The following is a 144,179-nucleotide window of genomic DNA, read 5'->3' as shown; positions in this document are numbered from 1 at the left end:
TGGTGGCCTGTGGGTCCTGTGGTGAAGCCTCCTGCCCACTAGCTGCAGCGGACGTGGAGGGCTGGTTAATGGACTGGCTAGTGGTAGGGGCCCGCTGGTGTGCTTTTGCCTCCCTCATGATGTTGGCCATGTCTGCCAGCACCCCTGCTATGGAGATGAGGGTGGTGTCAATGGCCTGCAAGTCCTCCCTGATCCCATGATACTGTTCCTCCTGCAGCCGCCTGTTCTCTTGCACGTTGTCAAGGATGTGGCCCATCGTGTCCTGGGAATGTTGAGGATCTCGGAGAGTGCCTCCTGGAGAGTTGGTTCCCTGGTCCTGTCCTCCCCATGGTGCACAGCAGTCCTCCCAGTGTCCCTTATGATCTGTGCCTCTGTCCTCTGAATGGTGAACCCACTGCCAAAGACTGCAGGTCCGTGATTGTCTTGGGTATGAAGTGTGGCCTGGGGTCTCTGTACAGTTGGGCACACTGCTGATTGACGTGTCCTGGGGACAGAGGTGTGGGTACGTTGGATGGGTGCTGTGGTGTTGGATACTGAAGGGGGAGGCTCTGTGGCAGACTGTGAATGGGCTTGGGTGACCGGCTGTCCAGTGGTTCCTGTTGGACTAGGTAGGTCGTCCAGATCCAAAAGTCCAGAGTTACTGTCATCACTGGGGACATCTTCTTTTTGGGGACTAGATAGCTGTATTACATCCTCTCCGCTGACATTGGCTGGGGTGCTTGTGGGGATGTAAGTGATGTATTATGCTTCATGTGTGTGACATATTGCACATCCCTGGCTTTCCCTCTATCGTTTGCATATGGTGATGTATTGTGGTATTGTTAGTTTCCTTATGCTGTGCATGCTTTTGTGATGGGTGTCCATGCAGGGCTGGGAGGGCTGTCCGTGCATTGGTATAGCATGCAGGGCTTGGCAGTGGGGTCAGTCATCTGCATTGGTGCTGTATGTGGGATGGAGTGGAGTGATGGGAGTGAGGGTGAGGGTGTGAGATGGCATGCAGGAATTGGAGGTGATAAGTGGTAATTGTTGACTTACCAGTATCCAGTCCTCCGGCTACTCCAGTGAGTCCCTCAGGATGCAGTATTCCTTAGACTTGCTTCTCCCATGCTGTGATCTGTGGGGGAGGAGGAGGAGGTCCACCGCCAGTACTCTCTATGGCGAGTTGGTGCCTTGCTGCTATGGAATGTACCTTCCCACTTAGGTCATTCCACCTTTTCCTGATGTCTTCCTTTGTTCTTGGGTGCTGTCCCACAGCGTTCAGCCTGTCCATGATTCTCTGCCATAGCTCCATCTTCCTTGCAATGGTTATCTGCTGTACCTGTGCTCCAAACAGCTGTGGTTCAGCCCTGACAATTCCCTCCACCATGACCCTTAACTCCTCATCAGTGAAACGTGGTTGCCTTTGTGGGGACATGGGTGTTGTGTGGTGTGTGTAGGTGAGAGTGTGTTGCGTAATGTGGTGGGGTGTGTGATGTGGGGTGCATGAGGGATGTATGGGTGTAAGTGGTGTGTTTATAGTTGTCACAGTGGTCTTGGTGTCAGTCTCGTGGCAATAATTTGTATTCGCAAAGGGTTGTGGGTAATGTGGGTGTGTGTTTTATAGTGGTCTGGGTGTGTGGGTGTGGTGTGTGTATGAGTGTCAGGTGTGTGTTTTTCATATTGGCCAATGTAGTGTTGTTTTGTATGTGGGTGTCCACTCTGAGCACGGCGCTGTGTACCGCCAATGGTTTACCGCCGTCAAATATCCGTTGTGGTGATTCGTGGATCATAATGTGATGGGCGTTGTTTTGTTGGCATAACAGTATGGGTGTTGGGACCACCACTTTTCCACTGACCTTTGGCTAGCGGATTTGTGTATGTGGCTGTATTCCCTCGGATTGCTGTGTGTGTGTCCAAATATGGAATACAGATATTCTCCACCGCGGCAGTATGTTGGTGGCCGGCACCGTGGCGATAAGCGGCATTTACCACCAATGTCATAATGAGGACCTTAGAGTGTTTAGAGTGTTTGGAGTGTTTATTGTACTGTGTCCTGTAGGTGTTGTTCTTATTTGTCTTTGAACTTGGCTTTTGTATTGTAAGTGTCCTTTATTAGTCATTGTATTGTGGGGTGTTTGTCTGTGGTAGCATAGTTGTTGGAGTAGATCTGCTAGTTGTGTTAGGTATTTTTTCTTTTTTTTTCTTTTGGGTGAACTGCATTTGCAGTATGTCTGGGAAAGGGAGGATGGAGGCGATGTCGGCAGATGAGATAGGGTGGTTCATCGGGCTTGCTCAGCACTACCTCCCTATGATGCTTCAACTGGGTGGTCTTGTTATTCTTGGCTACCCCTCAGAGGTGCTGCGGCCAAGGTGGGGTAAGGTGCTCCACCACCTTACACAGACCTTTGGCAGTGGAAGGAACAACCACCAACTCAAGCATCGCTGGGCAGATCTGATTTCAAGGGAGCAGGACCTGCTGGATCATCTAGGTATAGAGATTGGTGGAGCAGTTGGCAAGTCTGACATTTCCATACAAAGTCCTTACTTTTGCATGTGCATGACAGTTGCAGATACGGTTGAGTGCTGCATGTAATGCTTGTGGATCTGGACATGTCGTATGCTACCTGTATGAAGAGTACCAGTGCCACCTTAGACCTGCAAATCAGATATACAATAATGAAGCCGATGTTAGACAGATGTACCATTTTCCCTGCACAACCATTACAACATTTTGTGATGCATGCATAGGGCAACTCAGTAATGAGCAGCACCAAATGAGGCCTGCATCATGTATGGAAGGGGATCTCAAAACCTGTTTGGGTGGCAAATGTATAAGCCACTGAGTAAGATGAGAAATCCCTTATTTAAATTGTTCAGGCTCTCTGAATGGCTGTTGAGATCAGGTGTGATATGGGGGCATAACAATGTATGAGATGGGTCCCCAATGTACTCACCAGAAGTCGTGATGATCTGTTGCAATTCCTGCTGAGTGTATCATCTATCTACACATAAAAAGATGCAGTTGGACACCAGCTGCATTATGCTGTGCCTTAATTCTCATTAGATGCACACATGGCGGGGGTAACAGGTGCACTAAGAGCCACAGGACTGCATAGATGCAATTGGTGCTGCACCCCTGTTGTTCTACTGGCCCCTTTGTGTCATTGTCCAAGGCCATGTAAGGGAGCCTGACCATGCACTGGGCAAAGATCACTAGCACTTCCCTGTTCCAGTTCATTGTGTATCACAAACACCATATACTATGGGGGTCATGTTTTGACGGATTTCACCACCAACAGGCTGGCGGTGAAATCTAGGGGATTACGACCGCGGTGGGAGTGCCGTGGTCGCACCGCCGGGACCGGCGGCTTCCTGGCACTTTTGTCCCGGCGACAGTAATCCAATGACATGTATTAATGGTGCAGTGAGAAGCACCACAGGAGTGTCAGGGAAAGTGATGGTTTGTAGGTGTATGGGTCAATATTATCTGAGACTATGGGGGTCATTCTGACCCTGGCGGTCGGTGATAAAGCGGCGGCCAACCCGCCAACAGGCCGGCGGTCAAAAAAATGCAATTCTGACCCTGGCGGGAACCGCCAACACAGCCCGCCGCATTAACACTCCGACCGCCACGGCGGAACAAACAAACAGCGCGGCGGTCACCGCCAACAGCCAGGCGGCAGACAATGTACCGCCCACCCTATCACGACCCACCAATCCGCCACCTTTTCCGGGGCGGGAGCCCCGCCGATAAAAACACGGCGGAAACAGACATTTTCAATGGAAAACGCTCACCTCGAGACACTCCACGCGGAATCCGGACAGTATGGAACCCGAATTGAACATCATACCTGCTCTCGTCTACCTGCTCATCTACCACGAGTACGAACTCCGGCGCAGACGTCAACGGTGAGTACTGCACCTACGACACACGGGAGGGGGGAGGAAGAAAGGTTATGGGCATACACATATGCAACCCCCCCACCCCCCCAATATGTACACACCAATGCAGAGCAGGAAGTCACAGTGACACCACACAAAGCCCCTTTAAAAATACAATGACACAACCAAATTTGGAATACATTTTCATGTACAAAAAAAGCACCTGGAAATAATTGAGCAACCGTGAAAAATATTTACAAAAACCAAAAAGATATACACATCAGTGTATCACTGAAGTAACAAGTCCTGCACATCCTACGAATCTAACATGTCCGTGGGCCAAGGTTCTGCGAAACAAGGGCAAAGCCCACACACGAGACCTGAGTCCTTTGGAGAGAACACTGCAGGGGCATTCAATGTCAAAACTACAGGCACCTCAGGGGGAAGGGAAGGGGGGGCCACCACAGCCACATGAGTCCACGACGCCAGATCCACGAGGAGCCACCATGCCCACTGTACCATCCTGGGGAGTGCAAAGCCACAGTCTCTCAAGTCTCTACAGTGGGGGGATTGCCCACTGTGCCATCCTGGGGAGTGCAAAGCCACAGTCTCTCAAGTCTCTGCAGTGGGTGGGTTGCCCACTGGACCATCCTGGGGAGTGCAAAGCCACAGTCTCTCAATGTCTCTACAGTGGGTGGGTTGCCCACTGGACCATCCTGGGGAGTGCAAAGCCACAGTCTCTCAAGTCTCTACAGTGGGTGGATTGCCCACTGTGCCATCCTGGGGAGTGCAAAGCCACAGTCTCTCAGGTGGATTACAGAGTCCACTGGTCAAGGAGGAGGCATGGTGGGCACAGTGAACCATAAACAGTGCCTGAGACGGCGGGACCCAGCGCAGCGGTGCATGACATGGCGATGTCCAGCGGAGCGGTGCTTGACAGGAAGGGTCCAGCGGAGCGGTGCTTGACAGGAAGGGCCCAGCGGAGCGGTGCTTGACAGGAAGGGCCCAGCGGAGCGGTGCTTGACAGGAAGGGCCCAGCGGAGCGGTGCTTGAGACGGCGGGGCCCAGCGGAGCGGTGCTTGACAGGAAGGGCCCAGCGGAGCGGTGCTTGACAGGAAGGGCCCAGCGGAGCGGTGCTTGACAGGAAGGGCCCAGCGGAGCGGTGCTTGAGACGGCGGGGCCCAGCGGAGCGGTGCTTGACAGGAAGGGACCAGCGGAGCGGTGCTTGACAGGAAGGGCCCAGCAGAGCGGTGCTTGAGACGGCGGGGCCCAGCGGAGCGGTGCTTGACAGGAAGGGCCCTGCGGAGCGGTGCTTGACAGGAAGGGCCCAGCGGAGCGGTGCTTGACAGGAAGGGCCCAGCGGAGCGGTGCTTGAGACGGCGGGGCCCAGCGGAGCGGTGCTTGACAGGAAGGGCCCAGCGGAGCGGTGCTTGACAGGAAGGGCCCAGCGGAGCGGTGCTTGACAGGAAGGGCCCAGCGGAGCGGTGCTTGACAGGAAGGGCCCAGCGGAGCGGTGCTTGAGACGGCGGGGCCCAGCGGAGCGGTGCTTGAGACGGCGGGGCCCAGCGGAGCGGTGCTTGACAGGAAGGGCCCAGCGGAGCGGTGCTTGACAGGAAGGGCCCAGCGGAGCGGTGCTTGACAGGAAGGGCCCAGCGGAGCGGTGCTTGAGACGGCGGGGCCCTGTTCAGCGGTACCTGTCTTCACGGCGGGCCCTGTTCAACGGTGCTCTTCTGCACGGCGGGGCCCTGTTCAGCGGTACCTGTCTTCACGGCGGGGCCCTGTTCAGCGGTACCTGTCTTCACGGCGGGGCCCTGTTCAGCGGTGCTCTTCTGCACGGCGGGGCCCTGTTCAGCGGTGCTCTTCTGCACGGCGGGGCCCTGTTCAGCGGTACCTGTCTTCACGGCGGGGCCCTGTTCAACGGTACCTGTCTTCACGGCGGGGCCCTGTTCAGCGGTGCTCTTCTGCACGGCGGGCCCTGTTCAGCGGTGCTCTTCTGCACGGCGGGGCCCTGTTCAGCTGTACCTGTCTTCACGGCGGGGCCCTGTTCAGCGGTACCTGTCTTCACGGCGGGGCCCTGTTCAGCGGTACCTGTCTTCACGGCGGGGCCCTGTTCAGCGGTGCTCTTCTGCACGGCGGGGCCCTGTTCAGCGGTACCTGTCTTCACGGCGGGGCCCTGTTCAGCGGTGCTCTTGCAGTATGTCAAGGGAGTCATACCTGGCCTGGACACCCTGCTCAGTCGCCCTCCGACCGTGCTGTGTCAGGCCCCTTCGGGGAGTGAGTCCTGGGCCCTTTGGAGTCGTCCCTTGCAGCCGGGATGGGGCTTGTGGGGCCCTCCTGCTCCGCGCTCCTGGTGGTTGTCCTCTCCGCCCTGCTGTCCTTCCGCTCCTTAGATGGGGCTCTCGGGCCCTTGCCTCCCCTGGCTGCTGTGGCCGGTGAAGTGGCCGGAGTCACCTCCTTGGGGGCAGCCGTCTCTGTCCGCTCACGGCGGCCCTTCAATTTCCGGGTCCTCTTGCCTGGGGGGGGCTGGCTGTCCCCTTGCTGCTCACCGAAGTGTTACTGCCGCCAAAGGGTGGACTCCACATGCCATGCACCACTTGCACTGTAGTAGTTGGGCTGGTGGTGGCTGAGGTGCCCTTGGGACTTTTCCCAGTTGGAGGGGGTGGGTCGGGGGAGGGAAAGAGGTCAAAACTGGAGAGGTAATTTTCCTTGGGACCAAGGTAAGGGGTAGGAGTAGTGGTGAGAGAAGTGGAGGAAGAGGATGTGGTTGTATGAGAGCCAGGTGTGCTGTCCTTGGGTGCAGGTGACTGGGACGTAGGCTGTGGTGAGGTGGTTGGCTGTTGTTTGGGTGTCTGCCTGCGTTTATGTGTCTTGGAAGAGGGGGTGACAGACACAGTGGGAGAGGACACAGGGGACGTGTAAATGCCAGTGGGGGTAGTGACTGCAGGTGTGCGGACTGTAGTGGAGGGTTTGCTGGTGGTGGAAGAACTGGCTGATGTTGGGGTGCATGCAGGTGTGAGTGTAGACGTCACAGGGAGGGAGGAGGGAGATGAGGAGGACGGGGACACAGAGGTGGTAGTGACTGTTGATATGTCTGCATCTGTGTGTTGCTTGGGTGAATGCTTGTGTTTTCTGTGGTGCTTATGTTTGGATGAGCTGGCCTTGGGTGTTGAGGTGTGTGCAGGCTGGTCTGATGGTGTGGATGGGATAGGTTGAGGTACAGGAGACAGAGAGGGTGGAGGCAGATAGAAGAGGGAGACTGGAGACAGGGACAATGGCTGCCGTCAGTGCTGAGGCCAAAGCAGTGAACGCTCGTTGATGGGCAGCCTGACCCGAATGAATGCCCTCCAGGTAGGCATTGCTCCGATGCACCTCCCTTTCCACCCCCTGGATGGCATTCAGAAGGGTAGTCTGCCCAACAATGACCGTCCTCACCAGGTCAATGAGCTCCGCACTGAGGGCAGCAGGGGTAACAGAGGCAGGGGCTGAGGTGCCTGGGGCGAAGGAGACGCGCGCCTTCCTGGCCGAGCGGCCACGGAGCGAAGACTGAGGGGCTGCTGGGAGGGCGGTGCTGGTGCGCTGGGTGGCGGCTGTACCTGTTGTTGCGGGGGCCACAGATGGTGCCGCCCCCGCTAGGGAGCTCCCAAACGAGGACGTGTCCGTGTCGCTGGTGTCTCCACCGGCCCCCGTTGTGGTGCTCCCCTCGCCCTCCGGATCACTGGTGCCCTCGGTGTCTGTGTCAGTGCCCACCGGGGCCTGGTGACCTGCAGCTCCCTCCTGCTCCGACGCCAAATCTCCTCCGCCTGATGATGCTAAAACACAAGAAGACAAAGATTTAGGGTGGGGGGAGAAATTAAACAAAGTTGAGTGCATGCCTTAGCAATACCCTTTGCGGAGAGGACAGACACAGGTGCCTCGTGCACTAAGTCGCGAACTTGGGGTACACTACTCAGTACTTCTGACTAGGCAAACAGGTCTAGGGACAACACACGCGCACATGTGTGATGCTGGAGCATGGGTAGCTGCACTTGGCACCCTACAGAGGTGGGGGCCGGGGGCACAGGGCCATGCCTAAGGGAGCGGACTACACTACAGAGAGCGCCCGGGCCTAATGTCACCCACAGCCCTCCTCCCCCACCCAGATGCCTCCAATGCGCATACAGATAGGAGAATGTGCGGATACTCACCCCCTTGTGTCTGCTGTGCTGTCCTCAAGCGCCCATCCAAATTAGGGTAGGCCACCGCCAGGATCCGGGACATCAGGGGGGTCATGGTGCGACTGGCACCCCTCCTAGGTCGGGAGGCCATCCCCAGCAGTGTTTCTGCGGTCTTCCTCGTTCCGCGGCGGATGTCCTCCCACCTCTTGCGGCAGTGGGTGCCCCGTCTGTTGTGGACCCCCAAGTTCCGGACTTCCTCGGCGATGGCACGCCAAATATCGATTTTCTGGTGGGCGCTCACCTGTTTGACATGTACAGGGTGGGAAAGAGAAACCGTCACAGATCTGCATGTTTGGAGTACATGCCCCCCCCTCCCCAACCTTATCATGGTTCTCATTATCTCATCTGTCGTGCGTTGCACTCCCCATTCCCTCCACACCCCACCAACTTACATCCCCCCCCCCACACAGGCATAACCCATTCAATGTGCACTGAGTGTACTCACCTGTTGGTCTGGAGGACCGTAGAGTTGCGCATACTGGGGGAGGACCCCGTCCACGAGCTTCTCCAACTCTTCTGAACTGAAGGCGGGGGCCCTTTCACCAGTAGCAGCAGCCATTGTCACTTCCAGACCGAGTTCACAGCAGCACTTGCAGTATAGGTCCTCTCCTGTGGATGATCAGGTCTCGAATGATTGAGCAGATAGAAAATGGCGGTCACGCCCGCGGCGGTGCGTACCGCGGCGGTGCGTCCCGCGACCGCTGCCGCACATCGTCATTGGCTCCTGAAACCCATAGGCTTCAATGTTAACCAATGCGTCTTCGCACAGCGGTCTTCGACCGCCTTCCGCCACGGTGTGCCCCGCCAGCGCAGTGACCTCACATCCCATTGTCCCACTTCACAGGTCAGGCATCGGCCATTTCAAGTGCCCACATGGCTTAATTTCTAATGTGTCACACAGGCCTAGGCCTTGCAATGGCACACATACAAACATATCAAACCATACATTTACCTGTACTGTGCAAGCTGTGTTGTACGTACCTGTGAGTGGATTGACTCTGTACTCCATATTCTCCTTCCTAGGCACCGTCCGCTGGGACTAGCGATGAGAAGGAGGAATCCTCGCGTGTACCGGCCGCTGGTGGACCTGTCCACAATGGAAGAACGCAACATAATACTACGATACCGACTTGACCGAGCCTCCATCCATGAACTGTGTGCCCAGCTGGAGCCAGCCCTGATGTCCCCCATCCGCCAACCCACAGGAATTCCCCCTCTAGTGCAGGTTCTGTCTGTCCTCCATTTCTTTGCAACTGGCTCATTCCAGACAACAGTGGCCATGTCATCTGGGATGTCTCAGCCTATGTTTTTCAAGATCTTATCCAGAGTGTTGTCTGCCCTGATGAAACTCATGCGGAGCTACATCATTTTCCCAGAGGAGGGTGATTTGCCTACAGTGAAAGCTGATTTCTATGCCCTTGGACACATCCCCAACATCATTGGTGCAATTGATGGGACCCATGTGGCTTTAGTCCCCCCAAATGACGATGAACAGGTGTACAGGAACAGGAAGAATTACCATTCAATGAATATCCAGGTGGTCTGTTTGGCTGACCAGTACATCTCCCATGTAAATGCCAAGTTCCCAGGGTCAGTGCATGACGCGTATGTTATGCGAAATAGCAGCATTCCCTATGTGATGGAACAGCTACAGAGACAGCGTGTGTGGCTAATAGGTGACTCTGGTTACCCCAACCTGCCGTGGCTATTGACCCCAGTGAGGAATCCCAGGACCAGGGCAGAGGAACGGTACAATGAGGCCCATGGGCGTTCTGAGCGAACCTTTGGGCTCCTGAAGGCCAGGTTTAGGTGCCTGCATATGACAGGTGGATCCCTAATGTACTCACCAAAGAAGGTGTGCCATATCATCGTGGCGTGCTGTATGCTCCACAACCTGGCTTTGCGACGCCAGGTGCCTTTCCTGCAGGAGGATGGTCCAGATGGTGGTGTTGTAGAAGCTGTGGAGCCTGTGGAGAGTGAAGAGGAGGAAGACTCTGAGGACGACACAGACAATAGGGACAGAGTGATACAACAGTATTTCCAGTAACACACAGGTAAGAATCACCCACGCCATTTCACAATTGCTTATAGCCTCCTGCATCTGTACTTTCTGTAGTTCCCCACAGATGTTTTTCATTAATTTTTGCCTTTCCCTTCCCTTCTCAGTGCTGTCTGACTCAGTACCTGACTTCTGCTTGGTTCACCCATGAAATACAGCGTATTGACATTGGTATGTTGTCATGACTAATTGACAGAACAGAAATCGAACAGTAATATGTAATACATTTGTTAATAATACAGCATGACTCAAAACAGATTTGTGTGCAAAATGTGATTTATTTACAGTGCTAGATATCGGTACATGTGATTCTAAGGGTGATGGGTGGGGGTGGAGGAATATCCATGGCAGAGTCCAGTTCTCAGTCTCACAGGTGCATTGTCCTTTTGCCTGTGGAAGGATGGAGCATAGGCAGTTCATGGTTGGACAGGGTGGCAATGTGGGACAGTGGGAAGACTTGAGGGGGTATGTCCTGCTGGCGGGGGTCTTGACATCCTACTCTGTCTTTTTTTTTGGTCTCAGGCTCCTCTTACGGGGTGGTTGTTCTTCAGCAGGAGGTGGGGTTCTGGGGGGCTGTCGAGGTGTTGGGACCTCCTGTCCACTAGCGCCGGCGGAGGTGGTAGGCTGTTCCTGGTCCGGGCTAGTGACAGGGGCCCTGTTTGGTGCACCATGGTCCCGCAACGCGTCCTCTATCCTGTGGAGGGCCAGGACGATGGTCCCCATTGCGGTCCCGATGATTCTCAGCTCCTCCCTGAACCCCATGTAGCGTTCCTCCTGCTGTGCCTGGATCTCAGTGAACCTGGCCAGTACCGTCGCCATCGTTTCATGGGAGTGGTGGTATGCCCCCATGATGGTGGTGAGGGCCTCTTGGAGAGTGGGTTCCCTGGGCCTCTCCTCCCCCCCCTGTCGCACAGCAGCCCTCTGAGCTGCCCGGTTTCCCCCGGCCTCTGTCCCCTGGACGGTGTGCCCGCTACCACTGCCCCCAGGTCCCTGTTGTTGTTGGGGTGTTGGGTTAGCCTGGGTGCCCTGTAGTGGCAGACACACCGCTGATTGAGCTGTCCTAGAGACAGAGGCAAGGGCCCGCTGGGTGGGAGCTGTGCTGGTGTTGGCAGAGGGGGTCGGGTCTGGTGTGGCCTGTGGCTGCCTGAGGGGAACCGACTGCCCAGAGGTCCCCGATGGTCCGGGCTGGTCATCAGGTTCACTGTCGACAGAGCTGCTATCCTCAGTGTGGGCCTGTTCTGGTGGTGGGATGGACACTTCTGGACCCTCCTGGCTGGTGTGTTGTCGTTCGGGTCCTGCATGGGGTAAGAGAGTTTGGTTATTGTTTCTGTGTGTGCAATAGCGTGCGTGTTATGGGTGCCCTTGTCCCCCAGTGCAGGCATTCCCTTGAGGGAGGTGTTGTGAGGGTAGTTAGTGGGGGGTGGGGTTAGTGCAGTGGTCATGCTTAGGTGATGGGTGCCCATGATTTGTGTTGGCATGCAGGAGTTGGTGTTGGGATGGGTGGGTTGTGCTGGTGAGACATTGTCAGGGAGGATGTGTGCTGGGGGGTTGGGGGTGAGGGTGGGGGTGTGGGTTGGCATGCTGGTGGGGTGGGGGGGATATAGTAGTTGAGATTGGACTTACCAGAGTCCATTCCTCCGGCTACTCCTGCGAGGCCCTGAGGATGCAGGATGTTCAAGACGTCTTGCTCCCACGATGTGAATTCGGGAGGGGTGGGTGGGGGTCCGCCGCCAGTCTTCTGGACCGCGATGTTGTGCCTGGAGACCATCGATCGGACCTTCCCCCGTAGGTCGTTCCATCTTTTGCGTATGTCCTCCCTATTCCTGGGATGCTGTCCCACCGCGTTGACCCTGTCCACGATCCGCTGCCATAGCTCCGCCTTCCTAGCTATACTGGTGTGCTGCACCTGCGAGCCGAAGAGCTGGGGTTCCACTCTTAGGATTTCCTCCACCATGACCCGGAGTTCTTGGTCCGAAAAGCGTGGGTGCCTTTGGGGTGCCATGGGGTGGTGTGGGTGAGGTGTGGGGTGGTGTATGTGATGATGAGTATGTTGGTGAGTGGTGATTTGTGCTACTATGTGGTGTGTGTGATGGTGTAGTGTGCCTCAGTGTGTCTTGCTTTGGATTGTCTGCTGTGTCTCTCTCTCCTTCTCTCAGTAATTATGGTCGCAGGGGTTTGTGGGTGATGTGGGTGTGTGTTTTATAGTTGGTTGATTGTGTGGGAGTGGTGTGTGTATGTGTATCAGGTGTGTGTATTTCAAATTGTCCAATGTGGCTGTGTTTTGGTGCTGTGTGTGTATTCTGACCGCGGCGGTGTGTAGCGCCAATGGAATACCGCGTTTGAATGACCGCCGTGTGGATTCGTGGGTCGTAATGGCATGGGCGTATTTCTGTTGGCGTGACGGTGGAGGTTTGGTCATCTCCAGTTTCTCGCTGCCCGCTGATGTGGCGGGCTGCAGTGGAGGACGGAATTTTGGAGGTTTGGCCGTTGTGGGTCAGAATGACCGTGGCGGTTAACTGCGGCCGCGGCGGTGTTATGGCGGTCTTCTGACCGGCGGTAAGGGCCTTTTACCGCCGAGGTCAGAATGACCCCCTATGTGTGATTGACTGATCATAGATGTTTGTCAGTTGCTCTGCTCTACCACTAGGATGACTTGCTCACTCAGCCAAACAAGTTAACAGTATATAATGTCGTCCATTGACTGATATGTACAAATTACAGTAAGCAATGTTTTCCATCCATTTCTTGAAGGTGGACCTGCATCCTACACCGTCGGAGAGGTTGGGCAATTTGAAGACCCCGATGCATCCAGTAAGTGTTATCTTGTGCGTCATGGGTGCTAATTCAGGGTTTGGTGTGAGTCAGTCTAAAGTATGGAATGCTATGAAAGATGTTTTTGCCTGACAAATGATCTGATATCATTGGAGAATGGATTGTGACCTCGTGTATTTTGGAATGTTTTGCAAAGAGAACAGCTTGTATGTAGTTCAAGGGGCAACTTGTGCTGGCATGAAATTGTGTGAAATGGCCGGCCAGTTATTCATTGGTGTCTACCATGATAGGTCTCAGGGCAGCTGTTTGTCTACATAGCATGCCTTTTTACAACCACTTTGTCACAGTACCATTGTCAGCACAGAGTACCACACATAGCTTACACTTACTGACAAGATGGTACAGATGTGAGTTATATCTGCAGCAGTCTGTAGGGGGCTTATGTAGGAGACACATACACTACAGGTGTCTCAGTACCCTTCAGATATAATGAGTCTGTAGTACTGCAAGGAGCCAAATTGTGGTGTACAACACTCAGCAGGGTACACAATTAGTAGACAACTAACCTCCAGATGGTTGTGTGAAAAGTCTTTGATTCTTTCCACACCAGATCTCAAGCAGTTTTCACAACATGGTCCTGCCACCATGATATTTGTGAGTGATGTTGGTCGCATCACATATGCATATGATGTGAATTCTGTCTGCATGTTTAGGAAAGTCCTCCTTTTTGCCCTGGTCACCCCCAAACTTTTTGGACAGGTACTGGTGGTTGCTGACTCTTGGCTGTGCCCTAGGTACTGCTTACCAGTCCCAGGGCCAGTGTTCTGTGTAAAGTGAATATGCAAATTAGGCTAATTATAATTGTCAAAATCTACCTACCTATAAGTCCCTAGTATATGGTAGGGCATGTAAGTTTAGGGACCCCAGCATAGGTAGCGCCCCATAGGTGCACTGCTGAGGAGCCCAGTGTCATTTTAAAGGCATGCCTGCATTGCTGGCTGTTTTTAAATTTAAGTAACATGCAAATTCGACTTTGGAATTAAAAGTAGTTTCAAAGTCTTAAACTACCTTATTTTTACCTGTAGGCCACCCCTAAGGTGTGCCCTATGTTCCCCTAGGGCTGGTTGCCATGTAACTATATGCAAGGACCTTATGAAAAGTAGTTGTATAAGCCCTAGTGAGGTAAAACAGCCAAATTAGTTTTTCTCTCATTGTAGTGAATGGCCTTCATAGGCTAGAATGGGGAGACTTTATTTTAATTTTAAAAGTCTCCTTAAGTAACAGATACAACAAGTTTGGTATCAAAATAATTGTTATAATAAATCCCCCAACTTCCAGTTGTGGGATTTAATATAACTTGTTCAGGTAAGGAGTTTTAAACTTTACCTGAAAAGTTGACAGCTTCAGCCCTGCAGTGTTTTTGCTGCTTTGCTCTGATTAGCCAGCCTCTGGCAGCCTGGCCAGGCTGCGGGATGAGGCGTGAAGTGGCCAGGCTCAACACAAAGAGATGTGCCTGGGGGAGGAGATCTCCCCTCAGCAGATGGAGAAACAGGAAATGGGGAGGGATGCCAAACTGGTCTTCAAAGGCAGAGAAGGATATTTGGACCAACACAGCAACACCCTCATATCCTGCAAACCCAGGCAATTAGGTGCCCCCTTGATTAGATTAGGAGAGGGCAGGAGAGGGGTGTGTTTAGGAAATTTAGCCATACCAGTGGGTGGGCTCAGCCAGATGTAACCTCCAAAAATCGCTTTCAGCCATGATGGATTTTTGAGGAATGTTGTTCCCTGGGATTGATTTTTGCCACACTTCCCAGAAAGTGGTCATCACAGGGGGAAGGACCCTGCCCCTGATTAGAGAACCAGGACCCCCTTTCTTTTCATGCAGGAGCAAGGATAAAACTGGGAGACCTGCACCCACACCTCAGATCCCTATCAGATTCCAACACGGAAGAACTACAGAAGAAGAAGTACTGCTCTGCTGGACCCCAGACCTGCATCTGGACGCTGCACTCTGGAGGACTGCACCAGCTGCACACTTGAGCTTCACCACAAGAAGGACTTTGCCTGGCTTCAACTGGTTCAAGGAGGGACTCCCTGTTTGCTAAAGGTGAAAGCTTGCTGACCAGAGTCCCCGGCACCAACTCCGGAAGAAACCAACCAGCTGACCACTGCCCATTGGCCAAAAAGGAGTTTGTGCCAGGTGCATTCTGGAAGTTGTAGTCCACACCCTCAAGGAGCATTTCAGTATCCTTGGGGTGAACAATGGACCTCAAATGACCCTTAAAGGAACATCTGGAAGAAGATCCAGAAGTTTGCAGAAGTTTGGAGAACTTTTGCAAAAAAAGCTCCATAAAGGGACCGACCCGCCACGGCAACTCTAGCCGGCTTGCCTCAACCGTGACCCACCCAAAAAAGTGACTAAGTCCAAACGTAGGAAGTTGACCTGGACCTCCCAGGCACTGTATCCGAAGAGGGCTCGAAGGACGTCAGATCAAGATTCAGGTTTGCCCCAGTCGAAGGATTTTCACCCCGAAGGTAAAAATCTCCACCGAGGGCTCCCGCAACACATATCTGAGGAAGAGTTCCAGGAGGTCGGATTGGACTGGCGACTTGGTCCCGTTGAAGAAAATCTTCAGAAAAATGACTAAGTCCTCAGGTAAACTTTTGACCGAGGCCTCATGCGGGCTGTAGCCAAGCCAGGCTCCATCGGGGTCGGCCTTAAACTTTAACTTTGCACCATTTGAGGTGCGACCAGATGACCAGTTTGGCGCTTTTTGTTTCTATTCACTAGAAAGCATTAATTCTTTAAAAAAATCATATCTCCGGTTCCCCTTATCTGATTATATTCATATTGGTGTCATGTTAAAGCTCAAAATATGTCCTATTTTTATAAATTGATTTTAGATTTTTAAACTGTTTCCTGTGCTTTATTTAATTAATGTTTTGTGATATTTGAATGCTTTACACTTTGGCGGTCATTCTGACCGCGGCGGGCGGCGGTCGCCGCCCGCCATGCGGTTACCACCGAATGACCGCCCCGCGGTCAAAAGACGGCCGCGGTCATTCCAACTTTCCCGCTGGGCCGGCGGGCGACCGCCAAAAGGCCGCCCGCCAGCCCAGCGGGAAAGCCCCTGCAACGAGGAAGCCGGCTCCGAATGGAGCCGGCGGAGTTGCAGGGGTGCGACAGGTGCAGTGGCACCCGTCGCGATTTTCACTGTCTGCTAAGCAGACAGTGAAAATCTGTATGGGGCCCTGTGAGGGGGCCCCTGCACTGCCCATGCCAGTGGCATGGGCAGTGCAGGGGCCCCCAGGGGCCCCACGACACCCGTTCCCGCCATCCTGGTTCTGGCGGTGACAACCGCCAGAAACAGGCTGGCGGGAAGGGGGTCGGAATCCCCGTGGCGGTGCTGCAAGCAGCGCCGCCATGGCGGATTCCCTGGGCCAGGGGAAAACCGTCGGGAAACCGCCGGTTCCCCTTTTCTGACCGCGGCTTTACCGCCGCGATCAGAATAGCCCAGGAAGCACCGCCAGCCTGTTGGCGGTGCTTCCGCTGCCCTCCGCCATGGCGGTCATGGACCGCCAGGGTCGGAATGACCCCCTTTGTCTCTTAAGTTAAGCCTTTGTCTCTCTTTGCCAAGCTACCAAGGGTTGAGCTATGTTTAATTTACTGAGACCTAACTGACCCTAAGTGGAGGTTAGTGACCTATTGCTAAGTGTAGATACTTACCTGCCCTTACCAATAACCCATTTTCCAACAGCATGCCTGGTACACTGATGATGTCTGACATGCATGTGCAAATGATGTACAATGTTTCTGGATAGTGTTGCAGCAACCACTGCAGTGCCAAATTCACCATGGGCCTATAGGCCCCCATGCTGTGTGTACCGTTTAACACGTGTAGCACTACATAGCACACGTTAGGGGGCTTTAGCTCTGTAATGTGTTGACAACTTTGATGTGCAGCTCAGCCTCATCCCCAAACTTTCTTGGAAGATTACATCAGTTGTACATGTGGGTACATCATGGGCAATGGCGTGCCCCCTTGTAATGTATGCTCAGGCCAGGTCTTACAATGGGACACATTAATGTTGATTTACCAAACCTTAGAATAGCAGGTGGAAAGTTACCATACCTCCTATCATTTGGCCTTCACCTTACCTCCATGATGACTGGGCAAGCCATGATGTTTCACCAGGTGTGTCGAGGTGATGGATTACACGCACAGCCTCCCTAATGCACAGGGACACAGGAAATCCAGACTTGTTGGGGCACATAATCCTCACAAGTTATAAGACACAAATGTTGAGCATGGATAATTTTGTCCAATCACCTCTGGGCCCTGTTGTTTAAAAATAGACTTCCGTCATCCAATTGACATGTGCATGATACTGTTGATGGCTGGTAGGAAATGGTCATAGATGAGGAGTAAGTCATTGTTGAGGAATGTGTGTTGGACTGTATGTGTTATCTGCAGTTGCAGTGTACATTATAGCCTTCATTACGACCCTGGTGGTCGGTGATAAAGTGGTGGTAATACCGCCAACAGGCTGGCGGTAAGTACCGCCAAATTATGACCATGGTGCTGATCTCTCCTAAAGACAGCCAATATACAACACCGACCGCCTGGGTGGAAATAACAGTCACCACGGGGGTAGGCGCCTACAGCTAGGTGGAAGACAAAGTACCGCCTACCACATTATGCCATGCCAAACCGCCACCTTTTCCGGGGCGGTACTAACGCCATCAAAAGGTTGGCGGAAACAGAGCACAGAAGTGAAAGGGCTCACCATTGGAGACACAGAGAAGAACCACGCCTCCATGAAACCAAAACTGCAAGTCTTCCCGATGATATTCTACCTCATGCTCCACTACGAACACCAACGTTGGGGTAGATGACGACGGTGAGTACAGCCGCCTAGCACACAAGGGAGGGGGAGAGGAAAACGAGAGTGACACACACAAACATGCACAACACACACCCCATACACACAACCAGCTACAAAAGAAAAACAATTTATCCCCGTAAATTGGCTGAATAATGCAAGGACAACAGGGATTGACTAAAGCGAATGTAATCAGATCAACATCCAAAGTAATAATTCGATTTGGCAATGCAACAGATATGTACAACTGTACAAAAAAGGGACACTGCCCAGTCCTCATTTCACAGGTGCCACATGGCCACAGGGAAAAGTCCAAGGCCCCACTCGTTCCCTGCACCAATATGGAGAGAACACTGCAGGGGCATCAGCTGGCAAATAGGCAGGCACCTCAGGGGGAGGAGGGGTAGCACCTCAGCCGGATGCAGAAACAAGACCACTGGTTCTGGAGGGGGCAACATGCTCTATGATTGGTCCTGGGGAGTGCAAGGCCACAGTCTCTCAGGTGAGTGACTTGCCCACTGGTTCTGGAGGGGGCAACATGCCATGTGCTTGGTTCTGGGGAGTGCAAGGCCCAGTCTCTCAGGTGGGTGACTTGCCCTCTGGTTCTGGAGGGGGCAACATGCCCAGTGCTTAGTCCTAGGGATTGCAAGGCCACAGTCTCTCATGTGGGTGTCTTGCCCACTGGTTCTGGTGGGGGCAGGCAGCACAGCAGCCCATGGAGGCTGGATCATATGTCGTCCACCAGTGGTGACGGCTGCACTGTAGTGGTGGTAGTGGGAGGCTCCTGTTCAGCCCCTGCACCCTCCGATGGCTCCACTGTGGTGGTGGTGGTTGTGGGAGGCTCTTGCTCAGCCCCGCACCCTCTGATGGCTGCACTGTGGTGGTTGTAGAATGGCTCCTGCTCAGCCCCTGCAACCTCCGATGGCTACACTGTGGTGGTGGTAGTGGTTGTGGGAGGCTCCTGCTCAGCCCCTACACCCTCCGATGGCTGCACTGTGATTGTGGTTATGGGATGCTCATGCTCAGCCCCTGCACCCTCTGATGGCTTCACTGTGGTGGTGGTCGTGAGAGGCTCCTGCTCTGCCCCTGCACCCTCCGATGGCTGGGCTGTGGTGGTGGTGGTAGTGTAGTGGGAGGCTCTTGCTCAGCGCCTGCACTCACTGATGGCTGCACAACCACGGCTGGCGGTGGAGGCTCTGTGACAGCTGCAGGTGCAGGCTCCTTCCCCTTTCAGCTGGCTGGTGCAGGCTCCTTCCCCATTCAGTATTTGTGGCCTGGAATCCTTTCCAACATGAGTAGGTGCTGATGGAAATGGGCCCGTGGACTGTTTGGCTGAGGTGCTTGGCTGGGTTCTTGATACCATGGCCATACGTGCAGGACAGGGGGTAAGGAAGAAGTCAATGGTGGAAAGGAAAAGCTTTTTAGGGACATTGAGGTGGGAAGAGGGAGAAGAAATGGGAGTGGAGTATGAGGGAGTGGTTGTTGGAGGTGTTTGTCTGATGGACTTGGGTGCAGGAGCATGAGTTGTATGCTGTTGTGAGGTGGATGACTGTTGGGTGTCTGAGTGCTTGGGTTTGTGTACTGTAGGAGGGGGACATAAACGGTGGAAGACGACACAGTGGACATGTGCATGGATGTTGTGGAGGTGTCTGCCAGTGAGGTGTGTGTTCTGCTTGGTGTAGTGATGATGCAGGTAGATGATGATGTAGTGCATGCAGGTGTGAGTGTGGACGTGACTGGGTGGGAGGTGGAGGAGGATGGGGGACCGTGGAAATAGTTGATGCTGTTGTATCTGCAACTGGATGGTGTTTGTGTGAGTGCCTATGGGATGAAGTGTGGTGCTTGTGTTTGCCTGTGACACTCCTGGGTGTTGTCTTGTGTGCATGCTCGTCTGGCTGGTTGCTTGGGATGGGTTGGGGTAGAGGTGATTGGAACTAGGAAGTGGAAGTTGGAGGGGGGGACGGTTGAAACAGGGACAATGTCTGCCATCAGAGAGGAGGCCAGAGCCTGGATCGATCTCTGTCGGGCCACCAATCCACCGTGAATGCCCTCCAGGAATGCATTAGATAGTTGCATCTGGGCTGCCAACCTCTGGATGGCCTTCACAATGGTTGATTGCCCTACAGAGATGGATCTCAGGAGGTCAATAGACTCCTCACTCAGGGCAGCAGGGCTGACTGGGGCAGGGATTGAGGTTCCTGGGGCGAAGGAGATGCCCACTCTCCTGGGTGAGTGGTCATGGGTAACTCTCCAAGGGGCCTGCCTGGAGGGCGGTGCTGGTACGGAGGGCGGACGGCTGTACCTGTAGCTGGGGTGGTCACAGAGGTGTCCGCCACCACCAGGGAGCTCCCATCAGAAGAGGTATCTGAGTCTGTATTGTCCCCTCCAGTCTCTGCCTTGGTTATCCTCTCGCACTCCATCCCACTGGTACCCTCAGCGTCAGTGGACTCTGCCTCCTGGGACCTGTGGGATGCAGCTCCCTCCATCACTGGTGCCTCTGCTCCTCTGCCAGATGATGCTAATGCACATAAGGACAGGATGACAGATCAAGAAAGGGGGGTAGAGAGACAAAGGATATACTGGGTCAATGACTGCACCAACACCATTGTTGGTGTACACAGCACCCTCACACACAGGGTACAGGCCTACGCACTATGCATTGCACTGCCAATGATATTGCCAGCCACCAAGGCATGAGGAGGAGCACACACCACCAACTGCAGCACACCTGGGACCCATGCAGCCCTGACCAGTAGTAGATGCTAACAAGCTAGGTAGGCAGTATTCCCCTTCAGACCCTTAGTCACCAGAGGACCTACGCTGCTATGTCTGACCTGGCCTAGGGGCACCCACTGACACACAACCACCACCTGGGTACCATCCTACCATGCAGAACTTGTAATGATGGGCACTGTACTCACCCCCTTGTGGCTGCTGTGATGCCCTGAAGCGCCCATCCAGATCTGGATAGGCCACCGCCAGTATGCGGGCCATCAGGGGAGCCAGGGTTCGACGGGCACTCCTTCCTCATTGGGAGGCCATCCCAGCTGGGCCTCTGCGGTCTTCCATGCCCAGCTTCTCAGGTCCTCCCACTGTTTCCGACAGTAGGTGCTCCGCCTGCTATAGACCCCCAGGGTCCGCACCTCCTTGGCAATGGCACACCATCTACCATTCTTTTGATGGAGCCCTGACCTGCAGAGGCAATACAGACAGGAGAACACCATTAGACAAACAGTCCAGCCAGTAATACAAATGGACCACCATACCCGTTTCCAGCACTATTGGCACCCACATTGCCTAGCACTCAATGTTACCCAGCCAGGAGGACATCCCTCCCCCCTTACACGATGCCTTCACACATACCTCCATACATTCATGCCAGATGCATCGTGCCGACAGTGTACTCTCCTGTAGGACTGGAGACCCATACAGCAGTCCACACTGGGATAGGACCCCATCCACCAGTCTCTCCAACTCCTCTGAAGTGAAGGCTGGGGCCCTTTCCCTGGTCACACAGGCCATGGTAGGTTACAGACACAGGTCACAGCAGCACACGCAGTGTAGGTCCTCTCCTATGGAAGGCCAGGAAACAAGTGAGGAATCAGCTAGAAAATGGTGGTCACGTCCTCAGCGGTGCATACTGTCACCGCCGGCGCCGATCACCCTTGGCCATTGTACCCCATAGGGCACAATTTTAACCAATGATGAATTGCATTGTGGTTCCCGACCACATCTCGACACGGCGCACAACCTCAGCGGCATTACCTCACTTCCACCTGTCACTACACACAGGACAGGTTGATCCCATTTCAGGGGGGCCAGGCCTATGTAATAATGCTGCTTCACAGGAGAAATAGGCACTTACTGGACAAATCACACTGACCCAATACATGTTTACAGATTGCAGACTACTGTTGTGGCTCCTTGTTCAGTTTGTGACATCCTTCTCACTCTTTTGTCCCTTAGATTTCTACTGCTGCAGGTGAATAGGAGATGGAGACATACCCCGTGTACAGACCCCTGGTTGACTTGGCTACACTGGAGGACAGGCACATAATACTCACCTATAGACTGGACAGGGCCACAATCACAAAGCTGTGTGCCCAATTGGAGCCTGAACTGATATCTGCTGTCTGTCATCCCACTGCGATCCCCCCTCTTGTGCTAGTGCTATCAGTTCTCCATTTCCTGCCAACTGGTTATTTTCAAGTAACAGTGGACTTGGCAGCAGGAATGTCACAGCCAATGTTCTCAATAGTGCTGACAAGTGTGTTGTTTGCCCTGATAAAACACATGTGCAGCTACATTGCTTTCCCCCGGGTAGAGGATTTGGCCACTGTGAAGGCAGAGTTTTATGCAATGGGACATATCCCCAATATATTTGGGGCGATTGATGGGCCACTAGCAGCAGCGGAAGTGGAAGGCTGTTCAGATGACTGACTAGTGGCAGAGGCCCACTGGTGTGAGACTGCCTCCCTCATAATGTTTGCCATGTCTGCCAGCACCCCTGAAATAGAGATCAGGGTGTTGTTGATGGCCTGCAAATCCTCCCTGACCCCCTGGTACTGTCCCTCCTGCAGACGCCTGTTCTCCTGCACGTTGTCTAGGATCTGGCCCATCGTGTCCTGGGAATGTTGATAAGCTCCCAGGATCTCGGAGAGTGCCTCTTGGAGAGTCGGTTCTTTGGGCCTGTCCTCCCCCCTGGCACACAGCAGTCCTCCCAGTGTCCCTGTTGGCCTGTGCCTCTGTCCCCTGAACTGTGTGCCCACTGCCACTGACCCCAGGTCCCTGATTGTCGTAGGTGAAAGGTGTAGCCTGGGGTCCCTATACAGGTGGGCACACTGCTGATTGACGTATCCTGGGGATAGAGGTTTATGTATGCTGGGTGAGTGCTGTGGTGTTGGTTCCTGATGGGGGAGGCTCTGTAGTGATCTGTGACTGGGCTTAGGTAACCGGCTGTCCAGTGGTCCCTGATGGGCCAGGTAGATTGTCCAGATCCTGAAGTCCAGAGTTGCTGTCATCACTGTAGTCCTCTTCAGATAGGGGACTGGATAGTGCTGGCACCTCCTCTCTGATGACATTGGCTGGGGTACCTGTGAGGATGTAAATAATGTGTTATGGTTAATGTGTATGACATATTGTACATCCCTGGCTTCCCCTCTATGGTTGTTGTTGCCCTGCCAGCTTTTCCTTGTATATTTTGGTGTATGGTGGGATTGTTAGTTCTCTATGCTGTGCATGCTTTAGGAATGTGTGTCCCTGCAGGGCTGTGATGGGTGTCCATGCATTGGTATAGTATGCAGGGCTTGGCATTGGGATTAGTGAGATGTGATGGTGGGGTGTGTGGGATGTAGTGGAGTGATGGGAGTGACGATGAGGGTGCGGGTGTGTGATGGCATGCGGATATGGGGGTGACAATTGTTCAAAGTTGACTTATCAGAGCCCAGTCCTCCTCCGACTCCGGCCAGGCCATCAGGATGCAGTAATGCCAAGGCTTGCTCCTCCCATGCTCTGAGTTGTAAGGGAGGAGGTTGGGGTCCACCGCCAGTCCTCTGGGTAGCAAGCTGGTGTCTTGCTGCTATGGAACGTACCTTCCCCCGTAGGTCAATCCACCTCTTCCTGATGTCATCCCTTGTTCTTGGGTGCTGTCCCACGGCGTAGACCCTGTCCACGATTCTCCGCCATAGCTCCATCTTCCTGGCTATTGATATTTGCTGCACCTGTTCTCCAAATAGCTGTGGCTCTACTCTGACGATTTCCTCCACCATGACTCTAAACTCCTTTTCAGTGAAACGGGGGTGCCTTTGTGGTGCCATGGGTGTTATGTAATGTGTGTTGATGAGGGTGTGTTGGGTAATGTGTTGGGGTGTGTGGAGTAGGGGGCGTGAGGGATGTATTGGTGTATGTAGTTTTTGTCAGTAGTCTTAGTGACAGTCTGGTGGCAATGAATTATATTCAGAAAGGGCTGTTGGTACTGTGGGTGTGTGTTTTATAGTGGTGTGGGTGTGTGAGTGTTGTGTGTGTATGGGTGTCAGATGTGTGTTGAATTGTCCAATGTAGTGTAGTTTTGTCTGTGGTTGTCCATTGTGAGCGCGGCGGTATGTACCACCAATGGTTTACTGCCGTTGAATGTCCGCCATGATAATTTGTGGGTCATAATGTGGTGGGAGTTGTTCTGTTGGTGTAGTGGTGTGGGTTTTGATACCTCCAGTTTATCAATGACCTTTGGGCTGGCGGATTTGTGTCTGTGGGTGAATTCTGTCGGATTGGGGGGTGTGTGTGTGTGTGTGTGTGTGTGTCATAATATGGTGAACGGATATCCGCCGCTGTGGCGGTAAGTTGGTGGCCGTCAGCATGGTGGTAAGTGGGATTTACCAACAGGGTCATATTGAGGGCCTAAATATCTGTACAACCTCCACCCAAAGCTGATGTTTGATTCTCCTCATATTTCACCTGCCAACATGACAGAAGTACAAGAGCGAGCATTCCACAAGAGGGCCGAATGCTACTGCCAAATAATGGAGTTTGGAACCGAATACTCCCGAATGTCCAGGAGGTTTAGAAGAGAGAAAGCATCAGGGGAATGGCCTGAGTTTCACCATGGTGGAGCTCCACTGCAGTCACACAAGGACACTGGAGACAAGTCATCATGGGTGCAGGGAGCTACAGATCGACCAAGGCCCTCAATGGCAGCTGCACCAGTCACCACACAACCACCAGTCCAGCCACCTGCAGCAGTAGTCCCAAGTCAGTTTGAACAGGACATGAGAAGGGACATTGGGCAGATTTAGCCAAACTGAAAAAAATTGAGGCAGATGCAGCGGAGAACCAGAAGATGTTGCGATACGTCAAAAAGATTATAAAGAAAAGCAGGAAGTGAACATTTGGGTATAGTACAACCTCCCAGTTCCATCTCCTCCCTTTTACAATTTTGAATAGTTTTATGTAGGGTTTTAGATGTGTAGTCTTAGGTTAGTGGAGGGTAGGCATAGGTTAAGTTAAGTATAGTGGGTAGTGGGTTTTTCTACATTAATTTATTGTTGGGGTTGTTGGATGGAGGGTCATCTTGGGGTATTTGTGTATTAAATACATACATATATATGTATACATACATATATATATATATATATATATATATATATATATATATATATATATATATATATATATATATATATATAGCAAAAAGAAGGTTGTCCTCATGTGAAAGCGCACTCCCAAAAGGTTATATAAACGGGAAGAAAAAGCAAAGCCAGCAACCCACAGTGAATTTTTTAAGAAGTTTCATTATTCCAGGCCTTTATGTTGTAAAATCATCTCTGAACCTATGTAGGCGAACCCAAAGTAAAATTGGCAGATTTGCTGTGAATATCCCAACCTGATTGCTCACATGTGACAATCCATTTTAGTCACACAGACATGCTCCGATGTGCAGTGGTGCTTCTTTCCCGGCTGGACAGGCCGGTTAATTATGGCAAAAACAAAGTTGTCCTCATGTGCAAGCGCACTCCCAACAGTTTTTATAAACGGGAAGAAAAAGCAAAGCCAGCAACTCACAGTGAATTCTTTAAGCAGATTATTCCAGGCCTTTATGTTGTAAAATCATCTCTGAACCTATGTAGGCGAATCCAAAGTAAAATTGGCAGATTTGCTGTGAATATCCCAACCTGATTGCTTATATGTGACAATCCATTTTAGTCACACAGACCTGCTTCGATGTGCAGTGGTGCTGCTTTCCCGGCTGGACAGGCCGGTTAATTATAGCAAAAACAAAGTTGTCCTCATGTGAAAGCGCACTCCCAACAGGTTCTATAAACGGGTAGAAAAAGCAAAGCCAGCAACTCACAGTGACTTCTTTAAGCAGATTCATTATTCCAGGCCTTTATGTTGTAAAATCATCTCTGAACCTATGTAGGCAAATCCAAAGTAAAATTGTCAGATCTGCTGTGAATATCCCAACCTGATTGCTCATATGTGACAATCCATTTTAGTCACACAAACCTGCTTCGATGTGCAGTGGTGCTGTTTTCCCGGCTAGACAGGCCGGTTAATTATAGCAAAAACAAAGTTATCCCCATGTGAAAGCGCACTCCTAACAGGTTATATAAACAGGAAGAAAATGCAAAGCTGGCAGCTCACAGTGAATTCTTTAAGCAGTTTCATTATTCCAGGCCTTTATGTTGTAAAATCATCTCTGAACCTATGTAGGCGAATCCACAGAGTGTAGTGTTACATGTGGAAGATACGTAGGTTAGATAGGTTAGATAGGAGTAGTTGTAAATTAAGGATAGCTAGTAAAGGTTAGATTAGAATAGAGTAGGTTTTAGGTGTTCATTTGGTATTTGGTTTTAAAATAAATCCTGTTCATCTTAGCCTAATACGTTTTTTAATTTAATTGAGTGTCTGCGGCTTCTCATGAGTGCACTGGCCAAGTTGGGGGAATGGCCTACGGTATGATTACTGACTTGATTTCCCAGGTTCCTCATATGCATCCCCTATGACCAAGGAGTTATCAGAATGGCTGCTACATTCTATCTACTAGTGCATACTTTTGCCATCCAGTGTTCCAGCTATTCACAATGTGGATGTGTTATTTGTCTTTGACAGGTAAATATGGTACTTTACCAGTCATTGATGGGGTCCTGCAATTTCATTGTAGGGAAGTGTGGTACATCTGAAAACTGCCAAATTTGGAAATGTATCCTGTGACACTGACAGGTGGCCATCACTGATAAGGTTAGCTTTACCTGTTCCACACAAATAAGTTGTACTGGTACTCCTATCTGGGTAAATTACCATTGATTGGGTTCAGAGTTATAAAAGCTGTATGTCTACTTCAAAGGATATGGGTTCCAAATCATTTAGTACACACAGTAAGTTGGCAGTAGCTGACAACACCATCATTCAGCTTTCTCTTGTTCGGATCCTGGTGTGTGGCTTAGTGTCTGACAGTCATGCACTCATGTACTGATGTTGTGTACACATTGACATGGATTGACACATTGCTCTCTTTCAGCTGAGTAGATGGATCACAGTAAACATGGAAATTCTACAAGGTACAAAGTGCTTTATTTACAGGTGCTATTGTAATTGTGATTTCTACACAATTTCCATTTTACTGACCCCATGAGTGAACGATTGCGATATGTAGCACAATAGGAGTCCAGGGTTGTGGGACATGTCATGAGACATGGTTAGGAATAGTGTGCATTAGTGAGGCGTGCATAAAATTGCCAATTGGTATGGAAGAGACAATGACAGCACAAAACACACAATTCAACAGTGGTTAGGTGAAGAGGGCACATTTCATACTGTCACAACACTGGCATGATCTTAAGCCCAGAACTAAGGAGAAACTGTCCATGTGGCACAGACTGGTACTATTGGGTGATTTTCCTTGTGAATTGTATTCCTTCCACATCCTCTGATATGTGTGGTCCCTCCTGGGCCATGGCTGATGCTGTCGTAGAGGGTGCCACACACACTTCAGGGGATAGAGATGTGGGTCAAAGCTTCCGGCAGCTGCCATTTGTGGCAACACATAAGGCATCACTGCTGCATGGAGGAACTGCTGATTTTTCAAGACCGCAACAACATCACAGTGGTAGACAGCCATGTTTCCCCTGAGGGAGGCCACCTCCTACTGTATGGACTCCAGGGTATTCTGCATGCTGATGGCATTTTGGGAGGACATTTGTTGTAGCCTATGCTTCATGACAGCAGCTATGTCTGCCAGAGACTGCTGGAGTCCATGTAGTAAGAAGTGGGTGCCTCTGATGGCATTTGAGTTGTCCTTATTTGGACAGAGGCATGTCCGCACTCCCTCTAGGCTGCCTGCCGTGGTCTCCATCTTCACCCAAACCTGCTTTACCAGCACCCCCTGGACTCCTACCACTGTCCTATGAAAGCTGATCTCTGGGTCCTTGGAGTCTAGGGCTGTGTGAGTACTGTCTGGTGGCGTGTGTTGGTGGTTGGGTGGTTGATGTGGAGACCCTGCAACGCTGTGTGTCCTCCCTGTGACTGGAGGTGGTGTATGGAGTGATCCTAGGACATCCTGGATAGTCTGTTCATTGAGGGTTGGCAGCTGGTCATCCATCTCATCTGCAAAATCCAGGACAGGCAAGTTGGTAAGAGTTAAGACCTCATCCTCTGCAATGAGATAGTGTAAAATCAATATTGGATTCCATTGGCTGTTGACATGGGACATCATGTTTTTGTTACTGGAGACTCTGTGGCTTGTCACTGACCCAAGGTTGTGGTTGTACTTATGTGTAGCATTGTGCATCACACATGGGTCAAGCTCACTCGTAATGGAATATGATGGAGTGCAACGCTGCGCTAAGAATGATAGCACCCGCTGCGTAATTTCCACAATGCAGAGATGTGCCGTATTCATTTGCATATGGTGCACCCCTGTGTTGTCCCCTGCGCTGGCACTAAATAGAGCTGCTTAGCGCCAACGAAGGCATCCTTGCACCATCGTGCAGGGATGTCTGCTTTGATAGGTTTGATTGTCTATGTGTGGGCAAGTGTCCATTCCTGCTTATACACAATCACTCATGGTGCTTTAGCTCCACTGTGTGCACTACAGAATGTAGCACACATAGAAAAGAAAAGAACAAGGGGGAATAAATGTATACCTCCTCATTGCGCCTTGCCAACACCACCCCTGGGATGGCGTTAGATTTTTGTGCTGCCTCAGGTTTACTGATACTCTTTCTTAAATCTGAGGCAGAATCAAAATACAATTGGTGCTACTGATCTATGACTGGGGGTGAGTGTTTAAAAAGTTTCAACACTCCGTCCATCATTGTATTTTGTGATATTGCCTTGTGCACCCTAAGTGGCTGAGGTTTGCCCAAACATGGGTTCCTTGCTTGCTGCGCCACTGGATTCAAGCTAGCCTGGCTGATGAAGGGTGATACCCTGAAACCAGTCCCAGGATGCTTGAATCTTCCAGCCATCATTTTATTTTGTGATGTTGCCTTGTATGCCCACAGCAACACCCATTGCATGCCCCTTCCACACAAAGTGCTGGGTGTGAAGGAGCCGAATTTACAGGGTGGCATTAAGGCACACAAAATAGCCTACCACCACCTTGTAAATACCGCTCATGGCATTGCGCCACCGAAGCATCACATAAAGTCATGCTCCGTGGCGATTGGGGCTCATTAATATGCCCCTAGTTAACATGTATGTGCCCCAAATGCCACCTGAGTGTAACATTTGGTGAGGCTTAGATGGCACAATGCCCTGACCCTTATGTACTAGGTGGCATGAAGCCACTTTCTGTGCCTTGATGCCACCGTGTATATATAACCCCTTCACATGCAGCACTTTGCATGGAAGGTGTGTACAAATGGGTGTCGCAGTGGGCGTACCACTGCACCACCCATTGCATTTTGACACAGCCTCAGATTTTTGACTATTTGTATTCAGGACACTGGGCAAATATCTTACACCAGCCAAGGGGTGGGTTTAGCTTGGCAACATCTAGGGGTTATGCTTACATTTGTCTTGCATATCTTGCTTTTACTATGTGTGCTGCATTATGCAGCACAGAGAGTAAGAGTAAATCGCATTTTAGGGTTGTTGTTGTGCAGAGCGTTGTTCCTTTCTGCACATGAACACCTCACTGCAGCCATCCTTGCACTATGGTGCAAGGGTGGCTGTAGTGGCACACATCTGATTTCCACTTGCGCAGGGAGGTATACAGGGGTGTAATGTATTCTTATGTATATGGTGCATCCCTGCCTTTTTAAAATGATGGTGCTTGATGCTGCCCTATTTTGCACAGCAGCACGCACATTCATTTTCTATTTGATATAACCCTCTAACTTGTTAAATGGTAAGATTGAAGCCACTTGTTCAGCTGCACACATGATGTTCACATACATGCAAAATGTGTTGTATGCATTTTATTTTGTGGCCATTCCAATATGATGCATATGGTTGTGTGTGAGTTGTTGTGGGTTCAGCCTGTATGGGTTGTGTTCCACAGGTTGCAAGCCTTAGAGCAGATACTTCCTCATTTGGCATGGCTCTGGTCAGCTGCAAGATGTGTTGCAGTACACTGCAGCAGTTTAGATATGCAGTGATATGCTATATTTACCTGTAGACAGTAAAGCCCTGCAATTCCCCTGTGCCTACACAAATTAGTGCTCCCTGCACCAACACAGGCATTGTTACAGCATTATGACGGGTGGCTGTCTTGAAGGAATGATTTGTTCATGTGAAGGGAGGTGTCCCTTCCTGCACATGTACAAACTAGTTTTGCGGTGATGGTATTTAAATGTGGGCTGCAAGATGCAGCACACATGAGTAAAGGCAATGTGACATTGAGGAAGGGAAGCATTTTGACCAGAGACACCACCCTGACACCACCCTTGGGGAGGTATTGACTTCTGTCCTAGTCTCTGATGTGTACGTTGTGTTGGTACAGGAGTTTTGACTATATGCAATGGGTGTTGTAAGGGCAGAGCCACAGCCACACTATTTGCATGTGCCTACCAGGCAATGTGGTTACATGCTGGAGTTTAGGCACAGTGAGTGGCCTATTTTGACATAGTGTATATGTTGGTGTGCATAGCACAACCAAAGGGTCAGTACATGTGTGGCTTGTGTGAGGATGGTGCATCTTGATTCAGGGCCTATGTGTCCCTATGCAACCCTTTTGCATGCATTGAGTGTTTCCTATGTGCCTCCCCCTTCTGCCATTAGTGGAGTTCCTGACATCCCACCCTGCAACTTACCCTGTATTTGTGGTGGTTTCTAGTAGTCTGCGCTGTCGTGTCCTGCGATTCCAGTGACCAGCTCCTCCGGGATGACTGCTGCAACCATCTCCTCCAGCTCATCCAGGTCCTCCTGTGGTGCAGGACTTCCACTTCCAGTCTGAAGTGCTGCCTTACGGTTCCTGGCCAGTTTCTCCTTAGTCCTGCGCTTGCAATCATGCCAGTGCTTCTTGACCTCAGTGATAGTTGCCTTCACCTCAGCAACACTGTTGATTTTGTCCACTATTTGCTGCCATATTGCATCTCTCCTACCAACTTGCAATTTGGAGGTGTTGAATAGCTGGTGTTGGTGCTCCGTAACGTCTCTGACCAGGATGTCATGCTCCTCCACGCTAAAGCAACGCTTGCACTTTCTCTTCACCTGTGATTTTCCGGTACCCTCCTGGCTGGTACTTGGGTGTTTGGGGTCCCCCTGGGGTCCCTCCTGGCCTGATGATTCCACCTTTGCTTGCAATTGCACTTTTTCCTGCTTTTGCATTATATTTTGATGCTAATGCTGTGTAAATATGGCGCTAACCCTTTTGCGACATGTTTACGTACCGCAAAATGGTGTGACACCATTTTTGCAGCATTAACATATTTTTCCTTTCGGCATTGCGCAGCTGTTAGCACCTTTTTTTTGCTCTATCCATTCCTTAACGACATCCTGTGTCATTTCATGAATATAGCACAAGAATGCCATTAAGGAATGTCGCCAGCTCGCATAAATAGAAATGAGGCACAACTGCGCTATATAACTTACAAATACAAATACAAGTCTGTGGAGTTGGAGTCCACGGGGTCATTGAGATGAAAGTTGAGCTCACTTAGGAGTAAGAAGTCTTTGGTGTCCATGGTGGGAGGTGCAGTGAGGCTGGTGAGAAGTTTGCTGAAGTGGGTGCAATGTCCTGAGGGCTTGTAAGCAGGAGTGCCTTTGATAGTGTTTTTTCTGTCTGTCTGAAACTTAAAGTGCAAGGATTTCAGAAAAGTATCTTCTGGGTCAATGTAAGAGGTACACTTGATGGTGTTTCTGTGGATAATGGTGAGTCCTCCTCCTGGTTTATGAGATTAGTCCTGGTGCAGGATTTTGCATCCAGTAGTGATGGCTGCAGGGGTGTACAGCACTTCTGTGGGGCAGAGGCAAGTTTCTGACAGGAAGAGGAGGTCTGATATATTGGAGTCGATGAGGTCCCAAATCTCAATGGGTTGCTTTCAAAGTGTGTGTGTGTGTGGAGTAGCATGCATGTGAGTGAGTGTTGTTGTGTGGTGAGTGTTTGGTGTAGTGTGAGTGTGAGTCTGAAGTTCTGACTTGGTAAGGGGTGCAGTGTGTGTGTGTGGGGCCGTGTGTGTGGAGGCAAATGAAGTGGCAATGCAAACAGGTAAATGGGCCCACTGGGGACCGAGATGTGGCTCAGAAGCAGCATTTGTGGTGGCGTCTGGGGTTGAGCAGGTGGCGTTCATCTGTGGTGTAGTTGTGGGAGGCATTTGGATTAGGGATCCTTGTGCTGTGAGCAGTACAGTCATGGACAGGCACAGACAGGCATGCCATTCTGCATGGTGACAGCACACCTGCTCTCCAAGGCCCTCATTAACAAAGGCTGCTCAATGCCCTTTTAATTAAGGTTTTGGAGAATAGGAGGAGCGGTTATGGGGAGGGAAGCATATACTGACATTGGAGACCAAGATTAAAAATGGAGCATTAAGAGGAGCAAAAGATGCAAAAAGGGGCAGTTAAGAGGTGCGAAGGACGAAAAAAAGAGCAGTTAATAGAGACAGGGGGCAGATAGAACAGGCAGCACAAACAAGAAAGGGCAGCTACTGAGTACGAGGTTGATTGATGAGCTAACAAGAAAAAACAGCAGGAGACAGACACCAACTCAAGTCAGAAGGGCAAGACGAGTTAAGTGGTCGCACTTTAGTGGAATAGAGATGCCTGGGCATCTACTCTGTCGGTCTTTGCAACATTATCTATCTCTACAACCCTCTCTGTCTATCTGTCTTTACAACACTATCTTTGCAAGCCTCTGTATCCATCTGTCTTTGCAACACTATCTATCTTTGCAAGGTTCTGTATCAATTTGTAAGCAAGTTTTACAAAAATATTACAAAAAGCATTAGTAAAGACAAGAGGCTGGCCAAGGCCTGACGAATTGGAATTTTTAGGTCCGATTTTAGCCAGGACACTTTGCTTTCACTACTTTGATGGGTAAACATAGTTATTTATAGACGTTTTCAGCCAGGCTTCATCTATTAGTCTTTTGTTGTATCATTCACATTTGTCTTCTAGCCGCTGCAGCAAGCATCATAAGGCAGTGGGTTAGCACACTTAAGCTACTGGCTGATTTCACTTTCCTCTTGAGTATTAACGACTACTATGGTAATGTGTGTTTTTTCGATACCAAAATATGTTTTTGCCTTTAGACCATTTTTTTTCTTAGATTTATGATGGTAAAGATTTTAGCATAACAAGCACAGCCAAAGCCCAAAGGCTGGCAAACAACAGTAGACCTATGGTCTTTGTCAATGCTTGTTTTAAATTGCCATCTCTTCCTAAGCAATGCATATGGTAGTAACCATATCTCAAAACAAAGGGAAATCACAATCAGATTCATGTTGACATACTTCGCCTGTCTACTATTTAAGCAAATATTACTGAATTTTCTGGAACAAGTGTAAGTATTTGTACAACTTTCAACTCTGTCTCACGGATGAAATACTAGGTTGATCTGCTTAGATGTTGTTATGTGACCTTCAATTTATTCATATTCCCCATCAACAGGCATTTGCTGTGACCTGCTGAGCTATATGAAATTCTACACAGCTTTCAATTCTAGCTGGCTTATATCTAATGTACTTGCTGCCTGTGAGTTTTTGTGAACTGAGCTAAGAAAGATGAGTGAAGAAAACACAGGAAATTCTAAGGACCAGATTTACAAGGCCCTAGTGCTTCCTTGCGCCACACTAGCGTAATTCTTTTTCACGCTTATGTAGCTCAAGGAGGCAATTTTCACTGCGCCATATTTACAAAGTGGTACAACGCATGCATTGCACCACTTTGCGACCCCTACCACCACCTTATGACTGTGTCAGGCATAATGTATGCAAGGGGGGCGTTACAGCGTTAGGGGGCCCCTAAAAATAGCACTGCGTAATCTACAAGATTTCACGGTGCCATTTTTGGCATAATATTTAACATCTGCTCCATGCAGGCATTTAAGTGACATACCCATTGTAATCAATAGGCCTCTTTGCACTTTATTGCACTAGCATCAAAAAATGTTATGCTAGTGCAGCAAAGCACCACAATAGTGTAAAACACTTTTACGCTATTGGCCTAACATGCACTATTGTGCACGGTATTGTGAATATGGCAAAACCATGGTGTCGTTAGGAGGCGGTAGGGGCACACATGAAAAGTGGTACATTGTGATCGATGTGTCACTTTCTTGTAAATTTGGCCCCCATGGTGTAGTTAAAAATGCCACAGCAAATTAAAAGACATTATTAGCAGAACCTGACCGTTTCTGCGGATTCAATTTACATCAAGTGGAATTTTCTCAGCATCTGTTTATTCCATATCTGAAACCCAATGCTTCATTTGTATCCAGGTGAAAACACTGATAAGTGGTAGCATAGAGTTTTCACCAAAGCGCCTCTTTCTGACGCCAGAACACACCACTCATAGATGCCACGTCAACTCTTTCCCATATATGTAATGCAAACAGAGTAGCAGCGAATTAGGTCAACAGGAAATTATCAAGGGATAAAACAATTTTATGGAAGTGCCATGACACTACAGGAACAGTACACTACTATCTTGTGAAGTTTCAATAAAAAAGAAGAGCGGGTGATATTGTTTGAGATGTGGCAATAGAGAGAAATTGTCCTTTTTGGGTCCGAGCATATTACAAAAAAGCCTTCAAACAATCTAATTACAATTGTAGTCTTTAGTGTAGATGGGAGCAGAATAGTATTTCCAAGATGTGTATTATCCATAAAAAGTTGCGTTCTCAACATGTTACCACTGGCTTAGGTGGTGCCCTTGAGACAAAAAGACCATGGACCATGATTTACTAAAATGGCAGGTGTGGAGGAAGTGACTCAAACACTGTAGGAAAGTCCTCCTTTTTGCATTGGTCACGCCCACACTTTTTGGACAGGTACTGGTGGTTACTGACTCTTGGCTGTGCCCTGGGTACTGCTTACCAGTCCCAGGGCCAGTGCTCTGTGTAAAGTGGATATGCAAATTAGGCTAATTATAATTGACTAAATCAACCTACCTATAAGTCCCTAGTATATGGTAGGGCATGTAGGTTTAGGGAGGTGCCCAGTGTCATTTTAAAGACAGGCCTGCCTTGCTGGCTGCTTTTAAATTAAAGATATATGCAAATTCGACTTTGGAATTAAAAAGTAGTTCCAAAGTCTTAAACTACCTTATTTTTACATATAAGTCACCCCTAAGGTGTGCCCTATGTGCCCCTACGGCTCGGTGCCATGTAACTATAAGCAGGGACCTTATAAAATTAATTTTATAAGCCCTGGTGAGGTAAAAACAGCCACATTAGTTTTTCCCTCATTGTAGTGCATGGCCTTCGTAGGCTAGAATGGGGAGACTTTATTTTAATTTTAAAAGTCCCCTTAAGTGACAGATACCAAGAGTTTGGTATCAAATTAATTGTTATAATAAATCCCACAACTTCCAGTTGTGGGATTTAATAAAACTTGTTCAGGTAAAGAGTTTTAAACTTTACCTGAAAGGTTGTCAACTTCAGCCCTGCATTGATTTGCTGCTGTGTCCTGATTGGCCAGCCTCTGGCAGCTTGGCCAGGCTGCCTCGATGAAGTGTGAAGTGGCCTGGCTTCACACAAAGAGATGTGCCTGTGGGAGGGGAGCTCCCCTCAACAGATGGTGACGCAGGAACAGGGAGGGCTGCCAAACTGGTCTTCAAAGGCAGAGAAGGACATTTGGAGCAACCCAGCAACACCCCCACAACTGCTCCATCTTGGTTTAGCTCATCTTTTATACCTCTCCAAACATTAAATCCCCACCCTTCTGTCGATTTTAGGGCCAAATGTAGCAAACGTTTGCGAGTCGCAAATGGGTCGCAGTGCTATTTGCGGCCTCGCAAAATGTGAAATGGGATGTACAAATCCCATTTCGGAGTACCAAATAGTGATGCAACCCATTACCGACTTGCAAAAATTGCAACCTGATTTTGCAACTCGCAATAACGAAGTCGCAAATTGTGAGTCGCAAACTGTATGCAAAAGCCAGTAGCAAATTGTGACTAGTCGCTAAAAGCCCGTTTTGCATGCCCAGATTACCACTTATTGCGAACAGGTGGTAGCCAGAACCAAAATATAAAAGGAGACCCAGAAAGCATCTGGGTTACTCAAAATGGCTGCACTATACGCGATTGCATGGAGGAGGAGAGTTCAGGCTGCCCAGCAGAGGAGGAGGAGGCAACGACAGGAGAGGATATACCGAACCAGGTAGACACTATTCCAACAAACTGAGGACAAGATTTATGATAAATACAGACTGTGCAGCGATATTATCCTAGAGATATTTGAACTGCTGAAACCTCAGCTAGAACGCCTGACAATGCGCGGCTGCGCCATCCCCACACACGTGCAGGTGCTATGCTCACTGCACCTCTTAGCCTTGGGTAGCTATCAGGGGATGATTGCAGTGGCAGGTGGGGTATCCCAAAGTGACCTCTCAAGATTCTTCAGACATTTCCTAGATGCCCTACTCGCACACATGTCTAGATATATGTACCTATCCAGGAATGAGGCAGAAATTAACAGCACCAAGTTGGACTTCTACTGAAATGCCAACTTCCCCCATGTAATAGGGTGTGTGGACGGGACACATATACCAATTTGCCCACCTGCAAATCCGGAATATGTGTTCTGCAATAGGAAATGTACCCACTCACTAAACATCCAGGTGGTATGTGACACCCAAAATGTCATTACTGACATTGTGGCTAAATATCCAGGGAGTACACATGATGGATACATATTCAGGCACAGTGGGATACACCAACTCCTAGAATGTGGAGAGTTTGGAGAAGGATATTTATTAGGTCCTGGCGAATACACTCTGATGCCTTACATACATGTTACTGCGTAACCCTGTGATGCCCTGCTAAGTTTGCCTCATTTGTCAAACAAGTGACAGTGCATATGCCCTGAGACCATGGATACTCACCCCATACCTAACACCTGGCAATCAGAATGAGAGGCAATACAACATTGGACATCGGCCGGCCAGAGCTGTAATGGAGAGAACGTTCGGCTTGTTGAAGTCACGATTCAGATGCCTGCACAAAAGTGGAGGAGCACTTCAGTATGCCCCAGAAACAGCATGCAAGATCGTTGCCACTTGGGCCATCCTACACAACATTGCCACCAGACGTGGGCTATATCACACCCCTGACGACACAGATTCGGAGGATGAGGAGCAAGAGCTACCACATCGACAGCCTGGGGATGGAAGCATCGCAATGGAGGGCAGACAGAGACGGATCCACATTGCAACCCACTACTTTGGCAGGTATGTCGCAACCGTGACAGCACTCACTAATGTAAGACACACATTGCCCAGTTGTGTAGTTCAACAAATTAACCCTTTTATTTCAGGAATATAACGGGAAAACAATAGACAACTAAACTACATAATGAAAACCAAAAGGGTAGTCTGACACATTAAGTGCATGTGCCTCTGTCACACCACATATTAGTAGCTCACAGCCTCCTGCGACTGTGGCCACCATGGCTCACTCCAGGTTGGTCCCCTGATCCCTGGTGGGCACTGCTACTCCACAACACACGTGCATCAGTGACAGACACACTACTAACAGTGGAGATCTCCTCACTGTCCTGCGGGGTATCCCCAATGCCCCTTGCTGCCTGTCTGGTCTCCAGCAGGTCCACTGCATGGTTGATGTGGCCAAGTCCTCTAGCCACATCACCTGCAAAATGGCCTAGTTTGACTTGCAGACTGACTCTGCGCCTTGACAGGCAAGTTGTTGTGGTAGCCAGGTGCCCTATACACACACTTAGTCTGTCTAAATGAGCAGCAGTGTTGCGCTCCCAACGCCGTGCTTGCGCCCTGTCGGCCACCATTTCCCTGACCAAGTTGTCTATGGAGGTGGTCAGGTTAGCCATGTGAGTGTTCATTGTAGTGAACTGGTTGTCCACATTTGCAAACCCCTGAGTGAGTGTGTTCTGCCGTCTCGTAAGGATACGATTCATTAACCGCATATGTCTATTTTGCAGCCGGTGACTCTGCAGAAAGGATGCCTTCAGTCCCAACAATTGCTCATCGGTGGCATCCTCCCTACGTGCAGACTGCATTGGGCATTGTCGTCTAAGCACCGAGCCAGCTATCTCTGTGGTCGACTCTCCCTAGGCATTGGCCGCGGTGTCACATTGGCTGCCTCTAAACCCAAATCAGGATCATCCATGTCCTCTGGTGCTGATTGGATGGGCGGTGTTGTCCTGCACTTCCCTGCGGTGTCTGTGGCAGCCTCCTCTTGTGTGCCAGTGCCTTGTTCCTCTCCCTGCACAGTGGGCCTGTTGGTGGGTCCTTGTGGGAGACCTGTGGGACACAGAGGAAACACTGTCAGTGCCTCACATATGTTTGATGCCTCAGAATAAACATTTCTCTATATTTGGACTACTGTACTACATTGCCCATAATGCACTGTTCCATAGGTTGCAAAACTGGGAATGGAGCTAATCTGGAGGTGCATGCTTATGTGTACTGTGATTGTGTGCATGGTGCATAGGCTGGTTTAAATACGTTAATTTTGGTACTTACTTTTGGATGCTCCTGGTGCTGAACTGTCTAGGTCTTCGATGCCAAGTACTGCCTCTGGCTCCAGAGTGGTTTCCACCATGGTTTTGATGGCTGTAGGGGGTGGTACAGTAGATGGCCCTCCTCCAGTGACATGCATCTCCCTAATGACCTCCGCCACCCTTTCCTTGGTCCTGGAGAGAAGGTCCTCATCCAGTGTGCAGTGACTGACTCCGATGGCATTGATTTTGATGAGGATGTCCTGCCAGATTTTTTTCTTGTGGCTGTCAGGGACGCTCATTGCTGCCTTTCCAAATAACTCATCATGGTGCAGGCAGCACTCCTCTGAGAGCACCTCCAACTCCTTCTCTGAAAACTTTAGTTTTCTTTTTCTGCCAGCACTGGGTGTCTCCTTCTCCTGTGTAGCCATTGTTGCTGCAGCTCCTCTCACCTGGGTGTGACTCTGCAGTATGGGCTGGGTGGGCTCCTCCCTGTTCCATGGGGTTATTTCCTGGTTCTGATGTTATCACTCAGAACCAGGAAGTGGGTTTTTCAACAGTTTAATTTGCACCTGCGCTCAATTTGTGAGTCAGTCGCAATTTGCGACACCAGACCACACCCTTGTGCAATTTGTGACCTCGCAAATTGAGAGGTCGCAAATTGTGGTGCGACTCCGCACTGAATTGCTATTTGGTATATCGATTTTTCCTGGCATCTCGTTTTTTTAGTCGGAAATAGCCATTCGCATGGAGTCGCTATTTCTGACTCGCTATTTTTGGGGTTCCTACATATGGCCCTTATTTCTCTATCAACCCCATTTGCCAACTACCTCTATGTCACCTCTTTCTAGCACCCTCTACCTCTTTTTCTATACCTCAACTATTTTTCTCTTTCATATCTTAGTTCCTAATTCATCTCACGTCTTATACCTTAGCCTTCTATCGTTACCTATCTCTCTTTCTCCCTGTATTGGCTTCCCTTTGTAATAAGGGCCAGATTTATCATAGTGTTGTATTGCCCTTGCATCATGCAAGGTAACACAAAGTCAACGCAACACTAAATGCAGATTTATTAAGCAATGCAAGGCCACTTTGCATGGCCCTATGGTGCTTAGTAAATCTGGTACAGCGCAAGTGGCTGTCTTGTGTTATTATGCTACAGGGAGGTGTTCCATGGGAGCAGCATGTGCTTTCCTAAGCATCCGCCCATGGATTTTGGCGCATTCCCAGATTTACCATGAAAGATAGATGTGGAAATGCAGCAAAATGCTATGCCTTCTCAAAGGAGGTGTGACAAGGAGGAATATCTTTATTTAACCTCACTTATAACTCTTTCTGTGTAAGCTGGATCCTGCATGTTAGATCTGATAGCCTTGGGGTGAACTTCCCCCAACTTCTTGCCTGCCTCCCTCTATTTTTCAGATCTCATTTGTGCTGGTTTTAGGATTCTGTACACTTTTCCTCTGCTGGCCAGCCCTAAAGTGCTTATGTTCTCTCCCCTAAACATGGTAACATTAGCTCATACCCAATTGCCATATTTAATTTACCTATAAGTCCCTAGTAAAGTGCGCTAGATGGGCACAGGGCTTGTAACGTAAATGCTGCTAGTGGGAGTGGGGATGCAGCACTGATTGTGCCACTCACATTAATAGGCCCTTAGCCATTGCAAGGCATGTGTATGCAGTTTTACTGCTACATTGACTTGGCATTTAAACCTACTTGTCAAGCCTTTAGTTCCCCTTTTGTTATATATAAGTCAACCCTAAGGTAGGCCCTAGGTAAGCCATAAGGCAGGGTGCTATGTAGGTAAAAGGCAGGGCATGTACTTAAATGTTTTACGTGTCCTAGTAGTGAAAAGCTCTTAAAGTTGTTTTTCACTACGGTGAAGTCTGCTTGTCTCATAAGCCAGCACTGGAAATTCCCCTATATACTTTTGAGTGGTAAATTCTGATCTGAGTGGCGTAGACGTGTCATATTTGGTATGGTTGGAATGGAAGGAAGAAAACCTACGTACTGGTGAAGTTGGATTTCACATTACAATTTCAGAAATGCCACTTTTAAAAAGTAAGCATTTTCCTGCACTTTCTGCCATCTGTGCCTTACAGCTTGTCTCCAATTCAAGTCTGGTCTGTGCTGGTTGACAGCTACCCTTGTGCATTCCACCCAGACTGCCAAAAACACAGGATACTCAGCTTCATCTGCATACAGATTGATTTCCCTGGGCAGGAAGGGTGGAGGGGCTCTCACTTACACTTCGAAGGCCTGTGGTGTGCCCTCATACATAGGACTGATAACCCTTCATTGTGCTCCTGGCAGACAGGGCTGGTTGAAAGGGGAACTTGTGCACTTCAAAACCACTCTTTAAATTTCCCCAACTTCAAAGGCACTTTTGGGCATATATACAGGTTCTCTGACCCCACTTAATCAATCACGTCTGGATCTACAACTGGACTCTGTCAGAGGGACTGCTGCCCTGCTTGTTGCCCTGCTGCGTGCTGGCCCCTGACTCTGCTTTTCCCACAAATGCTCTCCAAGGGCTTGCATTGAGCTTGCCTCCTGTCCTAAAGTGTCAGGGCCCCAAGACTTCACCAAAAAGAAGAAAATCCCCATGAGTCGGAAAATTGACAACACCTGCAGAAATTGACACAGCGTCTGCCTTTGGCTGAAAAATCACTGCATTGCCTACCGGATCGACACATTGCCTGCACCTTCTCACCAGTGCATCAAAGATTTTCAACACATCATTCCTGGGTGTCACAATATCCCCACATCGCAGTGAGGAACCAAGGCTGCGTTCCTGGAAATGGTAGCATCACCTTGCAGCATGGAAAGAAACAACACATTATCTGTGCCGTGATGGAAAATCCGATGCAGCACCTTATTTTCCAATACATCTCCTTTTATGCAGCCCTCTTGCATCGTTATTTTTTACGCATCCCAAGTACTGTGTGTTACAATGATACAACCACTGATTCTTACAGATTGAGACTAATTTAAACCTTTAATAAGTAATATCTTGACTTGGGCATATTATTTTTGTCGTTTTAGTCTCATTTTTTCTGATAAATATTATCTATTTTTATAAACTGGTGTGGAGTTCGTTTTGTTGTGTTTTTACTGTGTTACTGTATGAGTCATTGCACAAATACTTCACACATTGCCTTCTACGTTAAGCCTGCCTGCTTTGTGCCAAGCAACCAGAGGGTGAGCACAGGATAATTGAGGTTATGTAGTGACTTACCTTAACTAGGATTGTGTTCCCTACTTGGCCAAGGGTGTATACCTCTGCCAACTAGAGACCCAATTTCTAATACTGCAGCACACACAGAGATGGGAAAAAGCATCTGGTATTGTTTTTGGACAGGAAGGTGTCCTTTCCTGCACAAAATAATCCTGCCTACAAGGCAAGCATCCATAGACCACCTCACAAGGGTGCCTGCATTGACACAAGGTGGCATATTGTGTGCCAGTGCAAGGAGAGGATAGGAATGTGTCATATGTTAAATATGGATCATTTCTGCTCTCTCCGTTTCACACAGGGCAGCGTTTTGTGAAAGTTTGACAGTCTTTTTATATAGCCAATCTTTTCCTGACTTTTCATTTTGGCCCTCATTACACCTCATCACTCTTTCTCTGCCCTGCATCATTCTAGCTTTCTCTTCTTCTCTTTGACTCACAGCTTTGTGTACCAAACCCCTTTCCTTCTCCCTACATTTTCTTCTCCACACCTCCAATTCACTCTACTTCACTCTAGAATCTTACCAATCTCATTACTTCTCTTTCTTCATCTACTCCTTCCTGTTTCTACCTTTCTAAGTCTTTCGTTCTGGCCATTTTCCTATCTCTTTACGTCATCTCTGTCCTTACCACCCTTATCCATGTACTTTTTCTTTGACACACTTTTGGTCTCTTTACACCTCCAACATTCGCCTGCCCACCACCACCTCTAATTTCTCTTACTCAGAAGAGCTGGCACTTACTGTCTAGCCAGAGAATCATATGCAGAGTAAGGGAAAACAAAGGCAAAGCAGGGGAATACAATAAAGAAGAAAATTATTGGATTGTACCTGAAAAAATTGTGAAAATCCTCAGAGCGGTGCTTGGGCAAAAAGGAAATGATTATTTGGTACCAGAAGGATATTTGACACGGGACGTGTGGTGAAATTCCAGATCTGAACGTTTAATACAGAATTCAATAATGATTGGTGTAATGAGGGCGTGAATTAATGGACAAAAAATTCAATTGATCTAAATGTGGGACCCAAAATGTATCTTGCCTGGGGCAACACACGTCATTAAGAGGGCACTGCTTCTGTCTGTTGGAACAATTCTTTATAATATCGGCGTTTGTAAACCTGAAAGGTTAAACACTGGTTCACACATGCCACCCAGCACCACTGGTGGAAAGGGGAGTCCATCTAGTCTCAGTAATTACACGGTCTCAATACGAAATGCTGGGAGACCAATGTCTAGACATAAGAATAAATATGACAATAAATACTTATGACTCTTGAGTCATTTAAATAGTGTTAAATCTTGAGTCCTAGAACTCTTATTACCGACACACTTCTCATGTTATTGGCTTCATTAGACCTTCGTTAGTGTGATGACAGGAACTTCAAGTAATGCAGCATTAATTATTACTCAGAGGATAGGCGTGGGACAAGGGGTCAACTCGCTGATTTAATTGGCTGCCAAAAGGAGCATGATTTATTGTGAGCTAAAGCTGACATTTGGGCAAAGTGTCATATGAGAGGCACCCCTGCTGCATTACGAAAATATAATTGGACACAGCATTATTTAGAGTTTTGAGGGCAGGATACTCAATCAAAACATGCAGGATATCCATCTGCTGTATTACAGGCGCCATGGGCAATAATACACTTGTCATAAAGCGAACAGGATAGCTGCCAGGTTTGTGATGGAGTATCACATCTGCCAAATTCTGATTAAGTCCTTAATAGGTGGGCAGTTTGTCAGATACAAAAAATGTGATGCTGGTCTATACTCAGCCCTCCCTGCCCTTTGATGAATGTGCTTAGTTGCATAACCTGCTGTTCTGAGAAAAACATCTTTCACAGCTACAGTTCAATATCAACAATCAATTAATAGTGTTTGCTGCAATTGTTCAACTTCTTATACTTAATATTTCTCATAACCCAACCAGATGGTACAGAATTACTCATTCCTCCATGGATTTCATTAGTTTTCTCCTTCTGCAAAATTAGTATTAGTCTCGCTCATCATAATATTAATAAAATCATCCCTCTAGGTAGAAAACTGTCAAGTGCACTTTAATCTGAATGCATAAACATGAGAAGTGTTTTTTTGCCGTCTTAAACTGAAGCTTAGCTAGGGACATATACCTGCCTTTCCATTAGCAGGTTTGTTGTAGAGGATGGCATTTAATTTCTTCTTTTGTTCTTGGAATCTATATATTTCTTTTTATTCTGTTCAATTTTGAGGCAACATTGTGTGTCATGTGTACACTATGGCCCAGTGTTACTAGCATTTATGCTTTGGCAAAGTTACCCAAAGTCACGCAGAGCGGCACACAGCAACATATTGGTATCAACTTTCCAGCACAAAAGGTATTTCGTGCGGGTAAAGTGCCCTTTTCACTAGCTTGCTTCAAGAGGGCATTACTGATGCATAACAATGCAAGTACCCAATTCTTTAGATAATGCTAAATCTACTAAAATAGCCAACCTGTGCTTTGGGTTAAAAAAGAATGCCTGCTTGAAGCAGGTGGTAAACAAGAAAGATCATTCGTGTACCCAAAAAGTCCAAGCATTTGCATGGGTGCTGAAATTCACTGCACACATCTAATGCGAGTGATGCTTCTATGTTTGTCTGCACAGAGGAAGAGTTTAAGTACAAATGCTTTATTAGGTCGCACACACTGACCTGTAGCAGCAGGCCAATTTTAGTAGATATAGCTCTGCACAATTTAAGTGAAAAATTAGTAAATCTGCCCAGATTTCTAAACCTGGTTTTATGTCAGGATATATAAAATCTCCCATCACATTCTGATCACTTGTTAGGTAAAAAGGTATAGGAGTAGTTTTCACTGATAAGCATTCTGAATTGCTACTCTTTTGTACGGGTGTACACATAGCAATCAAGAAGTTCAGTTCCACATAGCTTTAGAGTAAAAGCTAACACTGAGCCCCACCACAGTAGAGTCTAGCCTTGCACGGAGGATAATTGCTACCAACGATGCAACAGGTGCAGTGACTGTGACCCAGGGGCGAGAGACTAGGTCACCCCTGTCATGACCAACAAGGGCTAAGCAGAGGACTTTTGCTTGCTTGCGCCTTGACCATGCCCCCCGGCTATTCCATTGCTTGCATGATGCAGATGATTGGCAAATGCATTTCTCTGTGCCTTTCCTAGCTTCTCCATATAACAGACAACGTCCTACCAACATAGCCTCAAGGAAACCATTTCTCAATTAGACTGAATCACTTCAATGACAGCAAAGGAAAGAGATTCCTCTTTTGGCTTTGCAGCAAGGTTTTTAGCAGAGTAAAATGCAGTTACCACTCACCCCATTATCAGACTTACATTAACGCACTAATTTGATGAATACAAGAGGCATCTTAGTGATGTGAATGGGTTCTAGTCAATAGAGATTCTGGTAGATATACACACCATATCACACGCCAGAGAGCTTTAAACATGTTCTAAATATTGAAAACTAGAAAAGACATGATTTGGGGAAGGTTACTCAACCAGAGAACTTATTTAGATCTTCTCAGCATACATCTCAGTATAGATTATTTTCCAAATCAAATTGTCATGCTATTTAATTTCCCAGGCTTCTTAGCACAACTTGTTTTCACAGTTTTCTACACTCAAAATAGGCAAAATTGAAAGTTTAACAACGCTGCAGCTAAAATATGAGATTCTTTAACTGACTTTCCTTACAGTGGATCCCTTCCGAAGAGGTGTATGTAGCAGGTAAATAAGTGTGAACTGTCATACCTATGCAGCAACATGGCTCGGTGATACAGGTCAGGTGTCCACATGTGGTGTGGCCTTCCATTGCGAATTTCAAGATAGCCAGCTAAGCTTTTTGTCCTTCTGAAGTCAACTAGTTGACTGCTATTGTATTGGATTACAATAAGATCTGACATATACAGCAAATGAAAATGGAAAAAAAAAATATGGAGTAATGCACTAACTGTATGATTATTATTACTATTATTATTACTATTATTATTATCTGCTTCTCACTACGAGGTTTTTACTATATTACTTAAAATGTGTATTTTTATATATTAGAGCAAATGGGCTACATAATGTTTAGGACTTCAAGCGTGATGAAATACATTTTATACACTAGTTCTGGTTACTGTGCTTATATTTGTTTTTCCGATTGATCAATTGCTGATGAAGGTTGTATTTGTTGGTTTAAAACGATATTTGAACAACTAGATTGAAGATGGTGTTCACATTGTGAGGAAATGAAGTGTGCTTATCCCTTTCTTGATGTCAGATGTTGCTCATTTTGAGTTTTACTTCTATTTTTAATTTGTAGTAGTAATGTGTATGCACATGTTTAACAATTTTTAATATTAGCTCAGTCAACTTGTTTAAGGTTGAAATCCAGTTCAATACAAGTTTTTCAGGAAGTTATACGTAAGTAAAAGAAGACAAGTGAAATGCCCATATCAATTATAACGGCTCACCTCACATGTAACGGCTGTGGTGTAGATGGCAACGAGGTGGTAATGCCACTTTAGTATCAAGCAGGGATCTAAAAGTTTTTCTTTCTGCCAACCGCAATTGTGAGGCACCAGTAATTTCTGGTGTAGCTGTGAGCGAAAATTCCTATGGGCCTTAAGAAGCAAATGCTACTTTTATATCACCACAAATATTTTGACCGATCTGTGCAACATTCAAAATGAAGAAACAATTCGACTAAGCATCTGTCAAATGTTATGCCAATATGTCAAAGTTATTCGGTACCTAAAATTGTCTTTTCTTATTGACTATCAAATGTAACCATACACAAAGGCAAAATGCTGGAAACACCAGTGCAATCCTAGTATTCCTAAATGCAAAAATTTGCAGGGAAATTCAGGTACAAAAATGCATTTTTTTCTCCATAACAGACAAAGTGCAGATCCAAACATGCTAAACTGCTTAAGGGCAAATGCAATGTGCAAAGAACCATAAATCAAGCCTTCACAATTAGGCCTGGGAGGAAAAAGTCACTCCATTTGCGTGGTATGCGGAATTGGGGCACTCTGTGCTATATGGAGTAACACGGAGTTCCCTAAATTCCACCGTCCAGAACCTGGTGGATTTCTTTCCATTAGAGTGCTCAAGAAATGTTGTTTGCTTGCACTCCCAAGCACCGCAATACTCTCAGGCCACTTCTGGCTGCGACAGCAACATTATAGCACCGCCCACAAGCATGAGTGACCGCAGATGCACCTTTGTGTGGTGCATTGCATCAATCTGGTTGTGCCGGAATTTCTCAAAAAAGAATACATAGTCACCAGCATACTGATCACCTGCAGAGGAATCTGCACTAATTTCAGCCATTCTTTTAAAGCCCAGAAGCAGTTGAGGGTTATTCAGCGTGCTAATGTAGTACCAGTTAAAGCCCTCAACAAGGAAGTGCCAACACGTTGGAACTCAACCTATTACATGCAGGAATGTTTGTTTGAGCAGCAGAGAAAGATCAATAAGTAGGTGATTTAAAGAGGAGGGGATGCAATTGGGAAAAGTATGACCATGGATGCAGACAAATGGGGCCTAGTCAAATGCCTAACACAGATGGTACTCCCTTTTGAGGTTTTCACATGGGAAGTTAGCGTGGAGGACAGTATGATGGGCCAAGCTATCCCGTTGTTGCATCTGCTGCAGGACCAGTTAAAAATGTTGTCTGAAAGGTTCGCACTCACAGGTGTAAATGAAAACTCAGAAGCACATGCCTTGATTGAGAGCTTAATCCTTCACCTGGTTGCAAAATGACATCATGCTGTCCATAGAGTACAACTGTGCCACACTACTTGATCCATGGTACAATGAATTCTTGCCACTTTCATTCCTTTCTCTGGAGGGGATTTTTCAAAATACAAGAGCTGGATTGTTGAACAGCTGGAGACCTGGAAGAAGAATGACTGGAAATTAGAGTTTCACTCCGAAGTTCTTGGGTGATGCCTTCAACTTCCAGAGAGGGCAGTCTTGTCTCACAGCAGTTAACACCAGTGACAAGAACACCAGCTAGAACCACAACAACAGAAACAGAATAAATGCCCCAACCTCTGCATTGGTTGGGTTTCAAGGGATCTTAAGTCCAGTACGGAGTGGAAGGCAAAAGAGGTTGACTATTCAGAGGATGTTCCAGGAGTATCTGAATCACCCAAAAGAGGTCTATGTGTATCATAACCTATTGGTGTATTGGTATGGCAAGATCCACCAATAACCAGAGCTCAGCAGGCTAGCGATAAAGTATCTGACTTGTCATTGTATCCACTGTGTCTGCTGAGCATGTGTTCAGTGCGGCTAGCACAATTGTCACAGTGAGAAGGACCAGTCTCTCTCCTCAAAATGTAGAGAGATTGACCATTCTCAAAATGAATCAACATTTCATACCACATGATTATACTTTTCCTCAAACAGCACAGGAGGAGGTGGAGGATGATTGATCAGAATCAAGTGTGTTACCTGACCAACTTCTGGGTGAACCACCTGAGTTTGTGGACAAACTCAACTTCCCAGAATGAGTGTGTCACCATAGTACTTTTTAATTATTTATCATCAAACTTTCTTTGGCAAAAAAACAAATATAGCAAGTGGAACATCATGTTTGTAGCTGATTCATGCTGCCACACCATATTTAGTCACATGTATGGCCGGATTGGAGTTGGACCAGTATGAAGTGAAGAAGCCTCAACATTTCCTTCCAGACATTAGAGACAATGCCTGCCTCCCTCCCATGCCTTTCCCTTTTTTTTCATCACCTAGCAGGGCTGACCAAGAAGACCATCAATTTACAAGATTGCCAAACTTGCTTGCTTCAAAGGGGAGATACAATAGTGTACCTATCACCATGCTTAGATTTGAAAAGGTAACTATTGCACGAATGAGTCATGATATATTACTTGAGTGATTCTGAGTGATGATTGATAATTTATGTGGTGCAGAAAGTGAGGGAGGGTGTTGAACTAATTAGTACACTTGATTCTGATGATTTGCAATGTTTGGGGCCTGATGGGTGATCTTTTTTTCTATGGTAATTTGCTTTTTCAAACTAAGCTAAATTTTACTGCAGGGTCCACTGCTTTTTTCTGGTTTTTCAGAGACCAGACCAGTCACTTTAGTTAACAAACACGAATCTACACAACAAAAACACTCCAATTCTGTTTCTCTACTTATTCTTCAACAGCAGTGAACTACTAGTCAATCTTGCATGGGTCGGGACTGGGGCTTAGTTACTCAGTCAGGAGGAGGATGGGAGGACTCAGGATAGGACTACCTCAGTAGCCAGAAGAAAGAACGTGTTGACTTCAAAGGCAAACCATGATGATGATGACCCTGAGGTCTAGTACTCAGCTCTATCTACTGGTGAGAGGTGCATTGATTTGGGAAATGCTGTGAGTGTGTGTGCTGCACTACTGGCTCAAACATAAAACTCCTCTTATGTCCTTGCTCTGTCTCTGAGTCTTCTTGGTATACTCCTCATAAAGCTTAGCTTCCTTCTGCCCTTCTCTTTGACTCTACAATACAGATTTTGTTTTACATTCTGCAGGCCTTCTCCTTTCGGGCATGAATGTCAGACAAAAGCTCTACACTACATCTTACCTACTGGATCTGTTTAACCAGGCACCCAGGAGAGATGGGCATTCCAAAAAGAATGCAGATGAACTGCCCAATTTTCAATACAGTATAATATTTCCTTTAACAATCATAATTTAGAACTGTGTGGGTTCACTTCACTCCTCCATAATTAGCATTTTTCAAATCTAGATAACAGAACATTTAGAATTGTACTAACTTGGGTGTCTGGGGCCAAAGGACTGTAATTGAACTGTGTCATACTCTTCCTTCATTTCCTTTCAAAACAGATTGATAATGGTGTACTGTTCATCGCCCTGAAGAATATTGTTCTTATGTAGCGTTTGTCTTTGTCACACTTTTCCCCAAATCCCCTTTTCCATCCATTCATCAGAACCCTAACCCTCTTCCCCTGGACTATGTGATTTATTGAGGTATGACTTAATTTGACACCATAAATGAGTCACACACTTGGTGGGGTGGATGTGGTAAAAGTGACAACTGGAACTTTTATTACCTGAGCAATAGCCCACACCGGCCCCATTTACCCACCCGTGCATCATCGCCCACTTCTCTGGAATCGAGGATTTTTGAAGTTTAGTTTTAATTAAATAATAGCTCCTGATTGCTCAGAAGAAGTTACTATTGCTGGTGTTTGTTGTATCATGGTGGTAGTCTGGTCTCACTCTTTCTAAAGTTATGATAGTAATACTATGAACCACTAACTCTGTGTTTTCTTTCAATACAGTTGCCACTGATGCATAATCCTTTGACTAATCATATGGTTGGAGCTCATCCTTGTGGGAGTGGGACCTCACATGTGATTCCTTTCCTTCTCTGTTAGCACACAAACCTGTTACTACTACAATCACCATAAGATGGCACTTTTGAAGACCCTGCAGTAAGAAGACTGAGAAAAGTAGAAGCCCTCACTTCACCTATTCATGTAAGAGAACTATGGAGTTAAGTGAACTAGTTTAGATAGTAACAAACGTATACTAAAAATGTTGTGTTTATCTAGCTTGTTGTATTCAATATAAGCAATGTGAATCACCTTCTAGTGGTCAATATATTTACAGAGGGCAGTAGGACAACAGTACTACCTGGTATTCAAGTTTTAGGCAGATTTTAAAAAAGGGCTATGCTAAAAGAAAGCAGTGCAAACTAAGACACCAAAATAAAGATTTGAAGCATAAATTAAGTAAAATAAATGATTCCCCTTTTAGTAGTTAAAAGTTATAAAACCAACTCTTTCCAATCCAACAGGCTCTCTCCTCTCACCAAACAAATAATTCTGCCCACAACCAATGTCCTAAGAAAATGTGCCCAAACTAGTCCAAACCCCAGTCCCAACTCCCTTTCCACCCTCTTCACCCACACCAAATGTCCCACCTACCAAAACAAAAAAATAAAAAAGGACTTAAAGAGGGCATTCTCCATGTGGGTCTAGAGATCATCACATTTTTCCTCCATGTGACGTCCATGTGCACCAGTAGTTGCAGGATATGATGCTACAATATGCAGTCTGAGCGGGAGAGGGGCATCAGTGGTCTGGCATGGACAGGTGGCTGCCAGCTGGTGGTGGCGCTGATAATGTTGTTGCCACTGGGAGGCTGGAGGTGCTGGCAGTTGGCTGGAGGAACTGGGGCCTGCAGTCAAGGTAGCTGCCTTGTCCTCCTTCTACAGCAGAGCCGCCAGCAGCTGGTACTCCAACCTCTATGGCCCCAACCGGGCTTCTCTCTCCTGAAATGTAGGTTGTTCACTGGGAGTCGCTATATCAAGAAAAAACAAAAAAGGCAAATTGTAAATAGTGCTCTGTGCAAACATTATAGTGGCACAGGAGCAGGATATTGCTGGTCCCCTAGGGCCATTGGAATTTGGTGGGACTAACTACAAATTACTAGGCCATTTTTTTACCAACACATGTCTCACAGTAGTTGACAAATTTGAACAGGTTAATCTGCTATTGGAGGCATGAAACATATGAATCACGCACATGCTACAAATGGATTTTTCAATTTTTTTTTTAGGCTGGAACAGAACTTAGAAAAGAATAAAGGATTGAAGTACTAGGAGGTGACTGAGTAGCCACTGGGAGGGAAGGGAAACACACATTGTTGTCAGTTTGCTTTGCATTGAGAACTTTGTAAATGTTGCATTAATTGAAGCAGATGCATATTGCACAGACAAAACTATTGTACTGCTGAGTGGAACGTTGCTGCAGTTGGGTCATGGCATGGGTGACTAAATGCCATGGGCAGGGAGGTGATGAATGATGATGGGTGGAAGGATACATACCTGCGTTGCTTAACAAATACAATTTGTTCAGGTAGCAGACAGAAAATTAAAATACATCCCACTTTGAACCAAAGCATTGATACAAAGCAAGCAAAGTAGGTGAACACAGCCCTCTCCTGAAGAGCACCCTTATTTTGTCAGCTGAGCAATTATCCATTCATCCTTTCATTGATTTTTTCACCCTTTGATGCCTACCATTTAACCTTTACATTCTCTCATCCAGTATTTCACCATTCCAATCCATCCATCCATGCATCCACCTATCCACCCTTTCAACCATCCTTTCTCCCATTTGTCCATTTTCCCACATATCACTACCCATCCACAATACTTTAACCCTCCCAAGCAACCTTTTACCCATCCACCCAGACATCCTCCCACCCGTGTACCCTTTCATCCCTCCTTTCACCCACCCATGCATTTCCTATCACCCACCTATGCATCCTTTCACCCACTCATCCTTTCACCTATATAGCATTTCACCCATCCTTTCTTTAACCTTTGTTCTCTTTTCTATCAACCCATCATTTGTACCATTCATTATGAGCTTTATTCTGATGATATGAGGATGGAAGAGGCTATTAAGAGCTCAACGCATCTTGTAGCTGCTAAAGCTTGTCCTTGCAGTGAGTATACCAGTAATTGTCAATAAGCAAGCAATGTGACTTATCAATGCCCGTTCCTGTTGACGCTGGTTCTCCCCCTCCGCTGATGTGTCTGGTGTACTGATACTGCCCTGACCCCAGCACTTGTGGTCAGTATAACTGGAAAAAACATTACACATTTTAGATGCCAGATACTCCTCCCCTTGTTATTATTATTTTATAAGAACGAATGAATGAAAATACAACATCAATAGATCACCACAGTTTTATCTTCTTCTATCATCCACTTTAGGAATTTTGTTGGTTAACTTTGTTAGAAAAGCCAGGTAGTCAAGTCAAGCCAACTGCAAATGTTTCGTCATGACAGGGCAGAGCTAAGTCACCGAAGTGCAATGGAGGAGTGGAATAATTAGTCAATCAAGGACCTCTGGTAAAATATTGGTTGGCAAATTCAATGGGACCACCCTCATACTACTTTCTATCCATGCTGCACTGCTGGTATGGTATACTCATGTATAAATGAATAATAATACATACAACACAACATTGGTGGAGGTCCGCCATGACCACTCTCATGTTTACTATCTGAGCATGAGCAATAGAAAAAAAAAGCCTTCTCAACAAACATGTATGCAATTTTCATGGTAGAATACCTGTCCTAAAATCTGTTATCCTGGTCTTACAGTACCAGTCTACAAAGAATATAAGGGGAGAGGGAAAGCTCCCTCACAAAGCAGAAAAAAGCTACAGACTAGTACAGATAGGAGGAAATCAGCTATAGAATATGAAATATAGAATAATAAACTAGGATAATTCATGGATAACAATTTAACAAATCTTAGAGAGAACAAAGATGAATAGGAGAAAAAGAAGACAGGCACAGTAAAAAAAGGAAAAGTTAATGGGGTGTTGTAAAAGTTAGGTAAATAATAATTATACAACAGGAGGACTTACTGGGGCCACCATATCCACCAGCTGCCATACTGGTGGTGGCCCTGTGCTGACAGGTAAAGGCAGATGCAGTAACATTGTACTTTTCTAAATCATATCTCCCATAGTACTAACACCGAGATGATCCAGTCTTAATTTCCAAAAGCTAAGCCTTCTTCCAAATTTCCAAAACCTAAATTACGTTTGGAACTACAAATGCATTGCAATGAAAGATCTTTGCTTCTCAACACCCTTTGATGGGCCGACTCAGTCTTCCCATAGATGCATACTACACATCACAGGGAGATTGAGATTGAGACTGCACAAGCTACATACATAAAGTCACAGAGAACACTAACTCACTGATATTATAGGAGCGTCAAGCACCTTTGCCTTTATACGGAATTCCACAGACTCACATGGAGTTTTTCACTCGCTCCACAGAATTCTAGGTAGGAGAACTCCACAAGCTCCACCCAGGCCTACTCACAACCAACAATCCACCCATATCCATTACCTTTATCAAGATCATGTGATGCATCTCTTGACTTAAATAGTCACATGCCAAAAATGTACAGGTGTTGCTCATGTTGTTCAAATTAATGAAAAATATTATAAAAATAATATATGGACATAAAATATACAAATACACAAAGGCATCATATTCCAAATTAATGTAATGTGTGGGAAAGGTTTATTGGCCTCAGATAGCAAAATGCATATTATTTGCTAAAAAATCCCTAATCTAAAATGTATACTTACATATCTCAACTCAATTCTATTTCAATATATTAATAACTGTAGTAGTCTGAAAATGTCCCATAATTTAAAAATAAATGGACATAAACAGTATAAAATACAATCACATGGAATGAAGAACTAAACTGTTTGTTAATAGACATTTTCAGTCACTTTGGAATGCGAATCAAATTTAGGCCCTCATTATGACATTGGCAGTAAATCTGACTTACCGCCATGCTGGCTGCCGACAACATACCGCCATGCCGCGGATATCCGTTCACCATATTATGACACACACTCACCAATCCATCACTATTGAGCCACAGACACAATTCCATCACACCAAAGGTCAGTGATAAACTGGCGGTATCAAAACCCACATTGTTATGCCAACAGAACTACGCCCACAACATTATGACCCATGAATCACCACAGCGGACATTCAATGGCGGTAAACCATTGGCGGTACATACCGCTGCGCTTAAAATACACACTCACATACAAAACAACACCATATTGGACAATTCAAACTACACACACCTGACACCCATACACACACCACATCCACACACCCACACCACTATAAAACACACCCACAGAGCCCACAACCCTTTGCGACTACAAACCATTGCCACCAGAGAGAGACAGCAAGAGCACTCACACAACCAGAGCCACATACCACCATCACCTATACACCACCCATGCACCTTACATCACACATCCCAACACATCACCCTACACACCCTCACCCACACCACTCACATTACACCAATGGTACCACAAAGACACCCCATATTCTCTGAGGAGGATTTAAGGGTCATGGTGGAGGAAATCATTTGGGTAGAGCCACAGCTATTTGGATCACAGGTGCAGCAGATATACTTTGCTAGGAAGATGGAGCTATGGCGGAGAATCGTGGACAGGGTCAAAGCCGTGGGACAGCACCCCAGAACAAGGGATGATATCAGGAAGAGGTGGAATGACCAACGGTTACCCAGGCATAGTCCCACACTACCACAGAGCCTCCCCCTCAGGAAACACCACCACAGCACCCACCCAGCAGACCCATACCTCTGTCCCCAGGACGCGTCAATCAGCAGTGTGTCCACCACTACACGGACTCCAAGGCACACCACAAACCCAAGACAATCAGGGACCTGGGGTCAGTGGCAGTGGGCACACGGTTCAGGGGACAGAGGCACAGGACAACAGGGAAGCTGGGAGGACTGCTGTGCGCCAGGGGGAGGTCAGGCCCTGGAAAATGACTCTCCAGGAGGCACTCACCAAGATCCCGGGAGCATACCAACATTCCCAGGATACGCTGGGCCAGATCCTGGACAAGTTGCAGGAGAACATGTGGCTGCAGGAGGGACAGTACCAGGGGATCAGGGAGGACTTGATGTCCATTAACACCACCCTGGTCTCCATTGCACGGGTGCTTGCAGACATGGCCAACATTATGAGGGAGGTAGTCTCACACTAGGAGGCCTCTGCCACTAGCCAGACTACTGAACAGCCCTCCACCTCTGCTGCCGCTAGTGGACCGGAGGCCCAGCCACAGGACCAACAGGCCACCAACACTCCTCCCCCTGCAGAAGGACAAACAACCCGCAAACATTCGCTGCGATCCAGGCAGAAGCCAGAGACTATTGCCAAGACCCCGCCAGGAAATAAGACTCTCCTAATTGTCACCCTTGTGTCCCACTCTGTCACCCTGTCCACCTTGAAACTGCCATTGCTCCCCTTCGTATGCCCTCTGGAACAATGCACCTGTGCTACCAATAGACTGGACTCTACCCTGGACTTTCCTCCATCATCAACCCAGCCCATTGCACTTCCCACTTTTCTTCAGAGCACTGCAATAAACACACTTTGACAAAATACAAGTATGGAGTATGTCAAATGATTTAAGTATGTATTCGTTTAACAAGGTTTAAACATTACAGTTCAACTGTACAGTAATTTATACATAAGAAGGACCTGTAGTTGGCTGCAGTGAACACACCAGGAGCGATAGTGGGGCACCGACATCTGCAAAAAGAGTTGCCAAAGGGTAAAGTAAGTGGGCATAGAAGTGGGAATTCACTGCCTGCCAGTGACAATGTCAAACACAAAACTGCCAATGAAATGTGAAGTTACACTGTCTTACCTGTGTGTCATTGGAAGTACTGTCTAATCACTGCAGTTCTGTTGTCCTCATCCTCATTCTCTGCCTCCTCATCTCCACTGTCCACAGGGTCCACAGCTGCCAAACAGCCATCTCCCGCCTCCTCCTCCTGCAGAAAGGGCACATGGCATCTCAAGGCAAGGTTGTGCAACATGCAGCATGCCACGATTATTTGGCAGACCTTCCTGGGTGAGTAGCACAGGGATCCACCTATTGGATGGAGGCCCCGAAACCTGGGTTTCACGAGGCCGAAGGTACATTCTATTATCTGTCTTGTTCACCCATGTGCCTCATTGTAATGTTCCCCTCCCCTTGTCCTGGTATTCCTCACAGGTGTCAGTAGCCATGAGAAGTTGGGGTAACCAGAGTCACCTGCAAATATCGAGGGACAACTGTTAGCCACACACTATGCCATATGGCCCACACCATACCCATACACCAACATCCACTGGGTGGGAACCAGGGCTCACCTATTAGCCACACCCTGTGCCTCTGTAGTTGGGCCATCAAATTTGGGATGCTGCTATTCCGTAGGATAAAAGCATCATGCACCGAGCCTGGATACTTAGCATTGACATGGGAGATTCACTGGTCCACCAAACACACCATCTGCACATTCATCGAGTGAAAACTTTTTCAATTTCTGAAGACCTGTTCATTTTGCCGGGGGGGGAACAAATGCAATATGTGTTACATCAATCGCCCCAATTATGTTGGGGAAATGTCCCATTACATAGAAGTCAGCCTTCACTGTGGCCTAATCCTCCACTGGGGGGAAAACAATGTAGCTGCACATGTGTTGAATCAGAGCAGACAACACTCTGGTCAGCACTATTGAGAACATTGGCTGTGACATTCCTGCTGCCAAGCCCACTGTCACTTGGAAAGAACCAGCTGCCAAGAAATGGAGCACCGATAGCACTAGCACAAGTGGGGGATTCCAGTGGGGTGACAGATAGCAGATATCAGGTCAGGCTCCAGTTGGGCACACTGCTCCGTGATTGTGGCCCTGTAAAGTCTGTAGGTGAGAATAATGTGCCTGTCTTCCATTGTTGCCAAGTCTACCAGAGGTCTGTACATGGGGGGATGTCTCCATCTCCTATTCATCCACAGCGGTTGCAATCTATGGGACAAAAGAGTGAGGAGCTGGTCATAATCTGTACATTGTAGCCACTACAGTTCAATGCATGATGTGATAAATCAATGAATTAGTGGCATGTGTCTTGAATGTACAATTGTGATCTGTGAAGCAGTTTTGATTCATGGTCTATACACCCCCTGAAATGGTGTCCGTCTGTCCTATATGGATGGACAGGTGGAAGTGAGGTAATTCCGTTGACGTTGTGCACCGTTGCGGGAGGCGGTCGGGAACCGCTGTGCAACTCCTCATTGGTCATTATTGGGTCCTATGGGGTACAGTGGCCAATGGTGATGTACGCCGGCGGTGACGGTATGCACCACCTCGGATGTCACTGCCATTTTCTATCTGTTCACTCACTTGCTACCTGACCTTCAACAGGAGAGGACTTACACTGCATGTGCTGCTGTGACCTGTGTCTGGAACCTATCCATGGCCCGTGTGACTGGGGAAGGGCCCCTGCCTTCACCTCGGCGGAGTTGGAGAGACTAGTGGATGGGGTCCTACCCCAGTACGGACTACTGTATGGGCCTCCTGACCAACAGGTGAGTACACTGTGAACATGGAGCATAAATGCATGGAGTGGTGTGTGTGGAGGCCTCATGTGTGGGGGTTGGTGGATGGGCCCTGGGCAGAGTGGAGCATGTATGCTGGGCCATGTCTGTGCGTAAGGGGATGGGAAGGCTATGCTGGGCCATGAGTGTAACAGGCAGGATGGTATAATTAATGCGGTTCCCTGTGTATATTTCCTCTGCAGGTCATCACCCATCAAAAAAAGGGTATGTGGTGTGCCATCACCAAGGACGTGTGGACCCTGGGGATCTATGGCAGGCGGAGCACACACTGCTGCATAGGGTAGGAGGACCTGAGACGCTGGGGATGGAAGATGGCAGGGGCCCAGCTGGGGAATGGCCTCCCAACGAGGAAGTGGTGTCCGTTGAACCCTGACTCCCCTGATGGCCCGTATACTGATGATGGCCTATCCGGAGCTGGATGGGTGTTTGAGGGCATCACAGCAGCCACAAGGGGGTGAGTACAGTGCCCATCATTACCTACACCTGGGGTGGTATCCGGTTGGGGAATGTGTGCCTGTGGGTGCCCCTAGGCCAGGGCTGAGATTGCAGTGTAGGTCCCATGTTGGGCAGGGTTCTGATGTTATATTCCTCCACCCCAGCTAGTAGGCATCCAATACTGGTCAGGGGTGTGCTGGTCCCAGGTATGCTGCAGTGGGGGGTATGTGTCCCTCCCAATGCCCTGGTGACTAGCATTGCATAGTGTGTAGGGCTGTTCCCTGTGTGTGAGGGTGCTGTGTACGCCAATGGTGGTGTTAGTGCAGCCACTGACCAAGTGTATCCTTTGTCTCTTCCCCCCCATTTTGTTCTGTCATCCTGTCCTTATGTGCATTAGCATCATCTGGCAGAGGAGCAGAGGCACTGGCGATGGAGGGAGCTGCATCCCACAGGACCCAGGGGCAGAGTCCACCGACGCTGAGGGCACCAGTGGAACGGAGGGCGAGGGGAGCACCACAGCAGAGACTGGAGGGGACAGTTCAGACATGGAAACCTCCTTCGATATAAGCTCCCAGGTGGTGGCGGACACCTCTGTGACCACCCCAGCTACAGGTATAGCTGCCAAACCCGTACCAGCACCACCCTCCCAGCAGCCCTTCAGCGAGTTGCCTGTGTCTGCTCACCCAGGACGGTGGGCATCTCCTTCGTCCCAGGCTCCTCAGGCCCTGCCCCAGTTAGCCCTGCTGCCCTGAGTGAGGAGACTATGGACCTCTTTAGATCCATCTCTGTTGGGCAGTCAACCATTGTGAATGCCATCCAGGGGCTCACAGCTCAAAAGCAACAGTCCAATTCATTTCTGGAGGGCATTCACACTGGCTTGACGGGCCAACAGAGATCAATCCAGGCTCTGGTGTCCTCTCTGATAGCAGCCATTGTCCCTGTTCCCACCCTCCCCCCTTCGTCCCAAGCACACAGGCAGACGAGCATGCACACAAGACAACACACAAGGGTGCACAAGCAAGCACAGGCACCACACATCATCCCACAGGCACTCACACAAACACCATCCAGATGCAGACATACCAACATCCACTGCCTCCACTGTGGCCCCCCCTCCTCCCCGTCCTCCATCTCCCTCCCAGTTGTGTCAACACTCACACCTGCATGCACTACATACTCATCCAATACCTCCATCACGGCACACCTATCAGAACACACACCTCACTGGCAGGCACCACCCCAATAGCCATGCACAGATCCCCTGCATCCTCTCCCACTGTGTCTGTGCCCCCTCCTCCCAAAGTACACAAACGCAAGCCCTCAGACACCCAACAGCCATCCACCTCACAACAGCATCCAGCCCATGCCCCTGCACCCAAACACAGCAGACAAACATCTCCTACAACCACTCCCTCATTCCTCCACTCCCAGACCTTCTCCCTCTTCCCGCCCCAATGTCCCTAAGCAGCGTTTCCTCTCCACCATTGACCTTTTCCCTACCCCCCGCTCCTCCATCCTTCACGTCTGGCCAGGGTGTGTAAAACCCAGGCAAGCACCTCAGCCACCCAGTCCATGGGCCCTATGTGTCCCCAGTAACTTGTGGTGGGAAGGGATCCCAGGCACCAGGCAGCCACACGGAAAGAGTGCCCACCCCAAGTGCTGCCAGGAAGGTCAAGGTGCCACCCCCAGGTGCTACTGTGAAGGTAAAGGTGCCACCCCCAGCTGCTGCCAAGAGGAGAAAGGAGCCATCCCCAGCTGCCACCAAGAGGAGCAAGGAGCCATCACCAGCTGCTGCCAAGAGGAGCAAGGAGCCATCACCAGCTGTTGCCAGGAAGGGCAAGTCGCCTGCACCCGCAGGCAGAAAGGACAAGGGGCCTGGTGCTGGGGTTCAGTCGCAGCCCCCACCACCAACCATGGTGGTGCAGCCGTCCAAGGCTGCAGGGGATGGCCAGGAGCTTCCCCCCAAAACCACCAGCAGCACCACCACCAGCAGTGGGCAGCTGTCTGAGGCTGCAGGGGATGGGCAGGAGCTTTCCCCCACAACCACCACCAGCAGCAGCAGCTCCAGCATCACCACCAGCAGTGCGCAGCCATTCAAGGCTGCAGGGGATGGGCAGGAGTCTCCCCACCACCAGCGGCAACATCACCATAACCACCACTGAGCAGCCGTCACTGCCGGCGGACAGTGTGTAGTCCTACCTCCATGGGCTGTTGTGCGGGCTGCCCCTGCAAATCCTGTTGGATTCACACCCAGCTGAGAGACTGTGACCTTGCACTCCCCAACACCTGCATTACAGGGCACAATACCCCCTCCAAAACCAGTGGAGAAGCCATCCACTCACCCCATCCTCCCCAGGATGAAGATCACAGGGCACGATGTTCCCTCCAGAATCAGTGGAGAAGCCATCCACTCACCCCATCCTCCCCAGGATGAAGAGCACAGGGCATGTTGACCCCTCCAGATCCAGTGGGCAAGTCACCCAACAGAGAGACTGTGGCCTTGCAGTCCCCAGGAACAAGCACTAGGCATATTGCCCCCTCCAGAGCATGTGGGAAAGTCACCCACTCGAGAGACTGTGGCCTCCCCAGGACCAAGCACAAGGCATGTTGCCCCTACCAGAGCCAGTGGGCATGTCACCCACTTGAGAGACTGTGGCCTTGCACTCCCCAGGATAGCACACAGGGCATGTTGCCCCCTCCAGAGCCAGTAAGGTATTCATCCACTTGAGAGACTGTGGCCTTGCACACCCCATGACCAAGCACAGGGCATGTTGCCCCCTCCAGGACCAGTGGTGTTGTTCCATCTGCCGGCTGAGGGTGCCCCCCATTCCCCATCCCCCTGAGGTGCCTGCCTATTTTAAAACTGATGCCCTTGCAGTATTCTCTCTGTGTTGTTGCAGGAGTCAAGTGGGGTCTTGGACTTTGTGATGTGGCCCTGTGACCCACGAACATTGAGGACTGGGCAGTGTCCCTTGATTTGTAAATATGTGTATACTTTTAGATTGGATGCACGTATTACTAATTTATTTATCTTATTGCACTCACTTTTATCTATTCGTGTTGTCCTTGCATTTTTCCAGAAGGGTACAGGGTGTATATGTTTTATTACTGCATCTGCTTGTGTGTATGGTGAGTGTGTGGTATGTGTTATGCATGTGTGTGACACTCTTTTTTCCCTCCCCCCATTCCCTGTGTGCTAGGCAGCTGTACTCACTGTGGTCTTCTTCTCCATTGTTGGTGTTCGTGGTGGAGCAGGACGTAGAACAGAATTGGGAATATATGCAGTTTAGGCTCCATGGTGGTGAGGTTCTTCCCTGAGTCTCCACAGGTGAGTCATTTCCCTTCTGTGCAGTGTTTCCGCCAACGTTCTGATGTTGTTGGTACCACCCCGGAAAAGGTGGCGGTTTGCAGGGTCTGAATATGGTGGGCGGAACATTGACTTCCAACTGGCTGTAGGCAGCTACAGTGGTGGTGCCTGTTGTTTCCGCCCTGGCGGTCGGTGTGGCAAAGTGGCTGTCTGTCTGAGCTTTTTTCACCATGGTCATAATTTGGTGGTATTTACTGCCAGCCTGTTGGCGGTATTACCGCCACTTTATCACCGACCGCCAGGGTTCTAATGAGGGCCATAGAGTCTTCTTGATGACACCAGATTAATTCATCAGGGGAATAAATAAAATCAAAGAAAAACAATGTAAAGAATTTGGTAAACACATTTATAATAAACCCTCATCATCTAAGCATATATACATATATGGGCAATAAACAATTAAGAGAATGCAACAACAATCAGAATCATCTATATATAAAATCGCTCTTCATTATTCTTGTATGAAATAGCTTAACACTTCTTCCCCATTGAGTCCCATCGGTAGATAGCATATTCATAATGTTGTATTTTTAATGGGATGTTCCGCTCCTTGCAGCAAGCCCTACTTTGTTGTGTGGGTTGACGCCAATCCCTGCATGAGCAAAGACCAAAGCTTCTGCCCACTGGCTGAAGGGGGTTCGTAATCCCACACTTTAGCAGCTACTATCAAGCTACACAGCTCCGCTATATGGCAGAGTGGTCCTGTGCGGAGTGAGAGAAACACTGGCTCTTCATGGATCACGCTATCGTGGGCACGCATGCCGCTTTGGAGGATCCCTTTTCTGAGACAACCGCAGCATACCTGAGGCCTCTATTCATCCCCATTCATGAGACAGACGAAGGTATGGGACTCCGTGGCCATGTACAAGGGCTTTACGATGTTTCCTTGACACCCAAGAACAGAACGATATTTTGTGTGGATAGCTGAGTGGATTAGTAAAGCCAACCTCTACAAGCGCCTTAAAACAAATGAATGTTTGTAAAAGGGGGCTACGATAAGGGACACATTTGCCTGGTGGAAGTGAGTGAATCCGAGGAGGTGGTCATGGGATTGTGGGGGCAAAAAAGACTGTTGAACAGGGCACCACCACCAGCGCTAAAGCTGGCCCTTCTTCTAGTACTTCTTAAACATTGCACTTATCCTAAAACTCTGATTAGAATAGCTTGTCATATATTGAGTTTATCTATTCACAAAAATGTTTACCACATTTGACTTTCTGTTCATCACTTAGCAGTAATTCATATCTAGCAACTTGAATTGTTTTATTAGAGCACTTTGTTGATCAACTATTACAGTTGTAGTTAGAGCTGCCTTTGATTAAACATTAAACTGTATTTATTTATTTATTATACATGCTTCATGTTACACAATCCCCCAAGGGCTCTGGTACACAAGTAATTTGTATGCCAATGCACAACAAGGAAAACTGGCAGCTTCTAAGCAGTTCCAGGCAGCAGCAAGGGCAGGGTACGGTTCAAATGGCTGGTCCGCTCACAGGTGTGTGCAGCTTCAGTCTCTCACAAGTCGTGGAGTTGAGAATCAAGTTCAAAGGGCCAAGTGGACCTTTCACATGGGAAGCAATGGACAGCTGATTACAGGTCTTACCAACTACCAGGCAGTCCATTATTTGACCTGAAGTCAATGCAGACTGATGAACTATGACTATGGCATGCCTTCCTGAAGTGGGAAGTACACAGGAGCCAGAATGGGAGTCTGGCTGTGTGTAGATGAGGAATCTCATGGTACAGATAGTCCATTTACAGGGCCCCCTAGAGAAGGGTGGGGAGAGACTTAAAACATGGCCGGACTTATTACCTGGGATTGACTGCGCAGGGCATGTTTTGTGAGCAATGGTTGTCATACTAGGGGCACTCGTGCAATCCATTTTCAGTTTAGATGGACTTCTTGTCACACATGCTACTTGCAGAGATAGCTGATATCACACTTACTGCTGTCATGGGGTCTGGTCATACATTCCTGTGACCAATGCAATGGCACATCCACTGCCTCATGTATGAGACACATTTTTTCATTATGATTGATGGTGTCTTAGTTGTGTGTCATGTGCTGCAATGGACCAAGTTGGCAACATGGATGTGTCTCATAGCTGTGGTCCTCTTATATTGCCCTTCACATGTGAAATAGACAGGATATATGTCATTTATACTGTGTGTGATGTTGGCTGTACATTCATACCCATCAAATGTGAAGTTGCTTTTTCAGGACCCTAATCTGTATTTATGCAGTGCTCCATGAAGATAAACTCGGATTATGATTCCTAGGGATCATGTGATGCATAAAAAATTACCCAGAGCATGATTGCGTGATGAAGGTAGGTGTGTCATGACATATGATAACAAAGTGATGATGGTGACTATTGCTAGAAGAAGTTCTGTACGATGTGTTGTCTGCGACGCAATCCTGCAGCACTGTTTGGATTTTCCCCTCATTTTCACGGACAGCATCCTCCTCTTTCTCCTCTTCAGGCATTTGTGGGTCTGGTTCATAGAGGGAAATGTTCCTCCTTATACAAATGTTGTGCAGGATGGCACAGGTCAAAATGATCTTGCAGACCATTTCAGGTGATTAGAGGAGGCTGCCTCCAGTGATGTCGAAGCACCTGAATCTGGACTTCAGGATGCCAAAAGTCCTCTCAACTATGGTGCGTGTCCTACGATGTGCCTCATTATAGGCACGCTCTGCTGCTGTGCTTGGGTTTGCAAATGGAGTCAAGATCCATGGCTGGATCCCATAACCCTGATCAGCTGAAAGAGAAAATGAGGGTAAATATTTTGTTATTGGGTGCACCTTGACTATCACTTTGCATAGCAGTTGTTGTCTTGTGTCGTCTGTGACTCATCTGTGTTTGTGGCATTGTGCGGGATCCTAGGGTTCTAAGATGTTCTTTCTGCATTGGGTTGTTTAACTGTCAAAACTGGGGTTTGGCTGATTGACCTGATATCAGTGGTATATTTCTAGACTTGCAGTTCATTGTGTATCTCCCATACATTATGTCATGTGAAAAATGTGTCCATGTGCATTCACTGTAGGTTACATGATACTTCCACACACAAAATTGATTCCACTGTGGTGGTAACACAGTTGCACTATATGGGCTGAACATCCCATCCAATACGAAATAAGTAATTGCATGTGAAATTCAACAGTGATGTCCTATAATTTGTGTAGGTGACAGTGTACAACACATCTCCATAAGTTGGCAGCACTGTAGTTTTCACAATTGACATTGCACAATGATCCCATGTGTGACAAGTTCTATGCAAACCTATTTTTGTGCCCTCACCGAGTTGGCTTATGTACAAACATGTACCTACACTACTGAACCTGCTCCTGGTAAGCTGTCTAACTTGGTTGTGGGGGTGAAGGTTTTAGTGTGAGAAGGTCCATCTGCCTGTACATCAGTTATGTATATGTGTCATTGTCTCAATCCGAATGTGTAGCAGTGTGCACTTTGCATTTGTGTCACATCATTATGTGTTCATAGCACAGTCCACTTTGTTATTGCTAGCGGGAAATGTCACCCCAGGAGTGATGTGAAATGTTGGTACTTCCTCAATGATTCCATGTCACCTTCATTAGAGTCATCATCATCATGCTATGCGTCTCATGGTGTTTGACCCGCAGCAAAACACATAACGCACACCTTATCTATTGCTTGGAAGGTTGTGTGATTGAGTGTTATTGATGTGATATTGGAAGATTCATCTTCCAAGTTGTACTTGCAGTCAAGCCATGTCTTGTCACTGTGTGGTTTTAAATTGGTCCCTTGTGGCTCTGGAGTGGCATCTGTTGTTATTTGCATTTATCATTTGTCCATAGGTGTGTATCCCATTGGGTCAGGAAATCAAACATGACTAGTAGTGTTACAACTTCAGTGTCTTCCTGGCTATGTGTCAATGTAGTGGTGTATGTGTTGTGTGTCCTACAGGGTTGCTGTGCTGTGTGTATATTACTAGGTGTCTGTATTTACCAATAAGTAGGCCATTGCCATATCGTCCATCCTGGAAGTGTTGATTGATGGTGCTGTGGAGGAAGATGAATGAATCATGTACACTCCCAGGATACTTTGCCACGATGTTGGTGATCAATCCACGGTGATCCACAATGGCCTGCACATTGATGTAGTGTGTGTGCTTCCTGCTGTGGTATATATGCTCGGTTGCAGCAGGTGGCACAATCTGTACATGTGTGCAGTCAATGGCGCCAAGCACGTGCAGAAAGCCATTGATTTGATAGAAGCCCTGTGTGGTCTCCTGCTGCTTCTGCTGTGTGTTGGGGAAGCTGATGTGGCGGGTGTGAGGGAGATGATGGCATCCAGTACCATGGGAAGGAAGGCAGAAAATGAGGGCTGTGAAATCCCGGCAACCAGGGCACCAGTGGTTTGAAAAGAGCCACTTGCCAACATATGCAGGACAGCTAGCAGCTTGGTCTCTGGAAGAATGATGTGGGGTGTCTGCAAGCTGGGTGCCAGCTATGGCTCAATGTGGCGCAGCAGCTGCTGTATGGCTTGCCAGTTTAGTCTGTGCCTCTGGGTGATGTCATGTTCCCTGAGGCCCTGAAGGATTGTCTTGGTCCTGAATACTCTTTCCTGTCTTCGGCGTTGTCTTTGGGGTCCCTGTTGGTGTGGTGGAAGCTGCTGCTATTGCTCCTGTGCTCTGCTTCCTTATGCATGCTGGATAAATAGCACCTCCATGTCTTCCTTTTTGAGCTCTGATGTTGCTTCTGTGGGTTTTCCTTAAGTACTGGTGTGTTTGCCCCATTTTAACGCCTGCCCTGACCCAGGCATAAATTTTTGGTGCAAATCGGGATTTGCGTCATTTTCCGCCTCCGCCTCCCAGCCGTGCACCATTTTTGCGCAATTGGGTAAATATGGCACACGGGTGTTTAAGTCATTTTTTGGATGGGAACGCCTACCTTGCATCTCATTAACAAAGGCGGTTTCACGCATCCAGAAAATGACGCAAGCTGGGATATTTTGACGTTAGATGTGTCTAGCGTCAAAGTATAAATATGGTGTCAGCTTTGCGCCGAATTTGCGTAGAAAAAAATGACACAAATCCGGGGCAAACAGAGTATAAATATGCCCCATAGTTTATTGTCCTTTTCTTTGAAAGGTGTTGCAGCTGCCGCTACTAGCTGGGGTGACAGACAAAACTTCACTATTTACCTGGCTGTAGGGCAAATAGAGATTCTGCTCTGTTTGTCCGGCAGCTGTGCAGATAACATGAAAACTTTACTGTTTACCTGGTGTTAGAAATTGGGCTTCTGGATGGCAGTGGCATGCACTTTGTCCAAGCAGGAACCACAATCCTAGTCAGAATAAGTCGCAAACACACCCTCAATTAACCTGTGCTCACTCCCTCGTACTTTAGCACAGAGCAGTCAGGCTTAACATTAGAGGCAATGTGTAAAATATTTGTGCATCACTCAGGCTTAACTTTAGAATCAATGTGTAAAGTATTTGTGCAACACTTCAAACAGTAACACAGTGAAAACACCAGACAAAAGGAGAGCACACCTAGTTTGAAATATAAAACATAATTTAATTAACAAAACAAGACTAAAATAATAAAAATCCAATACGTAGAACCAGTGTTATGACATTTTAAAGAATACATTGAAATGTAGTGCCCAAAAGCAAAAACCAACAAACGGGGATAGCTGGTTGCTCTAGACCAGGTCAATTCTGAAAATTCAGGCTGACCGCAATGGACCGTGGGTTGGATACAGGGACCAACCTTGGCCTGCTGCAAAGAACCTTGTTTGCATCAACATCGAGGGAGATGCGAGGTGCAGGGGAGGTGATGTGTCTTTGTCAATCCTTAGTATGGAGGCAATGTGCCTGCTCTGAGCCACGCAAAGTCGCAGAGGCATAAAAAATTTAGACAATGCACCCCACCATCGGTGATGTGATGCATTTGATCCTTGTGGGAGCTGCAATGTGTCATGTCAATGAAGATGCTCCGGTTCAGAATGGTACAATGGTGTTGATTTGTAAGTTCCTGTTGGAGCAGCAGTTTATACCCACTTCTAAGGGCCCATGACAGGATTGGCACCACTTGGCAGGGCAAGAATCACAGATGACAGAGTTCAGGTGCTGTAGCAGGGGAGTTGAAAGTAATTTGCATCCCTGAGACTTCGGAAAACAGGAAACCAGTCAGCTGGCCCTTGGAGTCACTTTGGGTATTGGGTTCAAGTGATGTGGTCAAGTCCTTCTCACCAAAGCAAGAAGGGAAGCAGGCCAGCACAGCAAGAAAGCAGTTCTAACAGAACAGCTATCCAGCAGAGTAGCAGTTATTCAGCAGCACAGTAGTTACTTTTCCTGGCAGAGTGTCCACAGGTCCAGAAGTGTACTGGGTTGGTAGGGTCAAGAGTCCAATTCTTATGCCTAAGGGTGCCTTTGAAGAAGGGCTTTGAAGTGCACAGAGGTTCTCCCTTCCTGCCTTTGCTCCAGACTCAGTACAGGGGATTAAGCAGTACTTTGTGTGGGGGCAGGACACAGGCTATTCAAGTTTAAGTGTGAGGATGGTATCTAGCTCCTCCTTCCCAACTTGCCAAGGATAGCCCATCAGGATGTGGATGTCCCATCAATCACACCTGAGCTTCCTTTCTATGTGGATGTCTAGAGTGAATGCACAAAGGCCGGCTGTCACCTACCCCAGATGTATATTGGAGACAGACTGTAGTAACACAGGGTTCCGAACAGGAGATGCCAACTTTGTAAATGTGGCATTTTCAAAATTGTAATAATACATTCAACTTTTCCATTAAAGAGTATTTATCAGTACAATTCCATCTATGCCAAAGATGGCAGATCCATCCCTTCTCAATTAGGAATTACAGATTAAGAATTGTAAAAGGAATCACCAATATTATCCTATGAGAGGGGAAGGCATCACAGTGGTGAAAAACAAATTTGACCTGCCTTTTATTTACATAAAACCCTGCCCTTTGAGCTGCCCAGTCCCTACTGTAGAGGCGACTTATACGCAGTAAAACCGGATCTTAAGGCTTGGCAGGGGGTTTTAATTGCCAAGTCAACATGGAAGTGTATCACTACATTCAGGCTTCAATGGCAGGCCCGTGATATGTTTGAAAGTGCTATTTAATTAAGTGGGTGGCACAAGCAGTGCAGCAGGCCCACCAGTAGCATTTAATTTACAGGTCCTGGGCCTATGTAGGGCACTTTACTAGGGACTTGCACGTAAATTAAAGATGCCAATTAAGTATATATTAAGTATATATTAATCAAACCATCTGCATCCTGTTTCCCCGGCCGCAACTGTGCTCCTGAACAAAAGGCATGTCCATTCACCGCAGAGGCAGCACTCTCTGCTACGTCTCTGCAGCAATCCTGCTCCTTTTGTACACCTAGAAAGGATGCCAACACATAAGGGTGCTTGCAATTATGCTTTATTCCAACAAAATGTACTACTGGCTTTGATGCATTTTGGCGTCTCCACAGCTTTGCTCACAATACAGAGGTGCCATTTTCATTTCTTTATTTACATACACACATAATGGGTATAGAAAACAGACTATTACACCACGCTACAGTCGTATATTACCTTTAGCACATACAAACTTATTAAAAACAAGTTTAGCTAACTTAAAGGGCAATGCACATACAGTACTCATGCCAAATCTGCAAGTTTATATTTCGCTCTTTCATATACACGTGCCATATTCCTTGATTATTAAACATCGTTATGGCATTTCGTGTCATGCCATATTTTCCAGCAAACATGCGTTTTTACATTTCAAAATACCATATTTAATTTTACCAATTCATTCAAAGACATAAATTATTATAAAGTGCAACAGATATACATTACTAAGCTTAATCATACTTTTTAATCTCTTAATAATTAATAAAATGCTATGTGCATTACAGTATATTATCATCTTACCATCCTAATTTACTGATGGCACATGTTGATTGTATAGCTGTGATTGCCTTTATCCACAGAATGACAACTATGGTACTATACTCTTTTTATGATCCAGTTAGAGTGTCTCATATGTGCCATTACTTCCATCCCTGTGGGCTGACAATTTCGTTAAATCCTATTTATTCACACTGCGTAATATTAATATGTTGTTTCAGCTAAATCTGCTTTGTCTTCCTAACAAGAGACATCCATATTATTTCAGCTATAATTCACCTCTTTTGATCTTACTGGTTGGAACCAAGTTGTCTGTCTTTAACCACTTTATGCTTCACCTAAAGTGCTCCATTGCTTATAGATAACAGAAAAAGTACTTTAAAACCCAGCATTGAAAACATTGCTCCTTCTACAAACTGTTTGAAAGGGAATTATTGGACTGTTGACCGAACCTATGTCCTTTCTCATTCCTTTTCATAGGTGGGTGTGCAAATCCTCTTCTATATTCAGGCCTCTGGGGTTTTTTGTATTAAGTTCAATTATGTATTGAGATTACAGTTGTCCAAGCACTCTTTCGTTATCACCCCCTCTAATGTTCCTACCTACTGAGTCTACAACATAATATTTAATTCCTGCCACTTTTCCATCATAGTGCTCTTCAAAATGGAAGGCCACCGGGTAATATCTATCCTTAGTGTTAATAGCGCTAATGTGTTGTTAAAAAACATTGCCCCTGCTACAAACTGTTGAAAAGCAAACCATTGCACCGCTAAGTAGGCACCCGGACACCTAGCCTGGCACTTGCCTGTGGCTTTCGGTTCCTGCTTGTTCCAGACTGATTCCGAAAGACCACAGCTGCCTGATTTTTCCCGTCTGGGTTTTCCTGACCGGGTTTTCCGACTCACCGTTCTTCCCACCCACAGAAGCCCTGCTCACCCCAAGACCTATTTAATGCTGTTCATTCAAACAAAACTCAAGATAGAGAGAGAGGGGGGCCAGGAGCCGAAAAGTACCAGTTCCCTGGGTCCATACAATAAATAATAAAAAAATAAAGGATTACTGTTCTTAACAGAGAAGATCTATGAACTGAAGTTCTGTGATCATTTCTTTCAGCCATTAGTTCAACAGATACTATTGTTCCTGAAAGGCACCTGGGATGTCCTCAACTTGAGTGAGGAGACAAAACATCTACAACAGGTTGACCTCTAGTGACCTTGGATGTGGAGGCCCTGTATACCAACATCCCACAAGATGCTATCCTTAACACAATGGAATCGCAACTAAGGCAATTCTCTTGGACTTCAAATGCACCTGTTGACTTCATCATGGAGTGCACCAGTTTTGTTCTGAAAAATAACTATTTCCAATACAACCCACAGCTATCCCATCAGATTCAGGGTGCATCAATGGGCAGCACCTTCGCTCTGAGCCTGGCTGTCTCTACATGGCCCACTTTGAAGATCAATGTATTTTTACTGATTATAACCCCTACAAAGACAATATTATCTTGTGGCGGAGATACATTGATGACATCTTGGTGTTTTGGAAAAGGACGGATGGCACATGCCAGAAATTTAAAGAGTGGATCAATGCACAAAATCCTTATTTGAGGTTTACTCTATCATCCTCGAGCAGGGAGCTTTCCTTCCTGGACCTTCTGATTATGCTTAAGGATGGAGAGATCAGCACTAAGGCATATGGGTAGAAGACAGATTGCAGTAGCTTACTGTTATTTGAGAGCCATCATCCAGGGGCTTTGTGAGAGAAACTACTGTACAGCAAATTTCTCAGACTGAGAAGAAATTGCAGTTCCACCAATGATTATGACGGGCAAGCCAGAACATTGAGTCAGAACCTGACTGAGCGGAATTATCCAGTAGCTATTGTTAAAAGAGCTGAGAAAAGGGCACGTAACAACTACAGGGATGTCCCACTGGAAACAGTTGATAAACTAATCAGTGACATCACTGCCTGTGTAACTACATTTACGCCAATGTCCAATGAAATTAAATGCATTATCAATAAACATTGGAGAATCATAGATGCAGGCTCTTTGGCATTGCCACATACACGCTTTGCCTTCAGATGGACTAAAAATCTGAAAGACCTTTTAGTACATATTAGAACACATAATAGGCAGCCATCCCCACAAACAACACAGTGGGACCTTCCACCGATGATGGACATTACCCATGTGGTTTATGTGGAGTCTGCCACCCCACTCAACACTCTAAGGAGATTATGCTGAATTCCGGTTTTATCGGGAGACAAACAACACACACAAACAACAACACTAAAAACTGTGTTCATGTCATAACCTGCCACTGTGATCTTCACTATATATGGATGACTACAAGAATGGCAAAGATCAGGATGGTGGAACATCACAGTAATATCCACTGCAATATCTGCTGTGGACATGATACAACCAAAATGAGCAGACACTTCTCTAGTTGCAATCATTCACCTGATGACCCGAGATAGACAATTTTGGAAGCCAACCCACATTGCAACAGTGCTAACTTGTTTAGAAAAGAACAACAATGGATTTTCTATCTTGCCACGAATGTACGGGGCTTTAACGCCAATAAGCCATGGTGTGAAGTATGACCCACACACGTCTGGACAAATAGGGTGAAGTATGACCCACACACATATTCTACTTGAGGGTTGACCATATTCCTACATTATGATCTTACCTATTTAAAGATGGGCACCATTAAAAATATGAATGTTGTTTTTATCTTGGTCTACTAATAGGTATGCATCTTTCCTCCTTTTTAGTTGTTAATTGTGCATAGGTGAGATATTCAAAAATTCTGAAATGCACACAAATCGACATTTTGTTCATGGGTATTACATATCCCTATATTGCAAGTTCACCCACTCTAAGGTGGCTGCCATTGGAGCGATGAAAGTTTGGTTCCATCTCATTTTGTTAGAGGTGGGAACCCAGTTGAATTAATTGCACCTGGCAGCAGTTACCTGTTTAGACCGCTCTTTAGAAGCGGACCACCTCCCCTACTCTGTCTTTACAGGCGAGCAGAGAGCAGGGTAGGTCATCCGTTTGCAATGCTCCATGAACCTGTAAGTAAAACGTTCAATCTACAGATAGGCTGCACCCTTTCTTTACCTGATATTACAGGTTCAGTTCTTTACTTATTCAGCAATGAGCTGAACGCTACCCTCTGCCTACAACCTATGGGGCTCTGTGATGACTTTCTGCAGAGTAATAACCATTTTGCTCTGTCATACTTATGCACTGGGTGCGGGGCACTATCATAATGCATGTGATGAACTGTTGATGTCACTACTAGACTGTTGATATGCTAGTAGACAAGCTCAAACATTTTGTTGGTGGTGATGTTTAGTTATAGATGTTACTGTGGTACGCACAATCTACTTTTCAAATTGAGGGTACGACGGGCCCCTGATATGCTGTGTTAAAGTCAACAGCATGGTTGATCGACCAATATGTCAGATAAGCCAATATGCACCCTTGGCAATGTTTGTCCACTATTTGTATTGACATATGCGCTATTGTGGTATGCTTGATGAGTGTGCTCTTTACATAAGCCACAGACCTCCTGGGACACTACTCATTCAGAGACCCTAGACATTCCTGACTATAAATATTACTCCCATCTAGGAGTTACTAATGAGATATTGTTTCAGTACAATAATGGACAGCGTGTTAACATAAAGTGACATGTGCTCTGTGGATTATCTTGTAATCTTATTTCCTTTTTTCTTTCCTTTTTTTGTTCATCTCTTTCAGAATGGACATTTACACATGTATGAAATTTCTAAATAGTACTATCCAATTAGTTTATATTTTCTAAGACTGAACATTGATAGAGGTAATTTGTTAAACTTGTAGTGGTAATCATTAGCGTACCACCCCACTGACATTTGTAGTTCCGAATTAGGGAACTTTTATTCACTTGTGGTCCTGAAGAAGTGCTGTGGATCTGATTTTCCTGGACAGCCAGGCACAAAAGATGTCGGACTTTACTCACTTTTGACTTCTATAGCTATGTGGGTTCATTTCCTTCCCAAAGTAGCCCTCAATGCCTTTCTTTGGGTTTTTTTTTAATCCCACCAGGAGTACTGTGTAATAACTTGTTTGTAACCCCTAAACAGTTTTAGTTATTCACTTCTCCCTTCACTTAAATTTAGTTCAGCATATTTGACCTCATATTTTAGGACACCCTCACACCTAAACAATACAGTGTCTAATAAAAGGATGTCTGCTAAAGTGACCCTTTGTGGGGCCGTAGGACATTAGGACATTAAGGCACCGGTCCTCAGAGGAGCAGCCCGAGGATGAAGCATGCCATCCCTTTTCGGATGTGTGACGGCACCAAAAATTAAAGGAGCAATTCCCCTACTGTTTGACATGTGAATGTGTAGCCTTCTAGGATCTTCTCTGTGAGGCACAGTATACCTCTATTTAATGCAGGCCGCAGCACGACTATGCATAGCGGGCGCACTGCTGGCACTTCAAAGGTGCACCAAAAGCAAGCCCTTCAACACCTACCTGCGTCTGGAGGACCATGTCCTGCGTCATGACCCCTAGCCCTCCCTCCCCATGAAGATACATCATCGCCAAGCTCTAAATCCTCGACCCAGGATGCTGCAATAAAGACTGTCACAGTGCCGACCCATGCTCCACATTAAGACCTTTCATCTGCACCCACTTCCACTTCACCTGCCGCAGCACACACACCAGTCCACAGACCATTCCCACCCCAAACACACCACAGACACCACCTGAACAAAAACACCAACTCTCATTTCTCCTTCCCAACACACGCGCTCTATGTAATCATTCCATCAAATTATGGGACCTCATCACAATCCTTCCATCTAACTTTGTCTTCCTCACTAAAATTTGACTCAACTCCACATTTGCCCAAGACATTGCCAAAGTGATCCTCAACGGATATAAAATCATGCACCAGTACTGCACCAAGAAACCTGGAGGAAGAACAACCATAACTCACAAAGACACCATACTGCACACCACCACCACTGACAACACCACCACTCCCATGGAACATCTCAACTTAAAACTACTTATGGATGACAAAACAATCATTAGAGACACCCTTGCATACTGACCACCAGGGCTGTGCTCCTTCTTCTGCAGCACCATTGCAGACTTCATTGCCCCCCTATTAGACTCCAGGGACTACATCTTCCTGAGCGACCTAAATTTTGACATCGACAACACCAACGACAACAACATTGACACCTCCTTGCAGTATGAGCAGCCTCAGATTGACCCAGATAATCCATAACCATACACACACCACAGGACACATGCTGGACCCAATTTTCACCTCTAGCAACCATGTCAAATACAGCCATGTCACATAACTCACATGGACCTATCATTCCACTGTCCACTTCAGCACCTCCAGCCCCCGCAGCTCCACCCTCAAGATGACTAGCATAACCTAATGGAGGTAGAATAAAATCTCAGAGACCAACCGGGCGGACGTCCTCAATACCTCCAAGACCGCTACTGCCACCAACCTTGAACAGGGAGTGAAAAACTTAAATGTCTGGATCACCAATTGCACCAACAGCACTGTCCCTATCAAGAGCAACATCCAGAGAAAACCCTCGAAAAAGGTCAACTGGTACACCCAAAAACTCAGAACAGCAAAACGAGACTGCAAACAGCTGGAGAAGAGATGGCACTCCAGCAAGGATACCTCTGACAGAGCAGCCTTCAAGACCTCCCTCAACCTCTACTACCACCTGCTGAGGGCAACAAAGGAGACAGCCCTTGCTGCCCAATTGAAACCAGAGACAATAACACCAAGGAACCTTTCAACATTGTTAAGGAATTCTCCAATCCTGCTGCCTGGGAAAACAAAAGCACACACTCACAGGAGCTGTGTGACAATCTCAACCACTTCTTCCATGACAAGATTGCAACCATATACAGAAAATTTTAACTCCAACCCACACCTACAGACTTCCTCAACAGATACAACATCATAGTAACTGACACAAACCACACACTGACCACCTGGAACATCCTCTCCACCCAGGACATCACCTCCACCAGGAAATCCATCCACTCAGGTGCTCCCACAGACCCATGCGTGCCCACATCTTCAGCCTTGCAAGCCAAAGGATTGGCCAGGAACTCACCAACCTGCTCAACACCTCTATCACCACTACAACATTTCCCAATGCCTGGAAACACGCTGAAGTCAGACCACTACTCAAAAATTCCAGCAAACCCCAAAACTACCAGCCAATCTCCCTGCTTCCATTCCCAGCAAAGATCTTAAAAAAGATCATCAAAAAGCAACTCATGACATACTTGGAGCAGAACCAGCTACTCTACGCCTCCCAATCAAGCTTCCACAGCAATCACAGCACTGCAACTGCCTGATCACAGTCACTGATGACATTCAACCACTCCTTGACTGAGGAGAAACAGCAGCTTTGATCCTCCTTGACCTCTCTGCAGCCTCCAACACCGTATCCCACCATACGCTGATGTTAAGACTTCACCATATTGGCATCCAAGGGGATGCACTAAGATGGATCACCTCCTTCCTCACCAGACGAACCCAGAGGATCCACCTCACACTTTTCACCTCCAAACCCAGGGAGATTACTTTCAGTGCCCACAGGGCTCACTCCTCAGCCCTAAGCTCTTCAACTCATATATGACCCTGCTGGCCAACATTATCAGATCCCATGTTCCTAACATAATTTTGTACCCAGATGACACCCAACTCATCTTCTCACTCACCAATGACCCTTCCACCACCAGAAGCAACTTCCACAGATACATGACAAGCGTCATTGACAGGAAGAAGAACAACTGCCTGCGGTTGAACACAGACAAGACAGAAGTACTGATCTTTGGCAACAGCAGTAACACCTGGAATGACTACTAGTGGCCATCAGAACTAGGACCCACATCCACTCCCTCCGATCATGCCAGAAACCTCAGGATCATCATTGAGAACAAGCTCACCATGAAATCACAGATCAACGTTGTCTCTTCCGCCTGCTTCCTCACTTTGCTCATGCTACATAAGATCTTCAAGTATCTACCCCTACACACGAGACACACCATGACACAGGCCCTCATCACCTGCTGACTGGACTTTGACAATGCCCTCTATGTAGGAATCACCACACACCTCCTTCAGAGAATTCAAACCATACAGAATACTGCAGCTAGACTCATCCTTGGCCTTCCGCAAACAACCCACATCACACCCCACTTCACGCAACTGCAGTGGCTCACTGTACAGAAAAGATGCCAATTAAAGCTGATGGCCCATGCACACAAGGTCATAAACAACCAAGGACCAGCGTACATTAACCACACTTTGAACTTCCACCAACCATCAAGAAGACTGTGCTCTGCATCCCTTTCACTTGCTAATACTGCCCGCATCTGCCAAAGCAGAAATGAAGGATGCTCCTTTGATCACATCACAGCAAAAACCTGGAATAGCCTCCCCATGCATCTTCGGACCATCACCTAACTTCTGGAATGCTGAATGACACTCAAGGCCTGGCTATTCGAATAAGCCTCCAGGACCTGCAGGTGCCTGGATAGCCTATCGGGTGATTAACTGTGCTTTATAAATCCTGATTAATTGATTGATTTAATCTAATCTATGTCCTTGCTCACTCCTTTTCATAGGTGAGGATGCAATTCCTGTTCTGTATTCTGGCCCTGGGATGTTTTGTATTAAGTTCAATGATGTAGCGAGACTTCAGTTGTCTAACGTTCTTTCCCTGCCACCCCCGCTAATGCTCCTCAGTGCTGAGTCTACAATATAGTATACAAGTCCTGCCACCTTTCCATCATGGTGCTATTCAAAATGGAGGGCCACTGTCTAAGATCTATCCTTATAGTTAATAGCCCTAAGGTATTTTAAACTCCTTTTGTGTACGGGGACCATTGTGCTTCCGTCATACATCAATTTGCAGAGACACTGTATGATATAAATTGCAAATTCCATTTTACAAGTAAAAAGGCCTCTGAACTTTCTTTTTATTTTAAGAAATTGGGAGCTCAAACTCTTTTTGCATTCTTACCATGTTGCCAAGCCTTACACTTCCCAGATTTCCTTAAACATTTTATGTCTCCAATGTGTAACCTTCTGAAAGGCTTTTTACTAGTTCACCTGTCATTGTATTTGCTCTCCTGAAAGTCACACCCGATCTTCAAAGGGCTTCTTTTCCAATTACAGGATCATTCTTCATCAAATACCAATATTTTTACATAATTTTATGAATCACTTGTTTCTGTTTATTATATTTTGTAATCAGGTGGTACTGTTTCACATTTTAAAAATAAGTGGTTCTCCTGTTTTCTCCTTTGCTTTGAGCCTTTCCTCCTCTAGGCTTTGTGATGGATACCCTCTTTCACTAAATCTTTCATTGTTGTACCACTGACCTGCTGGAATAACAAAGCATCTTTTTGTCATTGTTTGTAACATATTAGTATGTCTCCATAGTCTCAGTGATCTAGTGCTCAAGAAATAGTCAATCATTCTCAACACATCTTTGTGAATGATACTTGTATACAGAGTTGCCCCGTCTATTGTTAACCACACATAAACATTTTCTGAAGGGATATCAAACATGTTTCCTAAGAATTTACCAGTATTTTCAAATGCATGGCCAATTGCTGAAATTATGGGGTGCCCCGGGGGATTGACTCTAACTTCATATTTGTTTGGGATCAATTAAAAGATTAGAGTTTGTTCATGTTCTGTATTTAAATACTGGTATTCATCATAACTTAACAACCCATGATCAAGCCATTCATTCAATTCACCATTGTACTGCTGATTGATATTCTTTAATACATGATTCATCACTCTCATGTAGCATGTTACATCATTAAATTGCTTGTATGCTTCAACTAGGTATTTCTCAATTGACCACAAAACTATATTTCCCCCTTTATCTGAGTTCCTTATCACACAGTCATTCTGGCCTAACAATTTCTTCATCAAATTCTTATATTCCTTCTGCTGGGTGCATTATGACATTGGCGATGTACTGACCGCAACTGTCAAAGTGTTGGTAATACCGCCAGCAGGCTGGCGGTAATTACAACTAAATTATGACCATGGAGGTGAGACCTCCCATAGACAGCCAAGATACCACACCAACCGCCAGGGTGTTGACACCACTGACCATGGTGGTAGCCACCTACAGCCAGACGGACGACAAGGTACCGCCTACAATATTATGACATAGAAAACCGCCAGGCTTTCCGGGGTGGTAGCAACGCCATCAAATGCCTGCCAGAAACACATCACAGAAAAGGAAAGAATCTCCTTCAGGGACACACAGAACTCCGTGGTCGCAATGGAACCAGAACACCAAGGCCTTCATTACAACCCTGGCGGTAAATCCCGCTTACCGCCATGCAGAAGACCACCAACATATGCTGCTGCAGCGGAATTCTGCTACAGGTATTACGACCCACAGTCCAGAATCCGCCACAATATAGACACCCACACAAGTCCGCCACACCAAAGGTCAGTGATAAACTGGCGATAGCAAAACCGACACCGCCACGCTAACAGGAATATGCCCACACTATCACGACCCACGAATCAAAGCAGCGGTCTTTCAACCACGATAATCCATTGGCGGTACACACCGCCATGCTCAAAATACACACATATATAAAACACAACCACATTGGGCAATTCGAAATACACACACCTGATACACATACAAACACCACACCCACACACCCAATCCAATATAAAACACCCACCCACATCACCCACAAACCCTTACTACCAGAATTTTGAAAGCACGCCAGAGAGAGACACTACCTAAAACAACACCAGCATCCACACACACACCCAACACCATCACTTACACAACATCCACGCACCTCAAACAACACACACTAAGACACCCCCTCGCACATCACAACAGACAGCACCTCATACATCACCCACACCACATCATGGCACCTCAACGACACCCCAGGTTTTCTGAGGAGGAGCTCAGGGTCATGGTGGAGTAAATCGTCTGGGTAGAGCCACAACTATTCGGATCACAGGTGCAGCAGACATCCATTGAAAGGAAGATGGAGCTATGGTGCAGAATTGTCGACAGGGTCAACGCAGTGGGACAGCATCCAAGAACTAGGGATCACATCAGAAAGAGGTGGAACGACATACGGGGGAGGGTGCGTACAGTGGTCTCCAGACACCAGATTGCTGTCACCAGAGAGGACTGGCGGTGGACCCCCACCTCCTCCCCCACAACTAACAACATGGGAGGAGCAAGTCTTGGCATTACTGCATCTCGAGGGCCTCGGAGGAGTAGCTTGAGGACTGGACTCTGGTAAGGCAAATCTTTACAACCTTATCCCCCCACCCCACCTGCATGCCATCACATACTCCCACCCTTACCCTCATACCCATCACCCCAGCAACTCATAGATACCCCACCAACACAACCCACACATCCCAAAACCAAGCCCTGCATGTGACACCAATGCATGGACACCCATCACCCAAGCATGTCCACTACAGAGACTCACTCATACCCCAAAATCACCAATCACACAAGGACCAAGCCAATAATGCAAGCACTGGAGTAGAGGGTCAACCACCCATTGCAATTGATGGCACTCACAGATACAACAATTAAGCATTTACACCCCAACAGGACCCCTACCCAATGTCACCATACAGGAGGTGGCAGACATATCCAGTCCCCCCAGAGAAGAGGCCTACAGTGATGACAGCAGCTCTACACAACTGGATCAAGATGACCAGCCCGGCACATCTGGGACATCGGGACAGTCAGTTCCCCTGACCGTGTCACAAGCCACCACAGAGCCTCCTCCCTCAGGAAACACCAGCACAGCACCCACCCAGTGGGCACATCCCTCTGTCCCCAGGACACGTTAATCAGCAGTGTGTCCACCACTACAGGTAACCCAGGCAAACCCACCAAACCAAGAAAATCAGGGACCTGGGGGCAGTGGCAGTGGGCACCCGGTTCAGGTGACAGAGGCACAGGATAACAGGGAAACTGGGAGGACTGCTGTGCGACTGGGGGAGGACAGGCCCAGGGAACCCACTCTTCACGAGGCACTCTCCAACATCATGGGAGCTTACCATCATTCCCAGGAGACAATGGCAACGGTACTGGACAGGTTTCAGAAAACCCAGCGGCTGCAGGAGGAACACTACCTTGGGATTAGGGAGGACTTGAAGTCCATTAACACCACCCTGGTCACCATTGCAGGGGTGCTGGCAGACCTGGCCAACACCAGGAGGAACACAGTGGAACAACAAGAGGCCCCTGACACTAGCCTGGACGATGAACAGCCCTCCACCTCCGCCGGCGCTAGTGGACAGGAGGAACCGCCACAGGAACAACAGGACACCAGCACCTCATCCCCTGCAGAAGGAGAACCACCCCGCGAACGGTCCCTGAAATCCAGGAATAAGACAGAGAACATTGCCAAGACCCCACCAGGAAATGAGACTCCCCTGAATGTCACCCTTCTGTCCCACTATGTCACCCTGTCCATCCTTAAACTGCCATTGCTCACTTCCTATGCCCCTTTGGACAATGCACCTGTGAAACAAATAGACTGGACTCTGCCATGGACATTCCTCCTCCATCACCCCAGCCCATTTTACAACCCCCTCCACTTATTAGCACAGGAATAAACACACTTCAATCACAAAACAATCTGGAGTAAGTCTGTGCTTTCACAAATGTGTAATTGCAATAACTATGGAATATAGCAATGTCAATTTACTTGTTCACATACCAATGTAACACAGATGTAGGCCAGCAGTAAACACAGCAGAGGGCACAAAGTGGGACCCAAATCTGTGAAATGGGAAGTCAAAGTGACAAGTCAGGGTGCGTACTCTAAATGAAAATGACACACTTATGCTAGTTCCAACAACAGAATGAGATGTGGGAAGCAGTGGCATCTTCTTACCTGTGTCTCACTGGAAGTATTGCATGATGATGTTGTTTTGGTTGTCAATATCCTCTTCTTCTCCCTCCTCTTCTTCACTGTCCACAGGCTCCAAAGCTGCCACAAGACCACCATCTGGCCCATCCTTCTGCAGAAAAGGCACCTGGCGTCGCAAAGCCAGGTTGTGCAGCATACAGCAGGCCATGATTATCTGGCACACCTTCTTCGGTGAGTAGTATAGAGAGCCACCTGTCAGATGGAGGCACCGGAACCTGGCCTTCAGGAGGCCGAAGGTGCGTTCGATCACCCTCCTAGTTTGCCCATATGCCTCATTGTAGCGTTCCTCTGCCCTTCTCCTGGGATTCCTCACTGGGGTCAGTGGCCATGACAAGTTGGGGTAACCAGAGTAACCTGCAAATGTCGAGGGACAACTGTTAGACACACACTAACCCTTAGGTACAGCCCCATGCCCAGAAACCTATGTCAAATGTTTTGGGACCTTGCCCTCACCTATTAGCCACACACAGTGCCTCTGGAGTTGGCCCATCACATAAGGGATGCTGCTATTCTTTAAAATGTAAGCGTCATGCACAGAGCCAGGATACTTGGCTTTCACATGGGAGATGTACTGGTCTGCCAAACACACCATCTGCACATTCATAAAATGGTAGCTCTTCCGGTTTCTGTACACCTGTTCATTTCTGCGGGGGGTACAAATGCCACTTGTGTCCCATCAATGGCACCAATGATTTGGGGGATATGTCCAGGGCATAGAAGTCACCTTTCACTGTGGGCAAATCCTCCACCTGAGGGAAAACGATGTAGCTGCGCATGTGTTTCAGCAGGGCAGACAGCACTCTGGACAACATGTTAGAGAACATTGGCTGGGACATCCCTGATGCCATGGCCACTGTTGTTTGAAAAGACCCACTGGCCAGGAAATGGAGTACAGATAGGACCTGCACTAGAGGGGGGATTCCTGTGGGATGGCTGATAGCTGACATCAGGTTCGGCTCCAACTGGGCATACAGTTCCTGGATTGTTTCTGGTGAGGTGCTGCTAGTGAGCCGGTAAGGTTGGGACAACATTTGCGACTTGTTGTAGGAAAGACGTAGTAACCTACAAACAAAAGTACTGTCTTTTCTCACAGATATATCATGTCTCATACAAACACAGGCAATGACAAAGATGCTGTAGAGTTTCAATAGTTTTTATTTAACATAACTGCAATTTGCGATGGGTTGCATGGGCTGCAATGATTAGGATAATGAATAATGCAAGAAACAGAATTGTGAAGAAGAGAGTCATTATTACAAAGACCCCCACCATCTTGCAATACGTAGAAAAGATATATGAGATGTAATATGCCCTAATGTGAAAGCCCTAACCTCCTACCTAAAGGAGAGCTGGGTTTGTTAATCTTAATCTGCCAAGGCCATGTCCATGAGAGGAGCCCTCAACCCTTGTTTCCTTGGAATGAGGTCTCTAGCTCAGACTCTGCAGGGACATGAAGACTGGGTCAGCGCCAAGACGACTGCAGCATCGGTATCAGCGATGGTGGCGATGCCCTCTGGTCGGAATCCCTCTGATTATCTGTCTAAAGTGTGATGTATTTATACAGATCTACAAGGACCCCTGACGTAGGTGTGTTTCTAAACAATAGATAACAGACATGCTTGGGACGGCAATTAATATAAACAATCCCTCGAAAGTATAGAGAGGGAAAATCCCTAAGTGTGAACACCTACTGTTTGTTTGTCTTTAGTGCTTGATCTTGACACCTTGGCGCGGTGACACTGATAATGTTACCCATAACAAGTGGCCTATCTATAAACAAGGCAGCCATCTTAGAAGAAATAAATAATTAAATGAGCTAAGACAGAGCAAGCTAAATAGGTTAAAAGTCACTAGGTGACGGGGCACGAGTCTACAAGCCAGAAGCTTGAGCTAAGACTTTGATAGTCTGTGACTCATATTACTGCGTCCAGTCACACAGTGAATATCTCAATCATTGGAAACTGAACGAGTTTAGATATTCTAAAGGGAACACCATTAAACACAAGACATTGTGGGAGAGGGTGGCTGATCTTAAGGATAAGCTACCGTGTGTCCATGTAGTCCATACATTGGGACACCAACGTATAGGAGTACACGTTACCGGTAATACACTGGCTGATGAAGCGGCCAAAACAGCAGTGGCTACGGCTTCTGTGGCTGCAGTGACTAGTTCACAAACGAAAATGGATAATGAATTATTGATTGCCATTAAAGCTTCGGCTGCAGGCAAGCCCCTTCCTAAAGGATACCCTACAAACTATACTTACCATATCAGTGCGCAGAATGTTGCTTACACAACGATTCCTGGGGTTGGAGATCGAGTGATCCCCAATGAAGACCAGAGATTAGATCTAATCAAAGCAGCACATAAGGGTGTGCCTTCTGCACATGCTGGTATACAGGCCACAATAACACTCCTACAGCAACGCTTCTGGTGGCCTGGTCTATACAGACGAACAAAGCAGTATGTCCTTTGCTGTGACAATTTTCAGAAACGTTATATTATTCCGCAATGTGCCAGTATCTGTCTATATTCCCGGCCTAGATAGGTGTGACGCAGTTAACATCCATCCCATGTGGCCTCCTGAAATGGCAGCTGCCTGACCTGTAAGGTGGGACAAGGGGATATGAGGTAACTGTGCTGGCGTTCTACACCGTCGCGGTGGGTGGTTGAAGACTGCGGCGCAATTCAGCAATAGTTAGCATTGGGCCCAATGGGTCCCAGGAGCCAATATTGATGTACGCCGGCGGTGACGGTAGGCACCGCCTCGGACGTGACCGCCATTTTCTGTCTGTTCACTCACTTGATACCTGACCTTCAACAGGGGAGGACCTACACTGCAAGTGCTGCTGTGACCTCATTCTGGAAGCGACGATGGCTCATGTGTCTGGGGAAGGGGCCCCTGCCTTCACTTCGGAGGAGTTGGAGAAACTAGTGGATGAGGTCCTCCAAACAGGTGAGTACACTGTGAGCATGCTGCATAGGCAATGCCTATTTTGAGTGATGCGGATGGAAGATACAGGGCGGGGGCTGAGGCCTGCGTGTGCGGATGGGGAGTTTCTGTGCGTCAGGGCACGGATGGGAACTGGGGGGCAATGAGTATAATGGTCCAGACGGGTAAGTAATTTCTCTTTTCCCCGTACCATTCCTCTAGGTCAGCACCCAACAGAAGAAGGGTATTTGGTGTGCCATCGCCAAGGACGTCCGGACCCTGGGGGCTACCACAGACGGAGCACCCACTGCCGTAAAAGATGGGAGGACCTGTGCCGCTGGAGCAAGAAAACGGCAGAGGCCCAGCTGGGGATGGCCTCCCAACGTGGGAGGGGTGCCCATCGCACCATGACCCCCCTGATGTTCAGAATCCTCTTGGTGGCCTATCCGGAGCTGGATGGGCGCTTGAGGGCATCACAGCAGCCACAGGGGGGTGAGTACACTCTCATTCAACTGACTGCGTGCATTAGAGGTGTCTGGGTGGGGGAGGTGGGCAGTGGGTTCCCCTAGGCCAGGTGAAGTTGGAAGGCAAGGACCCTTTGTGAGGCAGGCTAAGAGGCACCCCAACCCCACCAGTGGTAAGAGCCATCTACACCTAGTCAGGCTCCTGTGACTTCCATGTGTGCAGCAACTGGGCATAGGCCTTGTACAAATGTCCCTGTGATTAATTAGGGAACTCCAAGCGCATGGTGTAGTGCAGAGGACTGCTGTGTCTGTAGTGTACGCCAACGGTAGCGGTATTGTATGCACTGAACATGTCTTTCTTCTTTCTCCCCCCCCCTTTTTGTGGTCTCCCTGTTCTTGTGTGCATTAGCATCATCAGGCAGAGGAGCTTTGCCATCGGAGCAGGAGGGAGCTGCATCCCACATGGCCCTGGAGGGTGAGACAACGGAGTCTGAAGTCACCAGTAGGACAGAGGGCGAGGGGAGCTCCACGGCGGGGACAGGAGCTGAGACCAGCGACATCGACTCTTCCTCTGATTGGAGCTCCCTTCTGTGCCCACCGCATCTACAGGTACAGCCGCCACCCCCCTACCAGCACCGCCCTATCAGCAGCCCCTCAGTGCGTGTCCAGTGGCCGCTCACCTAGGAGGGTGGGCATCTCCTTAGCCCCAGGCACCTCAGGCCCTGCCCCAGTCAGCCCTGCTGCCCTAAGTGAGGAGGCTATTGACCTCCTGAGATCCCTCACTGTTGGGCAGTCTACCATTCTGAATGCCATCCAGGGTGTAGAGAGGCAGTTGCAACAGACCAATTCATACCTGGAAGGCATTCGTTCTGGCCAGGCAGCCCAACAGAGAGCATTTCAGGCTCTGGCCTCTGCACTGATGGCAGCCATTGTCCCTGTGCCCAGTCTCCCCCCTCCAACTTCCTCAATCCCCAGCACCTCAGCCTATCCCAAGCACACCATCAGACCAGCATGCACACACCTCAACATACAAGGGTGGCTCTGGCAAACATAAGCACCACACATCCCACAGGCATCTCACACAAGCATCATACCCATGCAGACATGCCAACATACACTGCCTCCACTGTGTCCCCCTCCTCCATGTCTCCCTCCACCCTCCCTGTCACGTCTCCACTCACACCTGCATGCACTACATCTTCAGCCACTACCTCCATCACCAGCACACCCATCACCACACATTGCTCATGTGCAGTCACCGCCCCCACTACCATTCACACATACCGTGTGTCCTCTCCCAGTATGTCTGTCAGCCCTCCTCCCAAACTACACAAACGCAGTCACTCACCCACCCAACAGCCATCCACCTCATGACAGCCTCCAGCCCATGCACCTTCACCCAAAGTCAGCATACGAACACCTCCTACAACCACTACCTCTTCCTCCATTCCCAAACCCGCTCCATCTACCCGTCCCAGTGTGTCAAAAAAGCTTTTCCTCTCAAATTTTGACCTTTTCCCTACACCTCCCCCATCCGTCCCCTAGGGCCTGCCTTCCAAGGTCCCAACCCAGCACCTCGACCACCACATCACCGGGCACAATGGTGCAAGAAATATCCGGATTCTGGAGTGCGCCAAGCAACAAGGCTGCCAGTGTCCCAAGAAGCGAGTCCAAGGACATTCCCCAACCTCCAAAACAGAAGAAGTTGCCCACATCCCGGAGGGAGAAGGCCAAAACACCTGCCACCAAGGGCTCAGCCAAGACAACAGTTGGGAGTGGCAAGACAGCTGCGCCACCATCCAAGGTGGGGAAGGGCCTGAAAAAGAAAGACAAGTCAACGTCGCCGCCAACCTGCACGTCAGACAAGACCGCCACCAGCACCACCACGGACACCACCGCCAGCACCCCAGATACTGAGCCCTTTACCAGCACCGCAGACACTGTGCCCTTCAGCAGCACCGCAGTCAGTGAGCCCGCCACCAGCACCGCCACTACTGACACCGCTGTCAGCACTGCGGTCAGTGAGGCCCCCACCAGCACCGCCGCTACGGACACCGCCGCCAGCAGTGTGGTCAGTGAGCCAGCCACCAGCACCGCCGCTACAGACACTGCCGCCAGCACTGCGGTCAGTGAGCCAGCCACCTGCACCACGGTCAGTGAGCCAGCCACCTGCACCGCAGTCAGTGAGCAAGCCACCAGCACAGCTGCCACAACGACCGCCGCAAACGCCGCCGCTACTGACCCCGCCGCCAGCACCGCCAGCGTCCCCACGACATCCTGAGCCAGTGGCACCTCCGCAGACATGGCAGCCATCCCCAATGGTCATTCGTACAAGGCTGGTAGTTGGTTCCAGGGGCCTGGGCAGCTTGCATGTTGCACCACCATCAGTGGAGTGTCACATCCACTACCTCAGTCCTTGGCAGGATGAAGCACTCTGGGCACACAGCCCCCTCCAGAACCAGTGGAGTATCACATCCACTACCTCACTCCTTGCCAGGATGAAGCACTCTGGGCACAAAGCCCCCTCCAGAACCAGTGGAGAAAGGCATCCACTACCTCAGTCCTTGGCAGGATGAAGCACTCTGGGCACAAAGCCCCCTCCAGAAGCAGTGGAGAAAGGCATCCACTACCTCAGTCCTTGGCAGGATGAAGCACTCTGGGCACAAAGCCCCCTCCAGAACCAGTGGAGTATCACATCCACTACCTCACTCCTTGCCAGGATGAAGCACTCTGGGCACAAAGCCCCCTCCAGAACCAGTGGAGAAAGGCATCCACTACCACAGCCATTGGCAGGATGAAGCACTCTGGGCACAAAGCCCCCTCCAGAAGCAGTGGAGTATCACATCCACTACCTCAGTCCTTGGCAGGATGAAGCACTCTGGGCACCACGCCCCCTCCAGAAGCAGTGGAGTATCACATCCACTACCTCAGTCCTTGGCAGGATGAAGCACTCTGGGCACCAAGCCCCCTCCAGAACCAGTGGAGAAAGCCATCCACTACCTCAGTCTTTGGCACGATGAAGCACTCTGGGCACCAGGCCCCCTCCAGAACCAGTGGAGACTGTTATCCACTTGTGAAACTGTGGCTTTGCTCTCCCCAGGATAGAGCAGTGGGCAAACCACCCACTGAAAAGACTTGAGAGACTGTGGCTTTGCACTTCCTAGGATAGAGAAGTGGGCAAACCACCCACTGAAAAGACTTGAGAGACTGTGGCTTTGCACTCCCCAGGATACAGCAGTGGGCAAACCACCCACTGAAAAGACTTGAGAGACTGTGGCTTTGCACTCCCCAGGATACATCAATGGGCATGGAGCCCCCTCGTGGAGCTGGCGTTGTGCACTCATCCGGCTGAGGTGCCCCCCCTACCCCCTGATGTGCCTGTTTTATTTCGATCTGATGCTCCTTGCAGTGCTCTCTCCGTTTCCATTGCGTATCGAGTGTGGGCCTCGCCCATGCATTTTGGGCCCAGTGGTCCACGGACTATATAGGTGAAATACCTGGACTTGAAATCTTGGTGTACATAATTGTTTATAGTGTATATATAATTTTGGCAAATGGATTGTTCTTGATTACAATCGTTCAACTCATTTCCTTTGGTCCTAGCGTTCTTCCAGGGTGGTTTGGGGGTATGTAACTGTAATGTTGCAGCATGTATTTGTGTGTATGGGTGAGGGTGGGGGTGGGGATGTTGCGAGTTGCGTGTGTGTGTCACTCTCTTTTCCCTCCCCCCACCCCTGTGTTGTAGGTGCAGTACTCACCGTGGTCGTCGCCGCCATTGGTCATGCTCCTCGTAGAGGAGCAGGAAGACAATCGCAGGGAGTATTTGGAGTTCAGGCTCCATGGCGTCCTGGTTCCTCGTGGGGTGTGTAGAGGTGAGTGTTTTGCCTTCCAAGTTCTGTTTCCGCCGTGTTTATGTTTGCGTTGAATCCGCCCCGGAAAAGGTGGCGGATTGGCCTGTCATAATATGTGGGTGGTACATTGTCTTACGCCTGACTGTTGTCGGTGACCGCCATGCTTTTTGTTTGTACCGCTGTGACGGTCGGAGTGTTAAAGTGGCTGTCTATGTTGGCGGTTTCCGCCATGGTCATAATTCCATTTTTTTTCCACCGGCCTGTTAGCTGTTTTACCGCCGCTTCACCACCGACCGCCAGGGTTGTAATGAGGGCCTTAATCTCTGCAAAGAACTCCTTATGTGACAAAAATTCAATGCACAGCCCGCAAAAAAATACACACTGCCTGCATCCCGGTGAGAAAATCACTGCACGCCGAACCGGAACGACGCAGCCAGACTTCATTAGAGAAGATCGTCGCAGCACCAGCATTGCGACCTGAACTTCGACACACAGTCCACTGGATAGACGCATAGCCAAGCTGGAGCGACACAGCCTGACTTTCTGAGAGGAATTGACGCAGCGCCTGCCTTGTGACAGAAATTTCCACACATCGCCCAACAGATCGACGCAGCACCTTTGACTTCATCCTGCACGCTCAGGATTTCAACGCATCATCCCCAGGGCATCTAAAAACCCCACAACCCAAAGAGGATCCAAGACAGTGCACCGGAAATTGACGCAAAGCCTTCCCTGCATGGAAAATAAACAATGCATCGTCTGTGTGCGCCAGGAGAAACTGACGCACACCTCCCCGTTTTCCACTCATCTCCTCCTCTGAGGTCGCTTGCAGAGATTTATTTTTAATGCAAAACAGGTACTTTGTGCTTGCAAGAGAGTATTATTGCTTTTTAAATACTAAAGACACTTTAAATAATTTTTACAGTGATATTTTAACGTATGCTTATTGCTTCTTGATCATTTTTTGACCTGCATCTTACCAGATAAATATTATATATTTTTCTAAACACTGTGTGGTATATTTGTGTGGTGTTCTACTGTGTTACTGCATGATTTATTGCACAAATACTTTACATATTGCCTTCTAAGTTAAGCCTGACTGCTCAGTGCCAAGCTACCAGAGGGTGGGCACAGGATAATTTGGATTGTGTGTGACTTACCCTGACTAGATTGAGGGTCCTTGCTTGAACGGGAGTAACCTGACTGCCAACCAAAGACCCCATTTCTAACAATCACCAAAGAGTAATCTGGTGCCAACTGGTCCTGCCTCCCCTGGGGCCATTTCTGTTAGTTTCAGGTTGAGGTGCATGAGAATAGATTGCCGTCTTTTGTCAAAATAGTGCAGTAAGCATTGTCCAAGTGGCATGTGGCCCTCTGTGACCAACCAATGAGGGTGTTCGGATCGATTGGCACATTGGACTCTTTAGCCTAATAGGCCAGTTCTAGGATTTGTATGATTTTTGTGAGAGGATCCATCTTATCCAAAAGTTTGTCTTGTATTGCATACCAAGATATGTCTAGCCATTTTTTGGGATCTCTCACAAACGTCTTCATAAAAGTCACCATCCAGTGATCCACCTCTGTTGTATCTGTTCTCTTACCTTGAAGGACCAGTCTGGACCATTCAGGCCTAAGGCAATTTTGGACTTCTTTTTCAAAGCCTTTGCAAAGCTGGGACTGGACATAATCCGCAACTTCTGGGATTGGAGACCAATCTGATGATCTGGAGTGAATTATGCCATCTGAGTTAAAGTTCAAGACTGTCGCTAGAGGAGTGGGATTTTTGCCGTCATTGTAGAATCTTCACTTCTTTTTCTTCCAAGCGAGTAGAGGATCCTGAGATGAATCTGAGTGAAAGCTGTGTCAGTATGGACTGGGGATTTAAAACCAGTAAGGACCCCCATCACACTATTTATCTGGCCACCTGTGGCTGGCTAAATAGCAGAGACTATTTTGTACTATTCTGCCAGATGTTGGGTAAATAACACAGATTAAGTACTATTTGGCTGGTGGCCTTGTAAATAACACTTCCTGTTTTTGTTTACTATATGTTAAGCCCTCAGTGAGAAATTGTGCTGTTGGTTAACTGTGTTGTGAGCCCTGGTCAAGCAACAGCCACAATCCCTTTCAGGATGAACCACAAAAAGAGTCACTAAATTAACCTGTGCTTAACTCAGGGTAGTTTGACACAAAACGCAGTCAGGCTTAACTCAGAGGTAATGTGTAAAGTATTTATGCAATGAGTAAAGTGAAAACGCTACACAAAAATAATCCTACACCAGTTTAGAAACATAAAGTGAATTTTAATAAAGTATTGGACACCAAAACAACAAAAGTCCAATCAGTAGAATAGGAGTGATTTTTTTTTTTTTTTTGTGTGAAAACGAGCACCTTAAATATTGCTCACTGCATTGGAACACGGATTGGATACAGGAAGTAGATTGGGTATGGTCGGCATTTACATTTGGACTTAGGAAAATTCTTAGAAAAAGTGTCTGAGAAATTTCAGCGGGGCAAGGCTGCAGAAGGTGTCCAGGGATGGAGTGTCAATTTCGGGTAGCTTTTCGGTCGGAGCTGCTGTGAAGATTTCTCAATTCTGACTTATGCTCTGAAATGGAAGTCAAAAATCTCCAGCAGGACGAGGCAGAGGACTATAGCTTAAGACAATTCCAAGAGGCTAGATACTCCTTTGCCAAAGGACTCCTGAAAAGGATTTGCTTTTGGGGAGAAGATCATAGCGGGATAAGCCGCAAAGTCAATCTGATTAATGATTCACCTCTAGCAGATAGGCTAGCAGGTTGGCCCAGATCTCTTCCTGGTTCTCAGAGCAGTTTTTGGCAAAAAATGTCCAAGACCTCAGCTTTGTGATTTGGTCATCTCTGTACTTTTAGCACCACAAAGGGTCCAGGACAGGACAGATTCAAAATGGTGGGAGTCTTTTGTGTCCCTCTGGCTCTGAACAGGAGCCCATCAAACTAGCCTTAGGATTCACTCTGATAGTTCTGGGTTGAGGTAAAGATGCATGGCTCAACAGCAGGGCTGGCCTCTAAGAGGTTGAGACGGGCTCCAGGCAGCAAACACTCCTTCCAGGTACAGCAAAACAGTCTTGCAGCGTGCACAGCAGGTCACAGGAGCATGCAGTCCTCTGAAAGTCTTTCACTAGGTCCAGGAGTGAATTGGAGATTAAGGCCCTCATTACGACCCTGACGGTCAGTGAAAAATTGGCAGTAATACCACCAACACGCTGGCGGTAACTACCCCCAAATTATGACCATGGCGGTGATATCGCCGATAGACAGTCAATGTACAACACCAACAGCCAGGGCGGAAATAACAGTCACCACAGCGGTAGCTGACTACAGCCAGGTGGAAGACAAAGTACTGCCCACCATATTTTGACACACAATTCCACCACCTTTTCTGGGGCAGTACCAACCATCAAAAGCCTGGTGGAAACACATCACAGAAGAGAAAGGACTCACCATTGGAGACACAGTGAAGAACCACGCCGCCATGGAACCCGAACTGCAAGTAATTCAGATGATCTTCTACGTTATGCTCCACCTGGAACACCAACGCCGGCGAAAACAACGACGGTAAGTACAGACCCCTAGCACACAAGGGAGGGTGGGAGGAAAAAGAGAGTGACACACACACACACACCACACACACCCGACATACACACGCCATACACACAACCATATGCATTACAAAAGCAATTTGACCACGAAAATCTCCAGAATCATACAAAGGCAACAGGAATTTCCGAAAATGATTGTAATCAGTCAAACAATACAATGAAAAGTCCGATTTGGCCTGAAACAGATCTGTACACTTGTATAAAAAAGGGACACTGCCCAGTTCATAGTTCAAAGGGCCCACATGGGCACAGGGCACAGTCCAAGGCCCCACTTGAATCCTGCACCAATCCGGATGGAACACTGCAGGGGCATCAGTTGTCAAATAGGCAGGCAACTTGGGGAAGAGAGCACCTCAGCCGGATGCGGGAACAAGCCCACTGGTTCTGGAGGGGGCAACATGCCCATTGCTCTTTGTCTTGGGGAGTGCAAGACCACAGTCTCTCAAGTGGGTGTCTTGCCCACTGGTTCTGTAAGGGGCAACATGCCCATTGCTCTTTGTCCTGGGAAGTGAAAGGCCAGTCTCTCAAGTGGGTGTCTTGCCCACTGGTTCTGGAGGGGGCAACATTCCCATTGATCTTTGTCCTGGGGAGTGCAAGGCCACAGTCTCTCAAGTGGGTGTATTGCCCACTGGTTCTGGAGGGGACAACATGCCCATTGCTCTTTGCCCTGGGGAGAGCAAGGCCACAGTCTCTCAAGTGGGTGTCTTGACCACTGGTCCCGATGGGGGCAGGCTGCACAGCAGCCCTTAGAGTCTGGACTACATGGAGTCTGTTGGTGGTGATGGCTGCACTGTGGTGGAGGTTGTTGTGGGAGGCTCCTGCTCAGACCCTGCACCCTCCGATGGCTGTACTGTGGTGGTGATTGTGGGAGGCTCCTGCTCAGCCCCTGCACCCTTTGATGGCTGCACTGTGGTGGTGGTTGTGGGAGGCTCCTGCTCAGACCCTGCACTCTCTGATGGCTGCACGGTGACAGCTGGCAGTGGGGGCCCTGTGACAGCTGCTGGTGATGGCGGTGTTTGGCTGGCAGCTTCCGCTGGCATAGATTGCCTCCTCTCCTCTTGCTCATGGGTTGGGGATCCCTTACCCTTTCTGGCACGGGTTCCTTCCTCCTCTGCCTGCTGGTGCAGGCTCCTTCCCCTTCTTTGCAGCTGGTACAGGCTCCCCCCCTTCCCCTTCTTTGCAGCTGGTGCAGGCTCCTTCCCCTTCAGTATTGTTGTCATAGAATTCTTACCACCACAAGTAGGTGGTGCTACCACTGGACCCGTGGACTGTTTTACTGAGGTGCTGGGCTGGGTCCTTGCTACCCTGCCCATACGTGCAGGACGGTGGGAGGGGTATGGAAGAGGTCAATCGTGGAAAGGATAAGCTTTTTTAAGAACATTGGGGCTGGAAGAGGGAGGTGTAATGGGAGTAGAGGATGAGGGAGTGGTTGTTGGAGGTGTTTGTCTGCTGGACTTGGGTGCAGGTGCATGGACTGTATGTTGTTGTGAGGTGGATGGCTGTTGGGTGTCTGAGTGCTTGCGTTTGAGTCCTTTAGGAAGGTGGGACATACACGGTGGGAGAGGACAAAGGGGACGTGTGCATGGATGTTGTGGAGGTGTCTGCCAGTGAGGTGTGTGTTCTGCTTGGTGTGGTGATGATGCTGATGTGGATATTGATGTAGTGCATGCAGGTGTAAGTGTAGACGCAACTGAGTGGGAGGTGGAGGAGGAGGAGGAGGGGATGACAGTAGAGGCAGGGGATGTTGTTGTGTCGGCAAATGAATGGTGTTTGTGTGAGGGCCTCTGGGATGAAGTGTGGTGCTTGTGTTTGCCTGTGGCACTCTTGTGTGTTGTCTTACGTGCATACTAGTATGCCTGTGTGCTTGGGATAGGTTAGGGTTGAGGAGAATAGGACTGGGAAGTGGAAGTTGGAGGGGGGAGCGATTGAAACAGGGATAATGGCTGCCATCAGAGAGAAGGCCAGAGCCTGACTCGATCTCTGTCAGGCCACCAATCCACCGTAAATGCCTTCCAGGAATGCATTTGATTGCTGCATCTGGGCTGCCAGCCCCTGGATGGCATTCACAATGGTTGTTTGCCCTACAGAGATGGATCTCAGGAGGTCAATAGCCTCCTCACTCAGGACAGCAGGGCTCACAGGGACATGGCCTGAGGTGCCTGGGGCAAAGGAGATACCCACCCTCCTGGGTGAGCGGGCACAGGCAACTCACTGAGGGGCTACTGGGAGGGTGGGGCTGGTACAGGTGGTAGTGGCTGTACCTGCAGCTGGGGTGGTCACAGAGGTGTCCACCATCACCAGGGAGCTCCCAATGGAGGAGGTGTCAGAGTCTGTATTGTTCCCTCTAGTCTCCGTCATGGTGCTCCCCTCGCCCTCCTTCCCACTGGTGCCCTCAGCGTCAGCGTCCTTCCCACTGGTGCCCTCAGCGCCATGGTCCTGTGGGATGCAGCTCCCTCCATCACTGGTGCCTCTGCTCCACCATCAGATGATGCTAATGCACATAAGGACAGGATGACAAAACAAGAAATGGGGGGAGAGAGACAAAGGATACACAGGGTCAGTGACTGCACCAACACCACCGTTGGTGTACACAGCACCTTCACACACAGGGAACAGGCCTACGCACTATGCATGGCACAACAGGTGAAATGGCTAATCACCAAGGAATGAGGAGGGGCATACACCGCGGACTGCAGCACACCTGGGACCCATGCAGCCCTGCCCTGGAGTGAATACTAACAAGCTAGGTAAGCAGCATTTCCCATCCAAACCCTTATCCACCAGAGGACCTACGCTGCTATGCCTGGCCTGGCCTAGGGCACCCAAGGACACACAACCACTGCCCGGATACCACCCCACCAGCCCTAAGTTGTAATGATAACCACTCTACTCACCACCTTGTGGCTGCTGTGATGCCCTCAAGGGCCTATCCAGCTCACGGTAGGCCACCGCCAGTATGTGGGTCATCAGGGGGGTCAGAGTCTGACGGGCATCCCTTCCTCGTTGGGAGGCCAGCCACAGTTGGGCCTCTGCGGTCTTTCATGCCCAGACTGTGGGTGCTCCACCTGCCACAGACCCCCCTGGGGTCTGTACGTCCTTGACGATGGCACGCCCCTCATTCCCTTCTTTTGATGGGCACTGACCTGCAGAGGCAATACAGACAGGAGAACACCATTAGACAAACAGTCCAGCCTGTCACACAAATGGCCCACCATACCCGTTTGCATCACCATTGGCACACACATAGCCCTGCCCACAACATGTACACCGCCAAGAGGACATCCACCCATCCCCTTACACGAGGCCTTCACACACAACCCTAAGTATTCAAGCTACATGCATTGTGCACAAGGTGTACTCACCTGTAGTTCTGGAGGCCCATACAGCAGTCTGTACTGGGGTAGGACCCAATCCACCAGTCACTCCAACTCCTCAGAAGTGAAGGCTGGGGCCCTTTCCCCTGGTCACACGGGCCGTGGTAGGTTCCAGACACGGGTCACAGCAGCAGCACATGCATTGTAGGTCCTCCCCTATGCAAGGTCAGGAAACAAGTGAGGAATCAGATAGAAAATAGCAGTCACGTCCGCCACGGTGCTTACCGTCACCGCTGGCATAGATCACCATTGGCCACTGTACCCCACAGGAACTAATAATAACCAATGAGGAATTGCACAGAGGTTCACGCTGCCTACCGCCACGTCAGCGGCATTACCTCACATGTGCAGCTACATTGCATTCCCCCAGGTTGGGGATTTGGCCACTGTAAAGGCCGTATTCTATGCGATGGGACATAACCCCAATATAATTGGTGTGATTGACAGAACACATATTGCATTTGTGCCCCCCCCTGCCAGAATGAACAGGTGTTCAGGAATCATAAGAGTTTCAACTCTATGAATGTGCAGATGATGTGCTTGGCGGACCAGTGCATCTCCCACTTCAATGCTAAGTATTGAGGGTTGTGCATGATCCCTTTGTCCTGAGGAATAGCAGCATCCCAAATGTGATGGCCCAACTACAGAGGCACAGGGTGTGGCTAATAGATGAGCCCTGGTTCCCACCCAGTATTTGTTGGTGTATGCCTATGGTGTTGGCCATATAGGATAGTGTACTGGTTACCCAAAACTATCATGGCTGCTGACCCATGTGAGGAATGCCAGGACAAGGGCAGAAGAACATTCAGGTGCCTCCATCTAACAGGTGGATCCCTGTGCTACTCACTCAAGAAGGTCTGCCAGATAGTGATGGTATGCTGCATATTGCACAACCTGGCCATCAGATGGCATGTACCTTTTCTGCAGGAGGACGAGACTGGAGATGCCCCTGTGGCAGCAGTAGACTGGAGGACCGTGAGGATGAGGAGGCAGAGGATGTGAACAACAGAACATCAGTAATACGTCAGTACTTCTAATGACACACAGGTGAGACAGTGCAACTTTACATTTCTATGACTATTGCTGTATTCTGTGTGGCATTGCAATGCTGGCATGACCCACTTCTTTGCCCTACTTACTGTTCCCTCTGGATATTCATTTTGCAGATGTTGGTGATATAACACATTCTCCTGGTTTGATTACAACAGCCAGCTACAGGTCATTAATTCTATGCTCATTCTATGACAGTTCATTTGCAATGGTTGTAGCTGTTTCAATCAATACAAATTTTGAATACATGAAATACTAGTAGGCGAGTTTTGTCTAAGGGTTTTTATAGTAGTGCTAAAATATAGAGGGGAAAATGCAATGGAATGGGGTGATGATAAAGGAAAGTCCAGGTTATTGTTCCAGTCTGTTTGTAGCACAGGTGCATTTTCCATGTGGACATAGGAAGGGAAGCAATGGCAGTTCAAGGTGAACTAGGTGGACAAGGTGACTGAGTGGGACACAAGGGGGACAATCAGGAGAGTCTCATTTCCTGGCAGTGGTCTTGGCAAGTGTCTCAGGCTTCTGTCTGGTTCGAAAGGAACGTTTGTGGGGTGGTTCACCTTTTGCAGTGGGAGGGGTGCTGGTGGCCTGTTGGTCCTGTGGCGGGGCCTTCTGGCCACTAACAGCAGCGGAAGTGGAGGTCTGTTCAGATGACTGGCTAGTGGTAGGGACCCACTGGTGTGACACTGCCTCCCTCATGATGTTGGCCATGTCTGCCAGCACCCCTGCTATGGAGACTAGGGTGATGTTAATGACCTGCAAGTCCTCCATGATCCCTTGATACTGTCTCTCCTGCAGCTGCCTGTTCTCCTGCAAGTTGTCTATGATCTGGCCCATTGTGTCCTGGGAATGTTGGTAGGCTCCTAGGATCTCAGACAGTGCCTCCTGGAGAGTCAGTTCCCTGGTCCTGTCCTCCCCCCGCATACAGAAGTCCTCCCAGTGGCCCTGTTGGCCTGTGCCTCTGTCCCCTGAACCTGTGCCCACTGCCACTGACCCCAGATCCCTGATTGTCTTGTGTACGAGGTGTGGCCTGGGGTCCCTGACAGGTGGGCACACTGCTGATTGACGTGTCCTAGGGACAGAGGTGTGGGTACACTGGGTGGGTGCTGTGGTGTTAGTTCCTGATGGGGGAGGCACTGTGGTGGTCTGTGACTGGGCTTGGGTGACCAACTGTCCAGTGGTCCCTGATGAGCCAGGTGATTGTCCACATCTTGAAGTCCAGAGTTACTGTTGTCACTGTTGACGTCTTCTGTTGGGGGGCTGGATAGTGGTGGCACCTCCTCTCCAGTGACATTGTCTGGGGGACGTAAATGATAATTATGCTTAGGTGTCTGATATTTGTAACTCTGTGGCTTTCCCTCTATGGTTGTTGTTTCCCTGCCAGCTTTTGCTTGTGTATGTTGGTGTATAGTGGTTATGATAGTTTCACTATGCTGTGCATGCTTTGGTGATGAGTATCCATGCAGGCTGGGAGGGGTGCACATGCAGCATGCAGGGCTTGGCATTGGGATTAGTGTGATGTGGTGGTGGAGTTTGTGGGATGGAGTTAAGTGATGGGAGTGAGGGTGTGGGTATGTGATAGCATGCAGGTGTGGGGGTGATAATTGTTAAAAGTTGACTTACTAGTGTCTAGTCCTCCTCCTTCAACTCCGGCGAGGCCCTCAGGATGCAGTATTGCCAGTACCTGCTCCTCCCATGCTGTGAGTTGTGGGGGAGGAGGTGAGGGTCCACTGCCAGTCCTCTGTATAGTGAGCTGGTGTCTTGCTGATATGGAACATACCTTCCCCCGTAGGTCGTTCCACCTCTTCCTGATGTCGTTCCTTGTTCTTGGGTGCTGACCCTGTCCACGATTCTCCGCCATAGCTCCATCTTCCTTGCTATTGATATCTGCTGCACCTGTGCTCCAAATAGCTGAGGCTCTACCCTGACGATTTCCTCCACCATGATCTTTAACTCCTCCTCAGTGAAACTGGGGTGCCTTGTGGTGCCATGGGTGTTATGTGATATGTGTTGGTGAGGGTGTGTTGGGTAATGTTTTGGGGGGTGTGATGTGGAGTGCGTGAGGGGTGTATGGGTGAGTCTAGTTGTCGCAGTGGTCTTAGTGTCAGTCTCATTACAATGATTTGTATTCGTAAAGGGTTGTGGGTAATATGGGTGTGTATTTTATAGTGGTGTGGGTGTGGGGGTGTGGTCTGTATAGGTGTCAGGTGTGTATTGTTTGAATTGCCCAATGTGGTGTTGTTATGTCTGTGGGTGTCCATTGTGAGCGCGGCGGTATGTACCACCAATGGTTTACTGCCGTTGAATGTCCGCTGTGGTGATTTGTGGGTCATAATATGATGGACGTTGTTTTGTTGGTGTAACGGTGTGGGTTTTCGGACCTCCACTTTTCCACTGACTTTTGGTCTGAAAGATATGTGTATATGGCTGTATTCTGTCGGATTGGGGATTAAGTGTCATTAAATGGTGAACGTATATTCACCAGTGCGGTGGTAAGTTGATGGCCGTCAGCAAGGCGGTAAGCTGGATTTACCCCCAATGTCATATTGAGGGCCTTAATTTTAAAAAGTCATATATTTTTACCCTGGTGTCCTTCTTCTGGAAGATGAGAAAACATTTCTGCAAAGGTTCTTTGAAGAGCATGGATTTTCCGGCCTCCCTTGCCCTGGCTCTAAGATAGCTGCAGTGCCAATGAGAAGGTGTTAGGTCCTTGGTGTAAAGGCAGATCGCACCCTATTCAGTTGCGAGTGGAGCTGTGCTCAGCTCTGCGCCTCATCCTACCAGCAGAAGGCCCATTAATGCACACCTAAAAGCCCTATTGTGTGACTATCTGGGAAGAATTCACAAAGTTTGTCAACTACACCCAGTTGTGTGACTCAAGACAGGCAACAGGCACAAAAGCACAAAAGAACTAAGGGCAGAAAAATGCCAACCTTCTAGAAGTAGCATTTCCAAAATTATAATAAAAAGACTGACTTTACCATTAAACAGAATTTTTCATTTCAGTTCCAAAGACTTCAAACATGACATAGCAATTTGCTCCCAATTGGAAATTACAGCTTATTAAATGTAATAAAGAAGTACCAATATTATACTAATGGAGGGGTAGGCCTCTCAAAAGTGAGAAACACATTTAAGAGTTTTTCACTACAAGAACAAGTAAAAATTTAAAGTACATATACAACCTTTTAATTACACAACACTCTGCTCAGGGGGCTACCTACGGCCTACCATAGCGGTGACTTATATATAATAAAAGGGGAGTTTAAAGCTTGGCAAGGTGTTTTGAATGCCACGTACCTTAATGCTGCATTTGGGCTGCAATGGCAGGCCTGGGGCAGGTATTAAAGGGCCAATCAGTGGGTGGCACAATAATTGTTGCATACCTACTAGTAGCATTTACATTTTAAATGCCTTGGGTATATGGTATATCGCTCTACAAGAGACTTATAGGTAAATTAAATATGTCACTTGAGTATAAACCAATCTAAACATGTTTTAGGGGACTGAGCACTTTAGCACTGGTTGTCAGTAGTAAAGTGCACAGTCCTAAGACCAACAAAAATGAACCCAGCAAAAAGTGGAGAGAAAAAGGCAAAAAGTTAGGATGTGACCCAGCAGAGAGGTCCAGGTCCAACGCTCTCCATGTTACTGTATGTGCTATCTTGTTCTCTTCCTCATGTGTTGCTTCCCACCATGCTTTCCCACCACACTTCCCCAAAATTTTACATTGCTGTCTCTGCCTCCACTCTGAATTTTATTTATTTTAAATACCACTGCTCTTGCTAACTTTGTTCTCTATCATTGGTCTCCTGCTCCACCCAGTCGCTCTGTTTTTTTTTTGGTCTGTTGTTAGCCAAGATCTTTTTATTTTGGCAAAGTAAAATTTATAATGTGCCTACTTATAAGGGGGCTTTCAACCAGCTCTTTTCATCCACTGGCCTGTTGTACCATTTACATGTTTTTCCAGAACTACTTGCACTGCCAAAACTATTGTGTTTTATTTGGAGGGCCTGGCAGTTGCTGCTGGGCTGTTCCTTTTTTAAAATGTGCTTTCACGCACATTTTAAGATTTACTACAGGAAGATGGATGTCCTCCATCTGAATCATGACGCACCCATGCACATGCGTTATGATGCATTCATTTGCATACTGGTACAAGTATTGGCAAGTTTGACTTTCTGTTGCTGTGAGGCAAAGTCTGATCATAGCCGTCTACATGATAAATTGCAAACTCTTCTGACGCAGTGGCCATCTGCATATTGACAGTGGTTTCAGAATGGAAATACATTGAGAGAGATCAAAGTTTATTAATATATTAGTGGTACAGAAGTTAGCATATGGTGACTAATTATTCTGCATTTAAAGGCCTAACATAGAAAACAACATGAGTTGTAAAATGTTTGAAACATTCGTATTATGCACCACTTTTTAACATGTAAGTTTTTCTACTTCCTCCTCGGCGACCTGGACTTTCACCTGGAGAATAATAACAACTGCAACTCCACCAACCTAATCGACAACCTCGCCACCCTCGGACTCAGACAACTCCTCACTGCTCCAACACACTCTGCTGGCCACACGCTGGACTCCGTCTTCTCCGCTAGCCCACATGTCACCTTCAGCCACACCACCGAACTCCCTTGGACCGACCACCGCTGCATCCACTTCACCTCCAGAAACCCACCACGCACCACCACACCCAACAGATCCCCCGCCGCAACTGAAGCAATGTCAGCCAAGACCAGCCCAACACCAGCCTCGCTTGAAAACCACCCACCGAACCCACCAATCCCGACCTCGCAGCCTGCTACCTCTGGCGCTGGTTTGACGACTGCGCCAACACTCTCGCCCCGCTCAATAAACCTCGGACCTTCGAGCCTCCAAATAAACCTGCCGGAAACTTGAGAGAAAGTGGCTCCACGAACAGACACTGGACAACCATGCTGCCTTCAAAAATGCCATCCGCAATCACCATCACCTCATCAGATCTGCCAAGAAAACCTCTTTCAAAGACCGCCTGGACAACAACGAACACAAAAGCAAGGAGCTCTTCAACATAATGAAGGAAGTCTCCAACCCCAGCTCCAGCACAAATGACAACCCACCATCACAAGATGTGCAAATCCCTCGCTGCCTTCTTCCACCACAAGATCAAGATCACAGACATCCATGACAGCTTCAACAGCCAGACCACCCACCAACCACCGATTCCTCAGACTCTCCACCCACGTTCAACTACAAACCCCTGCTCGTCTGGGCCAATGTGAACGAAGACGACACAATCAAAACCATGATCACTATCCACTCTAGATCTCCGTCAGACCCATGCCTACACCACATCTTTAACAAATCAAGCGCCACAATCACACCCCACCTCCGCAAAGTCATCAACATCTCCTTTGAGACCGTGAGCTACCCCGAGAGCTGAAAGCATGCTGAGATCAAACCCCTACTCAAGAAACCCATGGCGGACCCGAGAGACCACAAGAATTTCCGTCCCATCTCCCTGCTCCCAAGGTCATCGAGAAGATCGTCAACAGACAACTGACCCACTACCTCGAAGAAAACAACATCCTGGACCCATCCCAGTCAGGGTTCCACAGCAACCACAGTACCGAAACTGCCCTCATCGCCGCCACCGACTGACAATGACAAAACCGCGGCCCTCATCCTCCTGGACCTCTCGGACGCTTTTGACACCGTCTGCCATTGCATCCTTTGCACACGCCTCAACAGCGCAGGGATCTGGGACAAAGCTCTAGATAGGGCCACCTCCTTCCTCTCCGGCAGAATCCATAGCGTCCGCCTCCCCCTTTTTCCGATCCGAAGCCTCCAAGATCATCTGCAGAGTCCCCCAAGGATAATCCCCCAGCTCTACACTATTCAACGTCTACATGGCCCCGCTCGCCAACATCGCCTGGCTACACAACCTCACATCATCTCCTACGCCAATGATACCCACTGATCCTCTCCCTCACCAAGGACCCCCTCACCGCCAAATCCAACCTCCACGAAGGAATGAAGGCCGTCGCCAAATGGATGAGGAACAGCAAACTGAAGTTGAACTCAGAAAAGACGGAGTTCCTCATCCTCTGCGCCAACCCCTCAGCCTGGGACAACTCCTGGCGGCCGACCACACTGGGAGCAGCCCCAACAACCACCACCACGCACGCAAAATGGGCGTCATCCTCGACTCAACACTCTCTATGACCAAGCAAGTCAGCAATGTCTCCTCATCCTGTTTCAACACCCTCTGCATGCTCCGCAAGATCTACAGATGGATCCCCACAGAGACAAGAAGAACAGTCACCCAAGCCCTTGTCAGCAGCAAACTTGACTACGGTAACACCCTGTACGCAGGAGCCCCGGCCAAACTCCTCAAACGACTGCAACGCATATAAAACGCCTCTGCACGCCTGATCCTCGATGCCCCCCGCCACAGCCACATCACTCCCCATCTGAGAGACCTACACTGGCTCCTCGTCAACAAAAGGATAAACTTCAAGCTCCTCACCAACACACAAGGCGCTCCACAACACCAGTTCAGCCTACCTCAACAGACGACTCACCTTCTACACCCCGCGCCCACTAACTCCGCTCAGCTGACCTCGCTCTCGCCACCGTCCCCCGCATCTGTAGAGTGACCAACGGAGGCAGATCCTTCTCCCACCTCACCGCCAAGACCTGGAACACCCTTCCTTTGCTCCTACGACAGACCAAAGACCTGCTGACTTTCAGGAAGCTCCTCAAAAACTGGCTATTCGAGCAGTAGCAGGACCCCCCTCCCCTCAGCGCCTTGAGACCCTTACGGGTGGGTAGTGCGCTCTACAAATACATTGATTGATTGATTGATTGCTTTCATATAAAACAAGTACTATTGTGAACTAATATAAAATGCAGATTTAGAATTGAAGTATAAAATCAATATATCATACTTATATTGAATCAAATTAATTTCATTAACCCCTTCAGTGATATGGGTGCAATGGTTACTTCCTTGGTCACAGTGCTGCTGTGCCACGGGCATAACCTTTGCGTCCTGGCTGTGACCTGCGGGGGAAGCACTTGGACAAGGGTCACTCCTATTTAGGGGACATATATTTTGGCCATTTCTGCCCCCCTTGAAGGCATATCAGCCATTTTTTATCACAATCTGCCCCTAAGGGGGAAGAAACCACTAGATGGCAGGGAATTTTTCAATTTTGGCATTTTTCAGGGAGTAAACCCTTTAGCTAGGGTTGCTCCCTTCAGGGGCATATATTTTGGCTGTTTCTTCCTGGCTTGGGGGCAGATTGACCATTTTCTTAGGCCCATCTGCCCCCAAAGAAGCCACTAGACACCAGGGGAAATACATTTTTAGCATTTTTCAGGGACTGACCCCTTGGGCAAGGGTCGCTCCCTGTACGGGCAAATATTGTGTTGGCCATTCTGCCCCCTTGGGGGCAGATCAGCCATTTTCTTAGGCCCATCTGCTCCCAAGGAGGGCAGAAACCACTAGACGCCAGGTATTGTAGCATGGGAGCAGGTCCTTTGCTTGTTGGGACACCCCCTTTGGCGAGGGTTGTGCCTCCATGGGGTAAATTACTTTTGGCCATTTCTGCCCCCTTTGTGGGCAGATCCGCCTATTTTTGTGAGGCCCATCTGCCCACAAAGGGAGCAGAAACCACTAGGCACCAGGGATTATGTTTTTTGTGTGTGTTTCTTTTGTTGGGGGGGAGGCCCCTTGGGCAAGTGTCACTCCCCTGAGAGGGGCATTAATTTTGGCCATTTCCTCCTCCTTTGTGAGTAGATCAGTCTATTTGTATTAGGCCCATCTGCTCCCAAGGAGGGCAGAAACCACTAGGCAGCAGGGATCATTGCATTTGTCCATGCTTTTTGCTTGAGGGCTGGCCCCTTGGGCAAGGGTTGCTCCCCCATGGGGGAACATTACGTTTGGCCATTTCTGCCCCCCATTGGGGCAGATCAGGGTATTTTTGTGAGGCTCGTCTGCCCCCAAAGGGGTGAAGAAACCACTAGGCACCAGGGATTATGGTTTGTGTGTGTTTTTTTTGTTTGAGGGGGAAAAGTTTGTAAATATTTGGTAGTGGGGTGTTTGTCGACTGGTGAAGTATTTTTATTAGTTATCATAATGTTTTATTTCTCCTTTTTGTTGTGGGTCAAAGCTTTTGGTTCATTTTCTGTGACTCCTTGTGATTTTGGCTGTGGTAGACCTGCAGTTTGCATAGTTGCATGTGTTTAATAAGTAAAGCTTTTTTTGGACTATTTACTCCAAATGAGTATCAAAGCCATGCATGAATGATTGTTTTGTAAATGGTGAACTAAATGAGAATAATTAGTTTATGTTTCATTGTGTGTGCAATTGCCCTTAGATTTGTGCACAAAGATATTTGTGTTGTCTTATGTGTAATTTTATTTAGTTTTTTCCGTTTTTGATGGGATATCATTGGTGCTTGCTGTGTCTGTGCAGAGTAGGTGGTGGTGAGTCTAGCTGTCTCAGGCAAGTGATTGGTATAGTTTTTAATTATTATGATCTCTGTAATAAAGCCACACTTTGTTTATTACTTATTTTACACATTGTTGGTTGTTGTTGGCATATTTGTCAAGTTACTTTTATTATGAAGGATCATGGCTAGCCGCAGGATGACTGCTCAGCTGGTTATTGATATGCTTTTTGAGTCTTCTTCTGACCATGATTATGAGACTAACTCTGCATCTGAGGCAGAGTAAGATTCTGGCATTGAATTTTCTGTCAAGAGGAATGATCTCATGATGAGCCACTCTCAGTGTGGATGAAGTGCCTGTTTTAGAGGAGGACACTGATGTGCCAATAGTGCAGCATCCTGGAGCTGAAAGGCTTCCCATTGGAAGACCTGAACTCTGGGTTGCCCCAAACATGGAGCAGCCGGCATTGCCTACATTTATTAGTCTCCCAGGGTGTAGAGTGAATATACAAACATTTTTTGCCTATCAATTACTTTCAGATGTTTTTCGCCGATGTATTTTGGAAGAGATTGTTGAGTAGACTAATTTGTATGCTGAACAGTATTTGAGGGGAAACAGTTCCAGACATAGGCCACACTCTTGAGCTACCCGCTGGAATACCACAAATCTGAAAGAGTTCTTGGGTTTAGCTTTTTTGATGGGGCTGATAAGGAAGCCTTCCCTGTCTTCATGTTGGTCTACTAGTCCCTTGATGTCAATGGCCATATTTCCAGCAACCATGAGTTGTAACCAGTATTTGCTTCTTCTTCAGATGCTGCATTGTGTTGATACTGCTTTAGTGTTGTCACGAGATCACCCTGATTATGACTGTCTTTTTAAGATTCGGCATGTTCTTGATCGCTTTGTAGATCGATTTTCAGGGTTCTATGTTCGAGGGAAAGAAATAGCCCCCCTTGCAAAAACAGGTAGTTTTGTAATAGATAATTTTGATGTGTCCACATTGCGTTTTGGGGCATTTCCTGTGGTGGGCACTAGGCTTACCCACACAAGTAAGGTACCACTTTTATCTGGAGACTTGGAGAAATGCTGGGTGAAAGGACGTTTTTGGTTCCCCTCAGAATCCAGAACTTTGCAGCACAGAAATGTGAGGAAAAAACGTTTTTTAGCCCAATTTTGAGGTTTGCAAAGGATTCTGGATAACATAACCCAGTGAGAGCCACACAAGTCACCCCATCCTGGATTCCCCCTAGGTATATACTTTCCAAAACAGTGCAGGTTTGGTGATTTCCCTAAGTGCCGGCTGAGCTACAAGCCAAAACCCACAGCTAGGCACTTTGCAAAAAACACTTCACTTTTTATTAGAAAAATGTACTGTGTCTGCTTTGTGTTTCAGGGCATTTCCTATTGCAGGCACTAGGCCTACCCACACAATTGAGGTATCATTTTTATAGGGAGACTTGGGAGAATGCTGGGTTGAAGGAAGTTTGTTGCTCCCCTCAGATTTCAGAAGTTTGCAGCATGGACATGTCGGGTAAAAAAGTGGTTTTTAGACCAATTTTGAGGTTTGCAAAGGATTCTGGGTGCCAGAACCCAAAAAGAGCTCCACAATTCACCCCATCCTAGATTACTCTTGGTATCTTCTTTCCAAAAATGTACAGGCTTGCTAGGTTTCCCTTGGTGCCAGCTGAGCTATAGGACAAGCTCCACAGCTACGCACTTTGCAAAAAGACCGTCTGTTTTCATTGGAAAAATGTGAAGTGTCCACATTGTGTTTTGGGGCATTTTCTGTTGTGGGCACTAGGCCTACCCACACAAGTGAGGTACCATTTCTATTGGGAGATTTGGGAAAATGCTGGGTGGAAGGAAGTTTGTGGCTCCCCTCAGATTTCAGAACTTTGCAGCACTCAAATGTGAGGAAACAGTGTTTTTTAACCCAATTTTGAGGTTTTTCAAAGGATTCTGGGTGACAGAACCCAGTGAGAGCCCCATATGTCATCCCATCCTGGATTCCTCTAGGTGCCTACTTACCAAAAATGTACAGGTTTGGTAGATTTTCCTAGGTGCCGGCTGAGCTAGTTGCCAAAATCCCCAGCTAGGCACTTCGCAAAAAACACATCAGTTTTTATTGGAAAAATGTGATGTCCACGTTGCGTTTTGGGGCATTACCTGTTGCGGGCCCTTGTCCTACCCACACAAGTGAGGTATAATTTTTATCAGGAGACCTGAGAGAACGCAGGGTGGAAGGATGTTTGTGTCTCCACTCAGATTCCAGGACTGTCCATCACAAACATTTGCAGGAAGTGCGTTTTTTGTCAAAGTTTGAGGTTTGCAAAGGTCTCTGGTGAAAGAACCCATTGAATGAATTAATCTTTATTTGCATGATTATTTGAAACCTTTGCAAAACACAATACATAAAAGTTATTTAAGACTGCTACAGACTTAAAATCATAATCCTTCTAAAAACATTCATCACACAAATTCTCTTAAACTACATAAATATAATCACAGAAAAGGTGTTTGTTGTAAAGCGCTATATAACTGGGAATCATTAAAAATATGAAGTACAAAATCCTTACATATCATGCTTATGACACTACATAAGGTTCCCTGCGTCTACTAAGCTTGTAAGATCACAGTTCACTGTGAAGTGCTTATATAAAAAGTGTTGTATATCTGGGGGCCGCTATAATTATGGTGTGTGAGCTTGCAGAACATGAATAAATAATTGTTTATTGCATTATTGCTGAAAAAAGTGTAATAAATGTACAAGGGAATATACAATGAGAATAAGAATGAGAATGCAAGTGCCCTGTAGTGCAGTGTCTACTTCAATCGGAGCCTTCGTCTTTGGCGCAGTCCTAAACCTTTGGCGCTGAGTCCAGTCTCGTAAGAATCTCTTTCAGTGCAAGACTGCATGTGAAAACGGCTATGTAACTGGTAATGCAGCAGATGGTTGTCCTCTTTGGTCTTAATTGGGGTCAGCATTTGGGGGGATGAGTCAGCCACTTCGTTAACAATGTTGCTTTGGGTGCTGCCTCCCCCTTTTTGATTTCCTCACGTTTGTGAGTGCGTGCTAACAGTAGGGTCTTTCTCAAGGTGTTGAAATATTCCCAAAGTGGGTCAATTCCATGGTGGTCTCAGCAGTGAATATGTTTTTAACGGCATCTTTGCATGTTCTGAAGCCATATTTAAAAAAAAAGGTTTTAAAAGTCGGCGTCTGTCTGAGCCTAGGCCCGGGCAGCAGCATATTAAGTGACTAATAGACTTGGTGTGATAGCTGCATAGGATGCATTCCTGAGAGAATCCCTGTGTTGGCTTCCAGCTGCATCTGAATTTACAGACAGGTAGTGTTAAAAGCTGCATATGCAGAATGCTCTGAAAATCTCGGGCTCCCAGGACTGCTTTCATATACCGCTGGACTTTGGCAGAGCTATATGATTCAGCTAAGCCCTCCGCCCGACTAATTTACCTAATTGAGGCGATGTCCTTTTCTCTGGAGATTTGCATACCATGATTTTTCAATGTCTTGGTCCTTCGATATTCGGGGGACCAATGCATAGGTCAAAAAGTTCCTCAGCTAGCCTGAGATAGATGGCCCAGCTACTAAAAGCGTCTTCAAAGATTGCTTTCAACGACCTCCTCAAACTATCAGTGTTGGCCCTACAAACGCCGTGAAATAGCTTTATTATGTCCATTTTACAATTTACGTCCATGCTTGTTATATTGAACTATAGGTGTATCCCTGCAGGTCTGGTGAATTTGGGGATTTGAAAAATCCTTTTGTAAGCTCACATTTGACATTTCTCTAGTGTTGTGATTAGCCTGCCAGGATATGCAATATGGCCATAAGTAATGGCAGGTAAATGTTTCGCTTTTATGACTCTCCTAATTGATTCTAATGTGGGTGATTGGAGCTGGAGGTGGAAATTGGCTAGAGCATAGGTTATTCTCTCTGCCTTAGTTCTCAGTGCTGTTGCCTGGTGTACTATTTTCCCAGTGTTGGATAGCCACACACCAAGGTAATGGTACTTTTCTTCCTTGTCTATTCTTAGTGGGCCAAGTTTGAAGCCTCCTTGGCATTTGTGCATCTGGTGTCCGAACACCAGAACCTTAGTTTTTGACATATTTACTTTCAGTGTGTTTTTTGTTGTAATTGTGCAAAATGGCCAGGCACCTTTTTCAATACTAATTGAGTCTGGACAAGTAGGACTAAATCGCTCGCGTATTGAATTATGGGAAGCACTGTCTTTCCCAGTTTCGGGGGAAATATATTTCCTCTAAGAAGATCCTTGCCAAGATCGGACGTATACACATTGAAAAGGGTTGGAGCGATGACACATCCATGTTTTAGGCCTTTATTGGTATGTATTCTTTTAGTCACATCTGTATCTGTGATCTTAACTCTCACCCATGTGTCAGTGTAAAGAGCAATTATCGCCGCTAACAAGTTCCCTGGTATCCCCCAGGTGGTCAGCTTCTTTCAGAGTATGCGAAGTACTACACCGTCAAAGCCCCACTGTAGTCGATGAAGCACACAAAAAGAGGTTGAGCAGCTGCTTTCAAGGTTTTCTGGCTTAAAAATGGGAGCACAAGAACATTATCTAGGGTGAATGAGCATGGTGTAAATCCAGTTTGATAGGTTGGTATAATGTTATTTTCATTGATCCACTGTTCTAGTTCTTGAAGCAAGACCCTTGCATAGGCCTTGCTGTCCACTTCCAGTAAAGCTATTAGCCTGTATTTTCTCTGGAGCGTAAAGTCTCCCTTTTTGAAGACTGTGTGCAATATTGAACCTTCAATCTCCTTCTGCTTAAGTTTTCTTGTCATTCCCTTATAGTCTTTCCAAGCCTGTCTCCTGAGAGTTTCTACAGCAGGGGATTTCTTCCTTCTATATCTCCTTTCTAGCTACCCGCAGGTTCTTTTACTCTGTATATATTCCGTTGTTGCAGTGAACGTCCTTGCCTTTTGTCTTTTGTTTTCAGTGAAACCTTTTTGCGCTGGGCAGCTTAGTGAAGCGTGTAAGTCCTTTATTGTGTATGCCCACTGTTCGCCGAAGTTGCTTGTCTCGCCTTCAAAACTTGATGGTCCTTAGGCCTGCTTTCAAAGATCATATTTCAGTGTACATAAATTAGTTGCTGATGGCTGGCCGCTGGCCATATAGGATGGTTGTCTCGCTTCTTCGAGGTCTATTTCTATTGTGACAGGGTTGTGGTCACTCTCGGATCTTTCGGTCACCGCATAATTTAGACATCGGTGCCATAAAGCCGGACTCAAAAAAATATAGTCTAATATGGAAATATTTTTAAATGTAGGACTCTGTGGGCCTGGCATCGTGGCCCTGGAATGTGACAATCTCAGTTCGTATTTGTTAAAGAAGGTTTCTAGGGCAGATCTCATGGAGTCTTCAAAGAGTCTCACCACTTGTCCTAGGTGTCGGGTGTTGAAATCATCAGCGATTACAAAATTCATGATCGAGGTGCTCGTACAAGTATTCCTTTAGTGTAGACAGGATTGACTTGAACTTAGTCTGTTTGGTTTCTCGATTTGGGTTTATACATAAGTTTATATAATAGATATCAGTGTTAGTTTTTTGATCAGAGCTAGTCTGTAAATGGTTATTAGATGAACATAGCTGATCGATTTCTCCTAAGGGACTACTTTCACCTCTCAATCTAATTTGACATATGCTGCGAGAACGCCCATGGGTCTTCCAAACAGTTTTAATTTTTTTGCGGGAATCTGAGTGTTTCCTAACCAGGGATACTTTGTGGTTCCTTCATCCAAGTTTCGTGGAAGCACAAGATATCTGCATTTTTCAGAAAGCCCTCAATGTTAGGGCTGGTGATAAGAGAGGGCAGCCCCCCCACATTCCAACTGATGACCTTGATGACTTTATCTGAGTTAGTTGGTAGGGGCCCTATAGAGTTAAAGATGCATATTCCCTTTGGTGTTCAGGGCAATGGGAAGCCAGTCCCAGGCCTGCCTTCCCGTGGTTCTATGATCAATTCATGCGTTCCCCGATTGGGGCTCACCAACATATTTTGTCAACTGTATGGAGATTTTCTTATCTATTATCAGGGGTTTTACCACAGGGTTCCCCTCAGAGTGCTGAATGATCTTTTGGATGGGCGTGTGGCTTGGTTTCCCCTGATCAACACACTCAGGGTAGTGCTCTTTTACTCATTTGCTGATTTTGATGCCCCAGTCTTCCAACAGTCCCTCATATTCAAATATTTGATCAACCATGCCCTGGTTTGTCCAAGATGTTAGTGTAGATTCTCTTGGGCAAACCCATGAATATTTGTTGAAGTTTACTGTTTAGATGTCCCCTGATGTGAGGTTCGAAAGTGATGGTATATGGTGTAGTAATCTCAAGATGTTTGACCTGGTAAGTAGGTCCCAAGGACCCTATGATGCACATAGGGGAGAGAATATTGTTAACTGTTCATCGTTTCCTTCCAATTTGTACTGTTTTATATTTGAAAACCCTTGGTGCACCCACTCATTCTCTAGCCTATATATGGTAGGGTGCTCTCGTATAGTGGTATGTACAGGTATTTGCTGTCTATGCTCTCTACTCCGTGCGTCCACCTGAGTGAGCTCCATTACTTCTGGGCATGCAGTTGGTCTTCCAGTCTGCTTTTTTCCCCCCTAGGCTAGGTTCCCGGAGATATTTCTCCTGTCTCAGTTTCCTGTTCCATTCTGAACAGTTGGTTGCTGGGACTTGTATGGATACTTCCTGGAGTTGATGCCGAGTGTAACCTCTCTATTGTATCTTTCATGTGATTTGGGAGCATCGTTGTTTACGTGTAAGGGGGACCCTACTACCTTGGCCCATGAGATGCACCTCTTGCCATCTGAGTCCGGTTGATGTATCAAGGGGGGCTACTTCCTATTGGCAACCCCTTCTATGGAGACTCATCTCCCTCAAAAATGGCCAATTGCTCTAGGCCCATCATGAATTCTATTTCACTGGTCAGTTAAGCTACTTGTTCTCCTGTTGGGATTGAGTTGTCCTTTAGTGTTTTGTGATCTATGCCATTAGAGAGCACTTTATCAGTGTCCGCTTTGAATTCTTTCGGCCCAGTGTTATGGCTGTCTTCCATGTTTTTGTCCTTGTGAGACTTTTCCTTCCCTTCCCCAGCCTGATTGGTTGCTATACTAATGTGTGCCTGAGCCCAGTTTTCATGTGTCACACTTGGTTGCGGTCTCTTCCGGAAGATTGGGTAGGTCTCGATCTGCCCAGCTACCTGCTGGACATTCCAAATGCAGCTCTGTCTATTGTTTTTTTGTGGCTCTAAGTGTTTTTTTAGCTTCTTTTCCTGTTGTCTTGTTGGTTGCGGTTGGTGCTTGGTCCTTGGTCCTGGGATCGTGCTCACACGGTGGCTTGTGGTTTACGTCAAGATCTTGCTCTTCTGTACTATTTCCAAGTGTATTTGTAGCTACAGATGGCTGCAGTTTTGGGAGTTTGGCTATTTGTATATTATTTGGTTCCATCTCCCTACTTCCATCTTCCCCTTCTGGAAGAACTATAGGACCTCCTTTGTAGGATAACGCCATAGGCCCTGTCTCCTGCTGGTTTTCCACTGCCCAAAAGCCATTTTTTTTCTTTTTATTATTTACGGTGGCTGCTTTACAATGCTCAATAATGTAGGTTAGTAAATCTGTCCAGGTCACTAGATTATCTATTATTTCATCATTTTGTGACCCCTCCACCACCTTATCCTGTTTACATCTGTAATCCCAGTTGTCTAGTTTCCCACAAAGCAAGTTCAGTTTGCTGTGTAAAGTTAAGATGCTTTGTCCTAGCATGTGGGTTAGTTCTAGATGGATCTCCATTTTGTGTGACTGCCAAGTTAAGGCTTTTACTGCAGATAGGAGGGAAGCATTGATAGTCTCTATGTTGTAGTCTAGTCTGCCCACTTCTCCCATTTGCTTCTTGGGGAGATTTTGGGGGGTTCCTCTCTCATGGCCTCCTCCTGGGCTCTCTTGGTCCTTTTCATTTAACATTGTAGTGGAGTGGAGCAGGATCGTTTATTGTCTATGAATTCATTTACCTGGGTCTCCTCTATTTGTGATTGAGCCTGCTGGTGGATCTCAGCCATTGTTTCCAAATTGCTATCACTTGGAGGTTTGAGCTTCCTTTTTTCCAGTTTGACTCTTGCTATGGTTGGTACTGGTCCTGCTGATCTTTCAGCCTCAAGTTCGTGCTCAGTGCTCACAAGGCACATGTTGCTTCCAATAACCCTCTGGCAAAACCTGCTTTTAACGTTGGGACTGTTCCATCTCTCTTCCAGTGCAGTGTCTGCCAATTCTAGCAACTCTCCAATTATTGAGGAGTCCATACCAAAGTTCCATCTCTCTTCCAGTGCAGTGTCTGCCAATTCTAGCAACTCTCCAATTATTGATGATTCCATACCAAAGCTTGTCATACAGCCGGTGGAGTCCTGTTTCTGCTCCTGTCCTTGTTCTCGTTTCTCTTCTATTCGTGTCGGCTTTGGCACTGGGTCAGGCTCCAGTATTGGGGTTGGAAGACTGGCTAGCACTAGTGGTATGGGGTCATCCATAAGTGTAGTGGGTTCGCCTTCTCCTTCTCCTACCCCGCTCCTTGCTCTTATAAAGTAATTGTGGATATAGGTTTTCTTGGAGCTTGGAACCTTCCGCTTAAGAGCGATTTTATGATCCTTCAGAGCTTTGTTCTCATCTGCTGGCGGCTGAATTGCCATGGCGCCTAGTTCATTGTCATCTCCCTCATGATGCTTCCTTCCTATTGGTGCTTAGGTGTTTGCGATACACTTAGTAGAACCTTCGAGACCTGCAGGGGATGCCACTTGGTCGCACTGCATGGACTACAAAGGCTAAGCAGATTAAGCACTGCAACACCTGCCCTTGTGGGGGGCACATGTATGCTACCCTCCACGGCCTGTTGTTACCTTCTCAAGCTTCTCAGCCTGTTATTGATTTCTGTTTTACTCGAACTGCTGCCCTTCACCTTTTGCTTGGGCCTCAGTCTCAGCCACAGTCTCGGTCTCAATCTCGGTCACTGATGTTAGTCGCAGGAACTAGGGTTCTGTTGACGCTGGCTACTACCCTTGCCCCTGATGATGACCTTTGTGCCGTTGTAATTGGCAGGCAGCTGGGGCGCTAGGTAGAGTCCCTCAAAGCCATTAGGCGACACTAGGCTATTGGGGTCTGACTTAGCCAACGTGTCAGTGTGTCTCTTTCAGTCTCTTTCTATCTCTTTTCAGAGGCAGGCAGGTAGGCGAGCGGGGAGGCAGGCAAGGATGTAAGTAGGCAGGAGGGTAAGCAGAAATGTAAAAAGATGTGCAGAGATGAGCATGCAGTGCATGTACGCAGAGATGAGTATGCACTCCAGGAACTCACCGCGTCTCACCGAGGGCTCTGAGGGCACCATCGCCATCGCTTTATATGGTTGCCTCCGTGCTGCGCTTGCACTGCTCAGCTCAGTGTGCTCTCCACACCCCACACTCGCTCTGCACCCGTTGGGTCTCAGACCTCTCGGTTCCCGATTTCTGACTCCCCACACCCAGCTCTCTGACTGGGGTGTGGGAGGAGTCAGGGCTTTGAGGTCAGCAGTTGGGTGGTCAGCAGATGTAGAATGTAATCCAAGCTCCAGAGCCCGGCATCCTTCGTACTGCTCACTGCTTGCTGCTCCGCCTCCAGCTGTGCTACATTCGCTACATCCCCTGCGGGTGACAGAACCCAGTGAGAGCCCCAGAAGTTACACCATCCTGGATTATCCTTGGTGTCTACTTTCCAAAAATGTACAGGTTTGGTAGGTTTTCCTAGGCGCCGGCTGAGTTACAGCCCAAAATCAACAGCTAGGACCTTTGCAATAAACATGTCAATTTTCAATGGAAAAATGTGATGTGTCCATGTTGCATTTTGGTTTGTTTCATGTCACAGGCATTAAGCCTACCCACAAAAGTGAGGGTTCTTGATGCACCTACAGGCCCTATATATGCCCGCTACCAGTATGGTCCCGTAGACATAATGGTGTATTGCTTTCAAAAATTTGCCATAGCTGGAAAAAGTTACAGAAGAAAACGTAGACAGTAATGGCTGTTTTTTCCAACTACATTTCAATATTTGTTTTTCAACTGTTACTTTCTACAGGAAAATCTTAAAGGATCTGCACAAATGACCCCTTGCTAAATTCAGAATGTTGTCTACTATTCAGAAATGATTAAATGTCTGGGATCCACCATTGGTTTCACATCCATTTCTGTCACTAACTGGAAGGAGGCTGAAAGCACACAAAATAGTAAAAATGAAGTGTTTCCCAGTAAAATGCCAAAATGGAGTTGAAAAAAAAATATTTCTAATTCAAGCCTGCCTGCTGCTGAAAGGTGGGAAGACGGTGATCTTAGCACCACAAACTCTTTATTGATGCCATTTGCAGGGAAAAAACACATGCTTTCTTCTGCAGTACATTTTTCCATTTTTCTCAAACAAATTAAATTTTAGCTGTATTTCGGATAATTTCTTGGTCTCCTCTAGGGGAACCCACAAACTCTGAGTACTTTTAGAATCCCAAGAATGTTGGAAAAAAGTACCCAAATTTGGCATGGATAGATTATGTGGAATAAACATTAAGAGTGCCTAAATGCAAACTACCCCAAATATAAAAAAAATGCTTGGCACAGGAGGGGAAAAAGGCCTGGCAGTGAAGGGGTTGCTAATATTAATGTTGAATGTCCTATTGTACTGTAGGCAAGAGCCACGTTTTAAGAATAACATTGTTGCTTTTTTTATCTAGTAGTCGAACAAGACAGGAAATTGGTAGTTCTCATTAGAAAAAGTATTGGTTTAGTTCATTGTGTGTCGTGAGAAAGGATCTTAAGTGACAAACAAGTAGAAAATGTAATATTTTGGCAGTATTGTATGGAGTCATCCAGCTAGCAACGCACTTTTGCTGAGAAGATCTTAAAAGTAACAAAATTTTATGCTGCCAACTCCAGTGATTGGATGCTGAAACTGACATCCGAAGTGTGCCCACCTGAAAGACCAATCACAAGAATTGAGTATATTTTAGTTAGTGAATAACTTGGAAATTGAGAATCAGCCTTATGCTTGTCCCAAAGTTGTCCAAAACTCTGTCACTCTGCTTACGTTTGCTGTTACACTCTAATTTTTTAGGTCCCCTGATGAGTGTCCTCATCATAATCGTAATTGGCCAATTTTTATGTGGGTTCAGTACCAATGGGCAAACTAATTCTGAACTGCTGATCTGTCCTGTGTTCTGCGCTGTACTAATGCTGCTGTCTACTGATGAAGTGACCATCCTGCCCGATGAACAGCTCTGTCTGCTGTCCCATGAGTAGAGGTATAATTAAATGTGGTTTGTTGTTTCCCTTTCAGTTGGGCACTTTCACCAGCGAAATGTTTATAGTAAGTTGTTCAAGTTAGATGTTTTTCCAAAATATTTTTGTCTTACTTTTATTTTTACTTTTGCCTGCATGTGTTAGCTTTTTCCCACACATATAAGTGCCAATTCATGTTACTGATAGGAATGGCCCAGCCTTAAAACTGTAATTGATTACCAAAACTGTATTTTGATGATTTACTGAAGTCATCATCATCTGCTTAGAAATCTGAAAATACTGTTCATGTTATATTGTTGCTATGCTACATTATTATTTTGGAGTGTCGGACAGTATTGATGTTCAGTCGGCTAAATCTTTTCAGATGTTTTGGTCGGCCTATGGTTACCATGTATGTTTATAACTTAGGCCCTAATTACGACCCTGGCGGTCTTCAAACCAACAGGACCATGGTGTTTGTCTGACAGCTGCCAAAGTGGTGGTCTGACCGTTAGGGAGGCGGTCAGACCACCACATTATGACAGTGGCGATTGGGCCATGGTCGGACTACCAACACTGTCAGTTTCCCTCCACTGGTGGGAATGGCGGTTCTGACAGTTTTAACCCTTCAAAGCAGTGCTGCACGCAGCAATGCCGTGGGGATTACAACCCCTCTCTCCACCAGCTTTTACATGATGGTTGCACCCCCTTAGTTTTGCACACCATTTATGAGACATTGATTTTGGGATTGTAATAAAGCTTTGAAACTTTATTCCGTTTGGAATTTGATTTACTGTTTAAATTGTGAGAATAGTGATGGTGTCTCACCTGACCACTTGCGGTTTCTGAACCCAAGGCAGGAAGAAGACCTTCGGGGGCACTCTCACAACACAAACTACTTGTAGGGCAAAGATGACATTAGCTTTCATAGAATGTGCCAATACAGCAATTCTGAGGCTCAGAATTTTTGTGGCAGCGTACAACCATGTAACTATTGTCCATGAGACCAGTCCCAAAAGGGAACGACGTTGATGTTTCCGTTCTTTCTGCTAGAATGTAAAAACAGGTTATAATTAGTGACAGCGGAACTCTGTGGTAAAAGGAGTCGCAGTCACAGTCAGACCCAGGAGACTGGACAAAACAACAAATAATTTCCAGGAAATTGCGAACGGCTGAGAGCAGGTGATTTAGTTTTGATAACAGTAATGACCTGTGTTGCGTGTGAAGTAGAAAGTCGCTAAATCAGCACGAGCCCATTAGAGAACTGACTCGTATTTTACTTCAGAAAAGGAAGTGCTGGGTCAAGCACCTTTCAGCCTCAAGCTTCCAATAATGAGCAAAAAGGCTCGAGGCTTTACCTGCCAAGGGCGTGCGTGTACATATTTTATCTTGAGGATAAATGTTTTATACAGGAATTTTCATTGTTTGTTCAACAGGTTTAAAAAGCATTTTGTTCAGGCAACAGTTTCTTAATTTAGGGAACAAATCTCAGTGGCAGCAGAATATGTTTATTTTGGTGGTTTGCATCATGCAAAATTGTGACATCCAAACGGATGTGCTTCTAATTTCACTGTCTCTTCAGCATGGTCTAATCATAAAGTGAGATCCATGAAGGCACAAAAAACGCCCTATGTATCAGTCGACCCATTAATTTATTTCTCATCTTTTTCTTTTTCTTTTTGGTGCAGTTTCTAGAAATAAAGGGGCATATTTATACTCTGTTTGCCCGGAATTGCGTCGTTTTTTTTTACGCAATTTCGACGCAAAACTAACTCCATATTTATACTTTGGCGTTAGACGCGTCTAGCGCCAAAGTCCATGGAGTTAGCGTCATTTTTTAGCGTGGACACCTACTTTGCGTTAATGAGATGCAAGGTAGGTGTTCACGTCTAAAAAATCGACTCCGAGGCATGTGCGTCGGATTTATACTCCCGGGCAAAAATCACGCCCGGGAGTGGGCGGGTCAAAAAAAATGACGTACGGCCGCTTTTGTGCCGTTTTTTAGCGCCTGCAAAAGGCAGGCGTTAAGGGACCTGTGGGCTCTGAAGGAGCCCAGAGGTGCCCTCCCATGCCCCCAGGGACCCCCCCTGTCACCCTTGCCCACCCCAGGAGGACACCCAAGGCTGGAGGGACCCATCCCAGGGACATTAAGGTAAGTTCAGTTAAGTATTTTTTTTTTTTTTTTTTGTGGCTTAGGGGGGCCTGATTTGTGCCCCCCTACATGCCACTATGCCCAATGACCATGCCCAGGGGACAGAAGTCCCCTGGGCATGGACATTGGGCAAGGGGGCATGACTCCTGTCTTTGCTAAGACAGGAGTCATTTCTATGGGGGTTGGGAGTGAAAAAAAAATGGCGCAAATCGGGTTGAGGCGCAAAAATTGCCTCAACCTGACTTGCCCCATTTCTTGACGCCCAAGCTCCATTTTCCCCTACGCCGGCGCTGCCTGGTGTACGTCGTTTTTTTTAACGCACACCAGACGGCGCCGGCGGCTAACGCCGGCTAACGTCATTCAATAAATACGGCGCCCGCATGGCGCTTCAGAATGGCGTTAGCCGGCGCTAATTATTTTGACGCAAAACTGCGTTAGCGCAGTTTTGCGTCAAAAAGTATAAATATGGGCCAAAGTACTTCCCCACAGTCAGTGCTATTAATACTTCTCAGGGCCACACGTGGTGACTCCTGTGACAGGGGGAACCTAAACTGGTCTCATCGTCCATGAGTCCAAAAAGGCACTCTTCTTCAGTATGCTGACTCCAATAGCTTCAATACGTTTGGCCTCATTACCTTGCACATCACCTACACTCTATACAAACCATGCAATACTTTAAAAGTGGTTTCGTGGGATGAGACCTGCCATGAAATACAAAAGGTAGTGACTTGCAGCATCTGGGCGACACAAGGTCAAACCATTCTCACTGTTTGCCCCATCAGATCATGGAATGGGCAGGAAGTGACATCACAGAAAATGACTGGTCAGGAAGCAACATAGTAGGTCATTACTCTTTTAGAACCAAGGATAGACATATTAGAACTCTTGACATAGTCTAAATCACTTCCTGCTAAATCTCTTTCTACACTGCGTTATCCTGTGGATTGCATGGTGAGAAGTAGTTAAGCTGTCTGATTGGATTTTCCCAGGGTGGAGTGAATTTTGGTGGGTCAACGCCTACACCGTTTTCTGCCAGATGACTTCCTATGATATTACTTCCATGTGAACGGATATGGCAAAAGGGGGATGTACTTTAACCTTGTGGGACCCAGATGTTTGGTGTCAGCTACCTACTTCATTCTTTCTTTGTCAGTTTTTGTGAAATCATTTTCTGTGCGCTGCATCGTGGTATGGGGTAAAGGGGTGGGGGCGATTTGACCCTGTGAGTCCCAGATGTTATGGAGCATTTCAGTAACTCACTTTCTGGTAGGTCATTTTCTACGTTTTCACTTCCTGCATATTACATGGTAAAACAGTCTCAAAATATGAGAGGGCCTTTCTCTGTTAGAATCAGATATTGGCAGTCACCTCATCATGCCACTTCCCACTTACGTTATTTCGAGGGCAAACCTTTGGAGGATTGACACAAGTCGACTTCAATCAATCAATAACTAAATAGCTCTTTTTGAACATTGAATATGCTCATAACAGCAAACACATAAAATAACTCTTACTTTTAAAACTGTCTAAACAATACATTAAAATCCTGGCCTTATTACGTTATAGAACCAGAAGATCATATGGCTCCTAACATGGAGAGCAATTTTCAGAAATGAGCTAACACTAAAACAAATCCATCGTGATCTCAGTGACTGTAAATGCGGTTGGACTGGTCTGAATCTGGTTATTCCTGAACCCACCAATACTTGAAGTAGATAGCGTTTTGTTTAACGAGAGTAAAATATGCAGAAAAACACGACATGCAACAAACTCTGTGGGGAGCTTTCATTACATAGGCAAACAAGGATGGAAGAGGAATCACATTGCCCAAGAGGACAACCTAGCTGCCATCTAATATAGCCTAGCTTAGTTATGAGGACCCTGTCCCAAGTGGCACTCCAAATAGGGTTCTAGACCTGGGTTGGTTGGATTAAAGTGTAATCCTTATTCTAGGTCTTAATTAGTTCTCCTGCTTCCTTTTCTCTCTCTCCCTCATTTCAAGAAACAATTGCTTCAGGTGTTGTCTGTCATCCTTATGCAACTTTCCGGTTTGGGGACACAATTCCTTCTACCTAGTAGGTGACACCTCCTCTTGACATAGACCAGCCATTGAATTTGGAGGCCCATGCGACATAATAAACAGTCCTCAATGATACCTCTGTTAAGTACGGCATGAGGATTGCGCCATATAGAGCACGCACCATGGTAGCAGTGATGCCAAGTTGATGTAGCCCTCAATGTACTCCAAGCCAAGCTCCTCATGCAATATGAAACTCTGGTTACATGGCAGCAGGCCTAAGATCTTTAAACACACCCTATTTCCCTCCACTTGGATGATAGAAACCTTTTTTATAGACATAAATTAAAACAGGAAGACATTTCCTCTTATAAACTTCCGAAAAAGGGACAATAGTTTTTTTGCCAGTAAAAGAACCCCATCCCAGGTAAGTATAGGTAAGTACAGGTAAGTATTTCTTTTTAAGTGCCATTGGGGGCCCTGAAGTGGGCCCCCCTACACGGATGCAATGGCCATACCCAGAGGACCCTGGTCCCCTGTGCTGGCCACTGGGGTGGTGGGCATGACTCCTTTCTTTTCTAAGACAGAGTCATGTGGTATGGATAGTTTTGCATCAGAAAATGATGCAAGGCTGGTTAGAGTCATTTTTTTTTCCTCTAACCTGCCTAACATCAGTTTTTGGTGCAAAACACCTTTCTTTCATGCCACCTGCCCCACCCGGCTAACGTTATTTTTTTACTCTAGCCTACCCTTTGCACCATTCCATAAATATGGTGCCAAGCTGGTGCTCAGAAATGGTGCAAGCCGGTGCTAAATTGTTTGGTGCAAAACTGCATTGGTGCAGTTTTTCACCAAAAAATACTAATCAGGGCCCTGGTTTTCCACAAAATATAACTCAATTTTCTGATGATCCCATTAGATGTCAGGAGGTCTGTGCATGACATAAAATGGTCCAAACGATGCAACCAAGCACGATAGCGGTACTGTCATTAAAGGTGGCCACTGCTCTAACTGTCACACACAACGCTACAGGTTGGATCACAGCGTTTTTGTGGGTTAAGAACCTATTGCTACTGGGTGGACCTACAATTAAGGGAAGATTCTTGTTTTTCTCCCACATCTGTGCTTGACCCGATATGGTGCTCCCACCTGTACCACAGAGATGCCAACAATGGCAATCTACATAAGATAATCATCACACAAAGAAGGAAATTATCCATGTAAACGACAGCGTCTAATTTACATTTTCTGCAATACCCATGCTTGTGCTGTGAAGCACATCACTTCCATGATTCCTGCACATCACTTCTGATTCCTTTAAAACCCGTGGACGGTGGACACGTTTTCATACAGCAGTAAAAATACACCAAGAAGGGTTCCCATGAACAAGATGGAATTCGAAAGTTCTCCCCGACCTCTAAGGGCTACAAAGCGATATATAATTGATATATAGGGAGTAGCTACTTACTCCACACTTTAGAAAGTGCCTCGCAAAGGGGTGGGGATATCTGTGTAAATGGCAGTGCAATGCAAGGCTGTCAATTTAGTTTGACCTTATAACTATATGCCCGCACAATTCCATCTAGCCCAAAAAGCAGTTCCGTGATAGTTACTTAAGACCAGAATGGTGATCACGCGGCATCCTTTTTAAAGCCTTGAAACAGATGTCTGATGACCTGGAGGGTATGAGTTTTGCTTAATTATAAACAGTGTGTAGCAGAGACAACACATCACACACTGTAGTAGTTCTACAAAACAGTCCATGTGTTTCAAACTGTGAAAAAATGAAATTAAAGAAATGATAAAATGCATCTTTCCCTTGAGTTTCCAGACCGAAAATACCATTGTTTTTCTCACATACGTTCAGCACAAGCAGGCCATGTTGTGATCACTCAATTTAAGAATGGTACAGTACCCTGCGTCTTGGAACAGCAAGAACAGCTGCACGAACTAAAAACAAATGTCGCACCTAATGTGGCAGCACAGAAGGTATACCGACAAAGCAGCAGGAGATGTGCCAAATGATCTGGCAGAAATTTCGGAATCACTGAAAAGCCATTAGTGCACGTGCACCCAACCGTGAGTGATTAACTTTCACCCCAATTACCAGGTTACGCGCAACTCTGTTGCAGCGGGATAAAAATGAATTATTTTAATTACCAAAATAGGCAAGGCACAAGTCGGGGCTACACGCGGGTGGACGGCGTCCACCCACTATTTTCATAGGGTGGACTCCGTCCACTCTGCCAAAAGCAGCAGCGCCTACACGTTGTCTGCTTTCGATCCGTGCAGGCAGGAGGGGGCTTCTGTATTACAGACTCTAGCTGGGACCATGACAAAGGCCGAATCTGAGGTGTCATCAGGTCTTTTGTTCGAGTCTTCTGACTGGTCTGGAATCTTACACCTAGATGTAGATTAGGTGGAGGGGAAAAAGTTAAATACCACGATTTGTTCTTTTATAGCACTACTCATACCAATGCAGAGTGTCAGAGCACTTCACATTCCATGTACAAATTACATATACAATAAATTATGTAAGTTTGTAAATCCGTTTGCAGAATATGTTACATAAAACAGTGAGAGTTGCAATGTGTCGAAGTCACATATCGTCCTTCATAGCTAACTGTGGTATATTAGAGGAATTACAATTCAACTACAAGTAAGGACCTCACTGTTCAAAGCAGTAACCCATTTACCTAGCTACACAGAAATAGATCGGTCATGTGCGTATGCTTTGCGGGAGACACATTAACCCTCTATGCTACTTTGAGTCAAAATTGGGGCTAGACAAAATATAGATCTTTTCAGCAAGTGCATTAACCTCCAGAGTAATTTTACCAATATTATTATTCACTTGATTGGGAAAACACAGACATCTACAGCAGGTGCCTTAACCCCATCCATTCCTTGTGGCAGATTTTAAAAAAACATAAGGGCCATATTTATGGCTAAGTCATGCAGTGCAGCTTAGCAAGTCGCCTTGCGGAGCTGCAGCGCCTGACAGGGAAATGGCCGGAATGGGCAGTATTTAAAAGAATATAAGGCCAGATGTAGCAACGTTATTGCATGTCGCAAACAGCAAATTTTGCTGTTTGCGACATGCAAAAAGCACATCGCGATGCCCAAACCCCATTTTGCGAGTCGGTAACCTGTTTACCGACTCGCAAAATGGGACTGCGAGTTGCAAAAGGAAGGGGTGTTCCCCTCCCTAATTGTGAGTCACAGTCCGATTCTGCATTGCTTTGTGACCGTGAATGCGGTCGCAAAGCAATCGCAGTTACCACCAGTGTCACACTGGTGGTAACCCATTCGCTAAAGGGAAGTCTCAAGGGGGTCGCAAATTGCGACCCACCTCATTAATATTAATTAATTAATGCAGGGACACCATCCTGCATACTGAATTGTGACTGCGAGTCGCAATTCAGGTAGAACGTACATCTGGCCCATAGTGCATTCCTGCCTTTGTCTCTGCATTGGCACTGGCACTGGCACTGTTTTGACTGCCTAGCACCACCACAGTGCAAGGGTGCTTGCATTGTAAGGAAGATTGTCTTTGTGCAGGAACGCGCCCCTTCCTGAACCAAAAAAAATCCCTGAGGCATTTTCCTCTGTTTGTGCTGCAGATATAGAAAGAGGAATTAAACAGGAGAATTGGAGATATTTCTTTCCGTTACTCCTCACCTGGAAAGGCATACGTTTTTAGCACATTTCCAAGTCTATCACTTCTGGTAAATAAGGGAATGCGTCACTGTCCATGGTTGTTGCATGGGAACACCCTTGCAACAACCTGGGACACTTCCCTGGGGCAGGGAAATGCAATGCAGCAATCACATTTTAGGGTTGCGTTGTGCATGCAAGTCATTGCATGGTGGAAGAGCAACTCAAACTCAGACATAAATACGGCCCTAAATGTAGAAGTTGAGGTCCAGATTTTGCATCGGGTTGTGTCACTTTGCTGTCCTGGGCATTCCTGTGCATCCACTCATGTATTTTGACACAAACCCATATTTACAAAGACTTGTAAACATAGGTTTGTCCAAACTAGTGAGTCTACCTGAGACTGGCGTGACAAGGAGAAATATCTTTAATTCTCATAATTATTTCGTCTTTGCACATAGGCTACATTCTGCAGTACACATACAAAGAGGAAATAGCCTCATAGGATAGTTTTTGTGTAGGAACACAAGGCAGTGCATCAGATAGGCATTACTTGGGTAGTGCATTGGCATTACCATACATCCACCCATGTATTTTGTGTACAAATAATATGTATAGTCTTCTTAACCGATCCGCAGGCAAGGACGTAATGGTTACGTCCTTGGCTGTGGCGCAGAGGTGCCAAAGACGTAACCGCTCCTTGGACCGGCTCATGGGGGGAGTTCTAGCTCTCCCCCCATAAGCCTCGCCTTGGCGCCCCCAGGTCACGGATGGAAGGGGAATCACTTCCCCTTACACCCCGCCCCCCCTCCTGACTCCCCATGGTGTCTGAGGAAGTCAGCGCACCATAGCCTACCCCTCCCAGCGCGGATCGGAGGAGAAATAAAAAAGCATTTCTCCTCCAATCACATGGAGGAGACGAGAGAGGCACCAAAGGAAAGGAAAGGCCTTTCCTTTCCTTTGATGTCTCTCTCGCGATCGGGCAGCAAAAATGCCCACTAGACACCAGAGAATTTTTTTTTTTGTTTTATTGCATAAGGGGGGGCAAAATATTTTTAGGCCTTTTCTGCCCCCGGGGGGGGGGGGGGCAGAAAACCCTAGACACCAGAGATCTTTTTTTTTGTTTGTTTATTTTGTGTTTTACACATGGGGAGCAACCCCTTAGGCAAGGGATGCTCCCCTGGGGGGGAAAATAGATTTTAGGCCATTTCTGCCCCCCGGAGGAAGATCGGTCTAACCACTAGACACCAGGGATTTTGTTTTGTGGTCAGTTTCACGCGAGGGGAGCAACCCCTTAGGCAAGAATCGCTCCTCTGGGGAGGTCAATTTGATTTAGGCCACAGGCACTAGGGATCTAGGCACCAGGGATACTTTTGTTTTTGTTTTATTTTTATAGATGTGGGGAGTGACCCCTTAGGTAAGGGTCTCTCCCCTTGGGTGGGGGAATATTTTTAGGCCATTTCCTTTGGGGGCAGATCGGCCTATTTCTATTATGCAGATCTACCCCGGGGGGCAGAAACCACTTAGGCACCAGGGACTTGTGTGTGTATATGTGTGTGTTTTGTTTGTGGGGGCAGCCCCTTGGGCAAGGGTCGCTCCCCTTGGGGGCCCATTACTGTTGGCCATATCTGCCACCCATGGGGGCAGATCAGCCTATTTTTGAAAGGCCCATCTGCCCCCAAGGGGGACAGAAAGCCCACTAGAGAACAGGGAAGATTTTTTTTTTCCAAAAAAGAGTGTGGGGGTATGGCCATACCCCCACCCCAAGTAAATGGGGCCACAGTTGTTCTGCCAACTGGTGGGCAGATGGGGCAGTTACCCCCAATCCAATCACCGGGGGGGCAAAAAGCCTACTAGATGCTAGGGAATTAAAACAAAATAAAAAATAGTGGGCTAATGGCTACCAACCAGTATGGGCATGGTTGTGCCCCCATCCCAACTGAAGGGGGTCACAGTCTTTCAGCTCTGTCCCACACACTAAAACATCTTATCCCAAGGCAAGCAAGAGGACACTTGATTATTTGGGGTTTTGGTTTCACATTTGGGCCATGAGAGGTTGTCTAACTCTCAAAATTGTTCCACTTGGAATGGTGAGGGCTCCACTTTTTTGGAGTTTGGGACGCTGCCATGTAGAAATATCCACAAGACCTAGACACATCTGAAAACAAAAAAACTGGGTGAGGCCAGGGTGATGTGCTTCACATGCACCCCATGCCATTTTCTTACCCACAATGCCCTGCAAACCTCCAACTTTGCTGGAAATCACACATTTTTGTGATGTAACCTTCCGGAATCTGCAGTAATCCACAAAATTCCTACCACCCAGCATTGTCGCATCTATACCAATAAAAATTCTGCCCCACTTGTCAGCATAAAAATGTTTTTTTTCAAACTGCCCTTTTGGACCTGCTTTGGTTCCTCCTCAATTTCGACATATTTTTGGCTCTTCCCTGTCACAGGCACTTGGCCCACCTACACAAGTGAGGTATCATTTTTACCAGGAGACCGAGGTGAAAGTTGGGTGGTAGGACATTTGTGACGTTGTGGTGATCCCGCACAGAAATGTGGGAAAAATATCATTTTTTAGCTAAATTTGAGGTTTGCTGAGGATTCTGGATAAGAAAACACTCAGGGATCCATGCAAGTCACACCTCCCTGGATTCCCTCGGGTGTCTAGTTTTCAGAAATGCTTGGGTTTAGTAGGTTTCCATAGATGGCTGCTGAGCCCATCACCAAAAACACAGGTGCCGCCCGCAAAAACAGGTATTTTGTATTTGGTCATTTTGATGTGTCTGCATAGTGTTTTGGGGCATTTCCTGTTGCGGGCACGAGGCCTACCCTTACAAGTGAGGTACCATTTTTATCAGGAGACTTATGGGAATGCTGGGTGTAAGGACATTTGTGGCCCCTCTTGGATTCCAGAACTTTCTGTCATGGAAATGTGAGGAAAATGTGTTTTTTTGGCCACATTTTGAGGTTTGAAAAGGAGTCTGGCTAACAGAACCTGGTGGGAGCCCCAGAAGTCACTCCTTCTTGGATTCCCCTAGGTGACTAGTTTTCAAAAATGCACAGGTTAGGTAGGTTTCCCTAGGTGCCGGCTGAGCTAGAGGCCAAAATCCACAGCTAGCCCTTTTCAAAACACAGCTCTGTTTTCTTTGGGAAAATGTGATGTGTCCACATTGTGTTGTGGGGCATTTCCTTCACGGGCACTAGGCCTACCCACATAAGTGAGGTACCATTTTTATTGGGAGACTTGGGGGAACACTGGGTGGAAGGAAATTTGTGGCTCCTCTCAGATTCCAGAGCTTTCTGTCACCGAAATGTGAGAAAAAAGTTTATTTTTTGGCCAAATTTTCAGGTTTACAAAGTATTCTGGGTAACAGAACCTGGTGAAAGCCCCACATGTCACCACATTATGGATTCCTCTAGGTGTCTAGTGTTAAGAAATGCAGAGGTTTGGTATGTTTTCCTAGGTCAAAATCCACAGCTAGGTACTTTGTAAAAAACACGTCAGTTTTCAATGTAAAAATGTGATGTGTCCACGTTGAATTTCCTGTCGTAGGCCTACCCATACAAGTGAGGTAGCATTTTTATTGGGAGACTTGGGGGAACACAGAATAGCAGAACAAGTGTTATTGCCCCTTGTCTTTGTCTACATTTTTTCCTTCCAAATGTGAGACAGTTTGTAAAAAAGACGACTTTTTGAGAAATGCCCTGTAATTCACATGCTAGTATGGGCACCCCAGAATTCAGAGATGTGCAAATAACCACTGCTTTTCAACACCTTATCTTGTGCCCATTTTGGAAAAGCAAAGGTTTTCTTGATACCTATTTTTCACTCTTTATATTTCAGCAAATGAGTTGCTGTATCCCCGGTATAGAATGAAAACCCATTGCATGGTACAGCTCCTTTATTGGCTCTAGGTACCTATGGTTCTTGATGAACCTACAAGCCCTATATATCCCCACAACCATAAGAGTCCATCAGTCGTAACAGTATATTGCTTTCAAACATCTGACATCGCAGGAAAAAGTTACAGAGTAAAACGTGGAGAAAAATGGCTGTTTTTCAAACCTGAATTTCAAATTTTTTTTATTTCAGCTGTTATTTTCTGTAGGAAAACCTTGTAGGATCTACACAAATGACACCTTGATACATTCAGAATTTGTCTATTTTTCAGAAATATTTAGCTTTCCAGGGTTCAGCATTGGTTTCACACCCATTTCTGTCACTAACTGGAAGGAGGCTGAAAGCACAAAAAATAGTAAAAATAGGTTAGGTCCCAGTAAAATGCCAAAATTGTGTTGAAAAATGTGGTTTTCTGATTCAAGTCTGCCTGTCCCGGAAAGCTGGGCAGATGGTGATTTTAGCACCACAAACTCTTTGTTGATGCCATTTTCAGGGAAAAAACCACAAGCCTTCTTCTTCAGCCCTTTTTCCCCATTTTTTTTAAACAAACAAAATGTTTGCTGTATTTTGGATAATTTCTTGGTCTCCTCTAGGGAAACCCATAAACTCTGGCTACCTCTAGAATCACTAGGATGTTGGAAAAAAAGGACGCAAATTTGGCATGGGTAGCTTATGTTTCCAAAAAGTTATGAGGGTCTAAGTGTGAACTGCTCAAAAATAGCAAAAACAAGGCCTGGCAACTGAGCGAGAAAGGCCTGGCAGCAAAGGGGTTAAGGCAGGTACTCTAGCTTTCCTTGGATCAGGTTTGGAGTTCCATTTCTCTCTAAAAGGATCAAGGTTATTCCCTGTTTATGTCAGGTGACATTCCAGTTAGACCCCGCTAGAGCTAGAGAGTTCAAGTCTTAGAAGTTCTTTGATTGTTTTGCAAAAGTCAAAGTTCCTCCGCACTGTTGCATGTCAGTAAGAGCAAGCCCAGTATTGTCGGCCCAGTATTCAGTCCTACCCACTGTCGGTGGTGTTAAGGTTCGGAGTGCCATGGCAGGCATCTGTGTCCCAGCAGTGAGCAGAAGATTGGATGCTAAGCTAGAGTTGGCTGGCGTCCATACGCTCCTCCACCTAAGTGGAAAGCCTCCCTGAATCTGGCTGCAGGTCTTGGGTCCTCCTGGATTGTTCGGTAGTTGAATCGTTGCTCTTCCTCTGTGGTTAATGACTTACTCCTCCTTCACAGCTGCACACTACTCTAGGGCAATAGCCCTCTCACTTCACCATCGCCCCCACTCCTGGAATACAGGGTTTTTGACAGTGCACACAGGAAAATGGCCTGTAAGCTCACAGCATTGCACAGGGCGAAGGCCCTCTTCTCAATAGAACAATGCAAAAGGGCGACAGCCCTCAATCATCACTGCGGCCCCCACCTGATATGCACAGGTCATGGCTAGCACACAGCTGATTTGCATTCACTTTTTGCAATTCAGCCACTAAATTTTCAGCGCTTTATTTCTTCTATTTCACACCAAAAAACAATGGGCCTCATTACGAACTTGACGTAATAAATGGAAGACTGCCGCCACGGCACCTGTCAATTTACCGTCAAGATGATGGAAATACATCTGCTGTATTAGAAACTACACAGTGCATATCGACAAAAAACAGCCCTTTTTCTGAAACCGACACAACAATGGGTCGAGAAGGTCCCACCACCAGCATCGTCAGCCTCACCAAAATCCACTCACCAGATTACGAGCCACATATTACGACCACGGTGATTCCATGGCGGGAAATCATTAGTGGTGCGATCTGCTGCGGTCGACACTGACTCCATTCAGAACGCCACACCGCATTAGATGGTTTAACAGGCTGCACCTGACACCTCAACACATCCAACACACCTATTCACTCCACTATAAAACACACCCTCACACAACCCACAGTCCCTTGCTAACCAAACACCTCATGGCTACAGTGAGCACCCCAACAACCTCCATCAATTGTAGATATTGCTATTCACTCTGTCATCACACACCCCACAACTGCACAACCCACAACTCGCACACCACCTGCACACACAACCCACCATCTTCTGCAACCCATTCACAGTCCAGCACCTACACCCCACCACACATCAAGCACTGCACCCTTACACCCACAACACCCCCCACAACCACCACACAACCTTGTCACATCAGAAACAACCCTGCTTCACTGATGAGAAGTTAAGGGTCATGGTGGATGAAATTGTGTGAGTTGAGCCACACCTGTTTGGAACACAAGTCCAGCAGACCTAGATAGCCAGGAAGATGGAGCTGTGGCAAAGAATCATCGACAGGGTGAATTCTGTTAGCAGTTACCCATTCACAAGGGAGGACATCAGAAAGAGGTGGATCGACCTCAGGGCGAAGGTCTGTTCCATGGCTGCCAGGCACAAGCTGGCAGCCCACAAGACTGGTGGTGGACCCCCACCTCCTCCTCTTACTTTCTCAGCTTGGGAGTAGAGGCTCTTGAACATCCTGCATCCTGAGTGCCTGACAGGAATACCTGTGGGAGTGAAGTCTGGTAAGTCCCCACAACATGCAAGCCATCATATTGTGTTGTCCTGCATGATCCCACACCACCCAAACCCACCCCAATTAACCCTTCACCCACCACACACTCCTCCAAATCACCTAAAAACCACCTTGGGCATATCAGCACTCCGCTGCACTCATCGCCCTCCATAGCATTTGGGAATGGCACCTATCTCACTGCCCTATCATATCACTACAAACCCCAGACTGCAAAGGTACACCTCACAGGTAAAATAGATAAAGAAGAAATTCTCACTTGTCATGGATAACTAACTCAATGTGAATACCATCTACTGGTTATTTGTGTGGAACAGGAAATGTTAATGACAGCAATGTAGGCAGCCACTCTCTCAAACATTCCAAGTGTTAAACAGCAATAGCTGAGGTCCTCAGTTTCATGGCAACAGTGCAATAAGTCTTTGTCACAAATTGTATCCCCAGGATTAGTAGGTACATTTGCTGAATTGATACGCATGTGGAACAGCCAGAGAGAGGGCAAAGTCCATATCGAAATCACATACTGTGTGACAATGAGGTGACAACGTGTATCGATCAGTTTCAAAATGTGCTATCCAACTTGCCAGACAGTGCAGTAGGTAACAGAGGTGAAGAGGATGTCTACAATTAAATGGCCACTAATGCCATCATCTGTACTATCACCATTAACCGAGTTGTAAAACCCTTCACATGTGGCATGTAGTAAAAGTCCTAGGGTACGGAGTGCTACATAGGTATTGTGTGAAGCAGCTGGCAGTGTCATTGCTGTGGATAATTGGTACGCCATTGTCTGCATCTCCCTACACTCCATATGTACACACATAAAAAAATATTTACTGTGTCTCACTCCCTCCATAGGTAACCTTGCCCTAGCCAACATCAACAGGACATGAGACAATGAAACTCCCCCTCTAGATGAAGGCCCCAGTGAGGACAACACCATTGGATATCTGGACATGGATGATGAACCTGGCCCATTTGGGACGTCTGGTCAGTCCACCACCTCCAGGCCCATCCAGCCCACATCTGCATCTCCCAGCCCGGTGGCGTCAACATCTCATTCAACCATTGATCCACTAACCTGTATCCCGAGAACATCTCAATCAAATGTGTGTGCCACAGTGCAGCGACTGGAGTCACACCTCACCATCTGAGACAAAGAGGGAGCTGCACCCACTGGGAGGGGGCACACAGTGCCAGGGGCAAAGGGACGTGAGAGAGGTGTGTCTGGGAGGGAAGTAATGGGACAGAGTACAGTCCAAACAAGGACAGCAGCTGACCAGCCCACCATCTCCCAGGTGCTGGGAGCCTACGAAAGTTCCCAAGGCATGATGGGCTAGGAGATCACAATGTTGGGGAACCTCATCAAGCTGCAGAGGGCAACTACCAGAAAGTCATGGGCCACATACAACAACATACTGTCACCATGACTTCCATAGCGGGGATGCTGATGGCCATGGATGACACCTTAGGTAGGTTCTGTGACCAACTGTCACTATTCCACTTGCACCCTCCTATCTGCCGCTTCTACATCTACAGCCGCTAGGCACTCCTGACTCTGTAGCTGAGGTACCCCCTGTTAATGTGGTCATCCATACAAACATCCTCCTGCAGCTGATATCAAGACCAAATCCACAGCCAGGAAGTGATCCTCTCTGGATGTGTTCCCCTTATATGCCACCGAGCACTCTGGTGACTGTTCCAATTCCCGACTCCATATTCCAATGCTACAAGGACACTGGACTTGTGTAACCAACTGGTATAACTGCTTCCTGGAACATTTCATCCACCATTGCGCCAATCATAATTTTACTTTCATTCCCCTTCATGTCAATTGTTCACAAAATTACACATGTCCAAACAAAAGTGGACTGAAACACATGTCCTGCGTACATCTGCTTCATCATGCATGTTATTTTGTTTTGCTGCTCAATCATAGTCGAGAAATGTGTACACATCACGTGCATGTTTAGTTAAAAACACTTAGCCAAAACTGCTAGCATAACTGTGGTAGTCCTTCAGATGCCCAGTATTGAGTTAAAGTATTGTACAATGAGATCTGCCCTAGTGTTACCTCCTCCCCCTTCCTCTGATTCCTCATCACTAGGCATGTCAGCAATTGCAGCTACATGGACTGCTGCCTCCCCCTCATCTTCTATCAGTGGTATCTGATATCTCAAGGCCAGGTTGTGGAGCATGAAGCAGGCAACTATGATTTGACAGACCTTGTTGGGGTTGTATTTGAGTGTCCCCCTGACAAATCCATAGATCTAAATCTTGCCTCCAGTAGACCAAAAGTCCTCTAAATCACATGCCTTGTCCTCCTGCGGTCCTCGTTGTAGCGGACTTCCCCAGGCATGGTAGGGTTCCTCACTGATGTCAACAGCCAAGCATTTAGATTATCGGACTCACCTGTGAGCAAAATAGATGTGCAACATAAAGATGTGGTTGGGTCCGACTACATAGTCATGGCAGGAGTCTGACATTATTTACACACATCGCTCATGTTACTTACCAACCAGCCAGGCGCTTTCTGTGTAGAGTGGTGCCATCAACTTTGGCACATTGCTGTTCCGCATGACGAATGACATTTATTCTTCTATCTATTTACTGTAACGTAATTATTGTGTGGTATTTGTGTTTTTGTCTGTACTTTTATGGCATTTGCCGAATAAAGTTTTGTGACTGACTGACTGAGTCATGGACAGACCCAGGAAATTTGTCTGTAACATGAGAGATTGTAGTTTTTCCTGTTCCAAAAAACCTGTTCATCGGTCCTGGGGGAATCAAAGCTACATGGGTGCCATCTGTGGCCATCTGTGGCTCCTATCTCATGTGGGATGTGTCCCATACCATATAATTGTACCTACACATAGGCCAAATGTGTTCATAGTGGAAACCTGATGTAGCTGTCCAGGAGTTTTAACAATGTACATAATACAGCCTTTAAAACCCGACTGAACATGAGCTGAGACATCCGTACAGCTAGAGCCACTGTATTCTGAAAGGAGCCAGTAGCCAGGAAATTTAGTATTGACAGCACTTGCACATGGGAGGTATGAGGTAGCGATTCCTAATACCAGACAACAAATCATGTTTCAACAGTTGGCATAGATCCTTGATTTTCTGACCATTCAGGCGATAAGTCTGGAAATAGTGGCATTCTTCCATTGTCGCAAGGTCAACTAGTGGTTGATAAACCAGTGCCTGTCTTGCCCTCCTCATTGCACAATAACTATGTGAAAAGCGTAGTACAGTGAATGTTGTATGCTGCTACAGACCTATTCCTTCATCCACTCCCGCCCTGTGATAATCCCACTCTATCTGTTAAACTCCACTTATCTGGATCTTCCACCTCCCAAACCACTCCTCCTCGCACCAGTATCCATACCGTTCCCCCTGCATAGTATCACACCCCTCACAGGTGTCTACAACCCACACCAAAGCAGAGAATTGATTCCCCCCTCCCAGGCTCTATACCATTGATCTACCCCACACCAATGCATCAGCCCATTGATCGTCTAGTGCCTGACCACCCCATTGAAGCCCCAACCTGTTATGGTCATTAGGCAATCACTAGGCAAGTGTGGGACACACATTTGTGCATATGTGCATGTAGGACAGTTGAAATGGACATTCCATGGGTTGGGTGTGGTAAACATTTCATACATTCTGATGACTCATGTGCAACATGTTGCCTGTTCGAGACAGATATCATTGTAATCCTTTAATTTCCATGCACTATAAGTGTGGAGTTGTGTCATCTGCAGTGGGACACTTCCATACATGTGCAATACCTTCAGATGGAAGGCGTGAGTCCGACTGCTGTGTAAATGTGGTGGTGTCCTAAGTCCGGCAGAGGCTATTGTCCAATTCCTGGCAGATGTGGCCAGGAAGATTGGGTGTGTCCTCTGCTTCAGTCCACTCTTCCCCTGCCCCTGTCAGCCCTGGACCCCAAAAGGACAGGGTAGGAATTCCAGTCTGACTAATTGTTATGTGTGTCTGTATGTGTATGTGTGGTATTTGGCCTACATGTTTTGGTTTGACGTAATATGTGTTTGTGTGCAGAGCATGGTATTCCTTGGTAATAGGTGTGTGTGGTGTGATGTACATATGTGGTCTGGGGAAATGTGGTTGTGATGGTAATGTGTGGTAGTTGTGAGGTCATTTATTGTTTTCAGGGTTATGTGTTACTGTGTGCCTGGATCATCTGTGTCTCTGTGTGGTAGAAGTCTTGCCAGAGATGCTGTGGTATGAGTTAGCAGGGTGTTGTGTAGTCTATGTTGTTTGTTTATCTGTATGTATGTGTGTGAGTTCCCTCTTGGTGATCCGTTGTTTTGTAAGTGTGGTTTGTCAATTGGTGGTGTGTCATGTGGGCAGATGTCCATGGGTTGCTGTTTTTGCAGTTAGTGGTGTTGGTCTGAAGCTTGCTGGTGTTGTGTGTGGTTGTGCCGGAGGCATGCTTCTTGTGGTTGTTGTGTGTATGTTGTTGTGTGTGTGTGATTGCCATTGTGTGTTGATGTGTTTGGGCATATATGTTTGTGGTTGTGTATTAAAATTCAGGTCCCTTTGTAGCTACACATGTTTCGGACTTGCCCCATTTTTTAAGGTATGCTTTGAGTGCGTACATACTTATGCTTGTTGAACATTTCAGGTGGCTGTATGTACTTACGATTGGTGTCGTCATGCGTATCACCCCTACTGATTCTGGTGTCCCAGAATGAGCAGGAGCAGTGGGAAGAGGTGTAGTTCCAGTTCCATGTTGACTCTGGACAAGGGTGGCTTCCCGTAGGTGTGTGTCTCCTTTGAATAGGTTGCTTTTCGTCTGGGTTTAGGTGGTGATGCGACCGCGGCGGAAACATTGGTAGTGTGAAATTTTGTAATCTGCCCAGTGGTAACATAGACTCATCTGTCCTGCAGGTGGCAACCATAGTCTGTTGCATCGTGTCCGCAGTGGGGGTGCCAGTGGTACATTGATTGTCTTCTGTGTGGACTCCTGCCATATTCAGACTTGGCGGTCTTCTCCGCCAGATCTCCGACATGATGGAATTGGCACCGCCAAGTTCGTAATGAGGCACAATGTTTTGTCTTTAATTCTTTGCGTACAAGGTTAGAGTGTGGCTGGCAGGCTAAAGCCACTGAAAAGTCGAGTGTCAAATGCATCCTATATGTGGCCTAGACTCTTAGGGTCATATTTATACTCTGTTTACGCTGAATTAGCGTCATTGTTTTTAATGCTAATTCAGCACAAACTGAATGCCATGTTTATATTTTGACGCAAAACCCACCTAGTGTCAAAATGTTGGTGTTAAAGTCATTGTTTGGATGCGTGAAACTTCCTTGCATCAATGAGATGCAAGGTAGGTTTCCTGTCCAAAAATGACTATCACACTACGCCATATCTATCCACCTGGGCAAAAATGATGCACGGGTGGGAGAGCAGATTCAAAAAATTACATTAACTCCGATTTGCGTCAAAATTTATCGCCTGGGTCAGGGCAGGCGTTAAAATGAGGCAAACTCATCACTACTTAAGGAGAACACATAGAAGCAACATTACCAACCCACAGGAGAAGATGGAGGTGATTCCTATCCAGTTAGCGAGAAGACGCAGAGGACAGCACCAACTACAGCAATCACCATCACCACAACACTGCACACAAATGCAACGCAGAAGGCAGGAGAGGGTCTTCAGAAAGAGGACAACCCTCCCTGGCCTCATGGACCAGGACATCATTAGGACTGACAGACTGAACCAGCAAGCCATACTACACCTTCTGCACCACATTGAGCCACAAATCACAGCTGGCCTGCAGACCCCACACAACATACCACCTGTGGCGAAGCTGCTAGCTGTCCTGCACATGCTGTCAAGTGGCTCATCCAAACAACGGGTGCCCTGGTTGCTGGTGTCTCACAGCCATCATTCTCTGCATTCCTGCCAAAGGTGTTAGATGCTACAAACTCCATGACACCCTGCACCATCAGCTTCCCCAACACCCAGTAAAACCAGCAGGAGACTAAACAGGGATTCTACGAAATCCATGGCTACCCGCATGTGCTCGGTGCAATTGACTGCACCCATGTCCGGCTTGTACCACCTGCAGCAACTGAGCAATTATCCCGGAATCACAAGCACACACATTGCATTATTGTGCAGGGCATGGTGGACCACTGGGGACTATTCATAAACATTTTGGCCAAGTATCATGTGTTGACAGTATAAGTGCTGAATCATGTGTTTGAAAATAGGAGAGGCACTGGTAGTTATGTTGATTATCCTGTAACAATGGGGTACACAACCTTGGACACCTCATGGCTGCCACAAACATTAGCTGCCACTCTGGATCATCAAGGGACATATGTAAAAGCCCACAGTGCCATTGTCATGGCCTGCACTGTATGTACACCTTGGCAGATGACTATTTTGTAATGACTTGAAGCCACATTGCAAATGGGCCACCCTCCCATGCAGTATGTAGCGTGGAAGGGGTGTGCAATGTGTGTTACTGCAGGTCTGTCACCACAAGAAACATAGCATGATGATGCTGACTCAGATGTAGGTGTCACCTAAAACCTGAGGCAGTGCCAACAACAAACACCACCCCAGGGGTGCTGTTTGCAGGTTACAATAAGGAAGTAGACTGTGCTTTGAACTCAGATGATTGTGCCACCAATGCTTGCTGCATATTGCTGTATACACAGAAAGAGCCAATTGGCCATCATAACAGCATATGTATAGAGCGGTGTCCCTTCCTGCACAGATATATCCATCTCCACAGGGCAGCTAGCCAAGTACCCTGGTGCAAGGTAGGTAGTGTAGGTGCAGTGGTGCATCTGAGCAGCTGGCGCAGGGGACATCATAGGGTTTCCTAGTAAAATGTCACACATGGGGCATTCTTGCATAGTCTAAATGTTGCAGGACAGTGCTGCTAATTTTGGAGATGTGTTGTGCATTGTCACTTACCCATTTCAATGGCCCTAAGTGTTGCATATCATCTGCAATGACACATGTCAAAATGGATAGGATGTCCAGGCTCTGTAGTGCTACCATGTGGCCACCACATCAGACCCCATTGTGTTGTGAGGATGTGTCATGTCCCCTCTGGGGATAGCATAATGATACAAAGGTGCACTACACAATGCATGGTACATACATACTAACCATCAGTTAGGAATCAAAATCATATGTCCCAGGTCCTTGTGCCAAACACAAGATTGTCATGACAAATAACCTGGTGCTGAAAGAGACCTTGCACACGTCCAGGAACTCACACCATACCACAAACATGTATGAGTCACAACCAACTCAAAATATCAACTGCTATGCTATGACAAACCTGTTACAAGGCTTAACAACAACTTACTCCTTTAATCTATTGTAGCAGATCAGGGTTATGGCATACAGCCATGGATAATGACCCCATATGCCATCCCAAGCACAACAGCAGAGCGTGCATATAATGAGGAACATTGGAGGACATTGACTATTGTGGAGAGGACATTTGACATCCTGAAGTCAAGATTCAGGTGCCTGGACATCACACGAGTCAGCCTCCTATATGTCCCACACATCATCTGCCATAATGACATGTGCTATCCTGCACAACATATGTGTGCGGATGAACGTCCTCTTTTATGAGCAGGTTGATGACCTGCCTTAGGAGGAGGAGAAGGAGGATGGTGGTGAAGAAAATTAGGGGGAACAGCAGAACACAGCTGCTGGGATATGCCACAGACTGAACATAGTTGAGAACTTCTTCACTTAATAATCACTTAACTCACCTTGTACATTTTGTCAATAAACACCTCACTTATTTGCACAATCCAGCTTTGGTCTCTTCAATCTCCACAACATATACCTCAGGATTGTGAGTCTAACCTCAAGGAACATGTTACAAACACTAATCTAAAAAGTACCGTTGCTACATCACATGTGATGCGTAAGATTGTACTGCTACCATCACACACATCACAAATAGCCTCATCAGTTGAATGTGACAACTGAAGGACACAATCTATGGACCACAGCATATGAATTACATCCACATGCCAAATTGTACAACAATAGCTTATCACACACAACTACAACATGTCCAAATAGCAGGTAAACAAGGAACCCACACATGAGGCAGTTGATGTCAAAATTTGGAAAGACAGTAATGTTTGAACATTACCACTGTCACAACTCAGTTTGAGAGTTGCAATGGCTGCATGGAGCATGTGTGACAAGATCATCATGATTAGCCCAGGTATGAAAAGCAATAGAATTATTTGGGCCTGCGCAGTACATCCACGGTAATCAGTCCTGCCACTGCCATGGGGCCCAATCCTGACACAGGGAACACATGACCTCATACTTTGCACAGACACGTCTGTGGAATGCATATCAGAATGGATGAGAACATATGCAGCTAGGGCTGCAGGTCCACCACACAAAAACAACAACCTTTGTTAAATGTAATGAGCTTAATCAAACATGTGTGAACAAAACATAATATGGGTAGAATATAGGCAGAGTGTGTCAATCACAGTATGTACCAGGTATGGACACATGTCAGACATATATGTAGTCCACACACAAACCACCATAAACTCAAAATCTACATATGGAGACAGTTGTTGGGTAACATTTTCTAGGTAGCATTCATCAGCCATCATCAACAATGCCCAAGCTGTGTATGTCGTCCTAAATGTTATGCTCTGTAAGACAGCTACACACATCACATAAGTAAATACAATTCACTATCACAAACCAGAACTGTTGCATAGTACTGACTGCCAAAAGTATAAGAACATCACTCTCTTTCACGATAATATACTAGCCAATGAGCTAGCAAAATAATGCTATCAAAACATAAACATTATTTATTTGTACTCAACATTATAATATAACACATATAATCAAAAGGACGCAGTGAATTCAAAGTACAAAGACACCCCCCAAAAGATAAGACAATCATAATAAACTAGAAGGAAACCACACCATGACAAAGGACAACATAAATAACACACATGAACAACACGCCGCAAAAGGTCTTAGGACAGATCAGAAAAAGTCCAAAAAACAAATGAACAACGTCACAATAATATATTACTTACAAAACTGTCAATTTTTACAAATGATATCAAGATAGATAATATCAAAAGGTTTATAACTGTATTAGCTCAGTTATTTGATAATTCATAGATAAGAGAGCAAACTGATCTCAGATTAAAATGTCCATATGTTCAAGGGAAGGGGGGAAGTGGATAAAATAAAATAAAGAGACAACACCGTTCTTGCGTTTCCACTGTTGAAGTGCTGCACAAATCTGCGGCCCTCTCTGACTTTTGTAGAAACTGGTGCCTAATGAAACATAAACAAAGAACAGATAAGTACAACCTATTCCTAACTGGGTTCCTGACTATCCCTTTATTTATTAGAAATTTTCTTCTAAAAGGATCCTGCCTAGACGTGTGCTGGCATGGATATGGATGTGTAAGGAATAGTATTGTAGATCAGGTATTGATGAGTGTCTACACCTGGACACATGAATGTAGATGTGATAGACCTATGGATACCAGCTTCCTAGTTGGCAGCCCTCCTAACATATGGTCCACTCCCTGGCTCCATGTATGAGTGGGTATTCCTTGGTGGATGACCAGGACAGTTGGTTTACATGGCCATCCCCCTTGAGGCACAGGAGGAGAGGAACAACACATTTGTAGGTAGATGTGAGGCTCACAGTGTAGATGACAGTCATATTGATCAGGCTTGCATGTGTACCTATCAACACTGACCCCTTATGGCTACCAACTAAATCCCATATTCCCAATAACAAATTCAAGTTACTGGTGATGTCTGGTTGAACATTGACACACATGATGAGGAATATTGGCCGTGATCTATGTGAAGTTGACGTTGACGTTACATTGTTACACATGGCACAAAATAAATGCACAGCTAATTTGGTTTGGTTCCTAATCTTGTTGTGCGTCGCTTTGGTTTCAATGAAATGATGCTAAGGCAGCGTTCTCATTGTATTTATCAGGGCTTTTGTTTTATCCACAATGTGAGTTGGAGTCCATGTGCAATTATATGTAGAGTGTAAGCTAATAATCTGTACACACTCCACACAATGCTGAAACTGATAGTTGCCTGTCTGACTTTAACAGTTGCCAACATGAACAATGAGGAACTGTGGGCATTTCATAAGAGGGCAGTCTGCTATAGGCACATGCTGGCAGTGGAATCTGAGTTGCGGGGATGGCATGCCGCTATCACGGGGAGAGATCCACCGGGGAATGCCGGGCATTCACCCAAAGGGGACCCACACTGGCCACATAGAGAGGGCCAAGCTCGACAGCTGTGCAGGGGGGCACATCTGCCACCGCCACTAGAGCCCCAGCTGCTACACCATCAACATCTGTACCGCAGCCCACACCACCTACTGCCATGGACATGAATATGATAAAGGAGCTACAGATGGATATAACACTGGTCCTTAAAAAGTTGGACATTCTGGAGAAGGAGGTAGAAAAAAACACAAGGAGACTTGAGTTAAAAAAAAAAAACCCTCAAGAGGGCCAAGCTGTAATTGGCTTTATGACTGTCAACCCCATTTCTGTCCCCTCCCTCCTCATTTGTTTTAATGTTTTATAGTGGATTTTAGAGGGTTGGTGTCAGGTTAGATTAGGTCAGTAGTTTAGTTAGGATAAGTGGGTTTGGGGGTGGGTTTTCTAATTTTTACATGTTACGTTGTGGGTGGGTGTGTGGGTGGGAGGGGATGAATGTTGGGCCATTTGTGTGTTGTATTAAAAAAATAAAAAATATAATATATATTTTTTTTAAATGCAAAAAAAAGTATTTGTTTAGAAATAGGTAGTATATGTATAATTTAGTTTATGTTGTCCTGCATGTGTCTCGTCATATAAAGGGGGTGAGGGGCCAATGTTTAGGGTGTATTGTTAAATGTGTCAGGTATGTTTAGCACAGGGTAGTTAGGGTCAGTTATTGGGTATGTATAGTTATGATAGGTTAGGTTAGGTTAGGATAGGTGTTCTTCATTCTTTTTAGTTTAGTTTCATTCTTATTCTTATTAAAATCTTTGGGTACTCCCTTACTTCATGTGTCATATGCTTGGGTGTCAGGGTCTTCCCATTAGTGTACAGTAAAAATTGTGTGTTGGCCTAGGGATTCCATTATGCCTCCAAATCCCTCTCTTGACGTGTTCATCACCTTCTTACAACTGAGCTGCCACATTGGCACCTACAACACATCTACTTGTCTATGGATCTCCATCCAGTGTACCCACCACTCACAGTGACTATGTTAACTTTAAATTGGACAGGTAGGTGTGGTAATTCAACTGTCATTGTTTGGGTCCTGTGTAGGAATTCTGGGCACTGTGGTGCAGACATCTGACAACAGCCTACATTTAATGTCTATCCTGCTAAGATGACCAGTGCCAATTACAGATGAGATTAAGTACCTCTGTTTCACACCAATGTGTTCAACTGGTACTCCCAGCTGACAATATTGCCCGAGAACTGTTTCACAGCTATTTCAGCCATTTGTCGTGGGTGACGCATACATTTGTTCCACATTTGTGACATACTCAGTAAATTGCTTGTAGGGGAGACCAGCATTGTTCTTCATAATGTAGGAACCTTGTGCATAGATATGTGTCCCCATATTCCTGCACTCTTGTACTGACACTCTGTGACTAAAGATATGTTGCAAACATCACAATTCCTAAGCATAGTAGATGTGTCACAATACACAAATCCTGTTACCCCATCAGTGTAATCCATACAATTATGACACAACACAAGTCCAGGGTTGAGGGACATGTCATGGGACATGCTTGGGTAAAGTGCCGTTCAGTGCAGAGGAACATGTATTGCCAATTGAAAAGTGAGAGACAATTGCAGTCCATAGCAGAAAGGTCAACAATGTGTTGGTGAAGGGTGAATATCTCCAACTGTGCTACACTGGCATGATGTCAAGCACAGGACAAAGGAAAACACTGTCTGTTAGAAATGGGGTCTTTAGTTGGCAGTAGGGTTACCCCCTATCCAAGCAAGGACCCTCACTCTAGTCAGGGTAAAAGAGAATCAGTCTCAGCTAACCCCTGCTTACCCCCTTGGTAGCTTGGCACGAGTAGTAGGGTTAACTTCGGAGATGCTATGTGTGAAGTATTTGTACCAACACACACAGTAACTTAATGAAAACATTACAAAATGACACAATACAGGTTTAGAAAAATTGAGAATATTTATCTAAACAAAAAAATACCAAAACGACAAAAATCCACAATAAACAAGTCATCAATTAAAAAGCAAAAAGAGTCTTCATGTAGTTTTCAATACACACTAACACTGTTAGCGTGCAAATGTACCTTGGGTGTGTCAAAAATAACCCCGCACAGGCGAGCGTGCTTCAAAAAGGGCTTGTGATGCATAGATTTCACTCACTCACAAGACCTTGCTTTGTTTCTCCTTTCGTCAGGTCGGGTGCGTCGTTTCTTCTCTCCGCAGGAGAGCGATGCATGGATCCAGTCAGCACTCTCAGGCCCTGGCAGGCCTTGCATTGTTTTTACACGCCCAGAGGTGCTAGCGTTGGAAATCCAGCCGAAGAATGATCCGAAAACCACGAAGTGCGGGTTGCGATCTCACCAGCCTCTGTCAGTGATGCTGCATGTCGTTTCTCTAGCTCCGCGCATCGATTCTTCATCGCGTTGCAGACGAGCATCTATTTTCAGCCACAAAGCCGGCGGCGCGTACATTTTTCAGCCGCAGATAAGAGTTGCGTCCATCTTTTACCCGCACTGTATTCTGTACATGGATTTCTTCCTCTTAGGCTGCCACCTTCTCCTTTCTGGGTCCCAGGAACTGGATGGGCGCCACTTGGCAGAGTAGGAGTCTCTCCAGAGACTCCAGGTGCTGGCAGAGAGAAGTCTTTGCTGTCCCTGAGACTTCAAACAACAAGAGGCAAGCTCTAAATCAAGCCATTGGAGATCTTCACAAGATGGAAGGCACACAAAGTCCTGTCTTTGCCCTCTCACTCTGGCAGAAGCAGCAACTGCAGGATACCTCCACAAAGCACAGTCACAGGCATGGCAGCTCTTCTTCCTCAGCTCTTCAGCTCTTCTCCAGGCAGAGGTTCCTCTTGGTTTCCAGAGTGTTCTAAAGTCTGTGGTTTTGGGTGTCCTTCTTATACCCAATTTCTCCTTTGAAGTAGGCCTACTTCAAAGCAAAGTCTCTCTTGAATGTGAAAACCTGCCCTGACCAAGCCATGCCCCAGACACTGACCAGGGGGTTGGAGACTGCATTGTGTGAGGGTAGGCACAGCCCTTTCAGGTGTAAGTGACCACCCCTCCCCTCCCTCCTAGCAAAGATGGCTCATCAGGAAATGCAGACTACATCTCAGCTCCATTTGTGCCACTGTCTAGTGAGAGGT

Source organism: Pleurodeles waltl, chromosome 1_2, assembly GCF_031143425.1.
Source record: "Pleurodeles waltl isolate 20211129_DDA chromosome 1_2, aPleWal1.hap1.20221129, whole genome shotgun sequence".
Lineage (NCBI taxonomy): Eukaryota > Metazoa > Chordata > Amphibia > Caudata > Salamandridae > Pleurodeles > Pleurodeles waltl.
This window is presented reverse-complemented; position numbering follows the sequence as displayed.